At 40.8% G+C, this 144179-nt stretch overlaps 7 protein-coding genes and 1 pseudogene across 17 annotated transcripts; 3 read left to right on the top strand and 5 right to left on the bottom strand.

The window, feature by feature from the left end:
* Nucleotides 1-1698: 1698 nt before the first annotated feature.
* On the bottom strand, nucleotides 1699-44879 carry spire2 (spire-type actin nucleation factor 2). Of its 5 annotated transcripts, none has more exons than XR_008905623.1 (16): nucleotides 44352-44879; nucleotides 42559-42593; nucleotides 42096-42473; nucleotides 28368-28448; nucleotides 28038-28202; nucleotides 27730-27816; nucleotides 26558-26678; nucleotides 26312-26478; nucleotides 22709-22928; nucleotides 22367-22485; nucleotides 8712-8849; nucleotides 8560-8627; nucleotides 8450-8477; nucleotides 8270-8361; nucleotides 3818-6238; nucleotides 1699-3649 (listed from the first exon to the last, which is right to left on the bottom strand). XR_008905623.1 is itself a non-coding variant. In XM_056740521.1 (15 exons), exons 1-15 carry the CDS (start codon nucleotides 44623-44625, stop codon nucleotides 6043-6045), a joined length of 2169 nt encoding a protein of 722 aa, XP_056596499.1. In that variant the 5' UTR covers nucleotides 44626-44879; the 3' UTR covers nucleotides 1699-6042. The 5 variants fall into 5 exon arrangements, 2 of the variants coding, with proteins under 2 accessions (XP_056596499.1, XP_056596500.1); XR_008905625.1 differs by having other exon boundaries at nucleotides 4470-6238; XR_008905624.1 differs by having other exon boundaries at nucleotides 4477-6238.
* Nucleotides 44880-48441: 3562 nt separating this feature from the next.
* Nucleotides 48442-64371, bottom strand: chst6 (carbohydrate sulfotransferase 6). The gene is made up of 2 exons (XM_056739929.1): nucleotides 64136-64371; nucleotides 48442-51717 (listed from the first exon to the last, which is right to left on the bottom strand). Exon 2 carries the CDS (start codon nucleotides 51697-51699, stop codon nucleotides 50512-50514), a length of 1188 nt encoding a protein of 395 aa, XP_056595907.1. The 5' UTR covers nucleotides 51700-51717; nucleotides 64136-64371; the 3' UTR covers nucleotides 48442-50511.
* Nucleotides 64372-64753: 382 nt separating this feature from the next.
* Nucleotides 64754-68921, bottom strand: tmem231 (transmembrane protein 231). Of its 2 annotated transcripts, none has more exons than XM_056739931.1 (7): nucleotides 68343-68921; nucleotides 68104-68270; nucleotides 67779-67907; nucleotides 67540-67683; nucleotides 67163-67244; nucleotides 66694-66796; nucleotides 64754-65531 (listed from the first exon to the last, which is right to left on the bottom strand). In XM_056739931.1, exons 1-7 carry the CDS (start codon nucleotides 68479-68481, stop codon nucleotides 65366-65368), a joined length of 930 nt encoding a protein of 309 aa, XP_056595909.1. In that variant the 5' UTR covers nucleotides 68482-68921; the 3' UTR covers nucleotides 64754-65365. The 2 variants fall into 2 exon arrangements, with proteins under 2 accessions (XP_056595909.1, XP_056595910.1); XM_056739932.1 differs by having other exon boundaries at nucleotides 66694-66766.
* A 41-nt stretch (nucleotides 68922-68962) lies between these two features.
* On the top strand, nucleotides 68963-74119 carry gabarapl2 (GABA(A) receptor-associated protein like 2). The gene is made up of 4 exons (XM_056740111.1): nucleotides 68963-69133; nucleotides 69628-69683; nucleotides 71692-71864; nucleotides 73704-74119. The coding sequence occupies exons 1-4, from the start codon at nucleotides 69100-69102 to the stop codon at nucleotides 73792-73794; spliced, it is 354 nt and encodes a 117-aa protein (XP_056596089.1). The 5' UTR covers nucleotides 68963-69099; the 3' UTR covers nucleotides 73795-74119.
* A 40-nt stretch (nucleotides 74120-74159) lies between these two features.
* On the bottom strand, nucleotides 74160-81411 carry adat1 (adenosine deaminase tRNA specific 1). Of its 2 annotated transcripts, XM_056740109.1 has the most exons (9): nucleotides 81166-81411; nucleotides 80899-80967; nucleotides 80761-80815; nucleotides 80351-80481; nucleotides 79663-80191; nucleotides 78321-78466; nucleotides 77789-77888; nucleotides 77610-77696; nucleotides 74268-75048 (listed from the first exon to the last, which is right to left on the bottom strand). In XM_056740109.1, the coding sequence occupies exons 1-9, from the start codon at nucleotides 81308-81310 to the stop codon at nucleotides 74916-74918; spliced, it is 1395 nt and encodes a 464-aa protein (XP_056596087.1). In that variant the 5' UTR covers nucleotides 81311-81411; the 3' UTR covers nucleotides 74268-74915. The 2 variants fall into 2 exon arrangements, with proteins under 2 accessions (XP_056596088.1, XP_056596087.1); XM_056740110.1 differs by lacking the exons at nucleotides 80761-80815; nucleotides 80899-80967 and having other exon boundaries at nucleotides 74160-75048; nucleotides 81166-81300.
* Nucleotides 81412-83535: 2124 nt separating this feature from the next.
* On the bottom strand, nucleotides 83536-117088 carry wwp2 (WW domain containing E3 ubiquitin protein ligase 2). 3 transcript variants are annotated; one of them, XM_056739632.1, is made up of 24 exons: nucleotides 116962-117088; nucleotides 116233-116317; nucleotides 114588-114744; nucleotides 114331-114452; nucleotides 110472-110609; nucleotides 106685-106766; nucleotides 106292-106443; nucleotides 105307-105502; nucleotides 105141-105230; nucleotides 103678-103852; nucleotides 99340-99394; nucleotides 97951-98032; nucleotides 96901-97029; nucleotides 96207-96285; nucleotides 96047-96118; nucleotides 94214-94306; nucleotides 92435-92590; nucleotides 92208-92341; nucleotides 91978-92118; nucleotides 86985-87105; nucleotides 85107-85211; nucleotides 84929-85025; nucleotides 84353-84425; nucleotides 83536-84257 (listed from the first exon to the last, which is right to left on the bottom strand). In XM_056739632.1, exons 2-24 carry the CDS (start codon nucleotides 116300-116302, stop codon nucleotides 84158-84160), a joined length of 2619 nt encoding a protein of 872 aa, XP_056595610.1. In that variant the 5' UTR covers nucleotides 116303-116317; nucleotides 116962-117088; the 3' UTR covers nucleotides 83536-84157. The 3 variants fall into 3 exon arrangements, with proteins under 3 accessions (XP_056595610.1, XP_056595612.1, XP_056595611.1); XM_056739634.1 differs by lacking the exon at nucleotides 96901-97029; XM_056739633.1 differs by lacking the exon at nucleotides 105141-105230.
* Nucleotides 117089-122186: 5098 nt separating this feature from the next.
* On the top strand, nucleotides 122187-124550 carry LOC130414697 (uncharacterized; annotated as a pseudogene).
* LOC130414366 (uncharacterized) lies at nucleotides 124480-140751 on the top strand. Of its 3 annotated transcripts, XM_056740224.1 has the most exons (3): nucleotides 124480-124587; nucleotides 124866-124990; nucleotides 136246-140751. In XM_056740224.1, the coding sequence occupies exon 3, from the start codon at nucleotides 136500-136502 to the stop codon at nucleotides 137427-137429; it is 930 nt and encodes a 309-aa protein (XP_056596202.1). In that variant the 5' UTR covers nucleotides 124480-124587; nucleotides 124866-124990; nucleotides 136246-136499; the 3' UTR covers nucleotides 137430-140751. The 3 variants fall into 3 exon arrangements, with proteins under 3 accessions (XP_056596202.1, XP_056596203.1, XP_056596200.1); XM_056740225.1 differs by lacking the exon at nucleotides 124480-124587 and having other exon boundaries at nucleotides 124740-124960; XM_056740222.1 differs by lacking the exon at nucleotides 124480-124587 and having other exon boundaries at nucleotides 124740-124990.
* The last annotated feature ends 3428 nt before the right edge of the window (nucleotides 140752-144179 follow it).

Here is a 144179-nt window from a genome sequence, read left to right as displayed (position 1 = left end):
TAATGCCCTGCTTAATACTGTAACCAGTGCCAGTGCAACATTGATTAAAATGCTCATACTTTTTTTGTTCTTGTAAGAACTTGAGCTGCTGGGTTTTGAACTAGCTGGACTTATACTTGGACTTATATTCAAACAAAGATATTAAATGCTTTACCTAATCCACCACATGGTTTACTGAAGATGAATTTCATTTTGAATGTGCACACAGGGCGATAACAAATTTCTGCTAAAATCTCAGTAATCCAGTTCTGTTCTCACAGGACTGACATACATTTTCACCAAGTGATAACTATGTTTACTAAGAAACATTTCAGCAATGTTGAGTGTCTCATTGATCAAGCCTCGAGTATCTACAAAGGTTTACTTGTTTTTTTCTCTTCATTTTTGTGGATGTGGGTTGAAGTGTATAGCTCAAAGCCTTTGTAGACCCGGTTCGAGCCTCAGTACCAGCAGGGATAGTAGGTGGGGGGAATGAATGATCAGTGCTCTCCTCCACCTTCAATACCACGGCTGAGGTGAGTCCCTTTAGCAAGGCACCGTGCCCCCCAACTGCTCCCTGGGCGCTGCAGCAATGGCTGTTCACTGCTCTTGGTGTGTGTTCACTGTGTTCGTGTGTGTGTTACTCACTGCTGTGTGTGTGCTCTTGGATGGAACACCATACTTGCCCTCAAATCACTTTTCCCTTTTTGGTTGTCGATGTAAGATGTAGTATTTGGGTATTTTGACTCACTTTGTTGATCCTAGATGCACCTTGAAGCGACCATGCGAGAAACGGCATCGTTTCCTATCGATGCCAGATATAAGAGAGCTGGCTGACTGTTGAATGACAAGTCACAGACTGGCAGGCCGACTTCGCGTTTGGTTTCGACACACTGAGGCATCTAAACAATTTCAATTTGAAACTTGAGGAAATACATTTTTGTGCACAAATTATACAGCATTGTGAAATCGTGTGTGAAGACACAGACTGTCTGGCCAACTTTGCGTTCGTTGCCAAACGTGTATTGTAACCTGTAACCTGCATGCAGAATTTTCCCGTTGCTTCCCAGATGCAAAAATTGAGGCTTTGGATCCATGTGTGAGAACAAACCTACTCAGTCTTAAACAATAACAAATCCCACCGCAGATCAAATTGAATAAACAGCCACTATTCTGAGAAAGATCCCTCCAGACTTTGACACCCTTGCAAGGAGAGGGGACCAGGCTCATTGCTCACATTAAAACTTTCATAACCATTGCTTTGAAAGGCTATTACTGAGGTTCTCCCTCAGTTTTTATCAGACATAGTTTATGATAACTGTAATGTACAGTGCATGTGAGATTATATTTTTGTAAAATTTGTTAATGTTTCTGTCAGATAATATGTTTCCCATGCATACCTCAAGTGTGAATAAAAGTTTGATTATGTTAGTATGAAGCCCTTAACTTAGCTTGCTAAACTTGATGTGGCTTTCTGGTCTAAAACCTTTGCCCACCTCTGGTCTATTGTCACATTGTTTGGGATTGGTAACATTATATTAATTTATAAATACGCATACAGTATGTATCAGTTCTAATAATTGTTTAAATTCTCTGCACTGCACTGCAATTTTACATATGTGTCTTAAAAAATGATAAATATGTACATTGCGCTCAATTCAGCTCAAAATAAAAAGATGTTCATTAAACAAACTGAAGAAGCAGACTCATTCAGGTAAGTAATGCAAAAACAGTTTCAAGTTTATTTTTCATATGTACAGATGTCAGTGACAGTTTACATTGCGTTTGTGAGGGCATAGGGAGTCTACAGCAATAAAATCGTAAAGAAAAAAAGTTGACAGTGCAGTAAAACTAGCAAGATCAGCATCATCTCGTTGACCCAACAATATTCCGAACTGGTTCCACAAGAATGTCCCTGGAGTGTTGAGTTCACTTGCAAGTGACACCAAAGGTCTGGAGAAGGGCAGGAGGCATACTGATTCCCAAGGAGAAAAATTCCTCCACTATTGACCAGTTTCACAAAATTAGTTGTTTGAATGTGGAAGGTAAGATTTTCTTCAGCGTTGTTGCCCAGAGACTTCAGCATTCCTGAATAATAGTTTCCTTGTCCATACTTCAGTGGAGAAGGCAAGCATACAGTATAGTGGATTCTCAGAATTTGGAACATTCTGATATGACAACCATCACAACCATGGGCGTAAATCCTGGGGGGGACGGAGGGGACATGTCCCCCTCTATCCGAGGGTTGTCCCCCCTCCTCGATCAATTAAATTCGCTATTGTCATAAATATATTTATGTTTATCTAATCTAATTGTGTAATTAGTAGAAAATACAAAAGCAAAAATTGCGTTTCTAAATTTAGAAACTGTTGAGTTCCCCCTGCCACTCACAATGGTTTAGCCCAATGCCTGCTAACCACCTTAATTCCTCTGCGCAGTGCGCGCAACACATTCAGTCAGGTGTGCGGCTCAGTTCATCAGTGGTTGTTGAACTCCAGTAAGAAGGCTATTTTATTCACTTTAAATGAAGTGATTCTCTTTAATGTAGTTGATGCTGATTCATTAATAGATTAGTTGTTTAAAAAAATGCTGATTACCGATGTATTTTTCCATGAATCTGCTATGTTAGCGATTAATACGTTACTTAGCTAGTTAACGTTAGCTTGTTACATAGGACGTCACGCACTGCAACTAACACGCCGAAGCCGTATCGCATTCATTGCTATATTTTAAGGGACCTGGCATGATGTGAACATTAACCGCAACACTTAGCCACCGATCCCGTGTCACACACAGCCGCGCACATACCGGTTACAGTTTTGTGATGTTGGCACTATATCTAGCGTCTACAAAAGGTGCACAGCCTTCATTGGGTGGGAGTGGGAGTGGATTGTTTTCTCAGCATCTATTTTGTTCAGTATGTGCACCGGGGATAAGATAAACATTCAGTTTACTGAATCTCGGGCGATTCATCAACGAGTACAACACAGAATTTAAGTTTGTTTGGGTAAACGAACATGAACAATTTTGTTAGCGGAGATTGGGCACTACAGGGGAAAATAACAACCACTCAATAATGTCGATGTACGGTTACTTTGTCAAACAATGTTGCAGTATAAATCAGGATAACATTTTAAAACTGTTTAAAAAAGTGACTCAATGTCAACATGTAGTATCATGGGTAGTTCCTGTCTTCACAACAAAGACAAAAAATATATATAAATGGAAAAACCTTTATTGTTCACAGTTCAGTTCAGTTATAATATGACTGCAAGTCTGCATGATAAACCTATCAACCTAATGCATATTGTCGCTTAGTGTCGTAGTAAGTACAATTTTGACTGTATTATTTGTGACCCCTCCAAAAATTGCCCATGATCACAACAACCAAAGCATGTACAGCTGCTGGACACGCTCCAGGAGAACATCAGTTGGGCACAAATGGAGATCAAACCCAACAAAACGCAGCCTCTACATTGTCAAGGACCGGCTTAGCAACACTCGGTTCTGTATAAAGGGGACCAACCGTCACGGACAAGCACCAAAGGAACAGCGTCAGCTGGTGGTGGAGGAGGTGCGGCATCAAGAGGAGGGATGTAGATGCGCCAAAGCAGTCTCTCAAGCCCAGCAAGGCTGCTGGATGAGGTGGGATGGCATTGAATGCAGTGAGCTGTGGAGTATGAAAACAAACAGATACTTTTTATCGTCAGAGACACATATGATGTGGCTTTACAGACTGTCACTGAAGTCTTTAAAGTCATACAGTTGTTTGTCATACAGATGTCTGTCCAACTGCATTCTACTTTGTATGGAGTGTGCACCTAAGACTTTTACTCACCACACGTGGTGATGTGATAATAAAGTGAGTTGATGTGCTGCCCTCACCAACAGATCTGCATGTATGGTGTGGAAAAGATCCAGCCTCTTTTCCGAGCTCCAGCAATCTTTAAACATATTCTAGTGGGTTGTAAGAAAAGCTTGACAAAGTAGAGACACGTGGTGCCACAATCAAGTACTGAGTTGCTTGGCTGCAGCACTAGAGACGAAGAGAGTGGCAGCAAATGCCATCCCCCAAAATATCCAGACTGACTTACTGTCCTTTATTCTGGATGGGAAGGAAAGCGGACCAAGTCCTTATCCCTAGACTCAGGCCTGCTGAAAATAGCCAGGCATTGGGAAATGCAAGTTGACTCACACCACAGACTTAATTTCCCTTAGAAATTGCAGCGACCAATCTGGTGGCCGAACTGCTAAAAAATTGCTTTTTGTGGCCGAACATAGCAGAGGATATTAGAAGGTACGTGAGAGGACCACGGTTTATCTCACATGTTTGGAGAGCATACTTTTCACTCCTACTGTAGGTGTGACCATCAGTCTATCTTTTGGATACCATCCCCAGAGCAACAGACATTCGGAGAGCAACCTCACCCATTTCTAGTGTGTGCCTGGGCACCAACCATCACTTTTTTTTTGCTGACAGAATTCTATACCTCACACCTAGAGTGTCCAGCTCAACGGGGATGCGACTGATCACCAATGTGTCTCCGGTCTGTGGTAGCGGGCCATGGAGGGGGAGTTCTGTCACAAGCAAGCCGGGCTCTAATGAGTCTCATCCATTACACCATCAGTGCCACCTAAAATAGAGAAATATCTGTTGATGATCAGTTGTTTTGCCCTTAATATTTAAACTCAATTCATCGGCTATTGAATATATTGCATTGGCGTCTAAAAGAATGGACCTTAAACTCTCTGAGTTCTAATTTAGTCTGAAGTCAGCGAACTAGACCTTGATGTGCCTCCATGTGCACGGTAAAGAATTCTCCATGATATGGGAGCTAACAGTCACGTTCCATGAAAAAATCAAGGGAATCTACATATTTGCACACCCCGGACACAGGTCAAAGAATGCAATGCTGTGTCCTACATCACCTGAACATGTTCATGACACAATAGATTATATTGTGAATAGTATCAAGTAACACACAAACACAGGCCACTGTATGTCCCATGCGAGTACTGTTTTAAGGTAGGAACACACACATTAAACTGGTGGTATTGATATGTGTTTTATTGCAAGCTGGCAGTCCTTAAAAATAAAAGGTAATCAGAAATGAGCTGTGGATCAGAAGCTTTAATATTGAGAAAAAAGATATTAGGATCCTATATGCTTATTTCTGGCCTCCACTTTCATGAATCAGCCAAACTCTGTGATAACTTCACATTTTTAAGCTGAATCCCAAGACTTGAAAATACAATAAGTATCAGATATGACAGTTTAGCTCAAATTTAAAGTAAAATCAATATATAGATTGTCTTTCCTTTTTTTTGCATTTTCTCCATTGGCCAATGGATATTTTGGTTACATGTATATAGTAGAGGGGCATGGTGATATGCTCCATCGTAACTAATATTTCATCAAAAGAGAAAGTTTGTTGAATGATTGTACATTTTTTGACAGTGTAGAGGGATTGTGTAAAAATCATACCTGCAAACTCGGAATATGTGAAAAAGGTGACAGCCATACCTTGGAGTGTTAGGTTGGAGGGGCGTTATAGAAGGCAGATGTATTGTCGTTTTCTTCAGGCTTTTGGCCTGCACAAGTTTTTTAAGTGCAAACCATGACACCCAAGTGCCTTACTCACTTGGAAGGGCAGAGCTCTAGAAGTGGAAATTCGAAAGAGAGACTAGCAACTGTCTCTCATAACATAGCCGTTTCCATCACAAGGGGGACCTGAATAATAAAGATCAATGCCATTTTCTCTTTGACAGACACTTTGCAGACGTCTCTTTCATTACGGGCGCAAACATGATGTTTAGAATGCGTTTCTGGTTGGCCCAAGGACCAAAAACGACAACGCTGTTATCTTGATTCTGGTTGGCCTAACGAATCCAGGTGCTCGACCAAATACATTTCAGACACCCGGGAGTAGATGCCTAGACCCCCCCCACAGAAAAAAAGACCTATTTTTTATTTAAAACAGTGAATTTCGCCGAAAAAGGACTAGTTTGCAGGTATGAACAATTCAGTTAATACATTCATTTATTCATCCTATTGGAAACGTGCTATTGTGATGTGTTGTGTGGTGTTTTGGTGTGTTTTGGTGTGTTGTTGATGATGTCCAGGCTCCTGCGACTGGAGGAAATGACATCGGCCACAAACTTTGTGCAATCAGAACACACATCCCTCAAACTGCAGCCTGCGGAGTACATGTGAGGAAACTCCTCTTCTACTGAGTGTCTGCACAGAAAATGAAGAGACCTGCAGACAGACAGATAAAAGGTTTAAAGAATTAAATAGTATGGTACTCTACTTAATCGACAACATTTACACTTATGTTTTTGAGATGCCTTTTTAAAGCAATTTATAGTTTCTTCAAGGAATGGTTCCCTTTTATGTCGGTCTCTCAACGTTGTGTCGAACCGACAGATGGTGTTCGCCCTTGAGAACCTATCACTTCGACTGGTTTAGAAACAGGCCAACGAAATTGGCAAATGAAATTTGCATGCCGGACTCCGCCCCGGATTTCCGGGTATAGAAAGGAGACGGCGTGCTGCATTCATTAACCTTTTGTTCTTCGGAGCCTTCGCTTATGCTGAACAACCAGATCTACAGATCTTCAAGAAACTACTGGACTTACGACGTGGTGCAGTGGACTGTCCCTTCTGGCAGACATCTGCAGAGCTGCGGGTTGGGCTACCTCCAACACCTTTGCAAGGTTTTACAACCTCCGCGTTGAACCAGTGTCAGCCCGCGTCTTACATGGCAACATGTAGAACCGGCAGCCGGTGGGGCGTATGCCAGCGAAAGCACCTTCTCCCCTTTCCATAGGTGGGTCAGTGTGCTACCTAGCCTACATTCTTTCTCCCACGGGGCGAAGAACAGGCATTCCATCCATCACTAAGCATGCACCTCCTGTGGGCGGGCTGGGCAGAGTAGCCCTCCCCTTTTGCCGGGTACCTTTGAGTTTTCCACACATAGCTCTAACCGGACCTAGTGCTACCGGACGTTGCAACTCTCCGACTCGGGCGGTTCCGTCCAATGTAGCTTCATGATTGGTTCCCACCATGGCAACCCATGACCTCCCCAGGTGGACCTCCACCTCGCCTCTAACTACCTCAGTCCGCAGTACCTCTGTAGTGCGTTCCCCATTTGAGAAGTGCACTTCCCAGTGGCCTTACAGCCTGTGAGGACCGAAGGTAGAGGCTTCCCACCTTTTCTAAAAGCTCTGGGACCCTCTGCCCACCTATCCATTGGAAGATTACAAATTTCACGAAAGGGCCAAGCCTGTCACCGGTGAGTTTTAATAGGAACCCCATCTGTCGGTTCGACACAACGTTGAGAGACCAACAGAAAGGGAACGTCTTGGTTACGGATGTAACCTAAGTTCACCGATGGAGGGAACGAGACAGGTGCAGCAGTCGTGAGAGGCTCTCAGGCTCCTAACTAAAGGTGCTGAATTGTGAAGAACTAAAGGTGAATGAATGCATTACGCCATCTCCCTTTTATACCCGGATATCCGGGGGCGGAGTCCGGCATGCAAATTTCATTCGCCAATTTCATTGGCCTGTTTCAAAACCAGTCGAAGCAATAGGTTCTTAAGGGCGAACCCAATCTGTCGTTTTGACATAATGTCTCGTTCCCTCCATCAGGGTTTCCATGTTATTACTTAACAGATAAATTTATTTTGCATTGCAGGGTGAAGTGGGTTTTACATAAAAGAAGATTTTGAACAAATATCATATTTGTTAAACAATGTGAAAGACTCTCTGGCGAGACGGAGACAGAGCGCTGCACAGAATCCACTAAAGGGGTTTCGGTGGGATTATTAGTAATCGCTTTATAACTTAATGACATACTTCCAAAGCATGTGAAAGATTGGCCCTGCTTTAACAAATGTAAATAGTTCAAAACAAAATGCATGTGTAACAGTATGCTGGATTAAGGCATATTTAATTCTTAAATCAAGTTTATGCAGTGTTATTTTACATTTGATTTCAATTTCTGTATGAAAACTGTTTCTATCAATTTCGTATACATTAAAAACTTAAAATATGATCATTTAACCACCCAAATACGGAAGGTGACATTGACTGTAACAAAACACATAAACCTTAAAAGATAAATATTACAAAAAAGTTATGCTTCACAATATGCATCGCACAGTATAAAGTTTGAAAGTATTTTCTTATTATATCCAACAAGTATCCCTCTGGATAATTTGATCTCTTCAGGTAGACCTCCCGGATTTTAGTCTATAAATTCAGATGAATGTATTGCACATCTACCCACTTGTAGACATCACTCTTGTGACTCTTCACGTTTCTGTGAAACCCCACCGTGTACACTGGAATGTGTGCCAGCTTTTTGTAGGGAATCTTCATCTAAAATAGGGACAAAAATCCGATAATTTTATTATATGCCAAAATACTGTAATCCACTCATTTAAATGAATTCAGAAAACATAAATACCTTTGCACTACAAGAGCTACAGACAGACCTAAAAGACAAAGAATATAATTTGCTAATATAATTTACTGGATCAGGAAAAAAAATGTTTAGTATTTAAGTGAAACAGAAACCTTTTACAGAGGAGGCACGTAGATGGCCAGGAAAACAGAGGAAATTTAACTTGACAACAGCAGCATATCTGAAAAACAAACATACAGATTTTTCATTTGGGTTAGACAGATTAACAAATTATATTGTCGGTGAATTAAAAAAATGCTTGCACCTTTCCCTTCTTCAGATTATTATAAAGATCCTTGTTCTGCATGTATTTCTCCATCTCAGCTTTGATAAGTATTCGGCGCACATTGATAACCTCATCCACCGTTAAGGCCAAACTGTCCACTGGATGACTGAACTCCTCCTGTGTACGAGAAGATGAATGCCTTTTTCACCTCTATGTGTTAACATTTTAAAAGCACCGGTCACTCTGACTTTTTTCTTGTTCTTAGAACAGCTTCTCTTTCACTGGTATCAAAATAATTTCAGGCTTTAAGTTTAATATATTTTTTTTTTAATGAATCGTTGATTAATATCGACCAAAGACAAAGCAGGGAGGCCAGCAGAGGAGGGCGGAGAAACGTCTCAGTCAGAGGGACCATCGTCCTCAGGTACGAAAAGAGGCACATCCATCAGCACTCAAATCAGTTTCATGAAAATTGACCATCTGTACTAATATCTAACAAAAAGTAAAATAATTAGTGAATAACTATAAAATAAAATTATGTTATGTTATACTGTGTTATTTTGTGTTGTCAATATGCATCTCTATATCTATGTTTGGGTAGACCAAATAGGTGCATGTCCGCATTTGCGTGCAACGTTTGTATACTTGAACCACCTCTGAGGATAGTGGGGGTCTCAAGTCATTAGCACTGATTTTTGGGGTTCGCGGGTTGAAAAGTCTGGGAACCCCTGATTTAGGAGACTTACAAATAAGGTAAACAATGCAGTCATGGTTAACACAAGGGCGGAGACTCAAATGCAGGGAAAACCAGTTTATTACAAAAAACAAAGCACACAACAGACAGGAAAACACACAAAAGTCCAGACGGTGACACCATGGGTAGCAGGAAGCAGTCCGCGGGGTGGTTGTTTTATTGCATTCATATGTGAAAAGCATGACTCACGTGTGTAAGCTGTACCAAAACTTAGGCAAAATGAAAATGGCCACATTTCTGGTGTTTGGAAAATGGGCCTGGTTCAGTTAAACTCAAAAATGTAAGCTTCTGCGCAAGTTCTATCAGGAAGAATCCTCACATCATAATTAATTACCGGTTAGCCTATCATCCCTCAGCACGTAGTACTTACCCTCTCTTTTGTTCGCAGAAACTAACGCATGAGTGAAACCTCCATCCTCCCCACCACCACCACCAGATCAGGGTCCTCAGTCCAGGGGTAGGCTCCGCCCCTGCCTTATCTTCAGGCAGGAACATCTAAACATATTTCCATGTTTTCATTCATTGGACGGGGCCTATGCCCAAAGATATTTAATATTGTTTAATAAATATTATTTATCGTTCTATGTTTCCTGAGTCTTTCTGGTAGAACTGAATGCATCTGGCAGAAAGAAATCGACTCTTTAAATCAGATGACGTTTGGATGTCTATGAGCTCCAAGTACAGCAATCCTTCATCTAATCACATGAGAACCTCTTTGGGTTTTGAACCAAACACTCCTCGGGCATCAAGACTAAACGGGTCCTTGATACACTGCATCACCTCTGGGGATATATTAAAGTTGTCAAACCTTGCCGCAAATTTTTAATGTAGTTTATCGAAGAAATCCGTCATAACTCCGGTAATTTGTGCCAAAGAGTTTCTGATGATGTCCACTGTGTTGGGAAATTGCAGCATTTTAAACTGTTCAAATCAGTCACAAACAAGTCCATCTTGCGTTGAAATGCATAAAGTTTTTCCACAATATCGCAGACAGTTTATTCCTTCCCTGCAAATCCAGATTTAGGCTGTTTAAATTATGGAAAATGTAATTCAGAAAATACGAATTAGCCATGAATGCCTCATCAAGCATCACATAAGTTCACAGAACCTTTTAAATGAATTGCCTTTACTTAGCCACCATACATCATTATGCAGAAGTAAATCAGTGTGATCAGCAGAAATGTCTGACAAGAATTGGCGAAAAAACGGTGCTGTAGGCTGGAAGTTGGTAGAATTAAATTAATTACACTGTCCATTACATTTTGTCAATAAATTCAGCGTACAGATTGTCTGGGGAATCAAGCAGTGCAGCGATTTAATTTGTGGGGCAACTTCGGAGAGGCACCCAAACAACCCCTGCACCCTTCCCGCAATGGAATGTGTGCTGTCCATAACAAGCATATTTACACATTGCAAGACATGTTTCAATAAGTATCTGACCAGTTGCATGTCCCTCCAATGGAATTAATCCCAGCGGGTCCTCCCAAAAGCACGTCACATCCAAAAACCTCACATACAGACAAAGCTGTCCCATTTAGCTATCATCAGTAGATTCATCCATAGCAAGAGTTTCGAAAACATAATTTGACTGAGTTCAACTCTTTTTTTTGGTTGTTGTGTCGGACATCTGAATTTTCACAATAGATGCATTTATATTTCTCTGACTTTATTATCACTCAAAAGTTTTTTTACAATGGCCAGCATGCAGTCTTTCACAGTCTCTGAATCAGTAAACAGCTTCTTCTTTTTCCCGAGGATCCATGCCACACAAAGAGAAGCTTCAGGAGAAGCAGTTTTGTTTCAGCTTAAGTATCAACAGGAACTCGTAAGTGAAATTGATCATTAGTGTTTTATTGAGTCTAACGCAGTTTCGTTTCCTTTGTTTGCGTCCGCTGAGTCACGCGCTGTTAGTTTGCATTTGTTTGCGTGTTAATATTGGGAGATTTGGAAGGCGTGTCCAACGCCAGCTAAAGTACTTAAACAGTTGCTGTAAGGCCAGTTCGTGGGAGAAGCAGTTTTGTTTCAGCTTAAGTATCAACAGGAACTCGTAAGTGAAATTGATCATTAGTGTTTTATTGAGTCTAACGCAATTCGCAATTTCGTTTCCTTTGTTTGCGTCCGCTGAGTCACGCGCTGTTAGTTTGCATTTGTTTGCGTGTTAATATTGGGAGATTTGGAAGGCGTGTCCTGCTGAATTCAATTGCGTGATTGAATAGGGTATTTAAATGAGATTGACCACCGCGTGCTGCGGTCGCGTGCAGCCCTCATTGCGTGAAGACCGAAGAGAGTAAAGACCATCGACTCTACCTGTGCGACTCCATCGAGCAACGACACAGACAAGGCACTTGAGTATTACTGTCTGCACTTCGACTATTGCACTTTATCTATGATCTTTATTCAATTTTCTTTATATGTCTCGTACATTCCTTCATTTTTCAATATGTGTTTTCAAATCCACACTGTCAGTACATCTCGTAAACCAATGGTAACTCGCAGAAGGCCACGCATGGCTAATCCTAACAACCTGCGTACTCTTTCAGCGTCCAAAACTACGACTGGAAATTTAAACAGCTGGCACCCTCATGCAACAACACCCCCTTTTGAGTCTCATGCTGTCACTGTAATCCACCCTGTTAAAACACATGTTGTAGTTATCTATCGTCCCCCAGGGCACCTTGGACTCTTCTTGGAGGAATTGGATACACTTCTGTCATCATTCCCCGAGGATGGTTCTCCTCTGGTGGTACTTGGAGACTTCAACATCCACCTGGAAAAACCACAGGCTGCTGACTTCAACAACCTGACTGTGTCATTTGACCTCAAGCAGGTCCCAACTTCAGCGACTCATAAATCTGGTAATCAACTTGATTTTATCTACACACGCCATTGCTTCACCCATCACTCCCAGGTCACCCCGCTGCACACGTCAGATCATTTCCTCATAACTCTTGATCTCGACTTAACTTCTCCAGGCACTACACATGCCTCCCCACTGGTCACATTCCGACGCAACCTACGATCATTCTCTCCCTCCCGCTTATCCTCTGCAGTCTCTGCTACTCTCCCACCCCCTAAACAGTTCTCTCTCCTTGATGCTAACACCGCCACCCACACCCTTTGCTCCACATTAACCTCCTGCTTAGACATCTTATGCCCTCTTAGATCTAGGCCATCTCGTGCATCTCCTTCTGCCCCCTGGTTATCTGATGTTCTCCGTGAGCATCGCGCCTCTCTCAGGTCTGCTGAGAGAAAGTGGCGCAAATCAAAAGAACCCACTGACCTCTCTCTCTACCAGTCTATTCTCCCTTCCTTCTCTGCGGATGTCTCCTCTGCGAAAACCCAATACTACCACACTAAAATCAACAACTCTCCTGACCCTCGTATGCTCTTTAAAACCTTTTCTGCTCTCCTTTGCCCGCCTACCCCCTCTCCTCCATCAGACTTAACAGCTGACGACTTTGCATCATTCTTTGTAAAGAAAACGAGCACCATCAGCAATCAATTCTCTGTGCCACCGCCTATGGACCACAGTCAATCCCCAGACACATGCTTGTTCCCCTTGTTCTCTCTCCTATCTGAAGAGGAAGTTTCCTTAGAAACTTAGAATTCCTTCTAACCACCCGACTACCTGCCCTCTAGATCCCATCCCCACCCATCTTCTCCAGGCCATCTCTCCATCGGTTGTCCCCTCTCTGACTCACATTATCAACTCGTCTCTCACCACTGGCACATTTCCTACACTATTCAAAGAGGCCCGTATTACCCCACTACTAAAGAAGCCTACTCTTATCTGCACTGTTAGAAAACTACAGACCGGTATCCCTACTTCCCTTCGCTGCTAAAACTCTAGAACGTGTTGTATGTAACCAGCTCTCATCCTTCCTCACCCAGAACAACCTCCTGGACAGCAACCAGTCTGGGTTCAAGAGCGGTCATTCCACTGAGATTGCGCTTCTCTCTGTTATTGAAGCTCTGAGACTGGAAAGAGCTTCCTCTAACTCAGTGGTTCTCAACTCCAGTCCTCAGGCCCCCCCTGACAGAATACTTTGGATGTCTCCCTATTGAACACCTGAACAAGTAAATGAGATAATGAAGTGATGATTGATCAATAATGATGAACAGGTGATGTTAATCGCTGAAGAAAGCATCATAAGTAAGTTCATAAACCATAATAATGTTTCCTTTAGTGGGGCTCTTACCCTTGATTTATTTTTTATACCAGCTGTTATAGTGTGTTTCTGAATAGCCATACAAAAGACAAAATTGTTGGAATGAAACCTTCTTAAATTGTTATAAGACAGATACAAATAAGGGGGATTTAAGTCTGACAAATATCATGACACTCCAAAAATCAACCAACATTTGCACAGCTATTACCAACACCAGGACAAAATAATTTTGTCTTTTGTCAGGCTCTTATAAATATGCTTCAGAAACAAACTATTTCAGCTAGCAAAAAATGTAACATAATAAATCAAGGGTAAGAGCTACACTTAAGGTGCCCCTCAGGGCTCAGTGCTTGGTCCGTTGCAATTCTCTGTATACATGACATCCCTTGGCTCTGTCATTAGGAAACATGGCTTTTCCTATCACTGCTATGCGGATGATACATAACTCTACCTGTCTTTTCGCCCAGATGATCCGACTGTTTCTGCACGCATCTCAGCCTGCCTAGCCGACATCTCGCTCTGGATGAACGGCCATCACCTACAGCTGAACCTTTCAAAAACAGAACTGCTTGAAATCCCGGCTGATACAAAGACTTATCACAACCTTTCCATTCGACTGGGCTCATCAATCATCACACCTTCCAGAAAGGCACGAAACCTGGGAGTGGTGATCGATGATCAGCTCAACTTCACGGATCAAGTTGCCAGCACTGCCCGGTCCTGTAGATTCATCCTCTACAATATCAGGAAAATTAGACCCTTCCTGTCGGAGCATGCTACGCAAGTCCTAGTGCAAGCTCTAGTCCTGTCCAGACTGGACTACTGCAATGCGCTACTGGTTGGACTTCCAGCTTGCACAACCAAACCTCTACAGATGATCCAGAATGCTGCAGCAAGAGTTATATTTAATGAACCGAAGAGAGCACACGTCACTCCTCTACTCGTTAAGCTACATTGGCTACCTATAGTCGCTCGTATCAAATTCAAGACTCTGCTACTGGCCTACAAGACCACAACTGGTTTGGCACCACCTTATCTTCACTCCCTAATACAGACATATGTACCCGCCAGATCCCTACGCTCTGCAAACGAACGGCGTCTTGTGGTGCCATCCCATAAAGGTAAAAAATCTCTCTCGCGCACCTTCTCCAGATCTGTTCCACCTCTGTGGAATGATCTGCCTGCTGCTACAAGATCTGCAGATTCTGTAGCCATCTTTAAGAAACACCTGAAAACACATCTCTTCCGTCAACATCTGACTGATCTGTTCTGACTTTATTTTCTTCTCTACTCTTTTCTTCTCTACCCATAAAAAAAAAAGTATGAATGAATGATTCTGTATACTGTGTTAGGCTATATGAGACCAGTCTTCTTTTTGATTGCACTTATGCTTTTGTTGTACTTGTGCTATCCCAATTGCTTCCATTACCTACCCCACTTGTAAGTTGCTTTGGATAAAAGCGTCTACTAAATGACGAAATGTAAATGTAAATGTAGCCTTCTCTTGCCTGGAACACGATCGATACATGATAGCCTGTCTTTGTTCATAATCAGAACTCTATGTCTTGAAGGATATTGCATGTAAAAGTTAGCATGTTTGGTTCTGAAGTGTCTTCTCAAATTGTACTCATTCATTACAGCAATACACTTATTACAAATCAAACACACTGGTCTCTGTAAAGCAAAAATATATTTTTCTGTCCATTCACCACAAAACTGCATGGGTTTTTTAAGGTAGAGAGCGATTTAAAGTAGGACGTCTTTTTGCCATTTATTTGGAAAATAAGAGTTCTGGTTCTCGTTGTTGTGCTATGTTTTCTTAAACGTCAACGGGGATTGGCTAAAAATCAATGCTTTCGCACGCACAGTTCTTAAAGTGGCGGGCCAGGTAAAGATGATTGGCGGGCCGCCAGTTGACCAGCCCTTTTGTAGCGGATGAATCTACAGGACCAGGTGGTGCTGGCAACTTGATCCATGAAGTTTAGCTAGGTTTCCAGGTTTCTGGCCATTCTGGAAGGTGTGATGGTTGATGAGCTTATTTGAATGGAGAGGTTGTGATGAATCTTTGGGTCAGATTGGAATTAAAAGTTGTTCAGTTTTTGCAATGTTTAGCTGTAGGTGATTGTCCTTCGTATAGAAAAATGTCACATGCTTAAATACGTGCAGAGACAGTAGGATTGTCAGGCTGAAATGACAGGTGGAGTTTTATATCTCCCGTGTAGGATCTGGCCGGACCAAAGGTGACCATTTGGCCATTGTAAAACACCATGACCTCTCAGCAGGAGTCTAACCGGCACCAGCAAGTCTGATCCAACTGCCCTCTCCTAAAGCCTCCATCATTTGATCAGGATAGATTCAAACACACTTCCCTGGACTTCAAAGGAGTCCCAACGAGGAGGATGGAGTGCTCCCCAACGAGTATACCATATGGCGGCAAATAGTTTCATTCCTCTTGAAATTGTCTGTCTTTTCTCCTTATTAACAAAAGAATGGTCTAAATGGATATACATCCATTTCTCCACATTGTATGTTTGTCCCCATGTTATTCGGCCTTGCCTATAACTTTAAAAGCATGTGTGTTTAGTTGTATTCTGCTTATATTTTCATTCTTGTACAAACTTCAGGTCAATGTACTTAATACCCTGTTCCATGTGTTTTGCGCGTTCCCGTTTCAAGAACACCTCCTGAGACCTGTCTCCCTCTTCGGAGACAGTTTTTCTTCCGGCAGTTAATTCAGCAAAGTTCGTTTCTACCTTCGTCAGCCAATCCGGTTCTAAGAAAGGACCCGACGGATCGAAACCATCAGGACTCTGAAAACCACTTTTCCACGGGCACAAGACCTTGTCCAAGTACACTCAAGGAAACCAATGCAAGTATAGAAACTATATTCTAAACAGCTGCATTTAAGCCGTAACCCCTTTTTACATGGAGATTGTCATCGATGGTTCATGCAGATGTGAATAGTTGTTTGTAACTTTGTTAATCTCTTACCTTTCTTTACTGCTTTTATGTTTCATGTTTTGTTTGTCTATACGTGTTATATCTAGTTAGTTGTTATGTTTCCCCTTTTAGTATAGTCAATAAACCTGCATTCTGTTATCTACAATCTAATTGTTGCTGTGCTTTTTTATCACATATTAACGTCACTGAAACTGCTTGATTTTGTGGGCTGGCATAGATGAAAGAGGGAAAAAGCTGTCAAAGCAGGAAGTTAGTGTGAGGCAAAGAGTATCATTGGCACTGTTAGTATTTAAAAGAGAGAGCTGTTCAGATTGAGGGAGTGTGGCGAATACTGTAGAGGATAAGCGGGAGGGAGAGAGTGTTCGTAGGTTGCACCAGAATGTGACCAGTGGGGAAGCATGTGTTGTGTCTGGAGAAGTTTGGTCGAGGTCAAGAGTGATGAGGAAGTAATCAGACAGTGGGGTGAGCAGACAGTGATTAGAGGAGCAGTAGCATGTGTAGATCTTGTTGATTACCAGACTTATGGGTTGCTGAAGTGGAAACTCGCTTGAGGTCAAACGTTGCAGTCAGGTTATTGAAGTCGGCAGCCTGTGGTTTTTCAACGTGGATGTTTAAGTCTCCAAGTACCATCAGAGGAGTACCATCAGAGGAGAAGGATGACCGAAGAGCATCCAACTCCTCCAAAAAATGTCCAAGCGGACCTTGGCCACGATAGATAACTATAACATGTGTTTTAACAGGGTGGATGACAGTAACAGCATGTATATTGAAGGAGATATTGTCACATGAGGGTGCTATGTGTTTGAATTACCAATTGTTAGGGATAAGGAGACCAGCTCCTCCACCCCTCCTGTGGGAGAAAGTGTAGTTATTGGAAGGGGCAGCCAGTGTGGCACTGTCCTCTGGCTTTATCCATGTTTCAGTGAGTGCTAAAAGAGAAAGACCAGAATGTTTCGCTGTGATGAAATCTGCTGTGCTTACAGCAGATGGGCAGTTCCATAAAACAATAGGAAATTGTAGGTAATTGTGGTAGTTGTGAATATCATTAGAATTACGTTTCCTTCTACGTTATACAGGTGATTACTGAGTTGTTGTGACAGTAGGGAATTGAAAACATGTAGTGAAAAGCATAGAATAAGGAATATACAAGACAAAATAAAAAGAAGAGAATTATTCGAAGTGCAAAAAGTTAATACTGAAGTGCAATACTCAAGTGCCTTGTCTGTGTCCTTGCTCGGTGGAGTCGATGGTTTGCACACGATGAGGCTGCTGCAACCGCTGCCGCGGTGGATAATCAAATTTATATACCCGTCTCAATCACGTAATTGAATTTAGCAGGACATGCCTTAATCCCACAAATTATAATTTTTGAATTCCAGGGAATGAGATCTTGGGTATGCAGTGACTGGATCATTAAGAGGAAAGCCATGAACCCTCTCACTCCCTCTTGTCCTGGTTTCTAGATACCATCATCAAAAGACCATAGCAAAACCTGGCTCCAGGGGTCTGGTTTAAGGTTTTCAACTCTCACAGAGAGTGTGATAACCAGTTGGTTCCTCTGTAGGATATTTACGACTCCTACGCTTCAAAGCTTTGGTCAAAAGTCTCGGTCTCATCTCTCACTTAATATCTGAGGTTAAACAGAGAAACTTCTCTAACAAATAGGAACTTATGTGATTTAAACTATCCTTTTCTATAAATGTACTAAATGTCTAGGTTGTGTGTTGGTGCTCGTGCAATTTTAAATAGTCTGTAACTGTTAGATGTACAAGTTTTGATTTAGGGTTTATTTAATGTATTCATACGTTGGGATGATTCACAGCTGAAAGCCTAGCATGCTTACTATGTGACTATAGGATGTTTCCTATGGTTTGTGCCTGAGGACAGTTTCTCTTGCAGAAACTCCAACACTAAAACGATCTGGCAGTGAATTGGGTCTGCATCGTGTGCCATGCACCATCTGTCAAAAATGCTCTATCTAAGGGAGTAGCTCCTTGTAGTGGCGGGAGCACTAGCAATTAGAATAGTCTCTACTACATCAGGCGGAAGCTCAGCATCTCTCAGCTGGTGCCCTTCAGGGGCCAGGCATTGAGGTTCCAGAGCTTAGTAAGGGGATGAAACACTGTCCCCTGCGCCTGAGAATATAGAACTCTCCTGACTGACACCTGATTCGCCCCTGGCGAGTCGTCGAGGAGGGATACTAGGTCCGAGAATGAGATTCTGGTTGGCCAACGGGGAGCCATAAATAAGAGGCGCGAGCCCTGTTGACGGACCTTTCCCAGGACTCCCTGGAGCAGAGCCGTCGGAGGAAATGCATAAAGACGCAGTCTGGGCCACGTATGGGCCATCGCATCCATACCCAGGGGAGCTGTAGAAAGAAGTATAGGGGACATTGTGGTATCTCCTGCGTAGCAAAGAGGTCCATCTCTGCTTCGTAAAATATTTCCCTGATTTGTTTGACTACTTCGGGGTGGAGTTTCCACCAAGTCTGCTCTCACATCCAAATGCCCCGGGATGTGAATCGCTCTGAGGGACAGGGATTTGCCCTCTGCCCAGGGCATGATATAATGGGCCAGTTTGTCCAGGTTACGGGACTTCAGCCAGCCCTGGTGATTTATGTACGAGACTACTTAAGCGTTGTTTCCCCGCACTAGGACATGGTAGCCTCGTAACTGCCGGAGGTAGTATTTGAGGGCCCGAAATACAGCCATCATTTCGAGGCAATTGATGTGTCAATCAAGAAGATGACCTCTACAGATCCTTTGGGCTGGCCAGCCATCTAAGACCGCTCCCCAACCCATTATGGAGGCGTCTGTCGTTAGCATCCTGCAACGACAAGACGGACCGATAGTGGGACCTAAAGTCAGAAACAGAGGTCTTTACCACATAGTAAGGGTGCGAATCCATACCTATATATATCCTTACTTATATATATTACATATGTATTTTATAAGGGTGTGAATCCCCTGGCGTGTCACCCTTGTCTGCCTTATGGGGTTGACCCTTGGATGAAACCCCCTGGCTTTGAGCCACAACTGAAACGGTCTCTTGAGCAGGCGGCCCACAGGTATCACTTTGGAAGCTGCCGCCATGAGACCTAAAAATCTTTGAAAGTAATGAGTAGTGACTTTCTGGCTGTAGTAGAGTAGGCAGGGCGACACCGTGGTTCGAGTCCGGTGAGAAATTGTGAATGAGCACCAGCTGTGCGCACACCGGGCTCGAATCACGTAGGAGATTGGGAGCATATAAAAGGAACGAGCGACCGAACCGTCGAAGAGAGAGGACCGGGCCCGAACATAAGCTAAGTTTATATTTATGTTCTTGTGTTTTGTATTTATGTGCAACTTGTGCATCTTCGGACGCAATTCCCCATCCCTTTAGGGAACAAAAAATACTGGCTGTAGTAGCCTGATTCTCTGTCTGGTAGGGGAATACGTTCTATGGGTCCTTTAACCAGCATAGCTTGTAATTTTTGTGCCAACAGATGTGCTCGCTCCGGTTGCATGGATGTGAAGACCATGCCGTTCGCGGAGGACTATATGCAAATTCAATCCTGTAGCCAGGGTCTACAGTTCTTTTAACCCATGGAGAGATACCTGGCAGTAGTTTCCACGCTTCCAGCTTCTCCAAAAGGGGTATCAATTTTGGCATTTCGTCTTGTTTGGGGGATGCCAGATGTGTGACATCCTGAGATATGGCAGGAGACAACCGAACATCTAGCATTCTTTTTGAGCCCGCTTATCCCCGAAATGCTGGTGGTGGCGGAAATTGAAGCACCTCAGGTCCCTCCCTCCCGAGGCGGCCTGAGGGGCACGGTGGGCCACTCCCCTGGCTCTGCGAGGGGGCGCGACTCTCCACACTCTCCCTGAGGACCTCAAGCCTCAAGTAGACTGGACCCAACCAGGACTGTGTGCCTGGTCGGGACTGGGGAACTGGTCAGGAGTGGGAGGCTGACACTCCAGACGCTTGAGCAGGGTGGGGAAGATATCTCACGAACCCCTCCTTGTGGCACCTCGCCTCCTGGAATCTGGTGAAAACTGTATTGACCGCATCGCCAAACAGTCAGGAAGGCGAGATTGGGGCATCAAGGAGGAACGCCCGGTCCTTGATGCCCGTGAGATTCAGCCAGAAGTGTCTCTCCGTGGAGACCAGTGCAGCCATTGAACGGCCGATGGCACGGGCCGTCTGCTTGGTAGCAAGGAGAGACAAGTCTGTGGCTCGGCGTAGCTCTGAAAACGGCATCTCATCAATCACCCTGCCTGTGATCACAACATCCAGCAGGTCAGCCTGGTACGCCTGCAGAACTGCCATTGTGTGCAGGGCAGCACCAGCCTGACCTGCTGCCTGAAAAGGCTTCCCCAAAAGTGCAGATGTCTGCAAGGCTTGGTGGGGAGAGAGGGCTTTTTAAGTGACGATGATGTCCCAGGGTAGAGATAGCTCGCAAGCCTCTCTTCCAACCGGGGCATCATTGAATACCCCCGTGATCTCGTGCCAACGATTGTCCAATACATCGACATCGATGGCACGAACACATGGGAAGAAGGTGGTCTCTGCCATAACTCGACATGGAGATCCTCAAAAAGGGGAGGGCCCAACTTTTGGGCTCCCCCTTGGCCAACCGACAGGTATCTGTCGTCTAGCCATGAGCATTTGGGTCTTTCTTGTTCCAGCGGCCAGTCAAGCTTGAGACGGTCGACGGTCACTGCCCCGAGAAGCTCGTTAAGTGCTTTCGTGTCGTGAGAGGAACGCCCCGAGGCGGCGCTATTTAACCCCGCCTAAACAAGGGATGTTTCATCCTCTGCCCGGTCCGAAGAAGTGCCAGGACACGTTTCGGTAGCAGACGCGAGGACGTCGCGGCTCGGCGAGCGCACAGGAGAAACGGCATCCGTCTTCCGTGCCTTCGCTAAATCAAACCACGATCCCCAGTATGAGGGAGAGGTGGCCCTGTTTAAAAAAAAAAAGAAAGCCGAGCACGGAGAACCTGGATGCCGACAGCATCAGAGAGTTTGCGCTCTCCCTCTAGCCCCAGGGCAGCATGTTCAGCCCCCAAACACTCAAAGCAGAATTGATGTCGATCCAGATCGGAGAGGAACCTCTCACAAGGAGGAACACATCTCCTCTCTGAATCAGAAATTATTTATATCAGTAACCTTTTTAATATAAGATAAGGCTAAGTCACAGTGCTTAGACACTTTAACTCTATATGATGTGGTTACTCTCGTATTCAAACTCCGAACTACTTCAATATTTCGCAAGTAATGGACACACACACCTAACACAAAGCGGTCCTTGAAAACAAAGAAACCTGATGACGTGTCCGCATTCACGCGTATTTATAACCTGCAGGTGCAGGTGTAATTAGCCACATCACCTGCCAAGGTTATTTAAAGCCAAAATATTTTTTGTCGTGTTTGAAACACGTGCTTCACAACCGGTCGAACAAAGACTTTTCTCCCATTGCGTTTGAAACGCAGCATCGAGTGTAGCTTTTGATAGGGAACATAGATAAGAGCGTGTGTGAGTAAAACATTTTTTTTTGGTCAATTTCTTTAGCTGTTTTAATGTCAAGAGTGCATTATGTGTCAACGTGATTATGTGTCAAGGTTAGTTTCATGGATAATAGTTTCATGTATAGTAAAACTACTATATAGTTAACATATGCAAGTATTTCAAATATTTTTTATGTGTAAAGTTTATCATATCTGTAAAAAGATGTTGGGTTTCCAAAAAAAGTCACAGACTGATGTAATGTACAGTCGACCCTGAAAACAATGTAAGTCACTTTGGAAAACATGTAAAAGTCCACTGACCATCCACTGATGTCTGGACATTTCACGAGATGTTGAGACAGTTTCATCATGGCTTCTGTCTTCTGAGCTGAAAGACTGACAGGTGTATGGGGACATTCTGTCAAACACAGGGAATGAGGCTACATACAAAAAAGAGTGAAGAAGAGAGAAACAGTGAGACTAAAAATGGAACTAGAACTACCAAAATTAATAGCTCAAAATATGAATAACTACAAAATAATAAAAAAAGTTATAAAAAATACACAACAAAATAGATCAATCTTCCTGTCTAATTGGATAATGACCAGAATCCTTGCAACATTAAAAATAATTTGTTAAATGTTTATTAACTGTAGCCCTGACCATGGTACATGTGTGGTGGTCCAACCCCTGTCAGCGTGTGTGATCGGGGTCTCTCTCCTCTAAAGGGACGGACACCTGAAAGCTCAGGTGTTTCTGAGAACGATGATGTCACTTCCCCTCGCAGCTCATCCAGGTCATGTTCTGAGAAGGAGCGATCTCGCTTCAGAGGTGTAGGGGAGCTCTCCACTCGCCTGATGTCTACATCTGGAGAGTCCTCATCCTGCACCAAAAACAGGGGAATTCATTACAAAACTTAAAATTGTCTATTCAATATTTATTTATTCATTAGTTGAAACACAACTGTTAGAGCAAAGTTAAAATGATGAAATATAGTGCAAACTGATGAAAATAAAACCCACAGGGGAGCTGTCACAAGACAGCCAAAGAGGAGAGATGCAGAGAGTTGCAAACAAGTACACTGTAAAACTGAGAGACAACTGATTGTTTTTCATTAATAGGCTTGAGTTAACCCTTAGCTATGGAAATCGGTTGTCTTAATAAGATAACTCTTATCAACAAGGTGAGGTTTCCTGACCTGTACTTACTCTCAGATCAATGGTTGAAGTTCATGTACCTTGTTCCTTTAGACTCTGCAACTTTATATTAGTGATCATTTTGTCTGTGCACGTTTTCTCTTCTCGTTTGAATATCAGACAATGTTGTTCCTAATACCTATTGATTTTGCTCGATGTGCTACATCTTACTTAACAGTAGGCAATGTGCAAAAAATATTTTGATTATATAATTATAAAACATGAAATAGACAATGGTAGAACTGAAAATGCTCTATAAAATGTCAACACAGGACATGCATGAACATTCAGAGTCAATCAAAACACATATTAAAACCAATAAAAAAGTAACTGTTGAGCATAGTTCTGATTTTCTCCTTCAGCTGCTCATTCTCCTGTTTAAATGTGTTGAACTTTATGTAAATTGCTACACTCTGTCAGAAGCTGGACTTCGAGATTACTGTATATGGCTTGAGGGATCACAGCATCTTCTTCATCTGGAGACTTAATATTCATCTGGAGAATGACAACGACAGTATTCCATGGGAAATAATATGTACCTTTATTTTTGCCATTCCTATACTAAAATTGAACAAAACAAAAACATTTTTCAGAAGGAATTGTCTCATCCGTTTCACTCATTGCTGCTTTGTTTCCACTGTTTTTCTGCCACCAGTATGCACACAACTGGCAGTGAGGTAACTCTGATGTCGACTCCAAACTGGTCTATTCCTGGCATTAGCACAGCAACAGAGCAAAAATGACATTCTTCCTTAGTATGTTTGTCTGGTTTTCTAGTAAAAAATATTTTAAAATTCTTAAATTATGATACATCTACATAAGAGATGTGACCCAAGGTATTTAGTGTTGTTTTAAAAAAAGAAAATATGACAATGTGGTAATGTGGTAAGTTTATGTTTATAACAAAATTGTAAAATAAACCTACATTAATTCAATTCAATTCAAGTTTATTTATATAGCGCTTTTCACAATGTGTATTGTTTTTTACAATTTACTCTAAAATGTGCAGTTTTACTGTATTGGTGGGGTCCGGGGATCCAAAACTTAGAGCAGAACTCAAAATTATGCACAGGTGTGCCTTAGGCTGGCCACAACAAAAGGCCACTCTAAAATGTGCAGTTTTACTGTATTGGGGGGTCCGAAAACGAGTCAGTATCTGGTGTTACCACCATTTGCCTCACGCAGTGCAAGACATCTCCAGTTGATCAGGTTGTCAATTGTGGCCTGTGTAATGTTGGTCCCCTCCTCTTCAATGTTTGTGCGAAGCTGCTGGATATTGGCAGGAACTTGACACACTGTCATATACGCCGATCCAGAGCATCCCAAACATTTTCAATGGGTGACGTGTCCGGTGAGTATGCTGGCCATGCATGCAAGAACTGGGATGTTTACAGCTTCCAGGAATTGTGTACAGATCCTTGCAACATGGGGCCGTGCATTATCGTGATGCAACACGAGGTGATGGTCATGGATGAATGCCACAACAATGGGCCTCAAGATCTCGTCACGATATCTCTGTGCATTCAAAATGCCATCAATAAATACATCTGTGTTCATTTGTCCATAAAATACGCCTGCCCATACCATAACCCCACTGCCACCATGGGCCACTCGATCCACAACGTTGACATCTGCAAACCGCTGACCCACACGATGCCATACACGCTGTCTACCATCTGCCCTGTAGAGTGAAAACCGGGATTCATCCGTGAAGAGAACAACTCTCCAAAGTGCCAGATGTCCTCGAATGTGAACATTTGTTCACTCAAGTTGGTTACGACGATGAACTGCAGTCAGGTCGAGACCCCGAAGATGACGACAAGCATGCAGATGAGCTTCCCTGAGACATTTTCTGAAGTTTGTGCAGAAATGTTTTGGTTATGCAAATTTCTGACCCACCAATACAGTAAAACTGCACATTTAAGAGTGGCCTTTTATTGAGGCCAGCCCAAGGCAAACCTGTGCAATAATCATGCTTTCTAATCAGCATCTTGATATGCCACACCTGTGAGGTGGATGGATTATCTCGGCAAAGGAGAAGTGCTCTCTAACACAGATTTAGACAGATTTGTGAACCATATGTGAGTGAAATAGGCCTTTTGTGTACATAGAAAAAGTCTTAGATCTTTGAGTTCAGCTCAAGAAAATGGGGGCAAAAACAAAAAGTGATGCGTTTATAATTTTGTTCTGTGTATAAACTGTGTCCCAATTCAGGGGCTGCAACCTTTTAAGGTCGCGGACTTAAAAACAAGGACTTGGTTTTAAAAGCACGCAGCCTCAAAAGTCAAAGAAGCGAACTGAAATGAGAATTCATAATTGCCACCTGCTGCTCCTTTCTCTTTTGTGTAAGAACAAGACATGTTTATGTAGATTAAAACAGCGCAACAGTATACTTAATTAACCAACCTTAGAAATTAAAAACACAATAATGCACCATTCATGTTAATTAACAACATCATATACTGTATATAAATGAGTGAATGAGTGAGTGTGTGTGCCCTGCGATGGGTTGGCACTTCATCCAGGGTGTATCCTGCCTTGATGCCCGATGACTCCTGAGATAGGCGCAGGCTCCCCGTGACCCGAGGTAGTTCGGATAAGCGGTAGAAAATGGATGGATGGATATACTGTATATAACATTAAAACCCTGAAATTGACCATTTTTGTGAATTACACACTTTTATTTAACTAAAGTTTTTAATGATTATTGAAAAATTCAAGCCTTTACAGTCTCACAATGAATCTCGGGATAGCCAAAGCTGTGAAGGATACATTCCTTCTATGCTTAAAACCTTTTTCTTTTAGCAACACCTTAAAAATTTCTAAAAAGTTGGACTTTAATGGGATCCTTCAACTAATTATATTGTCAGTGGTCATTTAATAACATTTAACCAGCAATTTTTTATACTTTTTAATGGTTAGATATAAGCAACTCAGTGACAAGAATTAATCTTTGTGATCAAATCTTTATGAATAATATTTTTTAAAGACAAATGCTACTGAATCTTTCCAAAGAGCTTTATTTCTATAAAGCATTAACACAGAAGTGATGACAGCACTGACATCTTACCTCAAATATATTCATCTCCTCCATTTCTGCCAGTGTTGGAGCTTTTAGGAGCACACGTATACGAGATTGTGAGCGGCACCCTGCTTCAGTGACTAATAGGTCAATGCAGGACGTCGATTTGATGTCACACTGGCAGGTTTGTGCCAGACATGGTAAAGAGCCAAACGCTGAGAAGACAAAAACACACCGCTGTGAGTAAACTCTTTTTTTTAATTTGTGTTAGCAAGGATGTAGATGATGACATACATCTCTTGGGAGTGGGTGGCTCCACAGGTCTCAGTTTATGATCTTGTCTAATCTCAGCCAAAACCTGTTCATGGAGTGAATGCTGCTGCTGTGGAGGTGGAGGCAAGATGCGCTCAGAAACCTACAGACATTGCAATAATTCAACTTAGAATTTGGAAATGTAATAAAATAAAACATATTTGTAATAAGATTCATTAAAAGGAAGGAAGGAGGCGGGAACCGGCAAACATTTAAACATTTAATAACAGAAATAATAACAGCCGGCGGCCCCTCACGGCCGACCGCCGGCGAACAAAACATAAATACAAAACACAAATACAAACATAACACAAGTTCGGGCCCGGTCCTCTCTCTTCGACGGTCCGGTTGCTCGTTCGTTTTATATGCTCCCAATCTCCTACGTGATTCGAGCCCGGTGTGCGCACAGCTGGAGCTAATTCACAATTACTCACCGGACTCGAACCACGGTCTCGCCCCGCCTACTCTACTACAATATTACTGAAACACATTTGTATCTATTTGTGAAACACTGATGGTTGTGTAAAAAGCACTAAATGTTTTTACACTATACGGTATATAAGGTATAAGTTTGTGGATATAAACAACATGCTTGTTGAACGTTTGGTTAAAATTTGTTTGCCAATCGTTTATTTTCGGACGTTTCAAATAAAAGTGCTGTCCCTAAATATTTGGAGACAAATTCAAAAAGTACATTGTATTGAATGCTTTTTTATTTAAGTACTGCACATAGTAGTTAAAAAATACAATGTTAGACCTGGTAGTATTGAGCTTTAAAGTGTGAAAACAGAAATCAAAAGTTTCAACAACGACAGTATGTCGTTTCTTATTTATTATTTAGGTATAGAATATAATATATTCTATACCTGAAAGTACGTGTGAGTTAGTTTTAACTACTTAGCTTCTAAAGTATTTATTCATTTTCTTTCTGAACAAGATTATTCAAACAAACATCAGGTGGGTGTAAGGATTATAAATATTTGCAGGTATAAAAGACATGTAGTTTTGAGTACTGTAAATTTTACTTTATTTTATCACACATAACATTTTGTGTAAAAGGAATTAATAATGGTATTGTGTATCACTTGTCATGTGTGTTGCATGTGGTTAGGGTACAGTGTAACAGCACATTAGTTATAAGATCAGAAACTTACTGGTTTAAGAGGGGGTCTTGATCTGATGAAGTCCAAGATCAACTCATGAGCATTTTGTTTCACACATGTGGGAATATTTATATCTACCTGCAAAAAAAGAAAAATTTGATATTTAGTTATTATCAAATGTACGCTGCATCAGCTTAACCACAACCACTCAAAAAAGAAAAAAATGATATTACTGACATTATCAAATTTACACTGCATCAGCTAAAGCCACAATGTCCTGCTGGTGTAAGGTTAGACTACATCTAGTGCAGCAGAAATTGTGCGCTCAGCATGAGGCTGTATAGGTAAAATGAACACACCACAACTTTGCGTAGTTTATATTTGCGCGAGCGAATGTCTTGCATAAGCATCTCAAAGGGCGTTAGGCTGAACTCTGTGGGCAGAGGGTTAAATGGCTGTTCATCCGCCTTCTTCAGCTTCACACCCTGTCTCAACTCCTTCATCAGCTGAACCCACAACCGAGCCTGAAGCACACACACACACAAACTATGTTACAAAGAGAGAAAAAGCATCAGCTAAATGAAAAATCATACATTCTGTAGGGCGCATGTGTTCTTCTACACAATACAAAAGGCAAAAAAAGTGTTCCATTAAGCGTTGTTTAAAATAATGACAAAATCATATTTTACCCAGTCTGTGTGTTGAAGAGCATTAAGCTCAACAGCTGAATTTTCCTCTTGTGATTCCTCGATTCTGATCTTCTTTAACATCTATAAGAAAATATCAGAAAATATGACAGAAATCAAATGTCATTCATCACAAATAACCGCAAACTTTCTATAGTAAAACTATACTAAAACTATAGTAAGATAACCCGCAAACTTTCTAGGAGAATAGAAGAAGAGGAAATCTTTTTATTAATCATTACAGTTATATGTCATTCTCAGATAACATACAATACTCAAATCTATACAGAGTGTCTGGGCAATATAAATACAAGAACAATTGCAGAATGTTTTATATGCAAAAAAACATTTACATGTACATTAATGCATTTGGCAGACGCTTTTATCCAAAGCGACTTACATTGCATTATCCTATACATTTATACTTTATACTATTTATACTATATATCAAACCCACAACCTATAGGAAAGTACACTTGAGATCTATATTTAAGAATTATGTGTTGCACGGTAGTTATTTCGAAGATATGTATTTTATTAAAGTATCCAGTCTTTTGTTGTTTTAGAGGGTTTGATTATATTTTTCGGGTATTTAACAATGGATGTTCATGTTTATAATGTCAAAAAACGCTTAATTTTTCACATATTTCAAGTCTATTGTTCACTGCTGTCCCTCTTCTCACAAAACGACTGGATTTCTTCCAGTCCAGAGCTATTGATAGAGAGTTCTGCCAACGGAAGTCCAAAACTCTGGAGCATCACGTGATTCATGGAGCCTTCAGATAGTTTCAGGAAGTTATGTTTTCTCTTTAAATGCTTTATTTCTTTCATTTATTCTTCAAATGGGTTAGAAGTTTACCTCAGTTGGTCTGTTTAGTCGCAGCTCCATGCGTTACTAGTAACTTCCAAGAACTATTGAAACTGTGAAAAAACTGTTCCATTGTACTCAACGTAGAAGACGCGACTCTCTCTATCAATGGCTATGTTCCGGTCTATTAATCCCTCCTTCCGAGACAGTCTTATGGGTAAAGCTGACGAGGTCTGCTGTGATTGGTTCCCCGCTTAGACAGGTGTGTGAAGATGTCTCACCCATCCAATGTCAGCGAGCTTACGCTTCTCAGGATGTTGTGATTGGTCGGTCCCCTTCTCTGTGCACATGTATTCATAAGCTTTGGCTTTTAACAGTAACAAACGCGTCAACTTCACTTCATCAGTTAAAAAAATGCGGATCGAAGTGTAATGGAGGTCTGCAAACGTTCATCTTTGTTAGAGATTTCACATTTTTTTCTACTGTGGTGAGGGAAATGACACCGGACTGATTGGCAACAGACCGGTTATATTAATTAACAATAATAACAGACGCGTTAGTTTTGCCATTTTAAATTGGACCCGAGTTGTATAATAAAACAAGCAGATTGACCAGGAGACATTTGCAAGCAGGACTTCAAAGCACGTTTCATAGTAGTGTTTTAGAGGTAGGCTATGCGCAGACGCACACACAATATCAGTGTCTTACAAAGAAAAGCTTTCACAGCCGATGTTAAAGTCATGGAAGCTGTTATTTGACCGTTGGTAATCTTAGAATATGTGCGAGTAAGTTTTATTACGAGCTGTAGCACTGTGATGAAAGGGAAAGTAGTTTAGAGCTTAGCTCAGTCAAATGTTAACAATCTCTGATAACCGAACACTACTCCTCTTCTCTAAGGAAGACCTCGCCCCTTTTTTGGCATACTCCATTTTCTCCACTTCCACCTCTAGACAGTCGGCCTCTGAACCAATATGTGAAGGAATTTCTGGGTTATATCTATCAGGTGAGGTAGAACGATACTATGCTCAACATGTGTTTTCAGGTCTGACTGGATGATGATTATTAATTTATGCCTATCAGTGCAGGCACTGTCATCCTGGAAGCATCCATTCCTGCATCACCCTCTTCAATTCTATGTCAGCCTCCAGGATAACCATCCCCCCTCCGAGGCTATATTCCTTTCTATCCACCACGAGACCTTGCCTTTCAGGAGTGGCCAATACTGTTACAGTTTTAATTTGTTTTATTCTGTTTTGTTCAGTTTTTTTGTTTGTTTTGTTATTTGTTTTCTGTCCGTAATTAATTCTGTTCTTCCCCGTTCTCTGCCAGTTTGTATCCTTGGTTACCAATTGACTTTGTATTCAGTTCAGGGGTGTATTCCAGAAAGCAGGGTTAATTTAACGTCAGCTAAACACTGAACTCTGGGTTGATTTACCCAAACCTTGCTTACTCCCAGTATGCCGGTTCCAAAACACCTGAGAAGAGTTAGTTTAATCAAAGATACCCAGAGTTTACGCACGCTCACAGAAAACAACATGAAGACACAGTCAATGGATCACAGATTTCACAGGTCACTATGGAAACGGCCGGGAAGTTTTTGACTGTAAAACAACGATATAAATCAGAGGCTTTTCTCACAGAAGACTTAAATCTGCATCAGTGTATAAAGTGCAGGATAAAAATCATAAAATTAAATTATTTAGGTTAATTCAACTACAAACACTATAACTATAAACCTTTTACTTCCTTCTCTGTATGTTCCTTAAGAAATCTACCTATATTTGGTTTTCTAAATACAAACTTTGCATTGTATCAGCTATATTTGCAACAATTCCTGATGCAGTCATATTAATGGAAACTACTACATTGGTCATAATTTTGGAAAAATATTGTGTAATGCTTTTCAGTACACTACACTATTTATGATTATCAATTTGCAGCAGGCCCTGCGATGGGTTGGCACTCCATCCAGGGTGTATCCTGCCTTGATGCCCGATGACTCCTGAGATAGGCGCAGGCTCCCCGTGACCAGAGGTAGTTCCGATAAGCGGTAGAAAATGGAATGGAATAGAATTTGCAGCAGAGGATGAAGGTCTGCTGTGATAGAGGTAGAGGTTTAAAATGTTAGGCACAGTCATATATACATAATAATCATGTAGCCTTAAATAATCTCTTTCAAATACACATACATTTTGTTTTTTGTTTGTTTCTTTTGACTTTGGTTGCTTAAAGGCCATGGCTTTCCAAATGTTAAAGGTCCGGTCAACCACATCTCTCACAACAAATATTGCTCCTGTATGACATATCGCTTATTGCACCTTAAACTCTTTGTAAGTCACTTTGGATAAAAGCATCTGCTAAATGACTAAATGTAAAAGAGGTGTAAACGGCCTAACCTGAAAGGCTAGTTGTAATTGGGAGAAAGGCCTTTCAATACTAAACTGTAGGAGGAAGTTGAGGATCAGAAAGACATTGTCATGATTCTCAATGTGAGACATGGCGTGAGAACCCAATTGCAGGCAGACACGGACGGTAGATGTGACAGGGATGTTTATTAACAAATAAACACAACAAAACAAGACAGGCAAAACAAAAACCCACGATGGGGGAAAACAATACAGGAATATATATACTTTAACAACAAACAAGGACACTGACTTACTAAACTAAAACTAAGAAAACAAACACTTGGAACAAACACTAAACTGACACTTACTATACAGGGAACAGGAGCAAGGTAACAACAGGTACAAGGACATGGACATGTACGGCATACAGCAAACAGTGCACGAGCACAGGACAATGAAACATGAGGACTCTTTATAGGAGACAAACACAGGATCATAACGAGCAACAGGTGCTGGGGATTAGCACTAAGGAGAGGCTGACGAGGAACGAGATGTAGGGAACAATGACAAGACACGAGAAAGAACTAGGTCTTTCCCACATAAAACCATCAGGCAATGCCATGGCTCCACTTGAGACAGGAATAAAACATGACATGGTAGTGGAACCATGACATAAGCCCCCCCTTAAATGAACGCCTCCAGGCGTTCACCAAGGGGTAACTAACAGGACAAGACCGACTGGGAAACAGACAAAAACCAGACAGACAAGGAGAACATGACAAGGGGCATACAAGATATAATAACAAATGGGTTGGGGTGAGACAACAAAAACAACAAACAAGGGAGGGGGGGCGGGGGCAAACGAGGAAACATGGGAAGTCCAGAAGGGGCAGGGCTGGGTGGGGAAGTTCCAGCCCTTGGGGACGCGCCAGAGCGCGGAGCCCCAGGGGACTTGACATGGGAAGTCCTGGGGGGAACTGCTCTTGTCCCCTGCAGGACTGCTGGGCTGGACCATGGCTGGGCAGCCGGACTTGACGGCGGCTGGGCAACCGGACTTGACGGCGGCTGGGCAGCCGGACTTGACGGCGGCCTCTGCTGGACCGGACTTGACGGCGGCCTCTGCTGGACCGGGCTTGGTGCCGGCGGCTGGGCCGGGCTTGGTGCCGGCGGCTGGGCCGGGCTTGGTGCCGGCGGCTGGGCCGGGCTTGGTGCCGGCGGCTGGGCCGGGCTTGGTGCCGGCGGCTGGGCCGGGCTTGGTGCCGGCGGCTGGGCCGGGCTTGGTGCCGGCGGCTGGGCCGGGCTTGGTGCCGGCGGCTGGGCAGCGACCTCTGGCGGCTGGGCAGCGACCTCTGGCGGCTGGGCAGCGACCTCTGGCGGCTGGGCAGCGACCTCTGGCGGCTGGGCAGCGACCTCTGGCGGCTGGGCAGCGACCTCTGGCGGCTGCTGGGCCGGGCTCGGTGCCGGACGGACCGTCACCTTCCCACAGCGCCCCCCCAAAAAATATTTGGGGTTTGACACCACCGGACTCGGGACCACAGGACTCGGGACCACAGGACTCGGGACCACAGGACTCGGGACCACAGGACTCGGGACCACAGGACTCGGGACCACAGGACTCGGGACCACAGGACTCGGGACCACAGGACTCGGGACCACAGGACTCGGGACCACAGGACTCGGGACCACAGGACTCGGGAAGGAGGTTTCCCGCGACGTCGCCCCCGAGTCTCTAGCCACCCACCCAACTCGGACTCCACCAGAAGAACCGGCGGCCATGGGGCTCGAGCCAGAGGGTACTGAGTCCCCCAGGGGAGCGGCGGCCAGGACGAGACCCTCCGCAGCGCTCGACCGTGGGGTGAAAGTCCCATGTGGAACCTCACCCCCGGGATCACTCCGGTTGGTCACGTACCTGACCATGTCCGGAAACCCTAAGGGAGCCAGCAGCCTCTTCTCCGACGATGTGAGGCGCCGGGTGAGGCAGCAGTTGAAGATCGTCTTCAATTCCGCCTCACCAAACTCGGTCACCTCTGCCACCGCCGAGAATGCCCTGGCGAACTCCCGGTCACCATAACTCCCCTGGCGGAATCCAAGCAGCAAGTGGGCTTGGCGAGACCGCAAGGACGACGTCGTACCGTCCATGCTGCCTACTGGGTTCGATTTTGGCTCGTGCATTCTGTCATGATTCTCAATGTGAGACATGGCGTGAGAACCCAATTGCAGGCAGACACGGACGGTAGATGTGACAGGGATGTTTATTAACAAATAAACACAACAAAACAAGACAGGCAAAACAAAAACCCACGATGGGGGAAAACAATACAGGAATATATATACTTTAACAACAAACAAGGACACTGACTTACTAAACTAAAACTAAGAAAACAAACACTTGGAACAAACACTAAACTGACACTTACTATACAGGGAACAGGAGCAAGGTAACAACAGGTACAAGGACATGGACATGTACGGCATACAGCAAACAGTGCACGAGCACAGGACAATGAAACATGAGGACTCTTTATAGGAGACAAACACAGGATCATAACGAGCAACAGGTGCTGGGGATTAGCACTAAGGAGAGGCTGACGAGGAACGAGATGTAGGGAACAATGACAAGACACGAGAAAGAACTAGGTCTTTCCCACATAAAACCATCAGGCAATGCCATGGCTCCACTTGAGACAGGAATAAAACATGACATGGTAGTGGAACCATGACAGACATTTTTAAGGAATACAGTCAGTATGAAAAATCACACGTCAAAGTTTTTTTGTATTTTTTTATGTAAACGGTTTCAAAATTATAATAAGAATTTAAATATTCAAACAATATGCCATGTTGATCCCATTGGGGTCACCTAATAAAGCTTGCCAGCCTGGTAATTGAACTTGCAACCTTTGAGTTTAAATCTGGCTCTTTTACCATTAGGCCACAACTATCTTTGGCCCAATGCATCAAATATTGCTTAATAAGTAGACAGTAAGTAACCTCCGGAGCAGGTTATCTTCAGAGAGTTAGTTGCTATGGTGACTTACATACCCTGAAAGTTATCAGCTAACTAACCATTAAATTTACATCGGTATGTCACATATCCATCTTTCTGGAATACCCCCCCCCCCCCCCCGGTGTGTCCTGTTTAGGTAGTCATTATTTAAAGTCTCATGAGACCCCCCCTGCTTCAGCAGCATTTTTTCATACCTCCAATTTAAAAGGGGCATGCTCTTCTGTGATAAGGTGGGAGGATAGTGTGTGGAAAGAGTGAAGGGCTTGCATAACAAGGGTATTGCCATCAAGCTAATTAAGAAAAAGAATTGTCACAACGGCAAAGCAAACATGCACACAAACACACACAGATGAGATGGATAGTGGTACTGTGCAGCAGCTACACTGGATCAGTATACTTTCAGTATACTCTTTAGACAATAGTAATGTTTATAAACAAATTGTCTGCAACACACTGTACATACCTACTGAACTGAACTCTCAACTGTTCAATGTTACAAAGCAGCCACATAATACATTCAATGTATAAATTAGAAAAGGTATCAAGAGCAAAGTGAATAGATGCACTATAGACACACAAAATATACAGTGCACACAAACTCACATGATGCAGAAGGACACGCAGACACACTCACAGTCATACAGCGCACATACACGAAAAACAGGCGTGCACAGAAACACAGACACACATGCACAGACACACAACCCATACCGGTCATGGTTCCACTATCATGTCATGTTTTATTCCTGTCTCGAGTGGAGCCATGGCATTGCCTGATGGTTTTATGTGGGAAAGACATGTTTCTTTCTCGTGTCTCGTCTTTGGCCCCGCCCCTCTCACTCCTCGTCAGCTTTCCCTGTGTGCTTTATCCCCAGCACCTGTTTCTTGTTAATTATCCTGTGTTTGTTCCCTAGAAAGAGTCCTCATGTTTCATTGTCCTGTGCTCGTGCATTGTACGTCTTACCTTGCCTGTATCTGTACCTATTCTTGTACTTGTACCTGTATCTGTACACTGTTGTATGAAGTTATGAATATACTTGTTACCTCGTTCCTTGTTCCTGTTTCCCGTAAATAGTAAGTGTCAGTTTAGTGTTTGTCCCAAGTGTTTTTTTTGTAGTTTTAGTCAGTCAGTGTCCTTGTTCAAGTTTATAATTTATCCTGTCTTGTTTTCCCCATTGTGGGTTTTGTTTTGTCCTTTTGCCTTTTGTCCTGTTTTTGTAAATAGACCCCTGTGTTACCCCTACCGTCTGTGTCTGCCTGCCATGCCATGTCTCCCCCTGAGTTCCATGACAATACCCTTGCCTGCACACACCGAACATAACATAGACGTACTGACAAACACACTAACGCACAACAAAACACACATGCATGCACACGGACACACTTCTAGGAAGAAGTTCCACCGTGTCCAGACGACTGACAGATGCCCATCCCCAATTTGAGATTACGCCAGCTACAGCTGCAGACTGACAGACCATCCCAGCTCCATCTAAGGCAATTCCACCACCAGCCAAGAGAAATATGACCATCAGATCATCCCAGCTCTGACCACTACATCCCCAACCAAGAGCAAAGACGGACTATTTGTCTTATTAATGCTGAAGTTACAATATCTGGTATTAAATGCTAAACTTAAATCACATGTCAGCAGTTTGAGTGCAGCTATGACACGTCAGAGGGGATCTGGCCCTCCCGGTTGAGCCTAGTTTCTCCCGAGGTTTTTTTCTCCATTAATCAATCATTGGAGTTTGGGTTCCTCGCCACAGCAGGGCAGTGTTGGCCTGCTCACCGGGAGACTGCATTCATTCATTTATTTATTTATTTAGAAATTAGACATTATTTATTAGAATGATCTTACTCGTTGTATAAACACCATGCACTGTGCTGTGTTAAAACTTATCTGTTTTTCCTGTTTGCCCCCTAATATTAACAAATACAAAATTTTAAAGCTGATGTCAGCAGCTTCCAGCGACCTAAACGTGTGCAAACAGTTGCGAGGTACCCAAAACTCCAAAATCTTGTTTAGCACTTTTATAGTCACACTGTTACTAGTCACTGTTTCATAGAATCACACTTGTCTACATATCAAAGCAATGAGTTTCCCTTGATTACGTTTTCCCTTGTATTTAAGCCCTATGGTTTCCTCAGTTTGTTGTCTGCTATTGTTTATGTCTTACGTGTAGTTATGTTTTGTGCTCCTGTAACTTTATAAAAACTCTGTTATTGGAAATAATTCTCCTTGTCGTGCGCTTCTACACCTGCTACATGTGACATCTGTAATGAATGCGTGTTTTTTTTTATATTTATAACATCATAAATCATTTAAATCCTGCATGTATTGCAATCATATATTGCAGTGTTTGTTGAATTCCAACAAAAGCAAACCTTAAGAGTGACAGTCAGCAATAAAAATAAAAAAATGTGGGTTATTTCATTACAAACATTAGTTTTGTGTTGCTTAAAACAAAATATGAATGTGAATTTTTTGTTTTAAAAACGCAGATAATCTTTTCTGTTGTTTTGGCCCGTTTTTTTCTCCAGTTAATTTTCTGCAAAAAAATACAACATTTTTATATGAGAGAAATTGTCAGAAGTTCACAGAAATAGCCTTATCAAAAATGATGATTTTACCAAAACACATTCTTATCAGAAAAACAACTTTAAAAAATTGTCTCTTAATTTTCTTGCGGCAATATACTGTTTAAATGCCCACCCAGGATATCTGATAGCCCACCCTTTTGCACATGGCAGGAACTGGGCTTGCACAACCAGCTGATGGGTCATTTTTTATGCCCTTCACTCTGATAAGCAGTTTATACCAGTCACTTCTTGCGCAAGACTTTGAGTTAATCTAATGCCACATACAGAACAATATGAAGAGTTTGGTTCTAAGATGAGATCTACACGATTTTCAAAATTCACGTTTTTTTATTGTGCATTCCAATAAATGATGTTTCAATAACCAAGTTCGGGAGAAACCGGAGTTCAATCTCGACTGACTCACTAACAGCAATCACGACATCTATCCTATCAGCTCAAGCGAGCCTTCTCATAAATAAGACCAGAAAGCGCCATCTTATTCAAACGATTGTTGCTCATAGATGCACACGAAAATACAGCAGCTTGTTTGCCTTACACTGTTCTTGGTTTTGATTTTCGATAAACTATTCCTAAATGAAAACCAAACTATAAAAAAATTTTATCAGCACAGGAAGGACGTAAAGGTATTCAAGGGATCCTACGGATTTTTAAAAGCGCTGTGCCAAGCAGCACACCCGATCCGTAAAGCAACATTTCCACAAGACCCACAATACCAGCTGGCCTCCATCCAGAACTTCCAGAACTTTTCCACTCATTCCCTTATTTCTCAGAGGCTCGGAAATGACCATCACATCCAACAAACAATAAAAATTTTCATCAAGCTAAGCAAGACTGACTAGGCCAGGCCATTCCATCTATATCTTCAATCTCAAAACACCAATTCAGCCTTGTCAAACCCTCGTAGCCTACCTCCGCTTCCGACAATCACAAATTAAATCTCCATCCAAACCCCTCTTTGCAGATTACTTAAATCACCCCGCTACACTCTTCTGGTTCCAAAAACCTCTTAAATCTATTTTACTCCATACAGGCATCCCAGCAGATCACTTATCCAGCCATTCTTTCCGCATCGATGCGACAACCACGGATGCCCAAAAGCAACCTTTTGATAACCAGTTCAGTGGTTTAACCACTGAACTGGTTAAACCACTCGACCACCATCTCCATCTCCACGTCATCATCCAGGAAGCCTCAAGTCTCGCAATTTTGGGGGGAGTATGTGCTACCCGGCTTCTGTTCTGCGCTTTTGGGGTGAGCTCTGGGTTCAGGCTGTTTTTGAGCTCGGTAAACTCGCCCCTAACAGGGGAAGTGTGTTCTGGGTTCAGAAAGAACCGGCAAGCTCGGAGCCCACTCCCTGGACTGCACGTCAAATACGCATATCGTTCCTACCCCTACAATCATCATTACCCCTGCTTTCATTATAATATGGATAGGCAAACTTGTAAAATATCAATTAAACTTCATTGGTTTCATTTGATTTAAGCTATATATATTAACTAAAAAAAATACAGCTTACTAACACAATAAAAAAATGATAACATAAAAAAATGATTTTTGAACCATTTTAAAAACGTTATCTCATTCTGGAATCAAACTCTTCATAATGTTTTTAAACATGATTCCTCTGATTTTGTTAAGAATTAAATGAAATATAATGCAAAACACAATGCTTTATTATATAGAGTAAGAAGGTTGTGCAATAGGAAATATAACAAGAAAATAATTAAGTCAAAATGTACAACATTAAATCAAAAATAGAAAGTGAAACTTGACTTTCCCATCAGTTAAAACGATTGCCTCAGAAACAAATAATATATTTATAAGACCAAAGATTACCTGTTAGATATCACACAATTAATGATATCTCATGTTTAACACCAACAAAGACATTAGAACCAGCCATGAGATTAATAAGAACTTGCCGAGGTGAGGCTGCGTTGGGCGGGTATAAGATTCCCCGGTGATTGCCTGGAGCTCACATCTCTGAAAATTTGGCACCTTGCCAAAATCGCATTATTAAATAGTGTTATCCTTCACCTGAGATAACATTTGAAGACATAAATGTAATAGTCGAAAGTTTTATCATTCCGGTTTTGTTATGAACACCATTATAGTTACGACTAATACGGAGGATATATATTTAGAAACGATTGTGTGACAGCTTAAAAGCCCTCTCGTCTGAGATTCAGCCGGCCTTCCCGCCGATGACTCTGCCGGCCCTCTCGTCTGAGATTCAGCGGTATGTTTTGATAGTTCGCCGCGTGTCCTCTTGTTTTTCGTCTAGCTCCACCCCCTTATTTCTCCGTTAGTGTCCCATTAGTGTTTAATCTCCGTCACCTGTTCCATCTTCTTCCCGCCAGTTTTCACATTAGTGTTTAGTCTTGTCACCTGCCCGTCTCCGTCCCTATGCAATCTCCCCTCGTTATCATGTCCCTATTTAGTACCTCTGTTTCCCTCACTCCTCATCGGTTCATTGTATGTTATTTCTTGTCTTGCCCTGAGTTACTCTTCCTGACGGTTTTTGGATTACCCTGAGTGTGTTTCCTCCCCGTGACTTCTGTTTGTGGATTTCGTGTTTTGGACTTATTATTTATTAGCTGTTTTATTTTGTTCCCCTCGTGGAAAGTTTTCTGTTTTGTGAGTACGAGTCTCTGTTTTGCCCCATCGTGGGTTTTGTTTTGGTTTATTTAAATAAAGTCTCCTTGTTACCTTCACCTGTCTGCATTTGGGTTCTGCCTCTCATTCACAGCCATATTTGTGACAGCTATGCCTGTGCTATTGTTTTGAAAATGCAACCTCTTCTTACCTTCAATAGGATCTATTGAAAGAAATGCAATATAATATACATACAGTTGAAAAAAAGTATGTGAACCCTTTGGGCTTACTTGGATTTCTTCATAAATTGAGCAAAGCAGCCCCAAACCATGATGCCCCCTCCACCATATTTCACAGTTGGGATGAGGTTTTGGTGTTGGCGTGCTTTGCCTTTTGTTCTCCACACATAGCGTTGTGTGTTCTTTCCAAACAACTCAATTTTGGTTTCATCTGTCCACCGAATGTTTTGCCAGTAGTGCTGTGGAACATCCAGGTGCTCTTTTGCAAACTTCAAACGTGCTCCAATGTTTTTTTTGGACAGCAGTGGCTTCCTCCGTGGTGTCCTCCCATGAAGTCCATTCTTGTTTAATGTTTTCCTTATTGTAGATTTGTCAACAAAAATGTTAGCATGTGCCATGTGCCAGAGATTTCTGTAAGTGTTTAGCTGACACTCTAGGATTCTTCTTCACCTCATTGAGCATTCTGCGCTGTGCTCTTGCATTCATCTTTACAGGACGACCACGCCTAGGGAGTGTAGCGACAGTGCTGAACTTTCTCCATTTGTAGACAATCTGTCTTACTGTGGACACATGGACATCAAGGCTTTTAGATATACTTTTGTACCCCTTTCCAGCTTTATGTAAGTCAACAATTCTTGATCGTAGGTCTTCTGAGAGCTCTTTTGTGCGAGGCATGGTTCACATCAGACAACGCTTCTTCAGAACAGCAAACTGAAAACTGGTGTGTGTTTTTTATTGGACAGGCCAGCTTTAATCAACACATCCAATCTCATCACATTGATTGGACCCCAGGTTGGCTGACTCCTGGCTCCAATTAGCTCTTGGAGAAGTCATTAGCCTAGGGTTTCACATACTTTTTCCACCCTGCACTATGAATGTTTACATGTTGTGTTAAATAAAAACATGAAAACGTATAATGTTTGTGCGGTATTAGTTTAAGCAGACTGTGTTTCTCTATTGTTGTGACTTAGATGAAGATCAGAACACATTTTATTACCAATTTATGAAGAAATCCAAGTAAGCCCAAAGGGTTCACATACTTTTTCTTTCAACTGTAACTGTGACTTCGGAGTTCTATAAAGACCTTAAATTTCTATCTGGTTCAAATTGAACAATGTCTCCTGATATTTTTTTTGTAATTCTCAGATCAGTGGAAATGCAGGCAAGTTTTGAGCACTACAGTAGCTGTGCGCGCACAGTCACTTTCAGATGTGGCTAACAAACAGTTTAGCGTGCTGATTAGTTTGTTTTCATTGACCAATCAAAAAGTGCTGTGGAACATCAAAACTATCTTGTTACAGAAGCAAACTCTTTTTATGGGGTATAAAACTAACCACGAATGCACGTCTGTCTCCAACAGTCTCCCATGAAACAGCACATCTCAGTTAAATAACCCTCGGAATAAGATCACTTTCTCGCTGCTGCTGCAAGGTAATCCATATCTACAGAAATCGAAGCAGGATGAGACAAGTGATGCTTAAAAGGCACAGATGACGTGGTGTCATTGTAAGCAGTGATAAGTGTCTTGATCCACTGAACCTGCATGATTCTACATGGGTTTTAGGCAATCATCATTCATCACACCTTGGATGTTCTCATTGCATCAGATAATAACACAGCATCTCATTCCCCTTTTTCCCAGTTCCACCCATTCAGCCTCTTTTCCGCTTAAAGGGATAGTTCATCCATGAGTATAAATTATTTCATCACTTACCCATTTTGTTAAAATGTGTTTGACACAAAAAAAAGATATTTTGGAAAACAAATGTTGGTAACCAAACAACATAGACTTCTATTGTATGAACACAAATCCAACGTTTCTCAAAATAAAGGTGGATTATTTTGGGGTGAACTATCCCTTTAATATCTATTGTAAATATATCTTTAATATTGTAATGTACCTTGTTCCTGATTTGCCAACTATGAATAACCTATGAATATGAATAAGAACTATGAATATATAGCACCAGTGCTGAGCACGGAAAAAAACTGTCAACTGATGGCTTTTTTTAAAAAGTGCGGCATTTCCATTGAAAACAATTGAAAAAACACCTCTGTGAACATAGCCCCTAATAGTCAATAAAGACACAGATTTGATGAAAATGGGCCTGACTGGTATTTAAACTTCCTCACCTCTTTGGCATCTCGTATCTTGCTTAGGAAGGTCTGTAGTTCAAGAGTCTCCAGGAATAGTGCGCGACACACTGCCTGGTAATGCTCTGGTGCTAAGACTGGATTCGCCAGCCTGCTGGCACAAAGCATCATCACCTGATGGAGAGTATGAATGCCATGAACCAGGCCTTCTTCCTCCTCTTCATCCTCCTCCTCATGGCCACTGTAGCCTTCATCTTTAGCAGAATTACTGGCACAATGTTTGGCCTCGCTGCTGTCTTTATTGCCAACCATAAACTCAATCAGATTCTCAAGCTGTGGACTTAATTCCCGCTCTTCACTGTCATCCAGTCCCCAGTCCAGAGCATGATAGATGGCTTCACCGATGGACTGAACCAGCTGTACACATGTATGATAAAAGAATTAGGTGTTGCATAAAGACTGTAGTAATGAAAATAGAAGTCAGTAGTAGTCTCAAGTTTACCTCAGCCACAGACACAGGGTTAGCATCACTGTCATCTAGACAAAGAAGGGCAAGATCATAAGTAAAACAGTGGGAAATGAAACCTTTTTCACACATGAACCATAATAAAGTAATTAGCGGAATTAAAAAAAACTATTGGTTACCAATGAAAAAAAATTGAAAAGTATATTTGGCTTACTGCAGCACCAACAAAATTTTTATGTGATGGAAATGCCAGGGGGACACTTTACTAGGGAGACATATTTTATATCTTAAACCACACACTGTGAAAAACAGGACACAATGTAGCCTACTATATAAATTTGAAGACATTTTCAGCATTGTTTTTAGTTTCACTTCTATTTTGAATTTTGCACTGCATTGCATTCTATTTAACAATTAACGGAAATGTCGATAAAATGAATTGATTATGTCCTGGCAGATAATGTCTTGTTTTTTTTTCAGAAACTTCCACTATATTTTCTAACTTGCATATTGGATGCATGTTGTGTTCACTGCTTAATAATCTTAAAATATTCATGACATTCTCTTGAAAACGTGTTGTTTTGTTTTAGAATATATTTCTTAACTCTGTGGAGTTGTTTCAGTTTTATGTCTTTTCACCATTTTAAGCATTTTATAAGGGTTAGTGAATTATGAGGTGAAATATTTTACATTTTTGCTGAAATATTCCTTTAAGATACAAAGCTGTGTGTGTTTTTGCTCTTGGCAGTGATGCACCCTCATGACCTCAAAACTCTGTGGCACAGAACAGATACACCTTTAATATCATTCCTGGTTAGAATAAACTGAATATCGACCCTGGTCAACTGATATCCTTGAACCAGCAGCCTGTGAGTGGACTGCAGAGCACAGCAGGATTGCTATTTACCCCCTAGAAGAGATCTTGGTGATTCTACTGAACTTCTCTGATAATCAGCTGCTGAAGTCATGTTACCTTATTTATGGTAGGGCTTTTTACAATACAGATTGTTTAAAAACAGCTAAACATTGTTTTGTTATGTAATGTTTGTTAATGATGATAGTGCCTTTTAAAACAAATGGCCCCTAAAAACACAAAGCTAGGAAGAGGCACTATATCCATTTATATAACTCTGTGGTTGGCTCAGGAAAGGAAGTCATATACACCTAGCATGAAGAGGGACTATTACTTTCAGGGAATCACATATATAATATACAGTAGGCCTATAAGTTAAACAGAATTTTTACAATTTTGATTAGCACATTTCAAGTCAAAATTTTGGAATGTCCTTTATTTTGATTAAAAAATGCCAAAAACTGTTCTAAAGCAGGGACCTTTATTTAATACATGAAAATGATCAAATATTCGAATCAGAATTTTCTGTTTTTCTTTTTTTAAAAGTGAATGCCTTATGTTGTGAGTTCAGATAAGGTTAAAAACACTCACATATTAGCATAGACAAATAAATGAACTTATCACAACGCAGTTGAAGCACAAAAACTGCATCAAAGCAACACAAGGCATTCATGAATATTGCAAGCCATAATAGTTTAAATGGGAAGCGAATGGAACTACTTTACAAATCAATACACAAAATAGCATACAATTAGCCTACAAAATATGGAAACGATATAGGTGCACAGAGACGCATAAACGCGTCAGTATTAGATTATTATCACGTTTTATTATTTAGCTGTACACTGAAGCAAGGCTAAATGTTTGTTTACTTACTTAAAAACTAATACACACACAACTTTTCGTCGGTCCAAAAGCAATTACATTTTAAAATAGCAATAATACTTTAAAGTTTTAAGAAATGATTATGGCTCACCCGTGCGCTTTAGATGTGCGGTAACAGTGCCGTCTCGGTGCAGGATTATTGCGGACAGGTCTGGGATCAGGAACTGAACAACAGTGTTCGGGCGCGGCGGCTTCAGCTCCCTGCAGCACTGGTAACACACAGCCCATGCCTGCTCCTCATTTATGGGCTGCTCATAACACTTCACCACCTCCTCCAGAGACAGCTCCCTCATCTCCCCTCTTTCTGAGGGAGCAGGGACCCCAGAGTCTCCGTCCTCACCGTTTCTGTTGGCTGATCTGGCCATGAAGAGGCCTGCCCTGAGACCAGATGATGCTGCTGCTGTTTATACGCTCATTGCGCGAGTGAAGCGTCCGCAGTCAGTGATGGGCAGAGGAGCGGAGGCGGACCGGCTGCTTTGATGACTCCATTGTAGCGCAAGATGGGAAAAAAATACACAAACTTCATAGCAACTGCGTTTGCAAAATGTGTGTTACATCCCCCATGTGTGTGCAGCTGCGGTCAAGTTTCCTGCATCATGTCTGTACACAATTACATCCAGTATCCTCTGCAAAGTGATCTGCGAGCTCCTCCCACGTCCTAGACCAATAAAAACATGTCAGCGAAACTAAAATAACCTAACTATGACATGCAAAAATACGCGTGTTGTTGTTTCAAGCGTCTTCCAATTAATTTCTATGTGAGAATGCAAATTGTTTTCATTAGTAGCGCTGCACATCGAACGATGAATTAGCAATAATACTAGGGATAGTTCTCCGAAATTGGTGCTTTTACTACCCTTCAAGTCTTCCCAAACTATGTAAGACTGCGTTCTTTCTGTAGAACACAAAGATATTTTGAAGATCTCCTTTTGTGTTCCACAGAACAGTCATATGCAGGTTTTGAAGGTCATTTGGGGTCATTAAATGATGACTGAATGTGTATGTTTTGGTAAACTAATATTAAAATAAAATTAATATGAATTAATATTATATCTTGTATTCATTTATGTTCTGGTTTGTCTCAAAATGCCAAAGATTCTAAATGTCAAGGGAATGATAACCAGAAGTGTCCCCTTATATCCAATAACAGATCACAACTACAAAAGTCTCACTGTAGGGCATTAGAGAGCCTCTAAACAGCCAAAAACATATTGCCCAACAGTAAAATTGCATATACGACATGGGTTGTGTCCTTTTAACATAAACCACACTAAATGTAGTAAAAGGCTAACAACATTCACATCTTGTCAACATATTAGCTTTTATACGACAATAAAAATCACAATATTTAGGATAAACAATATTTGGGAAATATGAGTAAATAGGGAATAAATGCATTGAAAAAAGAAATGTCAGTAGGAAACAGTTCCAATTTATGAAGCATATTAACTTTTTTCAATTCACGTTTATTTTGTATAGTGCTTTACACAGTTTACAGTGAGGCAAAGCAGCTTTACAGAAGGACATGCGCAATACGGTATAAAAACGCACATAAAACACAAACATAAATGAAGCCACAGTACAAGAAGAACCACTCAGAAGAACAGCATAGTCGATATATTCCATCGGAGAGAAATGAATTTTCCCTCCAGGCAAACATGAACGTATGGGCTCAATAAGACCCACATGAAAAATGTCCTTGAGCGCATGTCATTAAAATTCACTTGGTGACAGAGATCACAAAAGTCTGACACATAATTCTCTATGCTCCATAGAGAATTCTATGGTGAGATGGTGGTCTAGTGGTTTAAACCACTGAACTGGAAAATCAAAGGTTGCTAGTTCGATCCCAACAGCAACCACCAGTGTGTCCTTGAGCAAGACACTTTACTCCATGTTGCTCCAGGGGGATTGTCCCTGTAATAAGTGCACTGTAAGTCGCGTCTGCCAAATGACTAAATTAAATTAAAATTGATTAAATTATGCATCGATCTCCTTGACTAAGGCCTAACAAACTAACTGCTGGGTTCATGTTTGGGTCTAGCTTTCTGAAATGACAGTCTACTGACTATTACATTTGTACTATTTGTGGTCTGTTTATTGAGAATCCAGAACAACCACCTAGCAGAGGATTGCAGTGATGTTTCTAATAACTGTCTCAGAATACAGGATTCTTTATTTTTAGTGAACCGGTTTTTGGCTACTTTGTAGTTGTACTGAGTATTATAGATATTAGCAACTTTTACTCTCCACTTACTTGACTAAATTTTTTAACAGTACATGTAGGCTACTCTTTACTCCTCTACATGTCGAATGACTAATGCAATTACACATAACATTTTGCATTGCACCTATCTTTTTTTGCAGCAGTTTATTTTGCTACAGAATAATTAATACAGGTCATTGAAGGTACTACAGTACATCTTGTGGATTTTGCCCTCATTAAAACTTGTCTAAATGGCTTCTTTATGTGAATATGAGTGCAGTATCAGGTGTCAATTGCTGGGGGTTTATATGTGAAATGAGGACATGACTGAAGCTGGAGATGAGGCCAAAACCAGCATACCCAGTGCAAAAAGGCTTTGACTTTTTAATTGTACTAAACATTATTTTATTTGTCTGTTACTTTGAAAGGACCTTTTTGACGGAGTTTGGTTTACGTATGACTTGAACTTAAATGAGACTTGGGTGTTTGTAATAGACGTAGGTTATGGTGTCGACCATGATGTGTTGCCATTTTTTAGGTGTTCAGTCTTATTATGATTTTAGAAAATAAATTTGATTGCTCTCCTCACGAGACATATGTCATACACATGTCTCTTAAAAGTGTTGAGGACTAGTGCATCTTTGAGCCTACATCCAGTATCAGTCAAATATTCAAGTACTCAAGTATCAGTAAAATTTCTCCCCTACTCCCTTTCCACGCGATTTTAAAGACTTCCAATTGAGTTCATTTTCAATTTCACTCCAGTGAAAGGGATTTTCACTTCAGTAAGTTAACGCTAATTATTGTGTACTTATAAGGTACTATACAAATATAATCAAATCAAATAATAGGCAATTACAAATACATGTTAGGTGTTCTATATTTCTGGTTAAATGGGTGTGAATTTTTTAACATGTTACGAACGAGTCCTGCGTAGACCCATCCTCTCGCCACCAGATGACTCCCTCTCCTTAATTCTGACTCAAATGACCCTCTTTCTACTGGTGCTTCTCTACATAACACTTTCATGTAGTTTTGAAGCTTAGAACAAGCTACAATCAAACAAAAAACTTTTTTAATGGTTCGGTTTTGTTCTGATGCTCAAAGAAAGCCACTAGGGTGGGCGGGTTAATTATTTTTTTAACGTATTCCCATGTATACGGCGTAGCAAGTCAGAGCCTTTCATGTTTCTGGTTTATCATTCACATCTTTATCATCTACAAAATCAGGAATACAGCCATTACATTAACTTTTAACTGTCTTAATAGAGATAAGTACAAACTAAATGAATAGCTATCTTATTAAGAAGTTTTTATATTTATGCTTTTTTTAGGTCACTTACAGTAAAAGTGAAAAAGTGAATTCCACTTTTCTGAGTTATTTTTGCTATGATCAATGAAATTAGTATTATTTTCCCTTTACTCACTGTAATACTGTTTTATTCATTGTTGTGTAATTTTCAACGTTTTTGTATGTACGTTATATAGTTAAGGCAATTGAAGGCCATACAATTCCTGTAGTTCAGATGAAAAAGTAATTTGTTAGAATTTGAACCTAATATCATTCTCAATACTCAATAGATCACGCATACTGTCAAAATCCACTGAGATACTTTAAAAAAAATCCATGGTAATGTACATCTTACAAAATAAAACTTAATAGAGCTGTGAATGTAGCAATCCAATTCAAATCATTGACTTGATATATTTAATAGAGCTGTGAATATAACAATCGGATTAAAACCCTACAGATGGTTAATTGCTACAGTTAGTAACACTGATGTGCATCTTTTGTCAAATGTTTTCAGTTAAAAATGTGCCTGTTTCTCGGCATTTTATACAGAGTGTGTCCTCAGTGTCCAGATAATTATTTAGGGGGAAACAATTCCATAAACTAGCGAGAAAACAGATAAAATAAAGATCATGTATGTTTGTAAAAAGGTTCAATAAAGGGAAGGAAGGAGAAGGCAACAGGCAAACATTAAAATAAAGTTTTAATATAAATAATAACAGCCTTGTTCGCAGGCGAACAAAACAAACCACAAGAAAACCACGGAAGTAGAACATGTTAGGGCCCTGCCTCTGTCCTCGACGGTCCGGTCGCGTGTTCTCTTATATGCTTCCGATCTCCTACGTGATTCGAGACCGGTGTGCGCACAGCTGGCGCTCATTAACAATTACTCACCGGTCTCGAACCACGGTCTCGCCCCCCTACTCCACTACATTCCCCCATCACCCCTCACAGGCCGGGGAGTATCCCCGAGACTGTGCATGCTCCCTCCCCCTCCCTCGGGGGGTATGCAGCGACGAGACGACACAACGGAGACGGGAGCCCTCGGAGCGACCGGAAAGAGAGAGGGGAAACAAATTATAGTCCGGTTCCCCGACGTGCTGCCGCTCGGTCCTAAACCAGCTGGGGTGCTCTCATCGGGGTGCCTTGTGGTGGCCTTGTGGTGTGTTTTTTTTTAAGACAGTGTATAGTACCTATTTTAGGAAAACATTTACTCTGTTTTACCAAATATAATTTAAACAAGTATATTCAGGCAAATTAGCTTAGACATCAAATTTCCATCCTGAACATTTTAAAGATTTGAATATATATTTACTATTGAGCACAAGCACTGAAGTCAGGCATAACTACTGATGCTTCAAACATGCACACTATTTTTTAAATGATTAAAGTTGAAACTGATCTTAAATAACACCATGAACCAATACAGTACATCTCCACATGTATGATGGCATTTTTGACCAATAATAGGCCTTAATACCAGTTTTCACTCTCCTACTTTTACTCCTAGTTAGTAGGTAGACTTGGTGTATGCCAGACCGAGACCAATACATTCAAGAGATCAACACTTCACCACTCTCTAAACACATGCCTGACGTTTTAATGGGTTCTTCATTTGGGTAGGTTTTTCGGCAGTGGCACAATTTGCAGAATTTCAGAATTGGTCTTAACCAGCAGGATAGAAACAATCTTTGACGTGAGCGAACGCAAATTGGACAAACTTCTGTTGTTTGGTTATTCGTCATCGATCGATGGTCGCGCTTAAATAACGTTGTGGTCAACCAGCTTACGTCACTAAATTCTAAGTTCATTTTGCCTGTGCCAATGCGATCGGGCAAATGGTCTGAGGAAAACTTAGATTACGAATGACAGCCCTCTTTACTCATTCCAGAGCTTTGTTTCTGAACTTATTCGGTCAGAAAGGAGCTAAAGATTAATTTGCAGTGTATCAGACAGTGTTTTGCTTTAAGCTTGACATTGAATGAGCCCTCGACAGCATCCTTTAGAGATCTTGCAGGAGTTTAGATGATACTGAATCAGTGAAAATAAAATATCCACATTCAAAAATCAATGCCAGACCTGTCCAAACACCTCAGTTCATTAAAGTTAAACATCACAAATGGTCTTAATCAAGATACTTAGACCTTACTGTATGACAGTTTGAAGACACTTAATATAAAACACTACATGTGTAATATAAAACGAGGAGATTCAACCTAAATAAAATTACTTTTCCCCAATGTTTACAAAAATATGAATTATCAAATTTTGAACATCAAAAGCTCTCAAAAAAAAAATGTAAGTCGAGTGATCTTAATTGTTTGACTATGGTGTAAACGCAGACATTCTTTTTTTATGCGAACACAATCTGTGGTCATTTGTTGATACAGCTGTATGACGTTTGCAGCATAATGGTAAATGCAGTTCAAATGTATTTATCATGACACAAAAAAGGGAATCAGAAATGGCTATTGTTACCTTTACCCCACATTTACCCAAATTCTTTTAAAATACTAATGTCTCTGACAAACACATAACATAAATAAACATTGGACCACCATTTCTTCAAAACAGCATCAAGTAGGTACAGGTCTAGTGTCCTGTTTAACAGAATAACAAATGTTTCCAATCTCCAAGGACAGAAATATGGTTGGATTGTGCATAAATGTTTGATCATTCCTTGCTGCTAGGTTATTATACTACAGTGTAAGGGAAACAAAACAGCGGCTCAAGTCATTTGATCACCTGTGCAACTCTATGGTTTAACGGTAGTGCCTTTAGAGGGCAGCCAAGTGAATTGGTAGCGTTCCCGTGGTATCATCAGGTCTAAATCCAGCAAGTGTTGCTCTCTCTCACTGTCCACGGTCTTATATCCGAGCATGGACATGGCTCCTTTACACACATCTTGGATGCGCTTAACTTTTTCATTTGGTAAGGTGCTTCGCCAAGCCAAGGAGACATCCTCCGCGTTTCTTGAAGTGATTTTAAAGGCATCCTTCTTTGTTCCCTTGCCTTTACCATGAGTGAGGCGGTAGATCCATTCCTGCAATTTTTCATTCATCTCAAGTCCGACAAACTGGTACATGGAGTCGATCTCCTCTAGCGTGTTGTGTACAAGATCCTCATAACGCACCATTTTGTAGCGTCCCTGCAAAAAATCAGGCGGTTTGAGCATGGCCGTCTCGTAAATACCCACGTGACTGCGGCAAACCTCCTGCAAGACTTGATACTGCTTGTCGTCCTCTGAGATCTTGGCCTGTTCCAGCACTATAGCAGTATCTCTTGCTAGGGCTTTGGCTGACTGCTCCCTGGAACGGAAGACTGCACGAGGGTCACGAACCAGATGGATGATCCGCAGATCTAGTTCGGGGTCCCGCAGAAGCGGATAAAGAGAATCCAGCTCAAAGAAGCGCACCTCCTTCAACACCACATGGCTGTAAGTCCGACACGCCGCCTCTGCAAGCGTCAAACCCTGCATGTCACATTGCTTCTTGCATTCTGGTTCGTTACTAAATTCGCTGCGAGGTGTAAGAGGACATGCAGGCGGAGAGCAGAGTGCACGGCTGTGGCTCCACATAAAGAGGTGCGAGACATTTCTCTGTTGAGGGACATAAGAATCCATTACAGACAGGTCGCACTGGAAGACACTGCGTATGGTGTCACGAACCGCCATTCGCAAGCTACGCGCACCGCCTTCTTGTAATGCCGTCCACACGTGCCAGCCTGGCTCCATTAAATAAAAGACATCTGGATGCTGACTGAACGCCTGGCCCAGGAAGGAGGAGCCGGATCTCCAGGATGACAAAAGGAGCACGTGCACCTTGCGTCCCCTTGTGTTTTCTGAGGGTGGGCTGTTGTACCACCCGAAGAGAAGAACCACAGCAACAGCCTGAATCAGAAGAAGACTCAACATAGTAGGCTTTGTCACTCTGAGGCGCATCATCCTGCAAATACTTTGTACCTGACAAAGACATGAAAGCACAAAACAAGTATGGATCATTTACATATTCAGGTGGTTGACATAAACATACATAATTTAGACCACAAATAATATACAGATGCAGAAACAATGAGATAGTAGGAAAAATTACTTGAGAATATTTTTGTTCTATAGAACACAAAAGAGGATATTTTAAAGTAATTTTTCCTAATATATGAACAAACAAATCTATATAGATTTGGAACAACTGGAAAGTGAGTAAATTATGATAGAATTTTCATTTTTGGGTAAACTATCTCTTTAAGAGACCACTCCAATTAAGGCTTAGATACAGTCAGAAGTAGCTTCAAACTTATATTGATGCGAACTTGCATAACTCATGTTAAAGGAGAAGTACACCTTCCAAATGAAAATTGTATCATCATTTACTCACCCTTGGGGCACGTCACGTTAAGAAATTTTGCTGAAAATTACTGTCTAATAAATCATTGCGATTATGACGATTAATTGTCTTTTATAGAGCTTTGATATTTAATTTGCATACATTTTTTATTCAGCTTTGAAACAACCCGTCCGAAATCGCCCACTTCCATACTTTAAAGTATATTAAAAATAAGTATGACCTATATATGAAATATAGCAAGTCCGAAACCTCAGTATGCACAAAACAGAAGGCAAGAAATACCCAGATGGTCTACTGATTTCACATAGATTCGTAATTGTGCTTCAAATGGACACGTCTCAATCCCATGATGCAATGGGAGCCAAGCAATGGTCAAATGAAAAAAGTTAATCAAATAAAAATTGCAGAGAACTTCACAGCGGGTGTAACGTAAGATAACTGATTTTCTCGTGAATAAATTACGCTTTTTCAAAATACGGCATATGGGTCATATCTTGACAATAAAACATGGCGGATGCAGTTGGTATATAATCTATATAATCTACTATCCCTGCACATAATATATAGAACGTACTGTTTTATAGGTCGATAAGTAGGTACTTAATATAAATCTGTACGTACTGTAATAGTATGTGATTTCAGATGCCAGTGTATGTTTTTTTGGAAATACATCAGAAGAAATGGGGTCAACATATATTTAAGGTGTGGGATTTACATGTCAAAAATACAACTACCAAATACTTGTAAATAAAGTATATTGATCAGGAGAGAAATGAAGCCACCATTAAAATGCTATCAGTCTTAAAAATGCTTCTATTCTGTATTTTTTCTCTTACTTGCAAGACTGCAATAAAATGTAACTTCTATGTTAATGAAATTTTGGAAGGCTGGTTTTCACACTGAGATTATATTAAAGAATGTTAAATTGTACTGCAGGTTATTTTTATGGTACATGATTTGTTTTTGATTGTGGTGATACATTTTACAGCTCTCGCCATTGTCTTCTATAGAGATGTGAAATTGGGATGATCTGAAACCATGGAGATGAGTTCAAACAATAGCGATGAGACAATTATTAATAATCGTGACAGCCCTACACACCATCTTGTCATCTCAAACCTGTATGACTTTCTTCCTTATGCAGAACACAAAAGAAGATATTTTGAAGAATGTTTTTAACACCTCCCCCATTGGAAACAATAGAAGTGAATGGGGGGGCTGTGGTGTTCTGTTACCAAAATCTTTCAAAATATCTTCTTTAGTGTTCTTCAGAAGAAAGTAAGTCATACAAGTTTGAAATGTCAAGAGGGTGAGTAAATGATGACAGAATTTTTCATTTTGAAGGTGAACTACTCTTTAAATTGTGAAGAGTGAGAAAAGAACATATTTATTTATTTAATTTTAACGCCATATCAGCACTAAAGGCCATGGCAGACTCATTCATGATACAATCCAACTTTGTTAGCAAAGGTAATTTATATACATTGGTTATACTTAAAACGTATACACAGTGAAAAATAAATAGTATTCATAAAAGTTCTTTCATTGTAATACTTGATAAAAAAACAAGATCCTGCCAGAAGAAGTCTTTTAAAAATGTCCAATTATGTATAGTAAAAACGTTGTCTAATATAATTTAAACCAGGACATTCCAACAGAATATGTTTCACAGTCACAGTATTGTGGTTATGATTGAGCAAATTCAAAGAAACTACCACTGGATCCTAAGCTTTTTATCCTGGGTATATATCCTGTTCGACTTCCTTTACACAAGAAAGGGGTCAGATTCCTAGAAATGTGTATCCTACAACATAGGGACTTCATTGGAGTTTTGGGTTCCTCACCACCGTTCGCATACTGTTTTGCACAGATTTGCATTTATTCTTCCTGCATCGACATGCACGAGGCCGGTTTGTCTCATCTGCTCGAAGTCGGTTGTTAAAAATGTAAACCAGGGCTATTCAATTAGTTTGTCATGGGGGCCAGTTCATGAAAAGCATCCCAAATGAGTGGCCAGAGGGATATGGCTTACAATATGAGGGATAATAACAACAATAAGAAATCAGTTTAGCCTGTAAAACAAAAATCTGAATTCTGTGTTTTACGTCCTTCACTAATCAATAGAACTATATATGCACACATAAAAAAAATGTTCAGTATACTAAAGTATTCACTTATAAAATTTATCAAAAACCTGCAGTAGATACATTATACCATACAGGGAAAAATAAAAAAATAAATAAAAAGAAATTATCTTATATATGCAAGTAAAAAAAGTTGAATTTACAAAAAGTTATTTTATAACGTTACTAGTACATTAACTGTCATTTACTAAAGTAAATAATATACTTAGTAAAAATCATCAAAAGTGTCTTTGCATTGACTTTGTGTGTAATTTACTCGCGCTTAACTATACTGCTGCAGTTCATGCTGCATGGAACACACGTGCGCGTTACTTCATAACTGTAGGGTCAGTTCCGACTGAACTAATTTATTCTAGAGATTCTTTTTCACACTTTGCTTGAAGAGCTTCTTTTATACCAGAGGTCCTCGACATCTTGTTCAGATACATCATTATTTTCATATCAAATACCAACATATAAAAAAAACCTGACTTTCTACTAGAAATATTATAATGGCTGTTGCTTAGATCTTTCATCAGTACACTGTTTATTTTGAAACAATCAAAATCAACATGTGTCACTTTACCTGAAAACAAGATCCTGCCATAGCCATCCCAGTTCTGATCTGAACACTAAAGAAAATTAGTAGGATGAACTGAAGAAGAGAGAGCACCAATATTTGAAGGATCATATGAGATTGAAGGAAGGGATTCGGATGACTTGCCATATATTCTCAAACCTCGTCAGACATAAAAGAAAAGACTCAGTTGTTTGTTTATGAAAATGGAGGTTGCAGAAAGTTTTGAATACAGGGTGACCAGGGTGATGCGATATGCCTGCAACGTCAAATTGATTTAATTTTACAAAATGTTTTTTTAATCGAAAACTACTTCAGTGATGAAAAAATAATTTTTAGGCTAGCAGAAGAATCTAATACATTGATTAAATCTTTCATATTTTGTGGGCCCATATTATTTTACATATTTTAATTAGATTAGGTTTATTTCTTAGTTGCATTTCTACTGCCACTAGGATAGCAAAGTTCTGTACAATACGTCCATTAACTATAATAAAAAAAAAAATACAAAGATCGCCACAGCCTAAAACAAGGTAAAATAAAAACATAATAAATATTACAACCCTCTTAATCAGTCCCAAACGCCAATCCAAGGAAATGCTTTGTCACAGCAGATTTAAAAGCAGGTAAAGAGTGGACGGATTGAATGGCTGGCGGAAGATTATTCCATCATCATGGCACGGGTATTTAGAAGGCCCGATCACCTTTTCACTGGTCAGTACAACGGAACCTAGAGCAGTAATTTATCAGCAGATCATTGGTTTCTTACTGGGTTATGTAGAGTGAGATCTAACAGATACGCTGGTAAGAGACCATTTAAGATTTAAAAAATCATTACTAGTGCATTAAGATAGATCGTATGTATCACTGGTAGCCATTGTAAATTTGCTCATATTGGGGTTATTCTATCCCTTTTTCTCCTTCCAGTCAATAATCTGGATGGATGAAACCACAGCTGGAGGTAGTCATTCATTATTGACGTGTAGTGAGGCCATGAAATACCTTAATCTTGGTGATTTTTCAAGGCAGCATGAATGTATTATTTATTATAATAATATATATATATATATATATATATATATATATATACTATTTAGTCAATGTTAAATCAGAAATGGAATGTTATGAAACTTAATTTTGGCCCAGAAACAAATAATAGATTTATGAGACCAAAGACTGCCCGCTAGATATACCCTAAATGAATTATTACTCATGGTTAACCACTACAGAGAAATCAGAGCCAGCCATGAAGCACTTATTGATGACGATTTACAATCAACTGGTTTCTTTTGCACGATTTTATTTTTTCATCTTTTGACCAAATTATTTGCATATATATTTATTATTGTACAAACTTCATATACTTGATAAAATATAGGATTGAGATTTGTATCATATTTTATTTTGTTTTAAACATAAAAACAGTTATGATAATCAGAGCATGCACATGTTGCCAGTGTAAGTGCCAAAGGGCACTACATCCCGAGAAACACAGAACTTCATCCAATACAATGAACTACCCACAGGGTTTGCATCTCAATCTCAGACAGCATACAAAAATGAATGATGATTACCAACTCACACCTTTACATCCATTCTTTTCTCCCCTTTCCTCATTCTCTCCAACTGAACTCAGAGCAATTCAAAGCTCACCCATGAACTAGATATGACAAAAACCATATCTTATATGAACAAAGAATCTTCATATGCATATTAGGTATCATTTGAAATGTCTCAGTGCGATTGGTACAATGGTCTCATTTTCACAGCAGTAGAGCAGATCATAACATAGGTTTGAGGCTTTAAAGATATTCTGCTCACTGTTGAGGTTGTGTCTACATGCAAATGCCCATTTGTGGCCTGATCAGAACCAGGACAGAGTCCTTTACAATGTAACTTGTTGTGTGGAGGAAGGGTATTCTGGTCTGAGTATTTAAGGGAAGCTGGCAAAATGTTCTGGGGAATTCTTACTATGATTAACCCCATGGTGCTGTGTGTATGCCTTCAGACAGTTTTTTCCGATCGCATCTTTTTCTTCTGTCAGGTATGCGTCATAGACTCGTAAACTAATCTTTGAGGATTTGATGTTTTGTTTTTGTAATCTCTGAATTGAATTTTAATTGGCAAGAACCATTTACCTGACTAATAAATTCTCATGTTTGAATTTGTTCTGCATTATTCTGACTTTATAAACTTGAGTAGATCACGCTATATCCTTTGTAACCGCAAATCTACGTTCAGGTTAGTGATGGACTTAAATCCTGTATTAGGTGGAGCATTGGGGCACGCCAGATGAGATTTTAGAGATCCAGCTAACTAATTGGCATAAGTTTAAGTGTACTTAGACCGTAGGGGCTAATGTTTCCGTTTAGAACAGCACATATGTTGTCTGACCAATCTAAATAAGGTAAATCTCAAACCTCTGGTTATTGGAATATTATGTAACTAAGCTTACATAGGAAACTATGGCATGATTATGCAAAGCTACCATAATAGGAAGTAAGATTGGTCTATTTATCTCTATGGAGTGGTCATGACCTCTTGTTAGAAATAATCATTACTTTAATTAAGTTTTTATAGCCTAAGGGGACTCGATAAAATACTGCTTTCTGAGAATTACTAGTCATAGAACCTCTGGCAGTGATCAAAACTGACGAGTTTGTGACCGTGAAGTCCACGTGGAACAGCCGGCGCGAGACTCCGAGCGACACTGACAATCGAATGAAGCGAGTCGAGTGTGAAATTTAGAATAATATTATCACGCATAATAATCAAATGCAAATAATATAATTCAACAAGGTTTTCCTCTTTTATCTTTTGGAGTCAGATAAATTATGCAATGTTAAAATAACGTTAACTATAACCAACCAGAGCACTGTATAGACAGAACGCGTACATGCCTTCGCCATGCCACTTGGACTCCGCCATTGGGTGGTTGGTGGTTCTTCTGTTCTCCCCTTTATCACCACCATTTACACCAGAACACATATTATTATTTCATGAGCTCACCCTTGCAGATAAGCAGCTAGGTTGTAGGATGAATTGGTAAAGCATGGATATGAAGAGCCCTGTCCAAGTCCTGCGGGACTAAGAGGAAAATGAGAGGAGCTGGGCTGGAGGAGTGATGTTGAAGTTGCGAGAAGCATCAGGTAAGACTGCTTGTATATTTAAGATGGAGCTTGCTTGAGCTGATAGGGTCAATGCTGTGATTGCTGATGTTGTGCCGAGATGACTGTGATGAGGTCACATGCTCGAGTTATATTTGATTGCTGATGATATAAAGACAGGCTGATTATATGCTTAGGTTCCTCCCAAACTTTGTTAATAAAACATTTCATTTCATGCATATTTGGCATGCTGTGCTAGGAGTGGGCTCCGAGCTCACCGGGTCTATCCAAACCCGAAGCACTCTACCCTGGTTAGGGCAAGTGCACCAGTCTCGGAACCGGCTCGAGCCCAGAACACACCCCCCAAATGCAGATAAAACTGAACAGCCGCCGGAGTACGCATAACCCCCCAAAAATGCCCTACTAGGCATGCACAAGTGTTTAATGCGAAAGGATGAAGGCCCCTCTGGACTATCGCTGCTGCGATGCTGGTTCCAGGGCGAGTTGCGTCTGCTGCTGAGGGACACGAGTTGGAAGCACAGGCCCCTGTGGGGGTGGTTGCTGCTGCGATACTGGCTTCATGGCCAGTAGTGTCTGCTGCTGCAGAGCATGAGTTGGAAGCACGTGACCCTGTGGGGTGGTCGCTGCTGCGATACTAGTTTCATAGCTGATGGTGTTTGCGGATTCAGAGCCCTGGTTGAAAGCTCAGGCCCCTGCGGGGCATTCGATGCTGCGATACTTGCTTCCTTACGAGAGGGGACTGCGCTGCAGATCACGAGTTGGAAGCTCCGGCCCCTGTGGGGGGCGGTCACTGCTGCGATACTGGCTTCATGACGGGAGGTGACTGCGCTGTAGATCACGAGTTGGAAGCAAGGGCCCCTGCGGGGGCGATCACTGCTGCAATACTGGCTTCATGGTGAGAGGTGTCTGCACTGCAGAGCACGAATTGGAAGCACTGGCCCCTGCGGGGGCGGTCGCTGCTGCGATACTGGCTTCGTGACGAGATGTGACTGTGCTGCAGATCACGAGTTGGAAGCTCGGGCCCCTGCGGGGGCGGTCGCTGCTGCGATACTGGCTTCGTGACGAGATGTGACTGCGCTGCAGATCACGAGTTGGAATCTCGGGCCCCTGCGGGGGCGGTCGCTGCTGCGACACTGGCTTCGTGACGAGATGTGACTGCGCTGCAGATCACAAGTTGGAATCTCGGGCCCCTGCGGGGGCGGTTGCTGCAGCGATACTGGCTTCATGACAAGAAGTGACTGCACTGCAGATCACGAGTTGGAAGCTCGGGCCCCTGCAGGGGGGTCGCTGCTAAGATTCTGGCTTCATGGTGAGAGGTGTCTGTGCTGCAGAGCACGAGTTGGAAGCATGGGCCCCTGCGGGGGCGGTCGCTGCTGCGATACTGGCTTCGTGACGAGATGTCACTGCACTGCAGATCACGAGTTGGAATCTCGGGCCCGTGCAGGGGCGGTTGCTGCTGCGATATAGGCTTCATGACGAGATGTGACTGCGCTGCAGATCACGAGTTGGAAGCTCGGGAGACCATCGCCTTATTCCCTAGCGGAGGCAGCCTCACGCTAGAGATTGACACCGGCGCCGCGGGCCAACAGCTTGGAGCGGGGAAGGAAATTGATTGAGGATGGTTGCCGGCCTGCTTGGCCTGGGCGGATTGCCATGTAATCTCCTGGCGAGGCATTGTCCTGTCCTGCGAGCTGGGATGAGGTGGGCTGCAGAAAGACTCTCGGCTGGGATTTCCATGGCCTCCTGATGAACTGGAGCGCGTCCCAGACTCGCCGATTGCTCGCTGCGGCGGCTTGTGTGAGGGAGGCCTCGTTGATCCGCTGAGGTAGATTGCCCGGGCCGAGAATAGGGAGAACCACAAGCCGAGCCTGGCTTGTTGGTGGCTTTCGGCCGAGCAGACCTCGGTGAGGGGGGCGTCGGCCTGGGACGATATGTAGAGGGTGTAAAGCTCCGCTTTGGTCAGCCGCCTGCTGTAATGGACTTCCGCGTTGGAGAGGGCCAGTCGTAGGCCATGGATAGTCCATTTGTGGAGGGCAGGGATCGTGTGGAGCGCTGAGGCGTATGACGATGCCGGTGAAGGAGGTTGAGTTCTTGTCGGAGGAAGCGAAGATTAGCCCCTTTTTGTAGCTGCTCGCCGAGCAGATCGGCAGGGCTGGCGGCCCACATGGCGAAGCTTGGGACTCGGCTGCGGAATCCAACTCGGAGCTGGAGAGATGGGAAGCGTGTGGCAGCGCTGAAGGGTTGAGAGCGTTTGTAGCGTCGGTCATGACGGGAGTCTCAGACATGTTATCGAACTGGTTGATGTTGAACTTGCGAGTATCATCAGGTAAGACTGCTTGTCTATTTATGATGGAGCTTGCTTGAGCTGATAGGGTAAATGCTGTGATTGCTGATGTCGTAGCATCCGAGATGATTGTGATGAGGTCACATGCTCGAGCTGTATTTGATTGCTGATGATATACAGGCGGGCTGATTATATGCTTAGGTTCCTCCCGAACTTTGTTAATAAAACATAATATTTAAAATGAAATAGAAAGAAAGCTGTTGTGTTGCACTATATTATTTCATTTCACTTTGTTTAAATGAAAAGCTACATTTAAATAAGTATCAGGATTGCCCCAGAATAACCAGTCTGCTTCCTAGTGCACATAGGATTACAGTCAACCACGCGAGTCAAATTATCCAAACACTATGTCATAATCGGGAGCAAACCGTGACGTCTAAGCCTTGGCCTTCAGATATATATTACAGTACTGTGCTTTCCTATAGAAGTGCGCATACATCATAATACCATCACACTTACCACATGAAACGCAACAATCCAAAGAGCAAAGTAAGAGAAATCTAATAAGGAGGTTGATTGGCAAAAAGTATTTTAGTTTGAAAATACAAGAATACTAAGATTAAAAAAAGGTATTTAAATACAAAATAGTCCCATCCCATCACTGAACTAGATTATATCGAATTCGAGCTAGTCATCATGTAAACGTTGGCTTACCTTGTCATTGCTGCTGGTCACAGGGATCTTGCTAACTAGCTTCCTGAAAGCAGCCCAATGACCACTCAAAACCCGCCCAAAGGGAATGAAAACTAGACCAATTATTTTCTGGTGTCAAATCAAAGTTAAGAACATCCAAAAGACATTTCTATTGCTGTATTTGCTTATATGAAAGGTTTGTATATATTTTTTGTTCTGTTGAACTCAAAAGATGTTTTGGGGGATTTAGGAAAGCAAAAACTTCTGGGTCACCTTTGACTACCATTATGATCTTTTCTGCTATGGTAATCAATGATACCAAAGAATTTTCAGTTTCTAACGTTCTACCAAATATATTTGTGTTCAACTGAACAAGGACATTTATACAGGTTAGGAACAACTAGAGGGTGATTTAAAAAAGATCCATGTGTGTTCGAGGCCACGCACAGAAATGGACGGTTCAAATGAAGCTTGATAATAAAGTCTTCCTCCTGTTGTTTTGAACAAGGTTTATCCGCTTCTTTTTTTTTCATAGACTTGATAACAAGGTCATCAACATTCATGCCTTACTCACCCTTAAAACAACGTGAAATACACAAGATGTTTAGCAGAATGCACAAGTTGCTCATAGCGTTTATGGACTTGGATGCTAGTTTACACGCATAAATACATTCTCTATTCAGTAGCATTCTTCATATAGGCCATACCCATAACTTAGACCGCTAAATTCTCATTCGCTTCCTTTAAAATCAAATGCATTTATGGGATCTTCGAGATGTGCAGGATGTATTGATTTTATGACTGATGTCAAACCTTAGGCCACCTCATGCACACAAGAATGAATAATTGAGCTGGGACGATTTTTTGTGAGTTATGGGCTGCCTCCGAATGCTTAAGGTGCGTTCAGACGGCAGGCGAATGTCGCTGTGTGTCGCCAATCTCTCGCGTAAATTTGTTGCAAGGCGTTCCTAGCGTTAGTAAAATATTACTGAAAATTGAAACGTAATATTTTACTGTAAGACATTACAACAGTAAAAAATCCACACAAGGTTAAATTTAAGATCGATAAGTAAAAAATCACCGCTTCAAATAAAGCTTGATAATAAAGCCTTCCTCCTGTTGTTTTGAACAACGTTTATCCGCTGCTCTCTTTTTTTCAGAGACTTGATAACAAGGTCATCCACATGCTGTTTTGAATGACGTTTTTTCCGCATTTCTTCTTGATTTGAAGTTTTATCGCGATTGGCAAATCAACTTCAGGTGCTTCTTCCACTTTACCAGACTGCTTGTGAGCAACCCCCCAGATGGCAGAAAGTCAGAAAGATGATACGATAGGTCAGTTTAACTGTTATTTAAAATAAATCTCTCTCATTGATCTACTATTGTACTGTGAACAGTATCCTAATTGAAGGCTCCCGATGGAAGCACGCATTCTTTTGCAAGCAGTTGGTCACATTGGATATGTTGACGTTAAAACAAGCTTTAGACATCTCGCACAGCCCTACGTCAAACACATATTAATTTTTAAGATGTTTAAGAAGTTTGTCATCATAAACTCTCATGACGTATAAGAATAAGGAAATTGTGCAGAATGGTAACATACCTTTTACAACCAACCTCAATCATACATACCTTTCATAACACACTCCACTGCAATCACATTTTTGTAAATGTTTTATTAGATCTTTTCATGTGACAACATTGAAAAAACTCACTTTGCTAGATTGTAAAGTAGTGTGTGTGTTACTGTTTAAATGTGCTGTCACCTCAAAAAAATTCAACACATAGCCATTAATGTCTAAACCTCGGGCAACAAAAGTAGTTGCCCTAGTAAAAATGTACAAATTGTGCCCAGTGCGATCTGTGTGAAAATTGAGATAGAGTCATGCCCCTTTGAGAAAAGGCCATTGCCTGATTAGGCAGCGAGGTAACAAGTCAGCTGCCTAAAGCACCTGACAGACCCCCAGCGACACAAAGCAAAAAACCAAGCCAATGTCATTCTTTTCAAGGGTAGCCTAGCGAAGTCCACCAACACGATCTACAGTGACCTGTCATGACAGCAAGTGGGAATGTCAAGCACTTCGACAAAGCTGAGATTTGTTCATTTTGTGCAAATGAAGAGCGACTTTCGGGAGCAACAACCAATATGAGAACAACAGCAGAGCTCACGTTAGTCGTCTCTCGTCTGTAACTGCAGGGTTGGTTTGAAACTGTTTCTAGGATAACCAAAGCTAGGAACGCCTTGCAACGACCTTATGCGAGAGACACACAGCGACATTCGCCTGCCGTCTGAACGCACTTTAAGCATTCGAACGCAGCCCATAGCGCACAAAAAATCTGACTGTCTCAATTATTCATTCTTGTGTGCATGAGGTGGCCTAAAGTTTGACATCAGTCATAAAATCAATACATCCTGCACATCTCGAAGATCCCATAAATGCATTTGATTTTAAAGGAAGCGAATGAGAATTTAGCGGTCTAAGTTATGGGTATGGCCTATATGAAGAATGCTACTGAATAGAGAATGTATTTATGCGTGTAAACCAGCATCCAAATACATAAACGTTATGAGCAACTTGTGCATTCTGCTAAACATCTTGTGTATTTCACGTTGTTTTCAGGGTCAGCATGAATTTGGGTGTAGTGTGTCCTTTAACGAGGGTTATACACCTGTGTGTGAAGAAGAACAGGTGGGGAATGGCGGAGATAAATGAGTAACGTGATATTTTCTCCTCTATCTGTTAAAGAACCTGCACACATTAAATACAGACGGAAATAAAGACGATTTACTCAGACGACGTCCAGTGACTGTTTATGAAAACCTTGCGAGCAGACGACACTGATAACACCATATTTGTTTTTTCCGAGACCTGAAAACAGGTTTTTGAACGCTGTGATATCGTATAACGTTTACAATAAACGCCTCCGGCAATCTGTACTGCTGTTCATGGCCAGACTTCCTAACTACTTTTGTGATCAGTCTATACCAATAAATAAAAAAACGAACTTTGAAATGATTTAGGCCAACTGAATGTACGCACAATTTATATTAAATGAATGTTGAACTTCGTTTAGTATCCACACACTTTTGCTATGAGAGTTTTATCAAACTAGTGGAAACTTCGATCACCATCACTCAACATGAGGACTAAAAACTAACACTCGCGACACAAACACGCAATTTACTGAGCTACTCAGCAAAAACATGCAAAAAATGTTGTGTAAACTTACCTAGGATCAGTGATGCTTTGTTTTAAGAGTTTGGAGTTGTATGTTGTAACCCGGTTCCGCACTGGATGTTAACAGACTCTCTGAGACGTGGCTATTAACAATGATTGACAGCTATGTGGGCGGAGCTGTCCGACTCTAACAATTCTATAAAATTATCTGCCATGTGAAAATCGATCTCCTCCAATCTTGATATAGGTGTTAATTGGTAATATAGTATATAATATATTTGTCAACATATTATATAGTTATCAGCAAAATTACAAAACTGACGTTTTATTTAAAAGAATGTCTGTAATGGAATACTTGAACTGAACAATGATCACCAGAAGCCAGCGAGAGCGAGAGAAGTGGCAGACTCTGTCAAAAATGGTTGAATGCACCAGAAAGAAACATTGCATCTGCATCCTGTCCATTGTGCCAAACGTCCTGAGCTTGATTTCCTTGGTGGAAGTGGACTGGAGGAAATGCAGAATATAAACCTTTTTTTCTACTATCTCTATTATCAAAATCTGTCTAAAACATGGGTATCAAACAATGTATCCCAGATGGTTTTAGAGTAGTGAATGATAAATAAAATGTCACTACAAAGGGGTCTTGTGACATTCTGTTAAAACCAAGAGAATTTAAAAAACGTTTTAATGGCATTATTTGTGTTAAGAACATTCTAGTAAACATCTCTGTAATTATTTAAAAGTAGCCACGAGTTTAAAACCATGGCAGGTTGTGATCCGAATTTCTCAAGAATCTGTGAAATATTTGGTTTGATAGCATCCATATATTTTGCTTCAATATAGGCTTTAAACCAAGTGTGCATAACGTAATTATGTTTGTACTAATATTATGACATTTTCTTTAGAATAAGAATGTCTAACTGAATTCATAGTACTCCTCTGCTGGTGTATTCAAACATGCAAAATAATCATCTGAATGTATACTGTGAAGACAAAAATTTCCTGCGAATTGTTCATCATATTTCTGGGTTTTCAAAACAGAAACAGCATGCATACTTCTGAAATAATAAAACAACCACAAAATATTTTGTAAAACCAGAAACACCTGAATAGGAGTCTCCTGTAAATCTACTGTTATTAAAATTGAGAAATGGAGAAACGTATGCACACAGCTGAAAATTCAATTTAAAAATAAAACAAATTAAAAGTCATAATGTAAAGTTATTTCCCAAATGACAATCACACATAAAAAACACACAAGTGAACAACACTGGTCTGATCAAATGTTGTGCTGTTTAAATGGTAGTACTTTAGTGGTTGGTATGACCTGATTTTGAAAAACAAAGGTTTGAATGTGCTGGAAAATCCAGAGAAAGATGAGCAGTACACTGACATACTGAATCCAAGCAAACTTCACTGTTTCCCAAAAGCCCGGACGATAAGTAGAGGAAACGGTTAAGGAAATTGAACTTTAAAAGATAAAAAGAAACATGAGTGCAGAGTCTGGAAAAGTAGAACTCAGGAAATCTTCAGGACCAAGACATTTTAATTACTTTATAAGAAATACATTTTTTGAAGGTATAGGATTTAACTTTAAACCCAGGGGCCAGCTGTTCAAAAAATTGCATGTTTTGCTATCCAGGATCAGACCATCCATTTTACTTTTGTGCCGATTTTTTAAGCAAAACTGGAAACACTTTTTCAGATTGCCAAATCTGGATTTCTAGTGCTCTAGCTCAAGTCCTAAAGGGACATGGTGATGGAAAAATAAAGAGATGGGAAACAAGAAATATATACTATATATTTCAATGCATTGTCGTTTTTAGAATTGTGTTCACCAGAGAGATCTTGCGTTCACCCACAAAGAACTACTTTTGTCTGGTTCATTAGTAATGGTTGTACCAATATATTGTAGTAGTTTAGAAACAGTGATAGAAAACACTTTAAAATGAAATTGGGATTATTTTATGCTGCCAAAATCTATGTTTCTTTACTGTCAGCTACTGAAAAACTTAAAAGAAAGCTTAATGTTTTTTACTTGAACAGTTTAACTTATAAAGAGAAGAATAAAAATATAATATCTATGTGTATTACATGATATACATTTTGTATTTTTGTCCAGTTGTCAAATTAAGACATTTTCTGTTCTTTGATAAAAAAAAAGATTATACTGATCCCACCCTTCTGATGGGAGCATTATAATCCTGTTTTTGGATCAAAGGTGTCCCAAGTTTACTAAAAAGCTTTTCACAACACAAACTGATGATTTGATCCAATCCGATAGCCGCAATCTAATCAGATTACTTTTGAACAACCGGTCCCAGATAACTGATATCAGTGAACAAAATATGCAATGAAAGCTTATAACCAAATAACCATTTAAATCAGTAAAGGCCCTTGTTGATAAAGGAAAATGTTGCATTCAGACTCTCTTTGGTTAAATAGTTTTACACGTAATCTGTAAAACAGCATGTTTGGCACTAGCTAATATGATGAGATTGGCAATGTTTAAATAAAAACACTAAATTTTACGCTGATTAGGTTTCACAAGACAAAATAACTACAGTTAGACAAACATACACAGAGACTGCATGTAAAGGATATGTAATGGTGTCTACTGGGTAGTTTATCTGTGTTCTTATCTGGAATGGAGTATTTGCCGCTCTGCCAACTGTCCAAACTGGAAAAACACCGGAAAGTTGAGTTGTCACTGTGTTGAAGAGATTTTGTTACACAATTACATTAATTCCATCAGTATAAAAAACAACACAACCACGAACCTCTTATGTATAAACTATCCTACTGTCCTAGTTTGCAAAATACAACTTTTTGAAAAATGAAATACAATATGGCTCCTTAAAGAATAAAGAAATAAAAAACTTGGATATTACATGGAAAAAAGCAATTAATTTCAAAGGTTACAGAATATAGTAACTTTCCTCTTCAGCAAAGGCATTGAGAAATATACTTTAGATAACCTTAATAATACATCTGCAAATGTTATTTATAATGATATTTTCTGGCTTTTATGAATTGTAACGTTTTGTTTTTCTTAGAATAGGATTCATAAACTTACAGTTTCTCTTCTGATAGAGTCCAATAATGTTGGCCAGGTCATAAGAACTTGCAAATGGACTGGATGCATCAATCACTGATACCTAGTCACGCAAGAGAGGGATCAAATAAAATATATACAACATTTATCAACATGTTCTGTATGCAAATAAAGTATTGCATAAAAAGCATCTTAATTTTTAGTAATAGGGCTGTTTGTTTTAGGATGCCCCTTTAATGTAAATGCAAAGTAATTTACATGTCAATGTTCGATTTTGCATCTACTTGTTGACATTGACAACAGTGCAACATTATTCAAAGTCAACCAGTTGCAGTTGAACTTTTACAACTTTAATGCATCAGCTTTGTATTTTTTGTATGCTGTTCATAGACACCCACATTGTAGACAGCATGTACCCCTCGGTGAGGAAGAGGAGTTCGCTGGTGAAGCCTTAGATCTGCACTGATGAACAGCTGAGAACCTGGTACAGATGAGGAATGCTGAACAAATACAAGGGTCTGCATCGCAACAGTAGACATCCTCTAGATAGATAGACACATGGATAGACAGACAGATGTTAAGATTGCAAAACACAGACAGGCAAATTGTTATATATGTGAATGTACTGGATACACACAAACAGCTGATATGAGAAAGTGAGTAGCAGCTGGATGCTTAACATCTGCTCTTCTGGTTTAAGTGGGATGTTAATCTGGAGATTAAGAAAATCTGATTTGCCATCCTGGTTTCTGTCCTCCTCCTGAACCTGTGCAATAAACAAGAATAACGTATAAAACAATGTATAATTGTACATGTATGCACACATAGCCTTGGAAGCAAAGTCAAAACCTTGGCCTTACTCTACCAGTTAAACTACAGGAACATCAACTGCTTCCATACCGTAACTATAAAATTTATTTAGAGAAAATGGTTATTATGTAATCCAACAGTTCAGCACTCACAGAAATGGACGGTATGCGCAAACTATCTCCAACCAGTCGATTAAAGTTAGGAAATGTGCTCCATGCCACATAATTCCCTGCTGTGTTTGTTGCTCCTATCAGGATCATGTCATACTGAAACTGAATGACGGGCTGCTCTTCATATGTGCTTCTCTTCAGCCAGAAGCCTGATAACACAAAAACACGTTTTTATGCAACTTTAGCGATGGGAAAATTTGCCCAGGGGGAATATACCTTACCTTGACTTCTGTAAGCCACGAGAAGAGGTGAAATGTAGGTGAGGGATAAAACGACCACTACAAACAGTGTTGCTCTCGTGAAAATATTTGTTTTGTATCTTATTAAAGCGGAATGAGAGTAAGCCTCATAAAAAGCCATTGTTAATAATTTCACAAAAAATAGAACCCCTCATTCAAGTCACAACGTGGTGTCCATGCAAATGCATTGATAAACGTACACAAACGAAAGCAAAAAAGGCTAAGAGTTTAAACGTTGAATAAATAACAAAAATGAGTTCTTCTGTAACTTCTGTAAAGCGAAAAATATGAATGACTCGATTGGTCTAATGTACACAAAATGCACTAATGTTTCAGTTCCCGTGACAAAGCGTCATCTGTTTACCATAGCAACTGCGCGAATTTGGGCCTTATGCGAAGCACGTACATTATCATTATACGGAAATAAAGAATTATAACCAGTCTTCAAATAACAAGCCAAAAAACAGTACATTTATAAGCGTGGCCCTGATAATGGTGCAGCTAAATCAACAAACATGTGCGCGAAATCGAGCGCGACACCTCTCGGTTCGAGCAGATGGTACGGCCCGGCTGTGACGTCACCGCTGTAGAGAGTGGTTTGCTCCCGGGGTGACGTCATTACGTCTGGTTCGGAGACGAATGTTGCTGCATTTGTTGACGTTTTAGTTTTAAGATTTATTCGTCTTCATCTTTATATATTTCACTGCCAGGTCGCTCGTCGAACAAGACACCTGCAAACATGAAGTGGATGTTTAAAGAGGATCATTCATTGGGTAATTTATCCGAAAGGTTGCGCTGATATTAAAATGGCCTATCATATGTATGTTGTTGTTTTTATTATTATTGATCTAATTGTTTGTTCTCGTATACTCTTGTTCATCTGATCTACAAACGTCTAGACCTACAGACGCCTCTCGAAGACTTTTATTTATTTGGTTATGTTAGGCCTTCATCAAAGGGATATTAATAACTACCATTAATTGAGCTCTTACTTTGTGGACAGTGTGTCTCTTGTTTTGCTTTCATTTTAGCCTGTTGTTTATTTACCAGCAATACAGATGTATTGCTTCATGTGGTTTAAATAGTGAGACCTCTAATGCCTAAAATATACTGAAGTGTCAAACGATGAAAAGACGCCTTGTTTATATACTCCTGACGATTGTAACCAATCAAAATGCAGGTTTAAACATTCATTCATATTCATGATGTGAAAAGCACTGTATTCTGAGCTTGCATGTAGACTGATGGATGTGTTTTCTGCTTTCAGAGCACAGGTGTGTGGAGTCTGCCAAAATCAGGAACAAATACCCAGACAGAGTTCCTGTGAGTATGAAGAAAGCAATTAAACAATTACAACATGTAGGGCTTGTTTTCACGTGTACACAATAAAAATATTTTTTAATTTGTTAATAATACCAGGTCACAGTGACAAGAGATGACGTCACTAAAAACATTACACTTTAGTACCTTCTGCAACAGAAACACCAGGACATTTGTTATAAAAAGGTCAGCATTGCAAATGAAATGATTAACCAGCTTGACTGTTTCGATACTCTTACAAAGCATTTTTTCAAAGAATAGTGCCTCCAGTAAATTTTACAGATTTACACCGTACGAGGGAAACCTTAGTGATGCAATCACTTGATGATATATTTTTATTGTTATTTTTGGAAGATACTTATAGAAAAGGTGTCACAGAGGCCGAGGGAAGTAAATGAAACAAATGATCCTGCTGTCACAGTCACAGCTTTTTAGGTTAAAAAAATATTTACATGACTAAGATTTATTTGTACTTTTGATCAATCCAAAAAAAGAATCTCTTTATTGTCACACATCATGTACACAAGCGTACTGATGGTGAAATTCTTAGGGACAAGACTCTTGGCCATGGCAGTGGAAGCAACAAGATATGAAAATGCACAATATACATAAACAACAGACACACTTTACACTATACATACATTTACACAATATACAATAAATAATAGACAATTGTACACAATATACGGTATAAACATTTCTATAATATATACATAGTACACTGTATTGCCAACGGACTTATGGAAGAAAGAAAAGCTTATATATATATAACTTACAGTGATGTATACTGTCAGTGGTTACTGTATTGTTAGTGCAGAAGAGAAGATGGAGCTACATGTAGGTGGGTGAGCATCGTTTGCTGTCTGGAGTTCAGCAGTCTCTTTGTCAGATTACATCTGGTACTTAGGACTTGGTGATATTGTTGTTGGATTTAATGTTAATATATGATTTAATATAAGGAGCGGATAAGTGTGCAGCTGCTGCAATTTTGCTTAAATAAATTACGATTGCAAGCGGTAGAAAATGGAATGGAAATTACGATTGCTTAACGCAAAGAATTATGGGATATTGACATGGGCTAAATCATTAAATTTATGGGATATCATCAATTTGTGAGATATTGACATGGGCAAACATTAAATTTATTTAGAGCAATTTTTGAAGGGGATACAAATAATACAGCCCAAAATGTACTTGTAAGGACACAGAGGAAAGGCTTTATAAATAATATATGTATATACATAGGTTTTTATTATATACTATAGTTATTTTAATATGAGTGTTCACCATTAGTCATATTATAATATAATATTGAATTATTTTGCATATTCCACTTAGTATTTTCGTATGGGACAGACGACGTCACTTATTTAGATATTCAACTAAGCCCACTGATCTGCAACTTAACAACCTATTGAGCGAAACCCAGCACAACAGTAGATCTACAATATTAGCCCCCTGTCAATTAACACAAAGGCTTATAGCCATGTAAGTTCTAGTGGGTCACTTACTATGGAACAAGCTATGCTATCATTATATTATTTACAATGCACAGCGTGGTTTTTAATGATTCTTTTAGGGGGATACTACTCTCAGATGTTAACTGTAACAGTGAACGATACCCCTAATGCATCCCCAAATAAATTCCTGTTAAAGAAGGCCACATTCAGAGGGTGTCTAACCAGAGGCGCAAAGTAAAAATTGACCTTCCGATTGACGCAGCCTTGGAAATAAGAGTTTTTTGCACAGTAAACAGTATGTACAATGAAACACACATGGCCTGATGTTTGCACTCGCAGTAAGCTTAAAGCCTTTGTCATGCGTAATGCAGAAAAAACTTTTTTTTTATTTTATTTTTTATTCAGTCTGTACCATATGTACGTCACTGCAAGCAACTGCTTACTGATTATATTTTAAGATGGCAGGAAAAAAACTTGAGACAAATTTAACACTGTCATGACCTCATGGCTTTCTAATGAAAAGGATTTACTTTGATTGCACTGTTTATTAGGTTATCGTAGAGAAAGTATCTGGCTCACAGATTGTGGACATCGACAAGCGGAAGTATTTGGTCCCGTCTGACATCACAGTGGCCCAATTTATGTGGATCATCAGAAAGCGGATCCAACTGCCTTCTGAAAAAGCTATATTCCTCTTCGTTGACAAAACTGTCCCTCAGTCCAGGTAATATCACATTTATATCGTTTTTGGTCTTTTAAATTTTTATAGACATAAATACTGTACAAAAGGTGCCTAAGTGATGCAACTGTGGGGCATCCAACCTATAATATATTGTGTGACACATACAAAAAAATAACAAAAACAAAAAACAAAATCAATTTGAGATTAAGGGATTAAGGGTAACTAAAAGAGCAGAGAATATAAAACTACTAAATGCGTGTATAAATATAAGTTTAGCAACAAATGGGTTTGGAAAACCTGTATTTGACTCTTTCTTATGTGGAACACAAAAGAAGATATTTTGAGAAATGTCTCATGCTTTTGTTCATAAACTAGATGTCAATGGGGTCTAATGTGTATTTGTTACCAGCATTATTTAAATGATCTCCTTTTTTGTTCTGCAGAAGAAAGCAAGTTATACAGTTTTAAAATTAAATGAAGGTGAGAAAATAATGAAGGAATCTTACTTTCCGGGTGCACTATATCTTTTAGACAAGAAAAATAACAATGGCACATTTTCTTGTGAGCCCTGCTGAGCAGCTCCAGCTGTAGGAATTCTGTTTTACATCAAAAGTACATTATACCATTGTTCATGTTAAAGGCAGGGTGTCCGATTTCTCTTGTGCAAATCACCAAAACAAACACACCCCATCACCATTTTTTCGCTTTTTTCAATGCTCAGCTCGGCTAATGTCCGTCCTGTGCACCTTACTGCTGATTGGCTGCAAAATTGTTTTGGTACTCGGCCTGTCTTGTCTAAAGAGTAATTCGGCAATCGGTTAACTCAACTCAACTCAACTCAACTTTATTTATATAGCGCTTTTTACAATTTTCATTGTTACAAAGCAGCTGTACATGAGACACATTGAATACAAGTATGAATTCGAAAGCAGCCCCCCCGGCCAGGCAGATAGTGCAAAACAGTATGCAAACGGTGGTGAGGAACCCAAAACTCCCATCGAGAAAAAAAAAAAAGGGTACCCCGCCTTTAAATGCTGCTTGTGTTCAAAATTGCCAGTGGGTTTGCACCATAATATTTCCACTCTCTCTTGCATATCCACACCTCATCCGGAACCCTGCTTTTAGCGAATGAGCATTGACTTTAAAATCCCTCTCCCGTTTATTCACACTAGTTACGTTTGTGAATGCGTCATGTAACTATAGCCCCGTGGCTTCAGGTTTCCCTATGAAAGAGAGGCCAACTGCAGTATTATTGACACACTAAATCACACCCAACATCCTATTTAAATCCTAAATAATCTCATTTCCTCACCCACCAGCCATCTCAAACATTTATGCATTTGGCAGACGCAAACAGACTCACTAGATGGTTTTAATGCATAAGATCACAGTAGAGATCACATGCGTAGGCCATTTTTATTTTATTGCCTTTCACGCAAGCAGCAAAAATCACTTGAGGACTTTGCCAAACACCTGTTTATTCCTACACACTACAAAATTGTCCTGGGCAGACATCCCATTTAATGACAAAACATTTTTTTATAAAGGTGATTAAATTAGTTTTTTTAGGTTGGCAAAAGAGGACCATTTTATTACCTGCAATGAATTGATTTCTGAAGAAGGCTCATTAACTTGTAAATTACTCCTGGTATTTTTATCCTGAGTTCTTAAACTGATGTCAAGGATTTAAGGAAATTATGTTGGAAATATAATGTGGGAAACAGAGATGGAGAGGCAAAAGTTACAGATTGAAGCTTTAAGTTACTAAATCATCATATTTTGGAGAAAAAAAGATATGTATGTGGGGTTGATGTAGTGATTTGATTACATAAACAACTTTGTTTTTCAGATATGTAATTTTGTTCTTCAATATTGTTTCAGTCTGACTATGGGACAGCTATATGAGAAAGAGAAAGATGAGGACGGCTTTTTGTATGTGGCCTACAGCGGAGAGAACACATTTGGATATTAGGATCGCTGCATCATCCCTGCATCCTGTTTCTTTTGGACTGGCTTCATTGTTCTGGAGACTCATCTGTGAAATAATCACACAGCAGATGTGTTAGTACCCATAGTGTCACTTGCTATAATGTGCTTTGAAACATTAGCTCTATCTTTATTTTATTTTTTGGTGAATGGTGTTACAGTATTATTTCAGACACTTAATAATGTCGAAACTGGGACTATATAGTAACTTTTAATTTATCTGTATTTTTCTTCTGTAAATTATAAATATTTACGATAATTGAAAGGTAAGGTAGCTGGATGACCTTACCAATAAAAACCCCAAAAAGAAACACATTTGTTGAGAAGTTTTATAACACACCCACTTAAAGATCCAGTGTTTGAAATGTATCTACATCCAGTGGTGAGGTTGCGAATGGCAACCAACGGCTTACTCCACCCCTCCCTTTCGAAGCACTACGGAAGCTAGCATAGCACTTAGATCTCATACATAGTTATGCATGTTATTTTGCCTTTCTGTCAATGGATCCTCCAAAAAATTACACACAGCATCTTTAATCTCTAAACTGGTAAACCAGAAGCAGTTACACGATAGATTGTATAGAGATTACAACAGGGTAACACAATGAAGTATCCGTATACACACTCAGGTCATCTGTATGACTATTCTCCATGGAACACAAAAGGTGTATAGAAGAATGAATTACCCAGATGTCTTTCATTAGAAAAACGTCTACAGTTGCCATGGACCGTCAAACTCCATAAAAGATCAAAGGAGAAAAGTGTCCCATTTACAAGTCTATGTGATAAATCAATAAATACTGATTGCGAGTCTGTACCTTTACACAAAGCTTCTGACTTCTGAAGAAATCATTGGCAAATATGTAACATAAAAATCTTACATGTTTGACAAAAAATACAGACAAAAATAGTTTTTATTTTGCAAGAAGTTACTATAGGGAGCTACATGAGGATAGTAAATATAGTATTAACATGGAAAAATTAAAGTTTCAAAAGGTCAGAAATATCACATTCTCTACCAATTAGAATAATAAAAAAAATACTGCTCTACACAATGTACTAATGCTGGACATTAAAGAACATATTTGTGGTGAAATGTTGCATGTGTTAATGAAAGAGCAGAAGTTCTCGCGGGCTGCGACACCACAGCGGGAAGGCCTGCAGCTGCAGCTGTGTCCAGGCCTGCTGGTATGGCCCTGCAGCTTGCTTGTAGTCCCAGTATGTTCTCAACTCTTTTCCACTGCAAGCGAGAGAAAGAAACATATCCATCAGACAAAACACATACACAAACAACACCTGCACACTTGAAGGGGGGCTGTGAAAGCAAGATGTCAACATGACAAAAGACATGTTTGTTTCTCAAAGGCCGAAAACATGTCTTTATTATGAACTTTTGCTTAGTGCAGTTACACTTTGAACATTCTGTAATTTACTTATCCTCACTGTTATTCTATACTTGTATGTTGTTACGGTTTCAGTGGAACTAAAAAAATCTCAAAGGTTTTCACATCTTTGTTGTGACAAAACACACATATGATATATAAACTAGTCACAAGACACACAAGAACAGATAAGATTATTTGAGAGAAGTGAATTACTCCTTGAAAGTATCAAAGATTATCCGAGCACACGAGTTTCATTCGTTAACGTGCACTTTTACCTAATTTAAATCAAAACAACAATGGGTTTGTGTGGGAAATTAACAGCATACAGATCTCAGATGAACTGAGGGTGTGTAAATATGACTTTTCCTTTAACGTGTGACAGTAACAAACTATGAAAGGGGCAATAGAGTCTGTGCCATTCAATTAGACATACATTATCGTTAAAGGGATAGTTCACAGTAGTTCTCAACCTTTTTGGAGTACTGGACCCCATCATATCTCAAACCATCCTTAGGACCCTCAACCCCCGCGCTCACACACCATCCCATTTTCTTTACCCAGCACAACAACATATTTCCACTAAATGAGAGAAAATAACAATTTTGGTTAACTCTATATATGGTAGCCTAACTTAAAATTACATGTGACCATTTAATAGTTTTAAGTTGCATTACAATTACGCAATAATCACAATTGCACCGCCAAAACATTCTATTTCAGTATCTCCAAAAGTATAAACACACTTTACTGCAGTTTATTCTTTTGACATTCATTTGTCGACAAGGACTTACACCAACCATTACTGATCAGTTACCGTTATATGGAACCATTATATAATGTTTAATATATGTAGAAAATTATTGAAAACAAAAACAAATATACCAACGTGATATAAAGGCTATGAATTGTTCAATAAAAATAAAACGTTTTAAACTTCAATCAGGAGTGGACTTGATGGTGGGCGAGACCTGTGAGTTGCCCAACTTGCCATGACGTGCACCTGCCTGACCCATTCCTTTAGTGGCGTAACTTTGTTTTTAAAAGTGGTAGGGAAAAAAAACAGTTAATACTAATAAATTGTTTCTGTTATAACTCGTTGGTAATATTTATCATATAAATTACCATTACCTACTCCGTTTTTTGACTCAAGCTCTCACAGTAAGCTATGTGGTTCCCAAACTCACATTTTTGAAGGTCACTTGGCTGTTGTAGTGCATTACACTTAAAAACTGTTTATTCCTATGAGTAAAAATGTCACTTATTCGTTAGTTTACTCATTTTGTGCTTGGACACTGGATGCACAAGCAAGCGCTGCGAACAAGGATGATGCACGCATTTCATACTGGCCGTGTTTCTGTCGAGGCTCTCTTTCATGTGCAAATATAACTTATGAGTGTGCAACGGGAGATGGTGAGAAAGCGGCGCATCCTGCATCCTCTCATGACTTTTAGATGTTAATGGCCCCTAAACAATACATACCTTACACAAGCATTTCTTAATTTCTTCTTAAAAGTGGAGCAGACATTGCCCACCCGCAAATTACGTCTATGCACTCCTTACAACCGATCTGAAGCAAAACTGCTCCGAATGATCAGTCCGGTGTCAGGTGTCGGAAAAAGATGAGTGATCTAACAAAGACTGGTGTGTGCACATCCACACTTTCACACACTAGAAGGCCTATGTTACACTTCTGAGTCTACTGTACTGTTTATTGCTCAGAACTAAAGCTCTTGAATAAGGCAATGCATGGGGCTTCAATGAAAATATACTTGTTCGACTTCTGCAGAAGTTCACAGAACCACCAAGCATATGACGACAAATAACTGCAAGTGCAATTCAAAGTCAAACAGAGCAGTCGATTCTCTCTCGCAGTGCTATGATGTCTTGCGCCGACCTCTCTAAATGACGCTGCATGACGGGTATGCTTGAGTCAGAAATGCGCAGCATATGATTTGGTTTACATGAACCTTCACTTCACAAAAGTAAACAGTCAATTTGGTGTTTAATTTGACTGAAATAGCAGACTCGGTTGATTCTTATCTGCTTCTGGTGGGTGTTAATGTCAAAGCCTAAATGCAAGATAATAACTCAAAACATTTTTAAAGGGTTTTACAGACCCCCTGCAATAACGCCACGGACCACTAGGGGTACGCGTATCCCCGGCCGAGAAACACTGGTCTAAACCAATTAAAACAATGAAACAAATTATCATGACAGGAATTTATGAGGAAATGCATGTCTCATTTACATGGGGAAGTTGCCAAAATGGCTTACTATACACAATTAGATAATTAAACAAATAACTATTACATAATTATACAAATGCAGTTGTTGGTTTTAAACACCCAGTTTAAATGTCTTAAATTAGCAAATTTTTCGGGAATTCTCTTTTATCATGATTAATTAAAGCACTCACCAGAGGGTCTCTGGAAGTTGAGTTTGCTTGGTTACTGCCACCAGTTTCAGGAAGGAATGGAAAAGTTCCACCTTACTGATCAAAGATCTACACATGGAAGAAATAACAGCTGGTTGTTAATGAATGTTTTGAGGTGACGGTTTGTCGATCTGCAACATTAAACAGGATTTAAATCCCACCTGGCTTTTGGTGTGCCCAAAACTTTTTTAGTCACTCCCTGTTTGTAGCCATTGGCAGTGACATCTAGAGGCTGCTGGGATACGGCACACCAACTGATAGCTACAAGTGCATGAATAGTTCCTTTCATTCGGGGTTGCAGGACAATACAGCAGTGACTTTTATATAAAACATACTGTACCTTATATGAAAAGTTACTCAATTAAACTGCTTATTAAGATACATGAATCATGATGCATCATTATGACAGGAAGACCTTTAAGACAAATGCTGACATCCTATTGACACCATCAGCAACATTTTAAATGAGTGAAATGTGTAAGCTTTAATCTAAACAGTCTTAAAACTGCAACGATCCATAACTTTTGCATCTCCATTGCCATCAAAAAAAATCTCAGGTTCCTTTATGTATTTATGTCTACTTGAGTTAGAGTCTGTATTTTATGCAGCTCACTGACATACACAATGTGCAGTGCAATGCACTAAAAAATAAAGCAGCTTTAATTATAAGATTTGTTATAGATAACACATTACCTGCCCCACATGGCGATATTTTGCCTTGTACATGTGTATGTTGGACCTCGGTGTGTGTGTGGTTATAAGTAAACTCCAGACAAGACTGCAGAAGCTTTGGAGGATCTACGAAATAACCAGACGGAAGACCGGTCACAAGAGCACATCTGGAATACAACCAGAAAAAAAATGTAATTAAAGTTTTAATGGAGCAGTTATGTGACATACCAGACCGAATGTCAAACAATACAAATGTTTGCTCATATAACAAAAAACTTATTTCAAGTCAGATACTGAGAAGGTCATTTGTTACATGTGATGGGCATTTCTGGGATCAAATAGGTAAAGGAAAATGTTTAGCTGAAAATGAATGAAAAGGATATAATGAGGAGGTGTAGTACAGTGCTAAAGAAGGGATGTGTAGATGAATCAATGTGGGTCCTGTCCCAAACACCCTGACAGTCTTCCTTAGATACCAAATGATGGAGTTGTAATGTCACATAAGCCGTGTTTTGACAATTGAGCCAATAACGAGTAGTACTAGTGTGTATCAGGACCAGTCACATTTCCACTGTCACTTCCGGGGCTTGTTTGTGCTTCACAGTAGCTTCCTCATGGCCAGCAAGCAGTGTTTATGTCCACCAAATATCTTGGTCCAAAGCCGGCCAGCAAGGGCTTGCGGAGTGGTTCAGGTCAAAGGCAAGATGCCTGTTGCGCTATAAAGGGGTCATATGGCGTGAATAGGTGTTTTTAATTGTCTTTGGTCTGTTATAAGTGGTAAATTAGAAAGTAAATTAGCAATAATTAAAGTGTGTGACCAAAAGATCCTCTCTATCTAAAAGCGGATGCTCACGCACACCTGCATGAAACACCTTGGTCTGTTTAGTCGAAGCTCCATGCGTAACTAGTAACTTACGGGAACTATTGAGAGCCTCCATGACCGCCATTGCCTTGAATAAAAAAACTTTCATTTGAGTCAACGACTCTCTCTCTCAATGGCCAAAAAAAAAAGAGTACCCCAACACTTTGTCAGAGAAGGGTGTTTAGGGTGGCTCACACCCTGGCTCGCACTGGCCCAACAATGGAAAAGCATCTGTAGACTGTCAAGTGGAAGTAAACTATGAGTGTGTCCAGGGATATTAACTTGTTACAGTATCTGTGAGTATCTTTAACAGCCATTTGACAATATACCTTTCAAACTGTAGTAAATTATACTGTTATACAGTCACTGAATAAAATATAGTATAGAAAACATATCTGGATATTTCGCTTTTGTATGAATATGGAACATCACTTCAAACCTAGCATGTATGTAACATCATTATGTTCTTATGGTATTTCACGCATTGCCAGTGTGTCTTACCGTGTGTTCAGGGCTCTCTCCATGGCCTGGTGACTGTATGAACACTTCCCAACAACCACCGCACTGAAATAGATTGGGTTCTGCAGGTAATGAGAAAGCAGGGCACCCTGAAAGCCTAGAACACCCCAGCGGGCGAGTTTATCACTGCAGGAGAGAGAAAGTGTGCCGTCTCCCCGGCCCGGCTTCAGACGCAACAGCCCAGTGTTGTGGTAGAGTAGTCCAGGCTGCAGTGGGTCGGTCAGACCATCAGGGACACACTTCGCCCCGGTGCGGTGGAGGTCGTGTTTTAAAATGTGTTCCGATTGACTCCTTTCTTTGTTTTCTGTCGTAGATTTGTGTTCCTCGCCGTCCACTGATTTTTCAAAAATGAAATGTCCATCTCGTGTCTTTATTCTAGGATGCTCTTCTAGGTCACTATCAGCCAGCCGCTTTAAACCTCGACTTTCTAGCTCTTTATTCTGGGTCTCTTTTACAGACTTACAGGGCTGCACTTCATTGTAATTCATAGGAAAGATGGAGGCATCACCACCTGAGAATACATCAAAACACTGACTGTAAATCTTCACCTATAAGAAAAGATCACATCTCACCCCCGAAATAAAATCATCTGAGATGAGAAAGGACCATTAAAATGTCTTGCATTGTGACATGAAGATAATGAATTTGATGAAGCTGTAGCTGAACTCACAGGGTGTTTGACTGGTGAAGAAAAGGAAAGAAACTTCTGGTTTAACCAGCCACTGTCCTTTATCAGTACCTGGACGAAAGACCGCTGAACTCTTGCCACTTACAGCCATGTACAGCTGCTCCATGAGATATCTGAGAAAAGAAAAAAATGGCCTACAGATTCAGTGTAATCTTTATTTAATATCTTTGGCCGCATTTTGAAACTTTAAAAAATGCTCGAATATACATTGAGTACAGGACATGACATCCTTTTAAGGTGTGTGAAATCCATGTACAAACAAAAATGGGTAAACACGTAAATCCATTTCATATGACTGCGCAGTGTGTGCAAACTACAGGTTTGTTAAACAGGATTGCGAGACAGGATGTAGACGGCAGTTTTTGTTTGACAGTGGCGTTGTGTTAAATTACCTGACACACCCCCTGCGTGCAATAACTTCAGCGTGACTGTCATTCAGAATATCACCTGCACAGAATTTAGCGATTTAAAAAGGATCACATTAAAAACTATGAAACTACCAGGTTATATATTGTATTTTATATATTCACCATTCGCACTCATGACAGACTTGCCAATGCATTTGGTGCCCGTCCCCAAAGACACAATCTGTTTGCTAACTGAAAAAATGAGGGAAATTGATGATAAAAATCTGGTCATTTTCGCAATGCCGTAGTGTAACGTTACATGTTGCGTCCTTGTGCCATGTATTCTGTATTGTGTATAGTATATTATATGACACTGGATGTTAAAATAATCAATTACTTAAAGATGTTTTAATCCGTAAAGATGGACATTATGGTATAAAGCATTTCTACCTGTCTCGTAATCTGGACTGTGAGTGAGTTGAAGTACAGCTGCTAGTAAAGTCCACTCTCTGCCCTCCTCAGGCTTTCCTCTTTTAGGCAGTTTATTAAAATGATCATAACACAGACTGGCTATCTCATCAGCACTCCACATCATCTCTATTTGATTATATTCAGAACATTTACAACATTTCCAACGAGACAGGACATGTGTTTCTAGAGCTGCTCATGTAATTTGCAGAGGCCTTTTAATTTATATTTGCGTCTTTACCGGACGCAGAACATAATGGTTTCAAATTAAGAGTCCTCGCAAGTGACTCCGCTGTTATTCAAATGTGTTCTGCCATTTGAGAAAAATAACCTGTTTCGCATATGTGCCATGATAAACTGTAACAGTAATGCAGAATTTTTTTTTCAAATTTTAAAAGGAAAGAAAAATTAGCAAAAAAATATTTTCCAGATAAAGTGTAACCATCTTTATAACCAATGTCAATGCAAAACCCCCATAAATAGAAGTAACCTCCCTCACAATAAAATCATCATGGTTGTAATTTCCTTAGCAAGGTTATTTTACTATTCTTTAAGCCGTATTCTGTCATTACCTTAACAAAAAGTTTGCAGCCTTCCCCTGAAATTTATCTCTGACCAGGGTGTGAAAAAATTAAAGATATTAAATTATTATAAACGATTTTTATCAACTTAACATGTTTTTTCTAACCATACAATACATTTTTTTGTAACCAATCCTAACCAGATAACACAGGTAGCCTACTTCTGTAAGATGTCTGCTAAAGATCTGGAGATCTGATGTTCTATGTAGCCTAATGGTAGATACAGTAAATGGATACATAAGGTCAACGGTCATTCGCCAAACGGGAGGTTCTGTTTGTGATGTAGGAGTGTTGGAAGGTGTGAAAGTTTACGGGTGCAGAGGCAGTGAAAGTTTTAAGCAAGCATTAGTGACTTAAACCTGATAAGGGCTGCAACCAGTAGGCTATAGCCAGTGGAGAGAGACAACTTCACATGAGCTCTTTAGGGTTCCTGGAAGACAATCCGAGCCGGTGCATTCTGAATCAACTGGAGTGGTTCGATTACCTTTCAGGAAGACCGGCGAGAAGAGCACTGCAGGAGTCCAGCATAAAGATTACAGGGGCCTGGACGAGGAGTTGTGCAGGATGCTCCGTAATGTAAGGCCTGATCTTCCGTTATTTAATGCAATTCAGCATGACTGCACTGACTATGTGATGTGACCTGTAAAGGACAGCTGGTCATCAAAGATTACTCCTGGCTGTTTTGGATAATGATTGCAATCATAGATAATGGTTGTATTTATTACATACTTAAGTTATTGTAAATGATTAATTCTTCTCATTCTTAGTATTTTCTAAATGGTTTTAACAGTAGTTGGATGTCTTACACGTTTTAGGTTTTGTTGACATTTTAAAGCATTTAAAATGATTTTAGCCAAGCATACTGTCATTTTCTGTATTTCTCTTCCCTTCTCCAGTCAACATTTTAATCAATTACTTTTCTTTAAACTCCATTTTAAACTCGAATACGCCTTTCAATGAATGAGTCAGTAACTCAGAAAAAGCTAAATTTCATGAAAGAAAAAACTTGAAAATACCACTTGACTTTCAGCATCACAATGTTAAGTAATGTGTAATGGAAAATAATCTCTGGTTGCGGATGTAACCTGCGTTCCCAAGATATATCCCTAAATATTTCTTAAACTTTCAACAGGGAAATGTCTTCTAAACGTTAACCTTATTAAAAAAAGTTCACCATACTAAAGCAAACATTTGATGGTTTAAAATGTCTCTCCTAAAGTTTAAAAGCTTTTTTTATTCAGGCCAATACCACCATTTTTTTCCATTTGTTGGTTTCTGCATTTTAATTCACAGTACTTCTACAAAGTATGTTGTCTCTGAAAAATCATGTCCTTTTTGTCACATCCATAATGCACGTTTTTCTCTTTTTTTAAACAGAAAAGAAAACTCTTACATAGATTAATATTTTCCTTATGTCTAGAGGTTTAGAGAAATATATACGGATGTTTCAATATATTGGTAACTAATATGTTCTCCGAGAGTTTATGTGGCATTCATCAAACACTGGAATATGCTTTTTAAGTACAATGAAAAAGTCTTAAATATCACAAGCTCGGAGAAAATTTGACTTCCATGTTCTCAGATTAGTTTAATAGAGAGGGGGGCATCAAAGTAGAAAAAAAACCTCATATTTTTCTCTTAAAAGCACTTCAATAAGTGCATGTATATAGGCCAAACGTGCCCATTTTGGGAAAACACTTTTTATATTTACCATAAATATTCAACAAAGTATTTGCCTTTGACTTCCTACTGTATATCATGAAAACAAACCTTAAGACATATATGAGTTTTGTTTATTTACCAGTCCATATTCTAACATTTGAATTTACTTTTGTTTGTTGATTTTTGCACCAACCCATTTCATCACAGTCCATGACATGATTTTATTTCAACTATGTACATCTTAACACAGCATGTCACAAAATAAAAATGTGATAGATGAACCCTTTTAAAGACAAGTATTTTCTCTAGCTCATATATACAATGTGATGACATATGCTCAGCGGTTTAGGATGTGTGTAGATTAAGTTCACTGCTGTTTAACTTATCATTGTAATGATTGTTTTGTGTCTCTTCACATAAGAGGAAATTTCTTCCATCTCGACAAATCATTTCAGCTGGGATTGAAAATGTAAAGCAATCAAACGCCTTATTATTTATACTTTTCGTTCTGCATAGAAATGTATGAAGTCTGAGCTGTAATTTAAGATGTTCGTTCCCTGAAGTGGCTTAAATGAACGTCATGAATCCGCTGTTGGTCAATCAGTGACTTCGAACTGACTGACACTACTGAAGAATATCCAGTCCACATTAGTGGTATTAATGTGATGCTATTAAAAAATTATGACATTGGTTAAATTATTATCTTGGTCCTATTCTATTCATTTAAATGGTCATTCTTGGCCAAAACCCTCCGTTTCCTCAATAGCAAACAGCAGTTTCTCTCTGAGTTGCTCCAGGTTTTTATAGGGTGGCAGATCCAGGCGATTAAAACTAGTAAATGAAGGCAGAAGGAATAAAACATTCATTAAAGTTTCTTTAAAAATATCTCTTTACTATTTGGATTAAGGTCAAAATATGAGCCTCACCAAGTGTGACTTCTGGGCAGCCAGGTTTCCTTCCCCACTTTGTCAATGCAGAACTTTTGTGGTCCGTTGCTTCCTATCAATGTTACAAAACACATGCTTTACTCTATAAAGCACTTTTCCTGCTGTTAAAGTCAACATCAGATACATTGTATGCTTTTATCAGTGCATGTTGTCAAAGAGTCTCTCTTTGTAAGCTCCTGTAATAAATTATAACTCGCTCGGACTCTTAATCTGCTGCTTCCTTCAGCTGATGTCACCAGGCGGATGTATTCAAACACTCTCGCGGACCAACACTGAAGAAGAACTTTCAACAAATAAAAGCTGAAGCTGATATAACTTCTGTACCGTTAGCCTCGGGGTGCGATTCGTTAAAAAGTCAAAGTGGGGGATGTTTTGAAAAGTATAAAGAAAATACATCACAAACCACATTGAGTTTACTGTATATAAAGTCCATTAGGCTAGTAAACACAGCTTGGGCTGCTCTTTTTGAACACAATCACTGTAACAAAAATGTGTGAAAACTTCATATTGTGGGGTTTATCTCTTGTATGATGTTAAGATTAACTGTAAATCTACCTATAAGTTCAGTAAAACCTCCAACCGGAAGCCGACACGTTCCGGTGACAAACTGTAGGAGGCGAATTCGCTTTTCATTGTCCATCTCCTTTACCACCTGTGGAACAAAAAAAAAGCAATATATGAAATACATATCATCTCTTGCAGAAAAGCACACAATGTTTACTGTGATATCTACCTGCCAGAACCATTGGATCTGTTTGCTGTTTTTAGTGTAATGTCGATAGATGGTGTTCTTTTGCCAGTCACTCAGATCAATCTCCTGCATCCCACATAGCATAAGCTGAAGGAAGACATGATCACACGCCATTAAGTAGATGCGAAAAATAGGCTCTATAAATGGTTAGTCCACAGTTATTTACAGTTCAGCTGTTTATTAAAGGGCCGCAATCCCAGAAAGTGCACTTTTAAATGTTTATCTACCTGTAACACACTGTAACTTTACAAATCCATCTATTCTTCTTTTTGTAATTTCCTTTAAACCACAACAGTGACAAAAAACAGGCTGTTGGCAATCCCCTTACAATCTGATGTCACATTGATTTATGCCTGCCCATGATCGCTCAAAGACTCCGCCTCAAGAGGGCGGAAAGTTTAATCTTCTGCCAGAGACATGCTGTCATGGTACATAAAACGAGGCCGGGAGGAGACCTTCCCGACTAGCAAGGGTTCGTCCCGCTGCGACCTCACAGGTCGGAGTTGTTAAAGATCAAAACTCCCTGGCGGAACGATGATGACTTCTCGTTAGATAAGAATTTACTTGTTTCGGATCGACAAACCAACATTCACAGATCCGTATCTCTGGTCCGAAAAGACTTAGAGAAACGAGTCAGGACTTGTTTGAAAGGTCTCCGCCAGGGCATTCGTACGTATCTGACCTCGAGTCGATGCGACCCCTACGTCGGTAGCTAGAGCTCTGGGTAGCCGGAAAGGTTAAAAATCTAATCTGGCCCGTCAGTATAGCATGGCTTTCGCAAAAAAGAATTATTCTCAAGAGTGGATCAGTACCAGCTATTCGCGATCAAGCTTCATCTCCGGAAGAAGTAAGTATTACACATCGTTTTTACATCACCTTTCTTAAATAATGTGTTTAACATGTTGGCGGCTGTTGTTTACATATTCATGGGTTAACCTGAGACATTGGTCCAAAGACAGGTCAGGTGCTATGTCTTAACATTAGTGGTAAAACGCATCGCCCCCATCGGCTCAGAAGACTTGTGACCGACATAATTTCTGTAAAGCTTATTCATTACAAAGAAAGAAAGTTATAGCAGTGTCTTTCTTATAGCAGTGTCTTTCTTGGTGAGTTCAATGTTTTCTTGTATGTACTAAGTGCGACAATACTTAGGATAGAAACAGAGTGTGCATTTGCAAGACAATGAAGTGACGCAGAAATTGCTACTCACAACATAACACTGATTTCTGATCTTTACATACCTGTCTGTCATATACAAGTCTATTAGTAATATTCATGCACATGATTAATCATCACTGGCCAACATTTCATACAGCAAATGGTCAGCATATGTTGTTCTATGTATGTTTTTGTCTTTTCCATTTAATTCGTATTTATGAACAAGGCATTAAGGTGATTTTTATTGCAGTTAGTTTATGGTTTTGGTTGGGCAAGGGTTAACAGACGTAATTGTGCATTCCGCAATATTGCTTGCCTAGATGTGATCATAGCAAATGTGTAAGCGCTCTGCCTCAGATTTGCATACGGGGAGGGGAGCAGAAGCTCATTTGCATTTAAAGAGACACATACAAAACGGCACATATTCCATTGCAGCCACAAATGGCCATGTTCAACATATTAATGAATGATAAGTGGTGTATTTTGAGCTGAAACTTTACAGAAACATTCTGGGGATACCACTGACTATTTTTAAATTGCAGAAAACCCCTGGATTTGCGGCCCTTTAAGTGATTTCACATACGCTTGTGTCTGTGTAGACTGTGTTGTTTATTTTATGTGTTTTGTTTTGATAAGCATCTATACAGTAAATGCAGTCCTTACTGGAAGACAATTTTGTTTGCTAAAAAAAAAAACACCCACTTCCAATTCTTTCTCATCAAAATAACGCAACCACTCCAACGGCACGACCTCGTTGAAGCCATCCAGGAAGGCCTTCGTTTGTTCCTCCACCCCTCGCATGAACCGCCAGTCTGTGAGCAGGCTACAAGAGAAACATGCCATTAGTTATAGCAACATTCAGTTTGGCTCTGAATAAATGACAAGACTAAATGACAAGACAAGCCTGAAGGTTTAAAGAATATTTTCCCGTTCAATATAAATTTAGCTGTATGGTAATTTTTTGGTATAATTTTTATAGCGACTGAAATTTATTTTGTTTTATTAACATCTGGATGGAACAGATGGATAAAGCCTTGCTGTGTGTACAATATTTTCTGTGCTTGGAGTTTGCTTCAAGTAAACAGTGCTTATTTTTTAGAAAATACACATTAAGTAAATTGTCTGAAATTTATTAGGTTTGCGGACATGTCGTGAACTTTACTGAGATAACTTGACAATCATATAGTTAATAAATGATATTCAGTGATGGTCATACTGTATTTTGGAAACAAAGTTGCATTTTTAATGAAGACAACAAGCCTTTTTTTAAAGTCTCTGTTAACTTTTCCAGAATGTTGAACATGAAAAAGTTCACCTTTTGAAAGCTATACCATGACAAGGGCTTGTTGCTGAATCATCGACAACTATTTTTTGAGTGAGTGTGCAGTAGTATTCCTTTTCATAAAGAGAAAGAACTCATATAAAATAACGTATACCTGTCAAAGTCTTGTTGCTGAAATGTTGGTATAAAGAAACTTAAGTGAGCATTAAAGGATGTTCCTTTTTCGTGAAGTCTTATCCTAACCTAGGATGAATGGTATGAATGTCACTCCTACCTTCTCTTTCTCTCTCATGTGTGTTTGTCTAAAACAAAGGTCCTTTGGGATAAGTGATGTAAGCAATAGCATACAGTAATTCAATACATAATTAACTAGCATGCAATTTCCACCCAAATTATGGAGCAGCTAAATCATTTTGTGGGCAACTTAAACATGACAGGCAAAAATAGATAATGTGATAATTCTTGTAGCGCTCCCTACAAACCTTTATTAAAGCAGCCCGACAAAAAAAGTGTTCTACACCAGTATCCTAGGAAGTCTACAATTTTGAATGATTGTACAATAAATCTCTCATAGATTTCATTAAATCAACTTCATATTTTGTCAGTCTAATCTAAAGGTCTTTGCCATGTGTAATTGTGACGCTTTTGAGTTTTTGTTCAGCGGTGTGTCCGTGAGAGCCAAATAAAGTTAGATTTTTCGCCATGAAACAAGAAGAACGTGATTGTTGTTCAAACTTCAAAACAGCATTCCCAACATGCATCAGGATGTGAGGGTCGGATAAAGCTGCTTGCAGAGAGTGGTCGGAATCTGTAACTGTGTGTATTTGAAAAAGGACGATTTGCCTCACCTGGATTTCTTAATTATTAGCTGTTAAAATGTTAAATGAGTCTACCAAATTTTATACAATTACTTAAAGTAGCGGGTGACCGCTGCTTTATTGACATTTTTCAGGTGGTGCAATATAGCAATTTTACCACACAATTTTCTAAAATTCATATAAGACATAAAAGTCTTGTGCAAACTTTCATGAGTTTTCAAGCATGTTTAGGCTCTCAAAAATGCAATTCCTTCAATCAATTTCACACATCATCTGTGCTCGGGCCATAATTAACAATTTCCCTTTATCTCATTTCTCTAAACTTCAAAGAAACATAGAATCATATAAATAACATATTAAAAGCGTGTTAATGTGCCTCAACCTGGTAATTTTTGACAGTAATCAGTTCCAAAAAGACACTGAAATGGTCATACAGTTTACTCATGAAGCCATATTTAAATCCTCATATCTCAAGGACTGACCCATATGGACTCTTATAAATGATTTTCCCAAAAAGAACAGTAGGTAATGCGAAAGAATCTAAAAGGTCATTAAGGTAACTCAAACACAAAAAATATCTTTGCTTCATTTTTTAGCTGTAACCATTGGCATAAAATGCAATAATGATTGCCTAAGACAACAGATTTTACCAAGAGATCTACTATGATTAAGTTACAAATGATTTGCTCATGGCGGCTGATTCTGGACTCTTAACTATACTCAATCTCCTTGATTTAAGTGCAGCCTTTGATGCCATCTCTCACCGGGTTCTTTTGAATAGGCTAACCTCTATATGAATCACTGATATTCCTTTAACCTGGTTTAGATCTTATTTTTGTAGTGCCTGAGACCGATCAGATACGCAATAACTAGTTATATTTCTTAAATATAACAACAACACCCGTCACCCAACCAGCAAGCTAGTCGCCAGGGGGTCTATCCCAATCTACAACTAACACCTAGGAGCAGGACCACATCTCTAGTGACCAGAGAAACCCACACCAAACCAAAGAACATTTTACTACCCAATGGAATGTATGGAGATGTACTCTCTTTATTCACTTTGGGGATAGACATACAATCCTAAATACATCTATGTAGAAATGTACATATATTCATTTATAACCTTTCCATGTATTGATGTTCTTATTGTTATGCCTGTCTTAAACATTAATCCAAAGTAGTTTGAATGAATGAGTGTATAAATACTAGAATTATTATATTTTTGTAGTAGCTCAGTTAACCAAGATGATATGTAGATCATGTTTGTTGTCTATTAGGCGCATTTGTGATTTCCTTAAAGTTAATGTTTTTTGTGTTTTGGTAAATCTTTTCATATTAGTTTTAACAAACTCTTAGAAGTTTACTTCATGAACATCCAATCAGCTTCCAAATGCAAAACACCATGTTGGAAGACAAATACAATCTCCTGATTGGGTCAGTCACATCTGTTTGCTTTTGTCTTAAAAGAGACCGAAGTCTCTTCCGTTTGCTGGCCGTTCTTTCTCTACTCTCTCTTCTTGCATTTTTTGTTAAGGCTATTGATCTTCTGAATATCAAATACTTCCATAAATCCATGCTATGTTCTTCTCTCTGCTTCCACTTTAACCTTCTTCCAATGCTAGGTAATAAAGTTTTATTTCAAACGTGATGTTGTTTGTAGTTCATGCTCATAAGTCCCTAAACATGCATATTCTTGCTACCTACTCGTAATGCTAAGTGATTTTCGCAAATCATGAATTTTATCCAGATAAGTAAAATTGATAATAATCAATTAAATTCATTCCAATTTGGGTTGATATGGGTTTCCCTTACAAAGGGTGGTGGAGAATATATAACTTATAATTGTGATCAAAGCTCATAATAATTCTTACAAATTTGGTGAAGAATAGTGTTAAAATAATACTGTTCCTTATTGAATCCCCAACATTTTTCTGGCTGCACTTAATTTGTTGAACTTAAACATTCTAGATCATGCTCTTCACTTGTTTCCATCAGTGTTCCCCAAGGCTCTGTTTTGGGGCCTCATTTATTTATAATTTACCCATTACCACTTGGTAGTATTTTTAGGAAATTTGGAATCAACTTTTAATGATACGAGGATGACACCCAGCTCTATTTGTCTGCGAGGCTTTACTCAGCTTTTCCATTAACCTCTTTTTTGGAACGTCTAGATGAGATCGAATCCTGTTTTTTTTGTGCAACTTTCTCAAGCAAAATGGTGATAAAACAGAAATTATTTTGGTCGGTACCAAACGTAATTTGTCAAAATATGTTAATTTCTCAATGGCTATTGACACCTCTACAATCTCTCCATCTTGTCAAGTTAGGAGCCTGGGTGTCATCCTCGAGAGTAGGTTGTCATATGAGACACATATTAATAATGTTACTCGATCTGCTTATTTTCACATGCGGAACAACAGTCGTCTCAGTCCATTTCTTACACCACTGCTACAGCTTGTAAATGCTTTGGTCACCTGGCGTATCTATTAATGTAATTCTCTCTTGTTTGGGTTGCCTCAAAAACTTCTTAACAAACTTCAGTTGGTCCAGAATTCAGTCGCACGGATAATTACAAGAACATCTTCAATAGAACACCAATTTTGTTTTAACTACCCTTGCTTCCTATTAAATATTGCATAGATTACAAGATTGTGCTTTTTACTTTTAAAGCTATTCACAATCTTGCTCCATCATATCTTTCTGACATTTTAAAAATGTGTATTCCTGGTTGTACTCTTAGGTCCTCTGCGTCACTGTTTCTTCCTATACCTGTTGTTCGCCTAACCACCATGTGGTCTAGAGCATTCAATTTTGCTGCACCTTGTCTTTGGAACTCCCTTTCACAATACATACGTAACGTGACTTTGATTGTATCACTACTTTTAAATCACGTCTGAAAACAAACCTTTCTAGATAAGCTTTTCCTGATTTATTTTATTGTATGATTATTTGTTGCTAAACTGATGTTGTTGATTTTATTTGTATTTTTTAATTCTTGCTGAATCAATGTTGTCGATTTTATTTTATATTTTACTTTTATTATTGAGTTGTAAGGTGTCCTTGTGTGTTTTGAAAGGCGCCTCTATATAAAACGCATCATTATTATTATTGTTACTAATCGCTGTGAAAAAATGAAATAATGATGCTGGTGTATTTCGCATGTCATTTTCCCCAATTCTTATTTGGCTTAAAATTTAGAGTGAAAATCGTAATTTTTATACCCCTCTAGAAAATTGCTCTATATATTCATCCATGACCTTTAATATTTTGGCTTTCATCACTTCAGGTGTTTGTCATGCTTCTGTAAAGATATACAAAATATTCGAGCTGGAGAAATATAGAAAGTTTGGTTGATTTGACAAGGAATGACCCTACTGATTCTAGGTAAACCTTTCTGCATACTGTCCTGAACCAAGCATATTCTTTTGTTCCTGGACTGTGACTATTTTTTTCTGAACATCCCTTTGGATAAAAGGTGCCTGCTAAAAAACAGTTAACCAAAAAAAAACCAAGAGTGGGTAAATGATGGGAGAATTGACATTGCTATTGCCAATACTATCATCAATGTAATGTAAACATTTAGCAGCAGTACCCGATATACTCCTCTTTGTTGTCCTGAGCGACTAGTTCATTCTCTCCATCATTCTTTAGCTGGTGTGTCGTCACCTTGCCCAAAATCTCCATGTCCTGAGCGAAGTACAGCTCAACTCCACACTCTTCCAGATCATTCTCTCTGTCAGCAGACATCAGTGTCAGCATTATGTCACACACAGTCCGCAATTACATCCACACCGGACCAAGCACTGCAGGATTGATACTCACTTGACCCACATGATGGAGTTGTAAAATTCAGGGTCGATAGATTCCAAGTCTTTTAAAGTGGGTTTCTTGTTGAGCATGCGTTTGTAGAAGGGTAAAGTGAAGCCAGTGTCAATGAACTTCCCATGGTACAACGCCTGAAAAGATACCCAACAGCACTGCTCATTTGTATGCATTATTCACTCATACAAGATACACATGGCTGATAAGGCAAATTTCACTATTGTTACCATGGCAATGAAGCGTCCAATGAAGCGAAAGTATGTGAGGTGGTCAGGGTTGATTGAGGATGCAGGGTTGATTTGTAGACAGTAGTTGTTTTTACCGGCGTATTCAAACAGACAGTACATGGGGTTTAACACCTCATGAGACAGCAAGAAAAACCACTCCCTAAAAAGAGAATAAAGAAAGTGAGACATCAGTACCATCATATTTTATTGGCAGGTATTAAATAACTTTCTAAAATATCTGTATAAACCGTCTTAACAAATTTGCTTTAAAAATATGCAGTATATATAAAAAAAAATCATTACAGGTATATTTACATCACTCATGAATGACCTGTAACTCTAATCAAAACTTTCCAAACAACTGGTGGGATCCTGCAGCTTCTTTAAAAGCCGGTTGTGGATTCTTTTCATTTAGTGATTTTTATGATCAAGTCAGTCTCTAATGCTGCACTACAAACTTGACCATTTTAATACGAAGTCATAATAAAAATAGTAAAAGATTCTAATAAAATGTTTTAGCAATTGGTTTGACATTCTCTCTCGTCACTTTAAACTGGCATGACGTGTCTGTACGGCCAACAGAGGTACATTTTAGGTGAAAAGTGATGTCCAACTTTAAAAAAAGAACAAAGACAAGAATTTTACAAATATATTAATATATATATGATATATGAAGGATTTTGTATGCCAGTTGCACAGAGCAGCTACTGTTGCTACAGTATAATTCTCACAGCAGATGTAATATAACAACATACACACCAATGATAAGGGTAATCGGGCATGTTTCAGTGAAGCACAACATTGCAATATTGTAAAAAAATGCTATAGAAATCATTTTAATTTGAGTTAAATAAGGCAAGACAAGACAAAAGTATGTATATGATTGGTTGTTTCTTGTTCAATTCTCTCCTTTCATTCACTATTGCCAAAGCAGCTCTAAATCTTTACGGTATGCTACTGTATGGTTAAAGCAACTGAAAACGTATATCTTAAATCCTTTTAAAATACAAGTACAGATGTCTAAATAAGGCTGGGTAAAAAGTTTGAGAATTGTACAATAAAGATTCATTTACATTTTTGCTAACAACTCTGAAAATGCTAGGAATTATAATCTTTTGTCTGAATATTTAGGAAAAGCATCAACATGTAAAAGAATAACAAAAACTGCAAGGATCCTTAAAAAAGAAATAAATTGCTCAAGTAAATTCTTAATTCTTATTTTTTTTCTTAAAAAAAAATGCTTTTCTTTTCATCATGAATTCATTGGTTAGTTTGAAACAATATGATTTTTATTTTGAATAGTTAAGAGGTGTTCATGTATTTTCCAAATAAATCACCAAATTTTGACCAAATTAAGCTTGTTTATTTTAGATATTATGAAAATAAAAGCGTCACATGAACAAGCAATGAACATGAATAAACACCTACACACAGCAAATCATAACTGACCCATGATGATGGAGTTAAGAGGGAGGGGAAGAAATAAACATGGGGACCATGATTGGGAGGATAAGAAGAGGGTTGAGGCTTGTCACATGACAGGACGATGCAGACACCTCCAGACATCACGTCCGTGGTTCTACCCTGTGGTAGAACAGCATGACGTAACCTACCATAGGGTAAAACCACTGACACGACGCAGGAAGACAGACACAGACAGAGGACGACGACACTGAAGTCCAGACACCAAACAAGCAGAGTCACACCAAACATCTCCCCGAACCCAAACATTAAGCACAAGTAATTGATCAAGATGACTGAGAGGTCCTGATGATAAACTTGCCTGGCTATTCCTCCATAATCCAGACCCTCTTCTCCTCTCATTATGATGTACAGCCTCCGACGGAGATCATACGGCTTCATATTCATGATCTGAGAGGAAACAGGGTGATACACATTATTATTTAAACTGGAAAAAAAAGGTTCTGAACAGCACGTGGATTACAAAAACATATTCAAAATGCAAGACAGTATATTATGCAAATCAAAATCTGCTGAGGGGTCATTAAATGTTACAAATCATGCAAAAATGTAACATCTTTTAATGAAAACAACATTTTATCAATAAACTAATAATTTTATTAACTTTGATAACTGCCTTAATCTTTTAAACAACTAAAAAGATGAAGATGAATGCAGATCAGTACTCCCCTGGACCGCTGCTTCTCGTAAATACTTCTGTCCATTACACACATTATTTTCTTTTGACAGACATTATTGTCATGACATTTAAATGATAATTTTAAAAACGATAATCACAAGGTAATCATTATTTCTTAGCCAGCAAGTATTCAATGAAGTGATATACAGTGCGATTTCAATGTATTTAGCTCTAATTAGTCCAACTTATAACCATTTTGAGTAATTATAAAATGATTATGAAAATTATAAAATACAATAAATGTAAAAAAATACCGTAGTAGGTAAAATTAAAATGGTAGTCAACTCTTTGCTTTACAACATTCTTCAAAATATCTAATTTTGTGTTCAACAGAACAAAAAAAACTAAGCAATAATTTTAATTATGTTTCAGAGTAATTTATACAGGTTTGGAACAACTTGAGGTTGAGTAAATGACAGAATTTTCCTTTATGGGTGGAGTATCTGCCACAAAAAAGACAATCGCTGCATCCGGAATAGCATACTGTGAAGGTATGTCCTGAATTTGAATAAATACTTACCTATCTACTGTTAAATCATAACATTCTATAATGTATGAGTGGGGGTAGTATGAATATGTTTCGGACATAACGCATCAGCCATGTTTTATTGTCATGTTACCAGTATGGTCTTTGACCTGCTGTATGATGTTTTCAGAACAACCTAGAGTATACGTAGGCGTTGTTAAAAACACGATATAGTCCAGAGAAATTCAATTATCAGTACTTAAAAAAAAATGGACATTTGCTTATATAGTTTATCGCTTTTTGTATTCGATTAACTTTTGAATTTGACCATTGCTCAGCTCACGTGGCATCATGGGATAGATTAGTGTCCATCCAACTCACATGCACAGATCTTGGCGGAATGCGTTAACAATTAGTTAATGCATTAGCTAACATGATCTTACAATGATCAATTCTTCAGTCTTTACTGAAACATTTTTTTTAATCAAACATTGTGTCTGTTAACATTAGTTAATGCGTCCTGAACCAACATGAAATAACAGAAATCTATTGACATTAACTAACATAAAAAAAGATTAAAAAGTGCTGAAAAGCAAATTTGTTAATTGTTAGCTAATGCATTTACCACTGTTAACAAATAGCACCTTATTGTAAAGTGTTACCATAAAATAGTTTTTAAATTATTGTTACATTACTACCCCTTAGCAGAATTTAAATTATGTGTGCAAATCTACAATAAATTGAATAGCAATTAATAAAACTTTATCAAAATGTTTGTGCGATTACAATGTTTGATTTGTAATTGTTGGATATGATAAATAAAGCTAAGACGTCTGTGTGGAGGGACCAGCCACATCATTTTATAGGGGCAGTTCAGAGATTTATAGATTTTTGCCTTTATAGCACCGGTAATACCATACCAGTTGCCCTATTTGTGGACCGTGTGCGATTATGCTTTTATATGACCCCCTCGACCATTACTTACCTGTTGAAATGAGTCCTCAAAGAGCGTCTGTCGTGACACAGAGATTTTCACATGACTGGGCAGAGCATTGGACTGTTCAGAGACGGACAAAATATAAAGCAATAAGCATCTGCAAAAAATGGCACTAAAAGAGTACAGACAAGCAATTCACACAACTCACGTGACACAAGAAGCGGAACTGATGATATTTCCACCTGAAGCTGCGATCGTACGCACCCGGAGAACCGCCCTGCCGCGAACTACACAGAGGAGAGATGGAAAACAAGTCAAAGCACTGTGAAAAAGTCTGAAATAATATATTTCATAAATGTGAAACATCAGACGCTGGCACACATTTCATATGTGTAACATCAGATCCTATAAACACACATGAGCAAAGACAGGACAGATAACACAGCATTCAGCTATACAAATTAAGACATTTCCTGTTTACCGCTGTATATCAGATAAATAAAGAAATAGGGGAAAAAACAGAGAAAAAACAGAAAACAAACAAAAAGTTGTATGAAATAACATAATAAAATAAAATAATAATAAATATTTATATACATGACTTGTGAATGCTTGTGGCGTATTGGTTAAAGACCTGAGCTAGTAAACCGCAAGATGTTTAGGGTACTGACGTGATTAATCAATATTATATTTATAATCTTTCCTATAAATCACACAAATCCAAGTAAAAAAACAATATATAATTTAACCATACCATACAGCAAAGGCATTATATCTACCACCTAGCCAGTAAAGCACTTATTTAAACATTTCTTGGGACATATATCTGTCACAGTGAAAACCTCTTCCCTTCATAAAAAAACAAAACAGGCGACCTGAGCTTCGGGGTGTGTGATTTTTACCCTGACTCAAAGCCTGGCCGGGGGTCTTTAAAGGTGGTGGTGCGAGAATTGTGGTCCACAAAGTATCGCACCCCCTCTGCCGTGTACTTCATCTCCCAGCCGGGGGGCAGGGGTGGCTCCTGGATCATCCTGCAACAGGAGGAGGGCAGTAAGAGCAGCGCTACCTGCTGAATGCTACATACATAATGTCTGACATGGGGTATGCTATAAAATCTTATCGCATGTATGACTCCCTGAAGACTAAATGTCAAAATCCAAAAGTAAATATCCAAAACACAATGTAAAAAAGTAAAAGTAACGAAACAAATAAAAAATGATTTGCCTTTAGAGGGTTTTGATTATAATTGGTGAAGGAATTCACGGAGAGACATCATATAATCAAACACAAACCCCCCATTATAGAATTTCTCCAAATATCTTCGTTTGTGTTCCACAGAAGAATGTCCTAAACATGTAATGAGGGTGCATAATGATCACTGAATTTTTCTTTCACTTTAAAAGCAAACATAAACTAAAGTTAAAACTTAATGAGTTTCGGCACACTCTGGAGGCTGGAATACACTACAGTATATGACTTTTAAAAATGATTTATTTTAATTATTTGACATAAAATTTAAAACATAATATAAACAAGCCCAAAAGACCAATTTATTCACATTTAAAACTGTTGAGAATAACATACACAAAATAACTTATTTCCTTTGTGGTCCTCGGAACAGATAAAAACACTAGACATCATGCCCTTGTAGACTTTTTTAAAGTTTCCAGGGAAACACAGGGCATCACAGACTACGCGATAACATCATCAGACTAGACTTACTGCAACAAGTCCAGACTGAAAATCTGGGCAAAATCTAAGCAAAAGTCTTGTAGTGTATTCCAGCCTTAAGAATTTGGACTGTTATGCATTGAAGTATCAGACTTCCAGTCATGTTATAACTTAAGCTTGCACTGTTATCACAATGTGAACACCCGCTGACTTCGTTCTAACATACTCCACCAGTCTCTTGATCATTTGCAATGGACCGTGTGACAAGAAAACAAAATTACCCTTGGGTTCGAGGATCCTCCCACTGTGTAGTTCGAGTGTTGTGATTGACGTAATAAACTCTGCCATTGTCCTGACGTTTCTCTGATGGGGAAAAACAAGTATGGTCAAAGTATGGTTAGTTTTAACACAAGCACTGGACTTACAGCTTACAGTCAGTCGCTAAGCAGGGCTATTCTATTTTAGTAGATCAAAACCTCTTGTCCATTTCTGCCAAGCTCAAAACCAGACATGAGAAAAATATGAGCAAGTCTCCACTTTTGTTTTCAGGCCCAAAAATGAAAATGTCACAATGACATCAAAATGGCATTATGTCTCTTGAATCATGGAGAAGTATGCCTTTCATGAATCTCAACAAGGACAAGTTAGAGAGGTAAGTGTAACTTAGCATAACAGTATGGTTGTTCAATAAAGTTGACAAATAAGACAAACTCTGAGCTACATGGTTGAAGCAGAGAATTGATTGAAAACTTTCTTCTTTTGTGCTCCATGGAAAAAGTAATACTGTAGCACACAGGTTAATCCCACACCCCAAAATACCTTTCTACAATTTACAGTTGAACTGGGTTTACCAGAACAAACACTGAAAGAGACGCTGAGTATAGCAAAGTATCGACGAGTGACAAAGAACAGATGGAAGAAATTAAAGAATAAAAAAAGGTCCATATGCAGAAGTGCTGTATATTCATACCCCTCACCCTTCACATCTATATTCAGCATGTGGTGTGGTTTTAGTCATCGCTGTCTGACATCTTGTTCGTATTAACAGTCGCATTTGGAGCACACAGTAGCACTTTACTTTCTCGGTTTTTTACTGACTCACCATGAGAGATGATTCTCAGCTTCATGTCTCACATTACCGACAAAATATACTAGACAGATTTTTTAATTTAATTACCACATATGATATTTTTTATGGATTGTGTAAGATTTTTTATTAAAAAGCTCAATCGATCAATCTATCAAACAATCACAAGAGATCAAAAAAAATACTTTTTAAGCATTCTTTAGGATATGTGTGAATAATGCTTGGAAAGTTGTTCACATTTTGAGTTAATTAACTTGAATTCTGATTATTATATTATTATAATAATATAAATCATCTGTATAATGACATCAGGGTCCAAAATCAACTTTTTGCAACACGTGAATGGTGCCACCCACAAATATTTCTTACCTGCATAGTTATAGTCGCGGTTGGCTCTTGGCAAGTGTTCATTTTGGACCCTGATATTGTTGGGCGATGTTCTTTACATCCCAACCAAATAGTGCCGTATATCGGCAGACACGATAACCAAAATATTTCCCTCTTTTAGACAAGAAGGCATGAAATGTACAGGGAACTCACGAGCAACAGATCACCTGTAAATAAAGCATGAATAAAGACTTACCCCAGCCTGGAGGAAGAGCACCGAGCGGGTCATTCTCTACAACACCTCCAGACGACTGCGAGAGAGACAGACAGACATACATACACAGTTCTGTTAGGATTTCCTCAATTCTGTTCCTTACCTCTCTGCACACCACAACTCATAAAAACCTCCCATAAACTTCAAACCAACAACAGCAGGACCACACAACCCACAACTGTTGATGGGATTCTACCTACATCAATGATGCAGTCAAACCCCGAGATTTACCCCAAGTTTCTGAAAGATGTCAAACCAAACCAATCCCCGAGTCTGCCTGCTGCTCCTGGATCAGAGACTGGCAGAGGAGCTCAAATGCCTCACCGGTTGCATCCAAATACTACATGCTTGCAATGGGCAAAAGGACACATGCACACACTATTCCAATGATCTCACTGGCTGTTGGAAGGCCCCGCCCTGTCTCTATCCACCCCCTCCTGACCGCACCCAGCTCTCTGGGCTTTTCTAGCGAAGCTGTGAAAGTACGCGGGGAGGCGCGATGTCTGAGCAGACTGAAGCGAACATTCATGACCACTCTAGACTGCCCAACACCCGCCCACCAGACAAAAGCACCTTTATTCATCCGCTGCCGTTTACTCTGCACGCACACATGTGAGTCTGCAGCATGGAAATTTATTTTATTTGTCCACCAAAAACATTCCCCCAGTGTGTGTACTTCAAAGCGTGTGCTATGATTATTTATTAAATGACTTCCCTCTGGGCATATGAATTCACGATGAGGTAAACGCTCCTTCAAAAAAATTACAATTGCAAAAAGTAATAAAATTTCTAAAGAGTAAATAAAAGCATTTTACTGTTTATTTCTAAAATTCCAACCTTCAGCATAAGGTCAAGTAGCTACGTTTTGCTCACAAAATAAACAATTTCCACAAATACATTTACATTTAGTCATTTGGCAGACACTTTTATCCAAAGCGACTTACAGTGCACTTATTACAGGGACAATCCCCCTGGAGTAACATGGAGTAAAGTGTCTTGCTCAAGGATACACTGGTGGTGGCTGCTAGGATTGAACCAGCAACCTTTTGATTTACCAGTTCAGTGGTTTAACCCACTAGACCACCATCTCCATAAATACACAATTAAATGTTAATTGTAAACTACAAAATTAAGAATTCAGTTGTGAAGTTTCATTTTTTATTAACACATGGAGAAAAAGTACAAGACAAGAGAGCATGGTGCAAACTAACTATGATTTGGGTTATTTTACAGGTTTTTAGTTTTTGTTTAGGATTGTCTCTTACTGACAAGCACTAAAAAGAAAATCGTTTTTTTAAGATATTTTATTTTGAAAAAAGAGAAAACATAATTGTGACAGTAATTCTGAATGGAATTTGCACGTCTGCCATATCTTTTCCACTAGCCAAACATCACCTTCTCACCAGAAACACCTTTCATCTGCCATTGGCCAACAAACACAGAGTCCCACCCAAACTATGCAATACTTTCTCAATTATTGTTGTATATTAAGCTGATCAGGGGCTACAAAAAGGGCAATAAGTGTTTTAATATCAGCAGAGTTTAAACTTCAAAGGAATCAGTCTAATGCTTTTCTTTCATGGTTACAGTATCTCTGTACGGTACATGTGAAAAGAAACTAACATATATGACGTTGCAATATATGAATTATATAAAAAAAGAAAATCGCTTCCGGTTTAAATCCTTAAAATCTAGTATGCCTCTAGTTTGAGAAAGAATTGAAGAGGCATTTATGAAGATCTTTAAAGTTCTTCCATATTTCCTACAGGCCTCTACCCTGTCATTACATTCATGTCCCAAGCTAGAGAAGTTCCTACAATGCAGCCAAGAGCTCTGACTAAGCAAAAGTTTAACTGGCATCACATGCTGGCTTTTTCGCCACCATTTATTCCTTTTTTCAACAGTTCATTATATCAGTCATACTTGTGGATCAGGCTTATACCATATAGCGCATATCTATATATAAACCCCATGTGCCTCCGTTCAACTAAAGTTGGTCAGAAATGTAGGAGGCATAATAAACGGGTATGTGCTCATTTTTGTGTCTCTATGCCCCACCCTCAACAGTTTTATGACTAAAAAAGGTAGAAAAAAATGATAGAAATCATGACATCATCTTCAATCGCTCTACAAGGCCAAAATACCCAAAACCAGCCTCAGATAAACAGAGATGTAAAAAACAGGGTCAGACAAAGAGCAATAACATGAACAACAAGAGACAAAAGCAAGTAACAAGAGGGTAATGGCTTTATGAGCATACACCTGGCCATTGAATTTCTTCATCTGGCATAATAAATTTAAACAACATTATGTTGAGCCATTATTGTTATTGTTTCTGGAGAGAATTTTAAGGAGTCTTCGAGCAGTGTTTTTCCCAACGATCGCCACAGACTAGAACTGAAGGCTTTCTCCACTCTCCAATTTGGACAACTTTTGACATAAATGGTCACAATCACCCTTTAACTCCTCCTATTGGTGATGTGCTTCTGGTGATCAGATCACACGTCATGTAATCGGGTGAGACGTATTGCAGTTTACAGCCGCAAGTAAAATGCATCCGTGACCAGAGTATCTTTGGAAAAATGTCATTGCTGGGTCATTCTTACAATTAAGTAAGTGAAGTCAAAGTGAATATTAAATGTTACTCAATTCAATTTTAATGCTAAACTTTATATAACTGTGAATGGCCGTTCGCATTATAACGATAGCTATAAAGACTTGTTTTAAAAATCGCATCACAACTATAACGATAAAGAGAACGATATCAGAAAAATGAACGATAACCGATCATGATTGTTGACACAGCAAATATGCAAATAAGAACGTTAACCCCGGGTTTAGTGATGTACAGTGTGAAACGTCAGGTTATGAATAACCCGGGTTATTTCTTAACCCCTGAAAACTATAATAAGCATGAAGCATAAAACACACCCCAGGATTCTATTTACCCGGGGTTAACCATTTCAAGTGTGTAAAGCCTTAGAGAATAATGTCATGAGCAATTTAAGGACAGAATCTATATTTTTGATGATTTTCATGCTCCCAAACATGTTATGTAATGTATGGAGACCAAATAAAAACAAGAGTGAGAGTGTTTTATTTTCGCTCTAGGCCGGAAACAGTTGTTAATGATACGTGCATCTCTCAGGAGCTCCTAATGAGCTGTAATTACCACACAAAAAGCTCAGTGTGCTGTGTGTTTGTATGACGCAAACGGCAGGCCAGAGACTGTTTTTCATTCTCTCTGCTCCATCGTGTAATGTTGGAATCAGGTGTCACATTTAAGACTCATGTGAGAATGAAACATCTCTTCAGTGAGAACCGACCCTTTTACCCTCCAAACTGCATTTATGTTTTTCATGTTAGCCATAAATCAACTAAGTTATAAACAAAAAATTATAAACCGAAAAGACAGTCTGTAATATATTTTTAACACATGAGTTGAATACACTTTAGATTAAAAAGAATAACCTGTCTTTAATACTTCTTATTACACAGCGCTCAGGAGAGGAGTACTTGATTGTGATTCTGTCAATCACGACATTCCAAGGTCTGATATTTCCAAATAACAACCGCTCAAAACTAGCCACACGTGGTATAATGTACTGAAAGTCGGTGGTTATCTCGAAAATGAACCTCTTCAGTGTGATACAAGACCCTCCCTGATTAAACTATTGGGGTTTATTCTGCAAGTATTCTGCTACCTGTACATTATCCTTTGCATACAATATTCTTCATTTAGCAGCTCCATTAAAGGTATTTTGCGTAATGTGACTTCTTTGGCATGCCTCAGGACTGCAACCTACCTCTCTGGTTATCAGCATCTCATGTCACCTTAAATAACTTGTAGATCTGATGTTAGATTTGGTGAATCAGGGCTGTAACTGCTACGTGCTCCAGTTTCCGAATTTTTTTAACAATTGCCTCTATAGGTCCCTATATGACCCCATGCCACACTGTACAAACCGATCTGATTATGACTACTGCGAGACAAATTTGAGCGTAGACTGCTCTGTATACTTCCCACATCTCTCTTGTGGTACTTTGATGTCATAAACCAATCAGACTGTCCAGCAGGAAGGAAGAAACGGCCTTAAGCCAGCCCTGAGCTGTAGAAAGATGTCACTAGAATCCTTTTCAGGATCCATTTCATTACTGTCTTAGAATGTAGCAACACTTCATTTGTATTTGCCCCTCAGTGTGTATTCCTGCTCCCTCAACTTGAATCCAAACTCCCTTCAGTTACTCTGTCTGAACCCACCCCCGAGGCGTATTTTGTGTTGAGAACTACAAAATGACTATATTAGATGCTGCATTTACCTGGTAGAGGTATCTCTGGTTGAACTGCTGCATGGCACCCTGGAGTTGACTGCGCTGAGATTGCCATTGCTCGTAGTTGCGCACAGATTCTGCTGTGGGTCGCTGCCATGTGGTGGTTCTAGTGTTGTGATCCACATAGTAGAACCTACCCCGCTGGTCCACCCGCTTTTCCCAACTACAACACAAACGGCGGCGTTATTTTTTTTAATCCACTTTTATTTAACCATCCCAAGTGTGTCCATACATGCATGCAACCATACCAAGCTAAACCTCTGATTTCTTGATGCTAATATGCTTAAGCTACTGCTGCAGCAGCCTTACTCAACTTCAAATTGAGTTCTGAGCAAAGAATCAAGTATGTAGAGTAAAAAACAGCTTATAAAACTTTGGACAATCTATGCTTTAAGGCAAGCAGCTACTTTATGAGAAATGCATACAACTACTGTATAACAAGCGTGAAAGCATCATCAACTATACTGCCCTAAAAAGGCAAAGTGCAGTAACTACACAAACACTGAAATTGAGAAAAATGCCTTGAAAGTTTTCACACCAACTAGTCATTGCAGACAGTTACTGCAATTTTGACACTCTTATTTCTCTAAAACAGACAAAATTGAACCAGGAGACTGGTCAAAAGACAGAATAGATTTTACAAAGCCCATTTCAAACCTTATCTTAATTTTGACCAAATGTGAAGTTACTGCACTTTGCCTTTGTAGGGTAGTATAGAGGTTTGCTTTGGTAACAGTTACATGATGTACACCTGGTTCTCAAAACAACAAACAATTGAACATAACTCTGATTTCATACAGCCGTCTATGCCGAAACACCCTCTATCACCCACAGAATTTTGTAGATTTAACACCTGACAGTTCCCACTTCAAATTCTACACTTCTAAGACAATAAATATTCATAATAAATATTCATAATAAATAGTGCAGCTAATCTCATGCATTTTTTAAAATCCTTTCTGTAGACACCAGATTCATGGACACAGTCATGACATGAAACACAACATGGCTATCCTAAAGACTCACACAGAGAAGCTAGACGCCCTGACTAACCACTATCACCATATGCTGTGCAAGATGCGAGGAAAAAAACAGGCTGAAGTGCATAACATTTCTGATATTCTCTAATCCCATGTTAAGATGCATAAACTGATTTGTTAGAAAAGTGTAAATACTATAGATTAATAAAGTTTACTTTGAGCATCCAGCTTAGGTTAGTAACAAATCAAACAATGGTGTGATTCTAGAGAAGGGAACAAAGAGATTGTTCAGAAAGCCCTTTCTTGAGTTCTATGATCTGTAGAACACATTGACCCATAAATTACACACTTCACCTTTCAGAGTGGTAAAATCGGCATGCAAAATGTAAAAAATGGACATTCACATAGTTACTTTCATAAACATGGTGTTAACATCAGGAGAAATTATGTTTAAAAAGGGCAGAAACACACCCTGGTGGGAGGGGTCTCTCCCATGTGGTGGTCTTTGTGTTATGATCCACGTAGTACACTCGTCCATGAGGCAGAACACGTTGTTCCCAGCTGAAAGTAATGAAACGCATTGAGCATACTGATAATGCTCAAGTATCCTGACCCATTGTTCAACCTTTTCACATACCCAGCAGGTAGAGCATCAGTGGCTAACGTCTCTGTGGATGTACTGGTTTGGTCAGTGCTAGAGGGAGTCTCTGTTGCTGGTGGCAAAGGAAAACTGTCGGTCCCGTCAGTGGGGTTAGAGCTTAGCGACGCAGAGGACGTAGCAGGACATGACACATGACTGACATCTATCCCATTGGCTGACGTCTCTTCTTTAGCTTAGCACAGACCAACAAAAATGCATCATTACCTATTTTTTTCCCAACCAGAGCAAGTAAGCATATTAAAAAACAAGTTTTACAATCAAATACATCCTGCCTCCATCTTAGCCATTCTCAAAAGGAACAGTTCAACCACAAACAAAAATCTCACATTATTTTTCAAACAATTTATTTATTTAGTTCCAAAAAGGGATAACTTTGATAATAAAATCATGTTATTTTATTGTGCATTCCAATTCATAACAATCAAAGTGGTGTTGGTTTGTTTTGATTTAAGCCACAATAAATAAATAAACACAGCTAACTAACACAATAAAAACATGATCAAATAATAAAAAACATGATTTTTTAAAACAGAGTAATCTCATTTTGGAACCAAACTCTTCAAATATAAACCAAACAGGGCAGTAATATACTGTTTATTGTAAACGTAGGCTGCCAGATCACTTTTTGTTCACAGTTGAAACAAAACACCTCACACATCATTTTTATGATGCTTTGGTGAGACCATGACTTTCTTTCTTCTCAAGTGCTTTGCTTCTCAAGTCACCATAAAGTCAAAACTGACAAATTATGTTTTTATTATATAAAGTTTCAGTGTTTATTATAACTGATTTATCTGTGTGGGTCATTTCTTAATTCATGTGCCCTCATAATCTTTAATCAAATCCAGAAACTTCTCCTCCCCCGCCAAATTACATCTTTTCTTTACGGGCCTAGTGACTGTCCAATAGTCCATAGCACTGAGAGCAAGTTTTTATATTTTTCAGTGTTTATGCATCTCACCAGCATTCCTGGAGCTATTGTTGGCCATCTTTATGTTGCTGTGGGATGTGGTGTCTACAGGCTCTCCATTCAGTTCTCCATTAGTGAGAGAAACTCCCCTTAGGTCAGCAGGAGAACCTCCCCGAGAAGCCATGGAAGACTGACCTACTAATCTGCACACGTGCATACACAGATTTTTATCATTTCAGGAAACTGCTTCCAAGTCATTATCAGACAACAGAAAACTCTTAAAAAGGATAATAAAAGGTTATTATTCACACATTGTTTGTGTTATGCTACTTAACACAATATGTGTTGATTTTGTGTAAAATTATTGAAATTGAAAACACAAGTCGTGCAAAACACAACTGTTATTAGAGTAGCGAGAAGGATTGAGGAGATTTCTGTGCTGACCGTCCAAGAGGGCTGCTGCTGCTGCTGGAGGTCTCCTCACTTTGAGCTCTTCGCAGACTAGACCTGCTTGAGCGAACAATCTCTGTAAACATACAAAAAACACTGCATAAACACAACTGATGCATCATGCGCAGAAAAAATACAAAATAGAACCATGATCTTTTATAAATTACTATTTTGGAACATATAAAGTATTATACATATAGAACATATAGGCCCAGTTTAATAGACAAGACTTAGCTTAAGCCATAACTATTCCGTAGTTAAATTAGGAGATTTAAGTCTCTTTTATTAACATGCATTATATAAAAACATTTCTGTTGTGCATCTTGAGAAAAAACAACGGCAATTAAATATTTAAAGATACTGTATGTCAGGCCATGTCTTATTTTCAGTTAAGACAGCTCAAACTTTAATTTTAGTCTGGGACTAGTCCTAAGCCTTGTCTGTAAAACTGGGCAATAAACATATACAGTTCAAAATATTGGGTATTACACATTAAATTGAACAAATAACATGTACCCTGGTCCAAATGTCTGTAATCACATTAAAAGTTTTGGATATAAAGTTGTAGTAGAGTAGGCGGGGCGAGACCGTGGTTCGAGTCCGGTGAGTAATTGTGAATTAGCGCCAGCTGTGCGCACACCGGCCTCGAATCACGTAGGAGATGGGAGCATATAAAAGGAACGAGCGACCGGACCGTCGAAGAGAGAGGACCGGGCCCGAACTTGTGTTATGTTTGTATTTATATTTATGTTCATGTTAATGTTATTGTTATTGCGCCGGCGGTCGTCCGTGAGGGGCCGCCGGCTATTATTACTTTATTAAATGTTTGTTTAAATGTCTTCCGGTTCCCGCCTCCTTCCTTCCATTTTATTGAGATTTGTTACAAAAGTATAAACCCCACAAAATGTTGCTTCAAACTAAAAACAATCTTGCAGGAGTAATACAAATTTATAGACGATTCTTTTTGAAAGCTGTTAGCCTTAATGAAAACACTGAGACTAGTCAAAAGGGTGCCCAATTTATGCCCAAGTCTAAGCTTTTGCCCACACCTGAAGGACATTGTATACATGTATACTAACACGGCATACTAGGACTCCAAATATAGAAAAATAAATCTGCATATACACTCAGATTTTGAGTGTATATGTGTTTGACCCCCTTTCGCCTTCAGAACTGCCTTAATTCTACGCAGCATTCTCATTGTCATGTTCAAGAAACCAATTTGAAATGATTCGAGCTTTGTGACATGGTGCATTATCCTGCTGGAAGTAACCATCAGAGGATGGGTACATGGTGGTCATAAAGGGATGGACATGGTCAGAAACAATGCTCAGGTAGGCCGTGGCATTTAAACGATGCCCAATTGGCATTAAGGGGCCTAAAGTGTGCCAAGAAAACATCCCCCACACCATTACACCACTACCATAATTGCATTAATGAGAAATTGAACAGGTGTTCCTAATAATCCTTTAGGTGAGTGTAGAACTGAATATAGTTTAAAAAACATACTTGAATATAGTGTAATTATTTGATGCTTTACAGTGGCAAAACATGCTTACATTATTGGCTACACGTCTGTGCTTTTTATTCCACTTGTAAACTGTTTTGAAGAAGAATCTCTTTAAACGTTGCACAGTTAAAACTTAAACCTGAATTATATAAAAACACAAGGTACTGTGCTAATGTCCAAAGCTTAACAAGAACACTTGAACAAGTTTCTGTTAAGTGAATGCGTGTTTTTACTCAGGTCTGCGCTATACAAAGGGCTGCTTATGCAATGTATTTGTGTGTGTCAGAAAAACTGCCAAGGGAAATGAGGGAAAACATTAAACTAACAACAGCGCCTTCAGAGTGAACAGAGAGCACAAACACAACTTACATTACACACACTCCAACCTTTATCCACTACTGAGGGTCAAACACAAATTTAACACACTCCCATTCACACATCAGCTCATAAACGTTCCCCTCTTTTACAGTTTTAAGAATCCATCACAGAGCCAATTGTTCTTGCATAAGGTGAAAGAGACTTTCTTTCTACAGAACGGAACATTAACACCAATCAGGAGAATGATTACAGATTAAATCTGATGAGCATTAGGAACAAACACTCAATTACAGCAGCATCAGTTTTTTTCTGTCATTCTTTGGCTTACATTATATGATCACGCTCTTCTTCATGCAAAGACTTCTAAATCATTTAAGCATGATTTGAAATGGCTTTGATGCATCTAGTACAGACAGGCAGGCAGCTTCTAGCTGTGCAGTTCGGAAAATCTCTGTCAGACATAGCACCAGAATTAAGTTATTTCGTGCTTCCATAAACACAAACACAGAAGATTAATGCCTTAAACCACACTTGTCGAGTATCTTCGTGAGCACAGATTTCTAAGAGTTAAATAAAATTTTAAATGAATGTATAGTAGAGGGAACGCGTCAGATCCGCGTTGCAGCTCTTAAAAGGGGCCACACTCTTATTAACTCATGTCATTAATGTTAATCAAATATCAAAAGAAGAGACAATTAAATGTGTTTTGTAGCTTTAATCACATTTCATCTTCTGTATTTTACGTTAAATTTAGCGGTTAAGACTGTAAAGTCATTGAAAACTTTTAATTTCTGTACATTTCTCAGGAAGGGCATATATATAAAATTATAATGAGCACGTAAAGTTCACTTGAAATGAAACTTTTTTATAAAGCCTAATAACTGTTAACATTGATAGCTCTCAATTATACTTCAATGTTGAATGACGATTATTAAATGGTAATAACATATTTCATAGAGAAATCAGTAGTGGTACTGATGTCAGCGATACAGGTTTTCATTCATAAAATGATGGCCTTAAAGAAATATAAAAAATAGACTTTCTTTATGTTGTCTCTACATTCATTTGGAGATTATTGTGAAATTATAAGTTTTTTTTTGTTTATTTTAAAACATTAATGTCATGTGAAATAATTGTCATTCTTTGGTTGTGCTGCCTGCTCTTGGGAGTGTAAATATTGCTAATGATGTTATTGCTAATGAATATTGCTTTCGGGTGACTTTTAAAAAAACCTTTTCAGAATAAATGAAGCTTTAAATATGTCAGTATACTTTATCAAACACTTCACATGTGTTTGGCTGAGAACTCTTTCATTCATATACAATGTACAGAAATGAAAAATTATACTTCCACAGACTGGATTAAATGAGAAAATGCTATCAAGAATTTATACAAGCAAGTATTTGGCAAATTACATGGCATGAATTAGAAGCTCACTGGAATATTTCAAAATAGTCAAATCTTGAAAGAGTCCCAATGTGACTTTCATTAAAAGTAAAGGAACACACTTTCCTTTACGTTTGCAAATCTTAAAAACACAAAAACAATTTTAGTTAAAAGTGAGTGTAGGCATTAAGGACCTTATCATAAAAACTGAAATAACCATCAACACAATCACTTGATAACCTCAGTGGATTATTGCGTTTTATGGTCCTAAAGAATCTAAAAGAGACCAGGTTTGTGAGTGGTCAGTAAACCCACTGACCATTTTGAAAGTGCCCCTGGCCAAACAGTTTGAGTACACAGCTCTCTTGTGTGCTGGACCTCCTCCGGTCAGAAGAGAGTCTTTCCTTCCCACCCCCTCTCACCACAACCTCCTCCCTTTCTGCATTTAGATTAGGTGGAGTCGCAGCCAATGCACTGCTTACTCATGAATGTGGATTTGTTCATGCTTTCTGTGTTCTGCGTGTGCTTTCCATGAAGTGTTCATGTGTGTCTGTGAACAGAACTTACTGTCTGAGGCAGCACTGCCATTGGGCAAGGATCCCAGATCAACAACCAGGCCGTCCAGACAGACGTTGAGCTCACCTCCTGCTACAACCGAGCCTTTGTTCTCTGTTTGTAGAACCAGACTGAGCTGAACATTCTCCACTGCCAGTCAGAGAGAGAGGGAGAGAATTAGATTATTTGGCCTTTTTATTTAGCATTTTGCATTCACTCTTTACATTTTATTGATAAGATGAATCATACAGATATTGTGTGTGGTTTATAGTTTGTGTTTCACATAGCAAGGAAATGATTAAGCTGCTCTGGAAGCGGTTAAGATCAACACTGCATAGTGTTAGCAGTAGCATGAATGCAGCATGCATCCTTTCACACTGGCAGCGTATGTAGCGCGGAGCTGAACAGTGATTATTACTATGAATGGGGAAAAGCGTCGTAAGTACTGCCTGCCAATAAAAATAGCCAACCATCAGTGGTTTAATGGTTATGTTTCTCTGGGGGAGGGGCTCTATTGAGAAGCTTTGGCCTTGCACAGAAGCTAGACCAACCTGGAAATAAGTGCTTTAGGCCCATTTGAGCAAAGAGACAATATACATTTATTGTTCATTGATGTCTGATTTAATAGTTAATACAAAATGTTGTTTTATTGTGATCTCCGCACACAATTTTAATGATATCTGTCTACCCCCTTTCAGATAGACACAATTTGGTCTCAAATTACTAAAATAGCTCCCACTAACAAGCAAAGGTTTATAAAATGTCATAACTTTGATTTGTTTTATTAACACTGTTGCTCATGTAGTTAAGAGCATTACGTTTAATCTGTTTCTCTGAAGGATAAAAAGTAGGATATGAAGAGTTTAGTGACTGCCAAAATGATGTGATAGTATTTACAGTACATATACAGCATAACAAAACTTATCACTAGGCTTACCAAAGTATCACTGCATTCGATAATGTTATTACTCTTTAAGCATTAAAAGCATATGTAAGGGGCTGTGTCCGCCGAGGCGTTTACGCCTGCGGCCAACGTGTTTTTCAATAGTTTTCAACGGAAACGCCACGCTTTTAAAAAAGTCATCAGTTAACTTTTTTTTCTGTGCTCAGCGCTGGTGCTATGCGTTTTTCCCACGATCTGCACCAGCGAGAGTTGAAAATTGCTAAACTTTGGGCAGAACGCTGCGCCTGCAGCGAGCGTTTTCAACGGAGCTCTTGTCGTTTTCAGAAGCGGTAAAGTTTGTAAGAATTTTGCAGTAAATATCCAAAAAACACTAGCCTGTTATATATGTTATATATTTTTTTTCAGCTGAGTACTTACAATATCTCAAATGTTTCCAACTCCTTTTAAATCCTGAGAAAATCGCAATTCTAAACCGTAGACCGGGGACGTTTAGTCGCCTGTCAATGACGTCATATCCGCGTTACCCTTTGTTACCGCCTTTGCTGACGTAGCAACCGCGTGACACTGTCGTAAACAGATGCGGAAGTAGTTTGTGCCGTCGGTCCACATTATTGTAAATATGGTGGGTACGTTCAAAATAACTTTTACATTGATTGATTTGAACACTTAAAACTGCGCAGTGTTATCACACCATCAAATTGGACAATTACTGTAACATATATGACTAACAATTTAGTTTTAAACCTTTAATTTCTCGGGTCTAATTCATTATAATGAAATAAAATGATTTCTTTAAACACAACATTTATAAAACTCTATTACTGTACTTCTTCTACTAACATTATTTCTCGATCCCGTCTGATTAATTTATAAGCGGTTGAAGACAACATATCCCATCATTCCACGCTTCTACACAGGTCATCAAGCTACCTGATCGTTGTTGTTTTGATCATGCGCCCTCTAGCAGCGATTTCTACAAACTGTACCTTTAACAGTCACCTTAACATTTACAAATATCTTATGCTAATGTAAAATAAGATGACATTAACAAATGGCACCACTTAAGTATTATAAATGAGGCCTACTTTAAATTTTATTACCAATAATTAACAATATAAACAATAATTGAACACAAAATTTAAAGAATACTGTGGCCTCTAGAGACTTCCATACACAGCCACTAGATGGCGCATCTACGTCATTCATACAGTATCATTTATTGTACGCATTAATTCCGCATGCAATAGAGGTATTTGCAAACGCTGCAAGTTGCGTTTTAGTTCATTTAAATGTATGCTTTCAGCATAGACGGATTTATACAGTTGAAAGAAAAAGTATGTGAACCCTTTGGGCTTACTTGGATTTCTTCATAAATTGGTCATAAAATGTGTTCTGATCTTCATCTAAGTCACAACAATAGAGAAACACAGTCTGCTTAAACTAATACCGCACAAACATTATACATTTTCATGTTTTTTTTTAACACAACATGTAAACATTCATAGTGCAGGGTGGAAAAAGTATGTGAAACCCTAGGCTAATGACTTCTCCAAGAGCTAATTGGAGCCATGAGTCAGCCAACCTGGGGTCCAATCAATGTGATGAGATTGGATGTGTTGATTAAAGCTGGCCTGTCCAATAAAAAACACACACACCAGTTTTGAGTTTGCTGTTCTGAAGAAGCGTTGTCTGATGTGAACCATGCCTCGCACAAAAGAGCTCTCAGAAGACCTACGATCAAGAATTGTTGACTTACATAAAGCGGGAAGGGCTTACAAAAGTATATCTAAAAGCCTTGATGTCCATGTGTCCACGGTAAGACAGATTGTCTACAAATGGAGAAAGTTCAGCACTGTTGCTACACTCCCTAGGCGTGGTCGTCCTGTAAAGATGACTGCAAGAGCACAGCGCAGAATGCCCAATGAGGTGAAGAAGAATCCTAGAGTGTCAGCTAAACACTTACAGAAATCTCTGGCACATGCTAACATTTTTGTTGACAAATCTACAATAAGGAAAACATTAAACAAGAATGGACTTCATGGGAGGACACCACGGAGGAAGCCACTGCTGTCCAAAAAAAACATTGCAGCACGTTTGAAGTTTGCAAAAGAGCACCTGGATATTCCACAGCACTACTGGCAAAACATTCTGTGGACAGATGAAACCAAAATTGAGTTGTTTGGAAAGAACACACAACACTATGTGTGGAGAACAAAAGGCACAGCACACCAACATGAAAACCTCATCCCAACTGTGAAATATGGTGGAGGGGGCATCATGGTTTGGGGCTGCTTTGCTGCCTCAGGCCCCAGACGGATTACTGTCATCGATGGAAAAATGAATTCCAATGTTTATCAAGACATTTTGCAGGAAAACTTAAGACCATCTGTCCGCCAACTGAAGCTTAACAGAGGATGGACGATGCAACAGGACAACGACCCAAAGCATAGAAGTAAATCAACAACAGAATGGCTTCAACAGAAGAAAATATGCCTTCTGGAGTGGCCCAGTCAGAGTCCTGACCTCAACCCGAGATGCTGTGGTATGAGCTCAAGAGAGCCATTCACACCAGACATCCCAAGAATATTGCTGAACTGAAACACTTTTGTAAAGAGGAATGGTCCAAAATGTCTCCTGACCGTTGTGCAGGTCTGATCTGCAACTATAGGAAACGTTTGGTTGAGGTTATTGCTGCCAAAGGAGGGTCAACCAGTTATTAAACCCAAAGGTTCACATACTTTTTCCACCCTGCACTATGAATGTTTACATGTTGTGTTCAATAAAAACATGAAAACGTATAATGTTTGTGCGGTATTAGTTTAAGCAGACTGTGTTTCTCTATTGTTGTGACTTAGATGAAGATCAGAACACATTTTATGACCAATTTATGAAGAAATCCAAGTAAGCCCAAAGGGTGCACATACTTTTTCTTTCAACTGTAAGTGTTTGCGTGAAGGAGAACCTTACTCTTGCCATCATGTGTTCGTAAGGTGTCCAGTAAATCAATGGTGGCACTACCCAAAAGCTCTTTCCTCAAAGTGTGACAACTCCACAACTTCAGATCCAAACGACTCTGAGGAGTCACGTTCCTGCAGAAAAGATTCAATACGAATTTAGAAAAAATAAATTTGTTTTATAAATATAAAGTCATGACACAAACATGCTTATTTATAAATTATTGAAAAATATATTATGCCAGCTAGGTGAACGTTAAAATGTCCTACAGTGTAAGGTCTTCATTCCACTGTAACTCCAGGTGTCCTGTGCGTTTGCCCGTTTTCTTTGTTTCACTGGTCAGACCATCAGCGGTCACCTCCACAAACGAACTCAGACGAGAGTGACGACTGGGCAGCTTGGGCGACTGCGGCTTAGCTGAAACCACTGACAGAACAAAGCGCAAGTGCCAAACCTTTCAAATTTATATCGCCACCTTTCTATCTGATATTTTTGTCAAAACTTAGTTCACATATTCTTATTACTATGACTACTGTGACTACTTATTTACAGAGCTATAAAGTCTCCAAACTGCTCAAAATGCAGGTATAACCTTATGATTCCACGATATTCTAAATATTTTATGCTGTTTAAAAATCATTAAACGGTCTGAACAGTCTGAAAGCCACTCTATCTTGTGGCCCTCCCCAATGATATGACAAATAAACTCTTTCATGTCCTCAAGAAAAGAGAACTGGGCAAGGTAGTGAAGGAGGCTGTGGTCATAAAGTAGGATAATCATATTTTTTTTTGCAGCTAGCCACACTTTATGTGAAGCCAGGATGTAACGCATCAATAGAAAAATCGTTTTTGGCATTTAAAACGGTGAAAATTGTTCAATATATTGACAACTGGATTTTTATGTTTGCACTGGCAGCAAAGCACGGCAATTTGTTTTAAAACAAATTGTCACAACACGTGTTCTGTCAAGTAGCTTAACACCTTCATGTTGGGACTACACAAATTATTTGTTTTGTTAAATTGGAATTGATAAAACTGGGCAGAGAATTTCCAGTTCCTCTAAAACTGCATTCTAGCTTAAAGCTAATTTACTACGGTAAGCCTACACAAATGTAAGTTTCTTCTGTGTTTTTGCATGCATGTAATATTCAAAGTAGTGGTCCACCTTTGAAAAATATATGTTTTTATCTGTATTCTTAAAAAGTGTCTTTTAAATAAACTTTAGATTTATTGAAGATTGTGTACGCATGTTATGTAGTTTTGTTTAGAGGATACACTGAAGCTCAGCTTTGGGAATAATTTAAGCAGGCTTGGCAAAAAATGACTTGAGACCCAAAAGCATGACTGCTGTAGTCAGTGTAGTGGGCTTAGAATTAAACTCATAATTCTTGATACACGGTTATGTCAAATATTTTGTCAAACAGATACTTTAACAAAGTGTTATTTTTCCTCCTTCTTATACCTCACAAATATAAAGAGAATACCCTACAAATATGCCCTTTTCTACATATTTTCATTTTCGCAAATGTTGTGTATAATACCAGACTAACTGCTTTTCGAAAACGGTCTTTTTTTGTACGTTAAAAAAATTGCCTCAATAGGTGATCATCCTTTTGGATGCCCATGCACTGCAAAACACCTGGCTGGCTCGTGTCCAATAAGTTAGAAACCATGATTAATGAGTCCTTACATGAAAACATAGTCTAACTAGCTGCTTTCAGTAATTGTTATTATTCAGAGCACATCACCCTCTACAGGACACACAGTACACTGCAAAAACATATGGGTTGATGTGACCCATAGAGTTCAAGTCAGACACAACTAATAAACACCAGACAAAGCTATCCTGTCCATTCTGTCCAGACGGGGATTATCTTTAAATGGGGATGAATAACATGTAGCTTAGATTCTTACCTTTCAAGGTCAACTGAGATTTCTCTGTAGCCTGAACACTAACAGACTGAGACAAACTGGCAGATGCCATTTTCACATCACAGCCCTGAAACACAGTTATGACCATTTTATGTTCATATTGTACATACTGTTTATCATATAAAACCTATCTTACTGTCAGAAAATAATAAATCAGTGCCGTATGCGTGTCGTGTGTGATGTAATATTAATAATAAATCAGTGTCGTATGCGTGTGTGATATCATATTAACACACAAACACAGTGATCTTACATCTAATCAAATCCAAACAATAAACATTATTACAAGGAAAATTACATGTTTACATAAACAGATCACCAACCAGTCATAATGTAAAAATTATGATTCCTTAAAGTGACAACATTAAAGGGTCACTGTATGAGTCGTAACACCGTCATGATAAAAAATGCAGCAGTCACGCTCAGAAAACACATCTGACAGTCATTAACAGATGGTACTGACAGTGTTAAACAGATGAACTCCAAGCAGTTTTACTAAGCTACGGCTCATCAAAACATCTTATTTATTTGTGGAACTAGAGTTAAACATCATACAGCACAAGAACAACCGTGGTTGTTTCTCTACGTACAAGACATGTACAGTACACTGTTAAGTTTAATACAGTTTAACGCGATGTGTGATGCGCTTATGGAATTTGAATAGCCAGACATTAAGCTGTGGACATGGCGACGAAATGTTTTTATTCTTACCTTTCTATCTTCCTTAAGTTCCGTAAGTCTGTAAAAAGCTAACTGTCATTTCCGCTTTAATGTCACGGTCACGTGACTTCCAGATAGCCTCGCGCAGCTTTGAGTCACGGGTGCTCGTGTGGGCCACTAAACATCAAATAGAAAAGTGCGTTTTTAAAGTGTTTTCTCTATGGCTCAAGCTGCTTTCACGAAAGCACAATTTACTTTGAATTAAAAAAAGTTTGTTAAATTTGTCAATATGTATTATGTATATGTATATGAAGAGTTTGGTTGTCTTATTAAATTAGATTGTTTCTTATCTTAAATCATGTTTTTTATCGTGTTATCATGTTTTAATTGTGTTTAATTGTGTTAGTTAGTAGTTAGCTGTATCTTTTTAGTTATTATGGCTTTAATCAAAACAAACCAACTGCAGTTGATTGATATGAAATGGGATGCACAATTAAGAATCATGATTATTGATTTGCGTTCTCATTTTGGAACCAAACTCTTCATATATATTATAATATATAAATATTCACCACTGTATGGGTTCATACACAAAATATGCCATTATTTAAAGCACAATAGCATTCACAAGGAATGTTAAGTGTTTGTGTGAGTCTCTGCCATAATGCAATTCTGCACTATATTTATTTTGCCAATGATAATATGTCATTTTTCTGTCATCACATTTAGAGAATTTTTGATATGTTTTTGTGTGATTGATGGTTCCACCCATCGGTCCCAATTTTTGGCGTCTTCGTGCACAAACTTACGGATCATTGCCTTCATAGTGCAATTAAAGCGTTCGACCAACCCGTCTGTCTGTAGGTGGTAGACGCTGGTACGAACTGCTTTAATGCCCAGTAACCCGTATAGTTCGCGGAGGGTCCGTGACATGAACGCCGTGCCTTGATCCGTGAGAACCTCCTTCGGGATTCCCATGCGGAAGATGATTCGAAACAGGGCGTCCGCAACACTCTTGGCGGAAATGCTGCAGAGAGCCACTGCTTCTGGATATCGTGTCGCATAGTCTACTACGACCAATGCGAAGCGATGTCCTCATGCCGACCGCTCTAATGCCCCGATCAGGTCCATACCAATTCTCTCAAAGGGGACCTGAACCAATGGGAGGGGGCACAATGGTGCTTTTGGGGAGGCCTGTGGGTTTACCAATTGACATTCAGGACAAGACGCGCATCATCTGCGCACGTTCTCATGAATGCCCGGCCAAAAAAACCGGGCCATTAGGCGGTTTAACATTGCCGTTTGCCCTAACTGACCGGCCATCGGATAACAGTGAGCCGTCGGGAAATGCTCCTTGGGACAACTAATTGGGTTCTATCTTTCTTTAATTGAGTGTATTGGGTCACTCGATACAACCTGTCTTTAAAAATGGCAAATTACGGATATACGAGTGGCTGTGCAGGGTGGAGAGGCTGTCCGTCGATGGTTCGAACCTGGTCAAGCACATGTTTGAGCGAGTTATCGCGGGACTGCTCCAAGGCAAAATCATCGCACCGAGAGAGATGTTGCCTCTCTACGGCACTCCGTTCCCCCAAGCCTGGTTCCGGCTCAGCTTCTCCCAACTGCTCAACCGCCCCCTTCCGTCGCCTTTGATCTCCAAGAGAAAAATCCACACATAATTTCCCCAATAACACAGAAAACATCGGCCAATTAGCCCCCAAAATTAGCGGATGCTTGAGATGCGGGTTAACCGCCACCTCCACTCTATGCTTTTGACCCGGAAATTGTATGGGCACCATCAATAAGGGATAGTTCACCACATCCCCGTGCACACACCGCACCTTGACCATGCGGCTCGTATCCTCTGCCACGGACCGAATCAGGCGTTGGTGGATTGAGGTCTGGTTACAACCGGAATCCACCAAGGCCTGATATGTACTCCCCTTTATACTCACAGGTATCTGATACAGGCCGGCTGACTCGAGGGCAACCTGTGGGTCGTCGGGGATCCGGATCACCGTACTGACCTCATCACTGGACAACGGTCGATTGTGCGACCTAGCTCCCCGCACCGCAAACAGGTCGGCCGAGGCTTTTCCGCCGCCCTAGCGGCAGGAAGTACGGCAACGGATAGGTGAGGAGAGGCTGGGAAAACAGGAGGGCCCGCAGTCCCGCTGGGGCGTCCGGGTCCCCTCCAGAATGACCGTCCGGCTCTGGCAGCTTCCCGTGTCCTGCTCAGGGCTCAGGCCGACGGAAGGCTGGCCGTACAAGGCAGGGGACCCGCTGAGTCGCCGACTGGAAGATTGTCTGAGTCAACGACTGGAAAAGCGGCTGAGTCACCGGGTGGAAGGCCGGCTGAGTCACCGGCTGGATTGCCGGCTGGAATGTTGGATGGATCACCGGCAGGAAGACTGGCTGGATCGCCGGCTGGATCACTCACGTAATGGCTCTGATCGCTCAAGCTCAGTGCCCCCATTCCCATATGGCATAACAATACAACACACAACAGCATTTTACTACCTGGTCACTTGGCAGCCCATATTGAGTCCTTCCGTTTCAACCAGAGCCAGTGGCTGCTTCTCTAAGCGACATTGGCAAGTTCTTTGACTACTGTCCGTTTGGCCTGTCCTCTGATCTCCACTTTCTTGAGCAGCCTTGTAGTGGAATTGGAAACAAAGCCCCTGCAGCCCACTTCCACCGGGAACATCTCTGATCATCAGCCTCCGATGCCAACTTGGCATAACGGAGATTCTTTCTTTCAAATGCTTCATTAATGGCCTCTTCCCAAGGTACAGTCAACTCAGCTGGACCACACAACCATGTCCGGGCACAGGTTGGTCGCTGCGATTTCGGAGGGGAAAGTAAGTCTGTGGTTTAAATCAACTCGCATTTCCCAATTCCTGTACTCAGCCGACCTGAATCTGGGGTAAAGGGCTTGGCCCGCGGTTTCTACCCCTCCCGAATAAAAGGTTGCCTTCTTAGCGAATTAGTCTTGGTGTTTTGAGGGATGACATTTGCGGCCACTCTTTTGGTCTCTACTGCAATGGTAGTTTAGTAATAATAACACCATTATTTAGCCAGGAAAAAGGAGTGTCCTGGCCAAGATAGGCAGCCAAGTTTGCATACACAAATAAACAACAGTTACAACAAACATTACAAACCAACATTTAACCAGTTAAAAACAATTACATGCCGTTAAATTGCTCTCTAGATTACATAGTGAGGACTTTGTTATTATAAGACACCAAGTTTTGTAACTTCATCTCCTTTTGGAGGAGGTTCTAATCTGAGGTGGCAGCATATTTAAAAGAGGTTTTACCAAGCTCAATTCTGACAAAGCTCACACAGAGATTATAATTTGCTTGAGAACGCAATGAATAATATTATGCTTATATATCAACAAGTGCCAGTGCTTTTTTCTCAGAATTCTCAAAGGAGGCCTACCAACCTACAACTTTCGTTGTAATGCATTATAAATTTACAGTTAGTTATAAATCTCAAAGCACCGTGATACAAAGCATCCAAGGAAGAAAGAAGATAAAACGGGGCATGCTGGTAAACCACATCCCCATAATCAAGAATCGTAGAAATGTAGCAGACACACATTTTTTCCTCACCTTCAAAGGGAAACATGACTTTTTTCTCAACAAAACCCTAACTTCTTCTTTAATTTCTGTAGAACATGTAATTTGCACCTGTCATGACAGAGATATAATTCCTTGTATTTTCCAAATGACATTTATACACCCTTGAAGGGCCCTTCGCGAAGGGGATGCCTATGTAGGGGGGTTTCAAATGAAATAGTCGCCGCCAGTACGTCCACTAGATGGCGCTTTTGCATCAGTAGCTCCGTGTATATTCAATTCAAGTTTTCAATTCAAGTTTATTTATATAGCGCTTTCACAATGTGTATTGTTTCAAAGCAGCTTTACAGGGACAAACAGGAAAAACAAAAAAGGTAAAACACAGCACAGCGCATGGTATTTATACAACGAGTAAGATCATTCTAATAAATGATATCTAATTTCTAAAAAAAAAAAAAAAATGCAGTCTCCCGGTGAGCAGGCCAACACTGCCCTGCTGTGGCGAGGAACCCAAACTCCCATGATTGAACCAGGCTCAGCCGGGAGGGCCAGATCCCCTCTGATGTGTTATAGCTGCACTCAAACTGCTGACATGTGATTTAAGTTTTAGCATTTAATACCAAATATTGTAACTTCAGCATTAATAAGATAAATAGTCCTTCTTTGCTCTTGGTTGGGGGTGTATTGGTCTGAGCTGGGATGGTCCGATGGTCATATTTCTCTTGTATATCTGTATATCCCCAACGAGCGTGGGTATGCTCAGCGCTCATGCGACAGCTTGGGAGTCTGTTTCGGCCCCAAAATGGGTTATTCGCACTGTTACGACGGGCTACAGGCTCCAGTTTGCCAAAAAAAAAAAAAACTTCAGCGGAATCCTCTCTTCTCACTTCTCATGTTCTGAGAAACGAGATTTCCTCCCTTCTCGAGAAGGGGCTTGTACGGGTGATACCCTGGCATCTGTACAACCAGGGGTTTTATTCTCGTTATTTCCTAGTTCCATTAAAGGACGGCTCCCTTCATCCTATTCTGGATCTCAGAGTGTTATACAAACATTTAAGGACATAAAATTTCAGAATGTTGACGCACAGCACTCTCTCTCGTTCAATTCATCAGAACGACTGGTTCACATCAGTCGATCTGAACGATGCTTTTTTCCACATAACCATATATCCTCCGCACAGGAAATTTCTTTGTTTTGCATACCAGGGCGTCTGTTACAAATTCACAGTTCTACCCTTCGGGCTCGCGTTGAGCCAGAGAGTGTGTAAACTAATTGGAGCTCCTCTCTGTGTGGAAGGGTCTGAGGCATTTTTTCACCATTTGCAGGGACATCATTTGCTGATACGCTGCGACAACACCACTGCAGTAGCATCTATAAATCGCCAGGGGGTATGCATTCCCCCAAGCTCTGGCTCACAAGCTGTTGGTAAGGAGCAGGGAACATTTTCTGTCCTTAAGAGCCACACATGTTCCTGGCGTTCTGAACAGGGGAGCGGACCTTCTATCGAGGGGGAATCCACTCTATGTAGATTGGCATCTCCACCCTCAGGTAGCGGGCCTTCTGTGGCAGAGAAATGGCCAGGCCGCCGCAGATCTCTTCGCCTCGCATGAAAACGGCCATTGTCCTATGTTCTTCTCGCTACGGGACAGGGACGCTGCCCTCGGCGTGGATGCGCTGGCCCACCCTTGGCCATGAGTGCTGCTCTTTGTATTACTTTCTCTCTGCCTGATACTGTCTACCCTGGCCAGGGTGAGAGATCAGAACTTGTCTCTTATCCTGATAGCACCCAGGTGGCCCAAAGCACCATGGATGGCCGAGATTTCTCCTCTGTTGTATGCCCAGCCATGGCCCCTCCCGTTACGCATGGACCTCCTGTCCGAGGCGAACAGAGAAATCTACCACCCCAACCCGGACAGGGTGGCTCTCTGGGCCTGGCCCTTGAGAGGGCGAACTTAAACACATTTGGGCTTCCTGCTTGTGTGATTGCCACTTTTCAGAATGCTGGAGATGCTTCTACGCGGCCTCTGTATGACTGTAAGTGGCGCGTGTTTGAGGAGTGGTGTGATGGGTGCAGGTTGATATCATATCAGTGCTCCGTTGCTGATATTTTGTGCTTTTGCAGGACTTAATAGACAAAGGTAGATCCTTTTCCACTATTAAGGTCTATTTTGCAGTTATCACTGCGTGCCATGTCGGGTTCGATGGCACATTTGTAGGGCAACACCCTCTCCTTTGCAGGTTTATGAAGGGCGCACAGCGCTCTCTTCCCACGCCTGCTAACACTGTGCCAGAGTGGGACCTCTCCATGGTGCTGGAGGCTCTGTCTCGTAGGCCATTTGAGCCTTTGGGAGACGCTTCGCTGAAACATCTGTCTTTCAAAACAGCATTGATTCTGGCTCTGACCTCTGCCGAACGAGTCAGTGTTTTGCATGCACTTTCTGTTCATCCCTCGTGCTCTAAGTTTTATTTCGATGGATGTAGAGTTTTTCTTAGGCCTAACCAGGCTTTTATGCCTAAATGCTTCCCAGCAGTGACGTATGAGGTGATAGACCTGTCCGCCTTTCACCCACCTCCTTTTTCCTCTGCAGAGGATGAGAGGTTACATGCTTTGTGTCCTGTGCATGCCTTGCGGGTTTATATGGACAGGACTAAGGCGTTTAGCAAGAGCGATCAGCTCTTCATTTCCTGGGCTCCCCCTCACACAGGGAATCCCATTTCGAAAAAATGCCTCTCTCATTGGCTTGTGGAAGCAATATCTATGGCTTATGAATCCATGGGAGTGCAGCCACCGGGGGGCCTCAGAGCTCACTCAACCAGAGGCACGGCTGCTTTGAGGGCTCTGTTCAGGGGAGTTTTGCTACAGGACATTTGTGCCGCGGCTTGTTGGACTTCTCCTCATTCGTTTGTCAGATACTACCAGGTATGTTACCAGGACCCCGGTAGCTTATTCTGTATTAGGGGTGGGTTCATCATAACCTTCTTTAACCCCATTTATAGCTTGGTGGGTTAGGCTTTGCGCACTTTCGTCACTGAGCACTTTTCATATACCGGCTTTCGCTTGGCATCTCAATTTTTTTCCGGTGTGCATTGCCAGAACCACTTATGTGTGCATGCTATCGCATGTCACCTGTAATGCTGTTATCTAGCTCCCTCTCTATGTATGTGGGTTGTTTTTTGTGACGTTTTCTGGCTTGCGGATTTTCAATGAGTGTATTTGGCCACCGGGGAGCTGTCCAGTTCTCCCACAGGTGGATCTTGAAACGAGATGATGATAGAGAACAATAGGTTACTCTATAGAGATCCACCAAGATTGCCCCGCTTGCTGCCATGAGAAGCGAATATGCTCACTGTCTATTGTTTTTACCTCACTGGCTGCAAAAGATATGTCACAACAATTACACCATGATAAATGTTATATCTAGATTCTATTGTAACATTTCTATTGTGTCTTACCCAAAATATTTGTTAAACAATCATCTTGTAATGAATAGTATTTTTTGATAGATATTAGTTAGATAATTAGATAAATAAGAGCAATACACACAAGAGCTTTTTATTAAATAAATAGTGTATATTTAAAATCTGTTTGTGATTTCACTTGATCTTGTAGCTTTCCTGTAGCTCAGTGGTGAGATTATTGTGTTATCAACGCAAGGTTATGGGTTCGATCCAGGGAGATTACAAATACCTATGTATAAATGTATAGGATAATACAATGTAAGCCAAAAGTGTCTGCTAAATGCATAAATGTAAATGATCCAATCGGCTAACACATTTATATCACATTTTAGTTACATATATGAATGGGATAGCCAATGTAATGTTAGTTTAATTGTATTGGTCCTATCTCCGCCTACACACATACGGGCCAAGCTATATTATTTTTCTAAAAAACGTACTAGGCAGCTGTGGGACTTAAGACACAAGACAACCAAGGTTGGTGTTTACAACAATCCCCGGAGGGTGGTTTATTTTGTAACACACGTGAAGATATAGGCCCGCAACACCACAAATCCACCAGGATGCCCGTGAGGAATAAAACTCCCGTCCCGTGATGAAGTGCTTCCAGTGTTCGGTTTCCGTGCTCGTGGGGTAAGTCCAGACTTGCTTCTGTCCGTCTGTCGATCGTCACGTGCTTGACTCTTGAAATAGTAGAGAGAGAGAGAGAGAGAGAGAGAGAGAGAGAGAGAGAGAGAGAGAGAGAGAGAGAGAGAGAGAGAGAGAGAGAGAGAGAGAGAGAGAGAGAGAGAGAGAGAGAGAGAGAGAGAGAGAGAGAGAGAGAGAGTGTCAACCTCATCAACCTTATGGAGATATTTCTCACCCTTTCTCCTCTCTTCCTGGATTTTATATCCTCCGGATATCCGCCTCAGATGCTGACGATCGACAGGTGTTGGCACTGATTTCCTCCGTAACCATGGCGACGCTGATTGGGTGGAGGCCGACTTGTCACAGAAGCCTTAGCTCAGTAGGTATTTCCTTCCAACATCTCTCTCTGGTATGTGTCAACAAAGACACATTAAAGGGGTCATATAGTGGAAATACGTGTTTTTCTGTGTCTTTGGTGTGTTATAAGTTACCCATGCATGTATTCGACACGTAAAATTGCAAAAATGTAAGTGTCGGAACAAAAGATGCATTCTATCTAAAGGCGAATTCGAACCCAGACCTGCCTGAAACTCCTCGTGTAACCACACCCCTACTCATGTACGTCACTTTGTGTTATTGATTTGACTAAGACTAAGATGCCGGTCGGGAGATGGTAATCGGCTCTCGATTCCCCCTGTACTCTGGACTACAAACGACATACAAGAAATGATAAATTCGCCACGACCCAATTGAGCAGTCGTCTGAATCTGAAATCCCCTCAAATTCGGACGGAACTCGCACAGTGTATAACCGCCTTAACTCGAGTGCCCATCTCTGCCATTTTTAACCCCGTTCATGTCTCCTGTTAAAGATTGTATTCCTGTTTGGACTTTCCCTTATTCTTTTTTTTTTTTTTTAAGTATCCCTGTTTTGCCCCATTGTGTTTTTTTTTGCTTTATGTCTTGTTAAGAAAAGTTTTTTCGTTAACCCCTTGCTGCCTGCACCTGGGTTCCGGCTATTAAGGATATTTATGACAGAAGTCATTTAAATATTCAATGTTTCTGTTGTCGGACATATAATAATTACAGAGAAATGTTTATAATCATATTCAGTAACAATGATAGGCGTATGTAAACGCTGATTGTAATCAATAATTTATTCACTTACAAGTAACTTTAAGCTGCTGTTTGTGTCAGGAATAGAGGACAGACCCAAATGCAGATGCGTTTATACAGTCTTTTAATCAATTTAGGAGATTAACATATAAAACATAAACAATGCCGTAAGAGGCCAAAGGTAAATGGGAGCGAGCTGAATCGGAGTCAAACAGGCGAAGATCAAACAAGGTGTCAACAGGATCCATAGGCTTGAAGCGAACTCTGTGTCAGACAGGCAGGGTCAGGCGAGGTGCGAACGTCATCCACGGGAATAAAGCAGAACCGTAGTAGAGTGGACAGCAGAGGTAATCCAAACCGGGTAATCCAAAAGGAAGGCAGCGGCGAGACGATCAGCCTGCGTACAAGAAACCACCAGCAATCCAACTGGAGGGAAGAGTATTAGAAACACAACAAGACAAGAGGACTAGTGGTTATCGTGCAAGAATCAACACACTGGCAACGGAAAGGAAAGCAGAGGCTGACTATAAGGAGTCGAAAGATAATGAGGAAATAACAAACAGGTGCGCGAGAGTGTAAGTGAAAACTGCTGCGTGGGGATTGCCAGGAAGAAAGAAGAAAGTTAAACCCGAGACCTGACAGTACCCCTCCCCCCAGGCGCACCTCCCGGTCTAATGGCCAGCTCAGACTGGCCATTAGACTGAGGATGAAACCCCGACGACAGACTAGGGGTAGCACCAATCTGTCGGCAGAATTCGCGCCAAAAGCAAGAAACGAACTGAGGCCCCCTATCAGAGACCACGTCCTCCGGAAGACCGTGAAGCCGGAAGACGTGATCAACGACGGTCTGGGCTGTCTCCTTCGCTGAGGGGAGTTTAGGGAGAGCCAGGAAGTGTACCGCTTTGGAAAAAGGGTCCACTACCGTAAGGACTACCGTATTGCCACTGGAATTAGGGAGACCAACCACAAAATCCGGGGCAATATGGGACCATGGGCGGGAGGGGACAGGAAGCGGTTGGAGTAGCCCAGAAGGAGGTACATTGAGTGACTTGCTTTGGGCACAGACCGAGCACGCCTTCACGAAACGGTCGACGTCCTCCGCCATGCCCGGCCACCAGAATCGCTGCCGGACAACAGCCAGCGACCTCCTAATACCGGGATGGCAAGTGAGTCTGGAAGAGTGGCACCAACGGAGAACGGCCGCGCGGACCGACTCATGAACAAAAAGGAGGCTCGCCGGACACTCTCGGGGAACCTCGACTCCATTCAGGGCCCGTCTGACACGGTGTTCGATTCCCCAGGTGACTCCCCCCAGCACACACCCCGAAGGCAGGATGGTATCGGGAGGAGATGAGTCACCCTGGGAAGTAAAGCACCGCGACAAGGCATCAGGCTTCCCATTCTTGGAGCCCGGACGATAGGAAAGAATGAAATCAAAGCGCCCGAAGAAGAGTGCCCAGCTAGCCTGTCTGGAATTCACCCGTTTAGCGGTCCGAATATATTCCAGGTTCTTGTGGTCGGTCCACACGATGAAAGGAATGGTAGTTGCCTCTAGCCAATGGCGCCACTCCTCCAGAGCCAAGCATACAGCCAGCAGCTCTCGATTGCCGACATCATAGTTTCGTTCTGCGGGAGACAATCGATGGGAAAAGTAAGCGCATGGATGCAACTTATTGTTATGCGGGGAAACCTGGGAGAGAACCGCCCCAACTACCACCTCAGATGCGTCAACCTCCACCACGAACTGCCGTGCTGGGTCCGGAGTAACAAGAATGGGTGAGGAAACAAAGCTGCTCTTCAGCTCCTCAAAAGGTACCTGTGCAGCCGGCAACCAGGCAAATTTAACGTTGGTGGAAGTTAACGCAGTGAGAGGGGCCGCCATCTGCCCGAAGTTCCTGATAAAACGCCGATAAAAATTGGCGAAACCCAGGAACTGTTGTAAAGCCTTGCGGGAATCAGGTGTCGGCCAGTTGGAGACGGCTCTTACCATTTCTGGGTCCATAAGTATCCCCTCAGACGAAACGATGTGTCCCAAGAACGAAACTGACTGGCGGTGAAATTCACACTTCTCCGCTTTAACGAACAGCTGATTCTCTAGCAGTCGGTGAAGCACCCGTCTGACATGCTGAATGTATACCTGGAGGGAAGAAGAGAAGATTAAAATTTCATCCAGGTACACAAATATGAACTTATTGATCATATCACGGAGCACGTCATTGACGAGTGCCTGGAAGACAGCCGGGGCGTTTGAAAGTCCAAAAGGCATGACCAGATATTCAAAATGCCCCGTGGGTGTATTAAACCCTGTCTTCCATTCGTCGCCCTCTCTTATCTGGACCAGATGGTAAGCGTTGCGGAGATCCAGCTTTGTGAAGAACTTTGCGCCCTGCAATAACTCAAAGGCAGACGTCATAAGCGGAAAAGGATACCGATTTTTAACAGTTATGTCGTTCAGACCTCGATAATCTATGCAGGGACGCAAAGATCCGTCCTTTTTCTTCACAAAGAAAAATCCCGCACCGGCCGGAGACGAGGAGGGACGAATAACACCGGCGGCCAGAGAATCACTCAAATATTTCTCCATGGCTGTCCGCTCTGGAGCAGACAAGGAGAAAAGCCGACCGCGCGGTGGAGAAGTGCCTGGGAGAAGGTCAATGGCACAGTCATAAGGACGATGAGGAGGAAGAGACGTGGCCCGGGACTTGCTAAAAACCGCCCGCAGGCCGTTATACACCTCCGGAACTCCAGTCAGGTCGAGTTTTTCATCCTGAAACAGAGAAGAAGAAACTACAGAATAAGCAGAACCAAGACAATGAGCGTGACATTACACGCTCCACCCAGTGATAAGGTTCTCTGTCCAGTTGATGACAGGATTGTGTAAAGAGCGCCACGGGTGGCCCAAAATAATAGGAGCTACAGAAGATTTAATAATAAAAAATGTAAGCTCCTCCCTATGGTTACCGGAGGTGATGAGTCCTACGGAAGTGGTGCTGAAGGAAATCTCACTGATAACCTTGCCATCCAGCGAGTGAGCGAGCACAGGTGGACGGAGAGGGAGAAGAGACAGCCCTCTGTCACGAGCCCAAGACTCATCAATGAAGTTGCCTTCCGCCCCCGAATCAATGAGAGCGGACTCACGGAAGCTGACATCATTAAAGGTGATCACAACTGATAGGAGGGTGCGGGTTCCTAGACCAGGAGAGATTGAAGTGCCGCTCGCCAGGACTCCCCTGTTTACCGACGAGCGTTGGCTTTTAGCGGACAATTAGCAGCTTCATGACATTGCCCCGCACAATACAGAAACACATCATCATTGACACGGCGCATCTTTCCTGGGTAGAGAGACGCAGTCTACCTAGCTGCATAGGTTCAGACTGACCCACGGAAACTGGATAATTGCGGGGAGGAGACCAATGATCCATTTGAGCATTAGCAGATTTGGCACGTTGGCGGACCTCCTTTCTGGCATCTTGCCGAATGGCCAAATCAACGAGTTCGTCAAAATCCTTAGGGGACTCACGTGAGTAGATTACGTCCATGATGTCACTGACCAGACCCTCTAGGAACCGTGCCGTAAGTGCCTCGGAATTCCAGGAGCAAGTGGCTGCTAGTGTACGAAACTCAATGGAATAGTCCGTGACTGACCTTCTGCCCTGCCATAGTGACGCAAGGCGACGAGAAGCCTCTGTGCCGAAAACTGAGCGGTCGAAGACCTTAATCATCTCCGTCTTGAAGTCCTGGAAGTCATGCCGATAACAACCCTGTGCCTCCCACATGGCCGCTCCCCATTCGCGAGCCCGTCCCGTCAGCAGAGATACCACGAATGCCACCTTGGATTTCTCTGAAGCGTAAGTGCGAGGCTGAAGAGAAAACACAACCTCACATTGTGTGATGAATGCTCTGCAGAGTGTTGGCTCACCATCGTACAGCGGTGGGTTATTCACCCGGGGTTCGGAGGGTAGGCTCTGTGAAGTCGCGCCAAGTAGGAGTGTTTGATCCAGCCGGGTTGATAAATCTTGTACCAGAGTGGACAAAGCGTCCATATTCTGTCGTGTAACCGTCAAACCTTCCTCATGACGGCCCAATAGCATCCCCTGCTGTTCCACGGCAGTGCACAGGATGGATGCATCCGCTGGATCCATACGGGCCAGTGTGTTCTGTCAGGAATAGAGGACAGACCCAAATGCAGATGCGTTTATACAGTCTTTTAATCAATTAAGGAGATTAACATATAAAACATAAACAATGCCGTAAGAGGCCAAAGGTAAATGGGAGCGAGCTGAATCGGAGTCAAACAGGCGAAGATCAAACAAGGTGTCAACAGGATCCGTAGGGTTGACGCGAACTCTGTGTCAGACAGGCAGGGTCAGGCGAGTTGCGAACGTCATCCAAGGGAATAAAGCAGAACCGTAGTAGAGTGGACAGCAGAGGTAATCCAAACCGGGTAATCCAAATGGAAGGCAGCGGCGAGACGATCAGCCTGCGTACAAGAAACCACCAGCAATGCAACTGGAGGGAAGAGTATTAGAAACACAACAAGACAAGAGGCCTAGTGATTATCGTGCAAGAATCAACACACTGGCAACGGAAAGGAAAGCAGAGGCTGACTATAAGGAGTCGAAAGATAATGAGGAAATAACAAACAGGTGCGCGAGAGTGTAAGTGAAAACAGCTGCGTGGAGATTGCCAGGAAGAAAGAAGAAAGTTAAACCCGAGACCTGACAGTTTGGTTATGAATGTGCTGCTTTTGCCGCTCACTGAACAGAAAATACTTTTTCCACTTACTTAAAGTAAAGTGTGGAAAGGGGGGCGTGGTCTAGCGCGGTCTGCGGCAGAGGGGCGTGTCGGGAGTATGACGGTGAGTAAGCAGATCAACGCTAGAGTGAAATCACCTGCTTCTTGTTCTAGTAATTGGCGAGGAGACGCATTTAAGGCACGACAAAGGAGAAGAGAGGGGAGAGAGAAACCAGGCTGGGAAAGCACACATCGACGGACCGAGAGAGACAAGCTGTCGAGGAGCGTCCGAGAGAAAAGAAAGATTCGTCACAACCAGAGAGATTGTGTTATTGAGTGAGCGGGTCTACAACCCGGAAGTATTGTAGTAAATAAAAACGAATTCTTACGCTTTCCCAGCGACGCCGACTCCGCCTCCTTTCTTCCATAAGCCTGAACCTTACTACAGTGGTGCCAAAACCCGGGAGAAAGGAAGGACCGCCTCCAAAATGCAGAGTCCCCCCTCAGGATCGCCGTTCGCGGAGGTCATCAGCTCTCTTGCCGGCCTCCATCAGGAACATCATCAGGCCCTGTTGGCACTGCGAGAAGACCAAGAGAGACGGTTCCAGTCTCTCGTAAAAACCCAACAGGAGGACCGTGATGCGTTCCGGAGCTGGTTGGGCCAGGAGCAAGGCAGTCCCCTACCAACTGGATCCCCGACGATACCGCTGCACAAGATGGGAGCCCAGGACGAGCCGGAAGCCTTCCTCGAGCTCTTCGAGAGGTCCGCAGAGCTGTCAGGTTGGCAGCAGGACGCATGGGCTGCCCGTCTCATCCCGCTCCTGTCCGGAGAAGCCCAGATGGCCGCCCAGCAACTCCCCATCGAGAACCTGCTGAGGTATGCGGACCTCAAAAAGGCTATTCTCGAGCGAGTGGGTCGGAGTCCTGAGCAGCATCGGCAGCGGTTCCGGTCTCTGGAGTTCGGGGATCGGACACAGCCTTTTTCCTTTGCTCACCAGCTCCGGGATGCCTGCCGCAGATGGCTGATTACCGACGCTAGCACCGTCGAGACCATCATCGACCAGGTGACGTTGGAGCAGTTTGTGGCGAGGTTACCCAGGAAAACCTCCCAATGGGTCCAATGTCACCGCCCGACGATGCTGGCCCAGGCGATCCAATTGGCGGAGGACCAGCTGGTGGCGTGCCCCGGGGCCGGCGTAGCCCTACCATCGCTCTCTCCCTCTCTCCCTTCTGTCGCTTCTCTCTCTACGAGACCTGTTCCCTTTCCTAGGTCTCGGGGGAATTTCTACCCGCGGCCCGCGCCGCGAACACGGTTCTCGCAGGAGGCGGGACCTAACGGCGCTGCGAGGTCCCCTGAGGGATCCTATCACCGTCCGGGCAACAATGCCCATGCCTCTTCCCTTCCTTCAGCCTCTCCTCGCCAATTCGGGGGTCTGCTTCCTGCCGCTGGGGCGGCGGGGACTCCTGGGCCGGCCTGTTGGCGTTGTGGGGACCCCGGACATTCTGTCGACCGCTGTCATATGATGGAGGTCGGGATGATGATCCGGGTGCCCGACAACCCTCAGGCTGCCCTCGGTCAGGACGGGTTGTACCAGATACCTGTGAGTATAAGGGGGGGTACATATCAGGCTTTGGTTGATTCAGGATGTAACCAAACCTCAATCCACCAAAGCCTGATGCAATTCGGGGCAATGGATACGAGCCGCGGGGTTAAGGTAAGGTGTGTACATGGGGATATCGTGAACTATCCTTTGGTGCCGCTGACCATAAAATTTCGGGGACAAAAACATAGGATAGAGGTGGCTGTTAATGAGCACCTCCGACATCCGCAAATTTTGGGGACGAATTGGCCATTGTTTTCAATATTAATGGGACATTTATGTGCGGATGTTTCTGGGCATAACCAAGTGCGGCGGGGAGGAGCGGTCGCTCAGGTCGGAGAAGTTGAACCGGGACCTCTGATGACAGTTTCAGAGGAACGGAGCCCGGTGGACAGGAGAAACCTCTCTCAGGGCGATGATTTTCCTCTGGAACAGTCTCAGGATGAGACGCTCAAACATGCGTTTGAACAGGTCCGTACAATCGACGGACAGCTTCTCCAACCTGCGCAGACCCTATCCTACCCGTATTTCGCTATTTTGAAAGACAGGTTGTATCGAGTGACCCAGGACACTCAGTCAAAACAAGATACAACCCAATTAGTCATACCCAAAAGCCGCCGTGAAATGCTTTTCCAGGCGGCTCATTGTAATCCGATGGCAGGGCACCTAGGTCAAGCTGCAACTGTAAATCGCCTAACGACCCGTTTTTTTTGGCCGGGCATTCATGAGAACGTGCGTAGGTGGTGCGCGTCTTGTCCTGAATGCCAGTTGGTAAACCCACCGGCCACTCCCAGGGCGCCATTATGCCCACTTCCACTTATTCAGGTCCCCTTCGAAAGAATTGGTATGGACCTGATCGGGCCGTTAGAGCGATCCGCACGAGGGCATCGATTTGCATTGGTCATCGTTGATTATGCAACCCGATACCCTGAGGCAGTGGCGTTACGCAATATCTCAGCAACCAGTGTTGCGGACGCCCTGTTTCGTTTAATCTCCCGTGTGGGGATCCCTAAGGAGATTCTCACAGATCAATGCACGGCGTTTATGTCACGGACACTCCGCGAATTGTACGGATTATTGGGCATTAAGACGATTCGAACCAGCGTCTATCACCCACAAATTGACGGGTTGGTCGAACGTTTTAATCGCACATTAAAATCCATGATCCGGAAATTCGTACACGAAGACGCCAAAAATTGGGATAAGTGGCTGGAACCCCTGTTATTTGCCGTCCGCGAGGTTCCCCAAGCCTCCACGGGGTTTTCCCCCTTTGAGCTTCTCTATGGTCGTCAACCCCGCGGGGTTTTAGACGTCCTAAGAGAGGCTTGGGAGGACGGACCTTCCGCGAGCAAAAATCAAATTCAGTATGTCCTGGACCTGCGAACAAAACTCCATACACTGGGGCGGCTCTCTATGGAGAATTTGTTACAGGCACAGGAACGACAAAGCCGGCATTATAACAGGGGAGCCAGACTACGTAAATTTTCACCGGGAGAGAAAGTGCTTGTATTACTCCCCACGTCCAGTTCTAAACTACTCGCCAAGTGGCAAGGGCCGTTTGAGGTCACACGACGAATAGGAGATCTCAATTATGAGGTAGTACGGTCGGACAGGAGCGGGGGACATCAAATTTATCACCTCAACCTCCTAAAAAAATGGAGTGAGGCGAACACCGTGATGCTGGCGACGACAGTAACTAGAGTAGATGATCTCGGGCCAGAGACGAACACCAAGGTGCAATCACTCGCTCTGGCACCAGGCGGAGATCATCTCTCGTCCTCCCAGCTCACGGATGTTGCGAAGTTGCAAACGGAGTTTTCAGATGTTTTTTCGCCCCTGCCCGGCCGCACGAATCTCATAGAGCACCATATTGAGACAATACCGGGTGCCGTAGTACGCAGTCGCCCCTATAGGTTACCTGAACACAAAAAAATTGTGGTTCAGAAGGAATTAGAGGCTATGCTGGACATGGGGGTAATAGAAGAGTCCAAAAGTGACTGGGCGAGCCCGATAGTTTTAGTACCAAAGACCGACGGCTCGGTCCGGTTCTGTGTGGACTATCGCAAGGTGAATGCGGTGTCGAAGTTCGACGCCTATCCAATGCCTCGAATTGACGAATTACTTGACCGGCTAGGTACGGCTCGTTTTTATTCGACATTGGATCTGACGAAAGGATATTGGCAGATCCCCCTATCTCCATTATCCAAAGAGAAAACAGCCTTTACTACGCCGTTCGGTTTACACCAATTCGTCACGCTTCCGTTCGGCTTATTCGGAGCCCCGGCAACATTTCAGCGTCTCATGGATCGTATCCTCAGACCTCACGCGGCATATGCCGCAGCCTATCTCGATGACATCATCATATACAGTAATGATTGGCAGCGGCATATGCAGCACTTGAGAGCGGTCCTGAGTTCGCTGAGGAGGGCGGGGCTGACGGCTAACCCGAAGAAGTGTGCGGTTGGGCGAGTAGAGGTAAGGTATCTGGGCTTCCACTTGGGTCACGGGGAGGTGCGTCCCCAAATTGATAAGACAGCAGCTATTGCCACCGCCCCGAGACCCAAGACCAAAAAGGAGGTGAGGCAGTTCCTGGGGCTGGCGGGATATTATAGACGGTTTGTGCCCAATTATTCGGACCTCACCAGCCCGCTGACTGACCTCACTAAAAAGGGGGAACCAGATACCGTCCAATGGACGGAGCAGTGTCAGCAGGGGTTTACCCAAGTGAAGGCTGCTCTGTGTGGCGGACCGTTATTGCACGCTCCCGATTTTTCACTCCCTTTTCTGTTGCAGACTGATGCTTCGGACAGGGGCGTGGGCGCTGTCCTGTCCCAGGAGATAGAGGGGGAGGATCGTCCGGTGCTGTACATCAGCCGCAAACTGTCACGGGCGGAGATGAGGTACAGCACCATAGAGAAGGAGTGTTTGGCGATCCGCTGGGCGGTCCTCACCCTCCGGTATTATCTCCTGGGGAGGGAGTTCACGCTCTGTTCGGACCACGCGCCCCTCCAATGGCTCCACCGTATGAAGGACACCAACGCGCGGATCACTCGTTGGTACCTTGCTTTGCAACCATTCAAGTTCCAGGTGATCCACAGGCCGGGGACTCAGATGGCGGTGGCCGACTTTCTCTCCCGGAGGGGGGGGGACGAGGCTACAGGCCGGATGGGGCCTCGGCCTGAGTCGGGCGGTGGGGGTATGTGGAAAGGGGGGCGTGGTCTAGCGCGGTCTGCGGCAGAGGGGCGTGTCGGGAGTATGACGGTGAGTAAGCAGATCAACGCTAGAGTGAAATCACCTGCTTCTTGTTCTAGTAATTGGCGAGGAGACGCATTTAAGGCACGACAAAGGAGAAGAGAGGGGAGAGAGAAACCAGGCTGGGAAAGCACACATCGACGGACCGAGAGAGACAAGCTGTCGAGGAGCGTCCGAGAGAAAAGAAAGATTCGTCACAACTAGAGAGATTGTGTTATTGAGTGAGCGGGTCTACAACCCGGAAGTATTGTAGTAAATAAAAACGAATTCTTACGCTTTCCCAGCGACGCCGACTCCGCCTCCTTTCTTCCATAAGCCTGAACCTTACTACATAAAGGTTTATCCAAAATGACACTCGTAGCTATCGCTCTCAGGAGGAAAAGTCTGTGAACAGCGCACCACTGTGCCACCTGTCATAATTCCACCTCACCTTGTCAGGTATTTCTTGGTCTAGAGGTGGAATCATACAGGATCCTCTGTTTCATGTGGGGAGAGACGTTTCGACCTTGTGGCTTTCAATATTCTCCCCGAGTCTCGTCTGTGTCCCCGCCCTTTCAGTCTCGTTAGCATTCCCTTAGTGTTTGATCTGTGTCACCTGGTCCCTATTAATTATCCTGTGTTTTTTCCCCATAAAGAGTCCTCATGTTTCTTTGTCCTGTGCTTGTGCATTGTACTTGTACCTGTTGGTCCTTGCAGTTGTTTTGCTTTGTGCTGTGTTAGAGTCTGTTCCTGTTCCTGTTCCTGTTCCTGTTCCTGTTCCTGTGAATGCCTTGTTGCCATATGCTTGTTACCTTGTTCCTGTTCCTGTTCCCTCGTGTATAGTAAGCGTCAGTTTAGTGTTTGTCTCAAGTGTTTGTTTTCTTAGTTTAGTTGTAAGTCAGTGTCCTAGTCCTTGTTGAAGTTTATATATTTTCCTGTCCTGTTTTCCCCCTCGTGGGTTTTTGTTTTGCCTTTTGATGTAGTGTTCTACAACAAAGGCTCTTCCGCCCCGACGGGCTGCACCCCAGCAGCATTGGAGTGGAAATTCTGTCTGACAACATCTCAAAGACGCTACGCACCATTTGACTAGTAAGTACAAATTTGAACCATAGTCTGTGCTGCTCTCACCCACCTGTTAAGAATGTTAATGCTTCCAAATGCATAGAGACTGTGTCTGTCCCCCGAATAATACAACCAAATAATAATTTATTTAAAAGTCAGAGAAAAAAATCTTATCATGATTAAACCAAAAGTCAACATATTTAATGAGCAGAACCAACGCCTAAAGTTTGGGCTACTTAATATTAGATCACTAAATCCAAAGGCAGTTATTGTAAATGAAATGATCACAGACAACAGTTTTAATATACTTTTCCTTACTGAAACCTGGCTTAAGCCAAATGATTACTTCGGTCAAAATGAGTCTACTCCACCAAGCTACGGTTATATTCATGAGCCACGTCCGGTTGGTCGAGGTGGTAGTGTCGCAACAATCTTTAGAGACTTTCTTACCGTTACTCGGAGAACAATGCATACATTTAAATCATTTGAAGTGCTTGCGTTGAACATAACTGTTCCAAATAAAAGTAAAAAACCATTGGTCTCTCTTACATTGGTTACTGTGTATAGACCCCCTGGGCCTTACACTAATATTCTGATAGAGTTCGCAGACTTCTTATCGGATCTATTGGTTGACGTCGATAAAGTACTGATTGTTGGAGATTTTAATATCCACGTAGATATTGCTAACGGTCCATTAGCTGTGGCGTTTAAAGAACTGCGAGACTCTTGTGGTGTAACACAATACATCAATAGACCTACTCATCGCCTTAATCATACCCTAGACTTGATTACATCTCACGGAGCCGATCTAACCAATATCGATGTTATACCTCAAAGTGACGATGTTTCCGATCACCATCTTATAACATGTACACTGCGCACTGCTGAAATCAGTTGTATATCTCGTTATCGACAGGGTAGAACAATCACCTCAACTACTAAAGATAGTTTCGTAAAGAACTTGCCAGATCTGACTCCTCTAATAACCTTTCCAACTAATATAGAATCGCTCGATAACATGACCAGCAACATGGGCACTATTTTGTCTAGTGGGTCAATGACGTGTTTTGTGTCCAAATTCATTATTTTCATAAATAGAATTTGAATAAATACATGTCATATATCAAATGGATCTACAATATGTCCTTTATAAGAAACCCTTTTCATTTTATTGAAATTCAATAGATTTTTTGAGTTTTGGTGTTTGAAAGACCAAAAATGTCAGGTGGTGCGACCGTCCGAACATACAAACAGAGAACAAAACTGAGAAATAAATGTTAATTTTCTCAATAAAATTCTTAATAAAATATTTTGGCATGATTTTATGTTAAATTTCTTATATATGAGGGGAAAAATACTCAGTGCTAAATACATTAAATGTATATTATGTTAAATCAATATATGGTCGCACCACCTGACATTTTCTTATTTGTCATTGACCCTAATACATTAGAAGCGGTCGCACCTATGAAGTCAAAAAAGATTAATGAAAAGATCATAGCACCATGGTATAGTAACACCACTCGCGCCCTAAAAAGAGAAACGCGTAAACTGGAGCGAAAATGGAAACAAACCCAATTAGAGGTCTTTAAAATTGCATGGAAAGAGAGTGCAAGCTGTTACAAAAAGGCACTAAAAGCAGCAAAAGCTGAGCACTTCCGTAACCTCATAGAAAATAACAAAAACAATCCAAGGTTTTTATTTAGTACAATTGCTAAACTAACAAACAAACAGACTCCAGCTGACCTGGGTATTCCGCCGCACCTTGGTAGCAATGAATTCATGAAGTTTTTTTACTGAGAAAATCGAAATAATATGAAACAACATAGCTAAAACCAAACCTCCAAGTGTGTCGAAGAATTAGTTTCAACCGTCACCCAAAAAGAAAAGCTAGAGTGTTTTTTCTCCTATTAACCCAGAAGATTTAATCAAAATTATTGCAACATCCAAACCAACGACGTTCAAAATTATTCAACCCCCAATGCTGTAAATGGTTTTAGGGAATTTAGTGTACATTTGAAATTGTATTCAGAATGAAATCCTACAAGGACTTCTTAAAAAACTATATGCAAATAAAATGACATCAATTAGCTTTGTAATACAGTAGTAAATGTTTCTTTTGTGAATTCTTCATTGACATAATTATTCAACCCCTTAAAGACTTACCACTCTGAAGAACAGAGGTTCAATGAAGTGTTTTCAATCAGGTATTGAAATCACCTGTGGATATCAGGGAGCAGCAATAAAGCCTAATAGGCACCAATTAGGCAGCTTTAAAATGACTGTGATACTCAGCTCCTTCTAGACATTTACTGGTGTGGTTACAAACATGGTGAGGTCAAGAGAATGGTCCAGGAAGACAAGAGAACAGGTGATTACTCTTCACAGGAAGGGCAATGGCTATAAGAAGATTGCAAAGATGTTAAACATACCAAGAGACACCATAGGAAGCATCATTCGCAAATACAAGGCAAAGGGCACTGTTGAAACGCTACCTGGTCGTGGCAGAAAGAAGATGCTGACTTCGACTGCTGTGCGCTACCTGAAGCGTAGAGTGGAGAAAAGTCCCCGTGTGACTGCTGAGGAACTGAGAAAAGATTTGTCAGATGTGGGTACTGAAGTTTCTGCGCCGACAATACGGCGCACCCTGCGTAATGAAGGCCTCCATGCCAGAACTCCCAGGCGCACCCCCTTGCTGTCCCCAAAGAATAAGAAGAGTCGACTGCAGTATGCCAAAAGTCATGTGGACAAACCACAGAAGTTTTGGGATAGTGTTCTGTGGACTGATGAAACAAAATTAGAACTGTTTGGGCCCATGGATCAACGCTATGTTTGGAGGAGGAAGAACAAGGCCTATGAAGAAAAGAACACCTTGCCTACTGTGTCAAACCGACCAAAACAATCAATTTCAGTGGGGGTTGAATAATTTTGAACACAACTGTATCTCATCAAGACCAGATGATTCCATTAAGCTGTCCAAACTGGCAGAGTGCATCGAGGACATAAAACATTGGATTACTAGTAATTTCCTCATTTTAAACTCTAGCAAAACAGAAATATTACTTATAGCACAAAAATCAAGTAAACGGAATATCTCCGATTACAGCCTGCAAATTGAAAGCTGCACTGTTACTCCAACAAATACAGTTAAAGACCTAGGCATTATATTAGACGGCAACCTGTCTTTTAAAAATCACATCTCAAATATCACAAAAAAAGCCTTCTTCCACCTTAGAAATGTTGCCAGATTATGAAATAGTTTGTGTGTTGCAGACGCAGAAAAGCTTATTCATGCATTTGTGACCTCACGGCTTGACTATTGTAATGCTCTACTTAGTGGTTGTCCTGTATCATCGATAAACAAACTACAGTTAGTTCAGAATGCAGCTGCCAGAGTTCTTACTAGGTCAAGAAAATACGATCACATAACCCCAGTTTTATCATCGCTTCACTGGCTACCCATTAACTATCGTATTGATTTTTAATTACTTATAAAGCCCTGAACGGTTTAGCACCTACTTACTTAACCGAGCTTTTATCACGTTACAACCCATCACGCTCTGTAAGATCTCAAAACTTAGGACTTTTGACAACACCTAGAATAACAAAATCCACCAAAGGGGGACGAGCTTTCTCATACGTAGCACCTAAACTCTGGAATAGCCTTCCTGATACTATTCGAGGGTCAGACACACTCTCCCAATTTAAATCTAGATTAAAGACACATCTTTTCAGCCAAGCTTTCACTTAATCCATAGTTAATGAACAGCAGCTACGCTAATTATTCTCTTTATTCTCTTTCCGCCTCTGCCTCGGGATGCCCATCCCGAGGTAGGAAGTTCCACCATGTCCAGACGACCGACAGATGCCCATCCCCAATTTGAGATTACGCCAGCTACAGCTGCAGACTGACTGACCATCCCAGCTCCATCTAAGGCAATTCCACCACCAGCCAAGAGAAATATGACCATCAGACCATCCCAGCTCTGACCACTACATCTACAACCAAGAGCAAAAGACAGACTATTTGTCTTATTAATGCTGAAGTTACAATATTTGGTATTAAATGCTAAACTAAAATCACATAGCACCAGTTTGAGTGCAGCTATGACACGTCAGAGGGGATCTGGCCCTCCCGGTTGAGCCTGGTTTCTCCCGAGGTTTTTTTCTCCATTAATCAATCATTGGAGTTTGGGTTCCTCGCCACAGCAGGGCAGTGTTGGCCTGCTCACCGGGAGACTGCATTCATTCATTTATTTAATTAGAAATTAGATATTATTTATTAGAATGATCTTACTCGTTGTATAAATACCATGCACTGTGCTGTGTTTTAACTTTTCTGTTTTTCCTGTTTGCCCCTGTAAAGCTGCTTTGAAACAATGCACATTGTGAAAAGCGCTATATAAATAAACTTGAATTGAATTGAATTGAATTGAATTGTTCTTTGTTATTAAATACCCGTGTTTACCCCTACTATCTTGTCCTGCCTGTCTCTGCCTGCATATTGGGTTCCCATGCCATGTCTCCCCCTGAGTTTCCTGACAGCCACCTGTGTGTATGTGTGAGGATGCATGCATTGGAGAATCAGATCCAGAATCAACTCCTCAAACAAAGTTTTCGTTATGTTATTATGAAAAGTGTAAAAATGTTTTTTAAAGCTTGTTTTGAAACTATGGCGAAACAAATTAGACGTTGGTGAGCCGTCATAGTCTAATGCTTCCGCACCGCGAGTATCCACTGGTCCCGCATGGGTTTCCTGAATGGGCAAGGCGTTTATGAGTAAAGCTAAGTTTATAGTCGTGTGTAGGACCTACGGCGCAACCTATGGCGTAGCTTACGCAGAGCCGCGTTCCCCATGTGTACCCTACGCCAACTCAACGCGGACCCTACGTGGACCGCAAGCTCTGGGATGGTCTGTTTGAACCCCTCCGTCAGGTAAAAAAACTCTACGATAGAGTCATGCTTCCTCTAATGCATTTCGAATGAATTATCTATGTAAAATATTTGTGCTTTGGTATTAAACATCTCAAATCTGCCTCAAAAGTGACTTTTTAATTGCACCTATCAATGCTAAAGCTTCTCAAACAAGCTGCTTCTGGTAACACAAGCTACACCCGCGTGGACACTGACTCCTAGTGGTCATTGCCGTTTGACGTGGACAACGACGTAGAAGTATAAATGAAAACCGTCACGAGGGCTACGGCATAGTAGGGCTTTATAAGTAATCAGTAAGATTGTAAAGTTAATGGGTTGCTTAATAGGGAACCGGTGAAATGTTGATAGGACCAGGCTTACATTCTCATACTTTTTAGTTCATGTAAGAACTCGAGCTGCTGCATTTTGAACTAGATGGAGTTTTTGTAATAGGCCTACGGGGCAACCACCTAATAGTGCGTTACAATAATCTAGTCTTGATGTCATGGATTAGCTTCTCTGTATCTGATAGTGAGAGCATAAAACGTAGTTTAGATATATTCTTAATTCTTACACCTGGCTCCGCCTTCACACAATGAGGATGTATCAAGAAGGGGAATTGGCCACGTCGAAATGCATTTTCAAAAATGATACGCAGGTGATGGGGATAAACAACTAAAATCCAGTAATGGAGATGAGGTGAGACGGGTGCTGAGGATTATGGGGAATGAAGTCCAGTGTTGACGATGTGCAGAGGGTGAACAGTTACAGTACGCCCCCCCCAAAATGGCGCGACCTTGTGCCGTAACAGATCCAACAGGGAAGGGTGGGTGGGGGTTCAGGAGGGGGGTGTACTTTTGTGGACAAGGAGACAGGGAGACGACCAGGGGGACCAAGGAGCCAAGTGGAGATGGTGGAAGGAGCCAAGGTGGAGATGGAGAGCCGATGAGCCTGGGTGATTGTAAGGATCCAGAGGGCTCTGAAACCTCTGGGTGGTCCCGGACGGAAGCGGCTAGGAGGTATATGGGCGGCCGGATGGGACCGGCTCGGAGGTCTCTGGGCGGCCGGATGGAACCGGCTCGGAGGTCTCTGGGCTGCCGGATGGAACCGGCTCGGAGGTCTCTGGGCGGCCGGACGGAACCGGCTCGGAGGTATCTGGGCGGCCGGATGGGACCGGCTCGGAGGTATCTGGGCGGCCGGATCGGACCGGCTCGGAGGTCTCTGGGCGGCCGGATGGAACCGGCTCGGAGGTCTCTGGGCTGCCGGACGGAACCAACTCGGAGGTCTCTGGGCGGTCGGACGGGACCGGCTCGGAAGTCTCTGGGCGGCCGGACGGGACCGGCTCGGAAGTCTCTGGGCGGCCGGACAGGACCGGCTCGGAAGTCTCTGGGCGGCCGGACAGGACCGGCTAGAAAATCTCTGGGTGAAATCTCTAGAAAAGCTCAGTGCAGCATAAAATTAATTTAATCAAGCCGAAAGTAAAAGACATAAACATGGGCATGGCATGACTGAAAACAAGAAAGTCCATGGTAACGAACAAGGGGTCGGAACAACATTGGAACAAGAGGGAAACAAGGTACACTACAAAACAGGCGAGAGACAAACAGGATCATGACATCATCTTCTGGATCAGCATTAAACCATCTGAACATGTGTAGAGCATGGTACATCAAGAATGCACAGAAAAATTAAAAAAGACTATTTGTCATCATCTACACACTGTTCACGCCTCAACTAGACTCCAAGCGGAACGTCTAGCGAGAAAGAGCTACAAATAAGCTCCACCCATTTGCTCTGCAGCGAATAGCCTCTCTGCTTCGCACCACTTGGAAAGATGGGGCACAGTCACAGACAATTTGAGGTAATGGCAGAATGCAAACACTGAACATTCAAACATAAAATGAATGTGAATGTTCCTGAATATGTAATCGTGCATAAAGGGTTGACGCTTGTGTCAATCACTTAAATACATGTCGGCTAATTTGTGGTTCAGTGAAGCATTTTTTAATTTTGTTTCCGCTACTGTTAACAGTGTTTATTATAACCGATTAATTTCATATTATTTGCATTAACATCTGGACACCACTTATTTTAGCAATACTTGTTTTAACGTAAGGGGTTATTCAGGTCTAAGTGTGCATACAATTATTTTAATTCATGACTTGGAGATGAACAACCACCCGAAGCTCACATACTGTATGTGAAATCAGGAAGGAGTGTTTAATGCACAACTAGGCATGTATTACCCTGATTATCAGTATTTGAGCAACACTTGACATTATTATTTATTATCTTTATTTATTTTATTATATTATTGTCTTTTTGCACAAAGGACTCGGCTGTGATGAAACAGATTTTGCTCACTGTGACTGAGTTGAGGAGTACCGAACCCACAAAGTTCACCACAGGTCACAAGAGTGAACGAGATAATATATTGTTCATCCTCTTCTTTGCTTACTCCAGCTTTAATCATGGTAGAATGGCCTACAGTAAACTAGCGGTACTGTTTAACGTGTTGACAATATGTCATATAGTTAAAAATATTATTTGATTCGTTGGACTTTAAAATGTCCTGCATGTCCAAAAATTGAAGAGAGACGATTTCTAATCAAACTGAGGTTTATTAATCAGATTATATTAAAATACAGCGCGCTGGGTTGTCAGACAAAACTCCTCACTCCTCTCACAAGCCAACGACCCAGAGTCCAAAAATCACACAGTATATATTGGTATGTCACGACGATCTATCTTCTGCAGGGGCCTTGTTTCCACCAATCCCAGAAGTCTTCTTTGTCTCCTCTTTCACACACATTCCTGTTGCAAAGCACATCAAATTTCACAATAAAAGCGGTTTCGGACACTTTCATTTGTAAGTGATTTAACGGTTGCAAGCAGGGGCGATTCTAGGTTTTCAATATTAGGGGGGCTCAGCCATGGGCGC

The sequence above is a fragment of the Triplophysa dalaica genome, chromosome 24 (assembly GCF_015846415.1).
Source record: "Triplophysa dalaica isolate WHDGS20190420 chromosome 24, ASM1584641v1, whole genome shotgun sequence".
NCBI lineage: Eukaryota > Metazoa > Chordata > Actinopteri > Cypriniformes > Nemacheilidae > Triplophysa > Triplophysa dalaica.
Note: the sequence above shows the minus strand (reverse complement) of the source record. Positions and strands in the feature narration are given on the sequence as shown.

What these genes read in the sequence shown, in the direction of transcription:
- adat1 (XM_056740109.1), bottom strand. Translation starts at nt 81,310, where the DNA reads ATGATGTGGAGTGCTGATGAGATAGCCAGTCTGTGTTATGATCATTTT. An exon ending in GCACGCAGGGGGTGTGTCAG is followed by an intron (nt 80,482 to 80,760) that starts GTAATTTAACAC and finishes TTCTTTTCTCAG; the next exon opens with ATATCTCATGGAGCAGCTGT. An exon ending in CAACTTCCAGAGACCCTCTG is followed by an intron (nt 75,049 to 77,609) that starts GTGAGTGCTTTA and finishes TCTCGCTTGCAG; the next exon opens with TGGAAAAGAGTTGAGAACAT.
- chst6 (XM_056739929.1), bottom strand. Translation starts at nt 51,699, where the DNA reads ATGATGCGCCTCAGAGTGACAAAGCCTACTATGTTGAGTCTTCTTCTG.
- gabarapl2 (XM_056740111.1), top strand. Translation starts at nt 69,100, where the DNA reads ATGAAGTGGATGTTTAAAGAGGATCATTCATTGG. An exon ending in TAAAGAGGATCATTCATTGG is followed by an intron (nt 69,134 to 69,627) that starts GTAATTTATCCG and finishes TTCTGCTTTCAG; the next exon opens with AGCACAGGTGTGTGGAGTCT. An exon ending in AATACCCAGACAGAGTTCCT is followed by an intron (nt 69,684 to 71,691) that starts GTGAGTATGAAG and finishes ACTGTTTATTAG; the next exon opens with GTTATCGTAGAGAAAGTATC.
- tmem231 (XM_056739931.1), bottom strand. Translation starts at nt 68,481, where the DNA reads ATGGCTTTTTATGAGGCTTACTCTCATTCCGCTTTAATAAGATACAAA. An exon ending in CGTGGCTTACAGAAGTCAAG is followed by an intron (nt 68,271 to 68,342) that starts GTAAGGTATATT and finishes TTGTGTTATCAG; the next exon opens with GCTTCTGGCTGAAGAGAAGC. An exon ending in TGCGCATACCGTCCATTTCT is followed by an intron (nt 67,908 to 68,103) that starts GTGAGTGCTGAA and finishes TTTATTGCACAG; the next exon opens with GTTCAGGAGGAGGACAGAAA.
- LOC130414366 (XM_056740224.1), top strand. Translation starts at nt 136,500, where the DNA reads ATGATTAAACCAAAAGTCAACATATTTAATGAGCAGAACCAACGCCTA.
- wwp2 (XM_056739632.1), bottom strand. Translation starts at nt 116,302, where the DNA reads ATGGCATCTGCCAGTTTGTCTCAGTCTGTTAGTGTTCAGGCTACAGAG. An exon ending in AGCAGCAGCCCTCTTGGACG is followed by an intron (nt 106,444 to 106,684) that starts GTCAGCACAGAA and finishes GCACGTGTGCAG; the next exon opens with ATTAGTAGGTCAGTCTTCCA. An exon ending in ATGGAGGAATAGCCAGGCAA is followed by an intron (nt 92,591 to 94,213) that starts GTTTATCATCAG and finishes CTTTTTAGGGAG; the next exon opens with TGGTTTTTCTTGCTGTCTCA.
- spire2 (XM_056740521.1), bottom strand. Translation starts at nt 44,625, where the DNA reads ATGGCCAGATCAGCCAACAGAAACGGTGAGGACGGAGACTCTGGGGTC. An exon ending in CTCTTCAACACACAGACTGG is followed by an intron (nt 28,203 to 28,367) that starts GTAAAATATGAT and finishes TGTGTGCTTCAG; the next exon opens with GCTCGGTTGTGGGTTCAGCT. An exon ending in ATAATCTGAAGAAGGGAAAG is followed by an intron (nt 8,628 to 8,711) that starts GTGCAAGCATTT and finishes TTTGTTTTTCAG; the next exon opens with ATATGCTGCTGTTGTCAAGT.